This window comes from Plecotus auritus, assembly GCF_963455305.1.
Source record: "Plecotus auritus genome assembly, chromosome: 8".
In the NCBI taxonomy this organism is placed as follows: Eukaryota; Metazoa; Chordata; class Mammalia; order Chiroptera; family Vespertilionidae; genus Plecotus; species Plecotus auritus.
The window spans coordinates 43,376,346-43,499,821 of record NC_137782.1 but is presented as its reverse complement, the minus strand read 5'-3'; the positions used below and the strand labels follow the sequence as shown (position 1 = coordinate 43,499,821).

The window sequence follows — 123,476 nt, the reverse complement described above, 5'->3', positions numbered from 1 at the left end:
GGTAAAACTTGATGGACAGGGAAAGCCGCAGTCCTATTGGTTGAAATAGGATTCCAGGAACTCCTTTATAAGGGCTGGCTCAGATGATAAAAACAGAGCAGGTGGGCAGTTCAGTGCAGGCTTCTCCTTGAAGTGCAGTTTGCAGGAGAGGCCCCTGTGTAGAAATGGCTGCTGGCCCTTCTTGGTAGGTAGCTTCTTTCTCAGGGTCCACAAAATGAAACAACGACAAAGTAAAGTACTTAGTACATAGTAGGTGTTCAACGAACTGCATTAAAATCTTTCTGGAAATGAGGCAGAGTAGAACCAGTGAGATAACAAGAAAGAGAAATGAGATACTACTTCCCAAACTCCGGAAGCAAGGTGGCCCTGCCTCGAGGTTGTGCATACTTCTATCACAGCACTCGCCCTGTTCCACACCTACATTTCTGTGTCCCACCCGACTCACCTGTGCATTACCTGTTCTTTCAAGCACTGTGTCTGGTGCTGGGACACTCACTCACCATTTGGAGAATGCAGGAAACATGCTGGTGTTTTTTAAAGTGACTGTAGGACAAATCATATAAACGCTACAAATAAATGAACCCGTTTGGGCTCTCTAGTTGGGAACCAGACTATTATAGACGAGGATGACGTTTACTGACAGTACTATACTAAAGCAGCTCATTTTCTTGTTGTCATTACAACAGTGATATTAAACATGTTCTTTCACTTTACAAATATTTCATGTTGGTGCTTCTGTCTCTATCACTCAGATGAGCAATGTAAGGCAAAACTGATCTAAATTTGGATGATGTGAACATATACCTACCCCTTTCATCTCACTTATGCATGTTCACAGGCTATTCTCCCCCCCACCCTACTCCCCCCCCCCTCCCGCCCCCTGCATCTTTCGCTCCTAGCGGTGGGCAGGGTGAGGGTGGGGATTAGGGGTTTCACAGTGCCAATCACGGACTTCCTGAGGTTTATTAAAGGGCAGGGAGCGCTCTCACTGGGAGGAAGATGAAGGGTGCTGATGGGTGAGGAGGCTTGCTCACCCCTTGGCCTCCCGCCCGCGCTCTGAGCAGCTCAGTTGCCCTTGCCACTGGGCCTGTGCTGCAAGCGGAGCCACCCTTTTGCTGGACTAAGGCTGGTTCGCACCTTGCCGAGGGTATCTGATTCCAGCGAGGAGGTGGGCGGGGACCCATCCTTTAGGATTGGTCTCTCTGCGCGGTGACTTCCGGAGGCAGGGGAGGCTCCCAGGGGGCGCGGATTTCTCCTGGCAGTGTCCGCATTACCTCTCATTTGCAACAGAGCGGCCGGAGCACCCTACTGCCAACTGCCTGGAAAGTGCAGAAAGAGCGCTGGCTCTGTTGGCGACCTGGAACCCTGGCAACAGCTGGAAGTGGAATCGGTTGGGAATCCTGGGGAGCCCTCTCCAGGAACCGCGAGGAGTCCTGTGCGCACACAGCACAGCCCCTGGTGAGCTCGGGAAGAGAGCGGCTCAGAGCAACAGGTGTGGCGGGAAGCCACCCCCGGAGCGAGGGAATCCGTCGCAGGGGTCCGGAGCAGGTAAAGCGCAGAGAGGGCTCTCTCCACCTCCTGGGCTGTACCGCGGGTCCTCCCTCCCCTGCTCAGAGTCCGCGCAGCGGGCTGAGGCGGCCGGGGAGGGCCTCCCTGAGCACTCCGGACCGCCGCCTATGCCGGGGAAGGTCCAGCACTCAGACAGACCTTCCCAAAGACAGCGCTGCTAGGCACAGCCGCCCAGGCGCGTGGTCGCCAGGGTTGCTCAGGCTCGGAAACTGGAACTCTGAGCTCGGGGCTGGGTCCCAGGAGGGACTCCCCTTGGCACCTCTGTCTCAGGCAAGCAGCCCTCACCAGCGCGCCCGGGCGTCCCCGCAGGTGATGGAGTTGGTGGCCGGGAACCTCAGCGAGGGGAACACGAGCGGCCCCCAGCCCCTCGCTCCGGACCCGCCGCCGCTCTTCGGCGTTGGCGTGGAGAACTTCATCACGCTGGTGGTGTTCGGCCTGATCTTCACGCTGGGCGTGCTGGGCAACAGCCTGGTGATCACAGTGATGGCGCGCAGCAAGCCGGGCAAGCCGCGCAGCACCACCAACCTGTTCATTCTCAACCTGAGCATCGCCGACCTGGCCTACCTGCTCTTCTGCATCCCCTTCCAGGCCACGGTATACGTGCTGCCCACCTGGGTGCTGGGTGCCTTCATCTGCAAGTTCACCCACTACTTCTTCACTGTGTCCATGCTGGTCAGCATCTTCACTCTGGTCGCGATGTCGGTGGACCGGTATGTGGCCATTGTGCACTCGAGGCGCTCCTCCTCCCTGCGGGTGTCCCGCAACGCGCTGCTGGGCATGGGCTGCATCTGGGCGCTGTCCATTGCCATGGCCTCCCCGGTGGCCTACCACCAGCGCCTCTTCCACCGGGAGTCTGGCAACGGCAACCTGACCTTCTGCTGGGATCAATGGCCTGACCAGAGCCACAAGAAGGCCTACGTGGTGTGCACCTTCGTCTTTGGCTATCTGCTGCCCCTGCTGCTCATCTGCTTCTGCTATGCCAAGGTGGGTATGGGGGTGGGGGAAGATAGGGGGTGGCTGCAGGGCCTGGGGTGTGAGGGCCCTGGGGCTTCTCTGCGTGTCCCCATGCTCCTTTCCAAGCCCTACAGTGCCCCCCACCGTTTTGCCCTGGTCCCTGTCGCCACCACAGGTTTGCCAGTTTGATGTTGTGGAGAAAGTTACCTGGAGTTTGGGAGACCCTGGGAAAGTTTGCACTTCACTTCCCAGAGTCCCACATACCCTCAGGTGGCAGCCTCCTGCAACCCCAGATTGTCCTGGCAGCAGACAGGCAGGCTCAGCCTCAGCTTCTAGGTACAGGGAAACCTGCTCAGTTTTAGCTCCTCAAACCTGGACAGCCTGCCTGAGACTGCAGTCACCGGGAGCACTCGTCACTCTGAGGCTGTGGGCCTTTTGCCAGGGTGGCAGGGCCCCTTGTCCCCTGCCCAGCACTCAGTTGGGACATGAGGAGGTGACTCCCATGAGGGAGGCTGGGCGGGACCTGGCTCTGTAAAGCCATTGCCCTGGGGACAGAACTTCACATTTTATGTCACACAGAAGTTTAGCCTTATAAACCCAGTGGGAAAGCAGTATTTCTTCGCAGAGTCCTGACTGAGTCTCCAGAGAAGTTGGGATGGATGGGTCTTGGTCCTTTTAGGGAGGTTGTGTAAAGGAGGTAAGTGACTCAGGTGGCAGGTCCTACTGACTCCCTCCCTGGGGAGAGCACACCTGATCCAGCTCCCCAGACCTGCTCATGCGCACTGACATTGTTCTTACTCTTCCTTCAACTAGCCCCACAGCGCTCAGCAGACTCACCTTCTCTTGCATTAATAACATGTGGGTTTTGAAGATTTCATACAGATCAAAAGTCTTAAACATTTCACACAACTTGTTTATGTCTGAGTAAAAAAGAGCATATGCCTAATACCATGTGATTTCTGTCTGAGAGGTAAAATCCAATGTCTCCAGCATGCAGTCTGGGAGTTACCATCACCATCAGAGAAACATCCTTGGACCCCAGTTCTGAAATTCCGCCATGTTATCTCCATCTCTGTGTGTCTTATTCTATTTCTGATATGGCTCTGACTGGAGGGCCATGAATAACCAGATGAGGTACAACAAGGCTATTATAGACAAGGATGACGTTTTATTCAGTTCAGAAAGTATTATTCCCAGCAATAATATTTAATATAAGCCACCTGGATTTTGTCTCCCCCCATACCATCCATGCAGAGTTATGTCTGTTCTGGATGGTGATAGTGTTGGGTATTATTTGAAAAAAATGGCCTGCATGAAAGGAATAGGGAATTTAGAAAAGAACTCTAGCTTAGCTCTTTGGTAAATGGCTGGCTTACTCACAGGCTTCTGCTAATAGAGAGCAGAAGTCCCTCTGCACAGCACAGCAGCCTGACATGTGCCCTGGATCATTTAACCCCCAGGCTGGAGCTCTGGTCCCTGTTTTATTGATAAGGGAAAAGATTTTAGAGGAATGAAGCAACTGGCTCAGATCAGGAAGCTGGCAAATGGTTCAGGAAGGATTTCAATGTAGGAATTCCCTGTCCTTTGGAGGGGACAGTTGGTGAGGACCTTGGAGACATGATGCTTGGGACAAGAGGGATTGTTCACATATGTACCTCTTAATTCATAATTACATAGATCAGAACTGAAGCATAATCTCTTCATTTCCCAGAAGTTTTTAGGTCTTCTTAATGGAAATGATCAAGGTAAACTTCTAGAAATAAATTAGGCTACATGTCTTTCATAGAGCAAAGTTTGAAAATTGTTTTTAAAAATTCAGTAAACAAATGATCATAGGGATTTTTTAGAATATGGAAATAGTTTGCATTTAAGCATAAGTCCAAATCATCTTTTAAATTCACCGTAATTAAGCAAATTCACTTCATGGCTTAAACAGATGGAGATAATATGTAATGTCAAGTTGCTTTTCTTTAGTTCAACCATCAGGTGTAAACTCTTCAGTTAAGGATTTTGCTACCTGAATGTTAAGTTCAGACATCCATTACTTGTGACATGCTCACCCCGCCAAGTGTCTCCACACCCCCAGATATATCTGATGCCCATGATGAGCTGGCTTGGATTTGAGTATATGCTTCCTACACATACTTCCTACACATACTTCTAAGTGCATAGAACAGTGCAGAGATGCCACCATGACATCATCATTACTCCTAAAGAAAGGTCTTAGCAACCCATCATGATACCTACATTCTTTCTCTTTTTATGACAAACCTTCACTGGAATGCATCAGAATGCATGAATATGTGCACATAACATAGACCACTAAAGCAAAGCAGAGCTGGAAACAGTACAGTTGGGTTTTTTGTCCATGAACTACTCAACAACACTCCTTAGGTGTTACTGAGATATCACCCCACAGTTTGTTGAATAGACCCCTGAACAGCATTAGGAAGCAGATAACATTTGACATTTCTGTTTTGACTTCCTCTCCAGGTGTCCCCCTCTGATTTTGCTGCCTTTTCTTTGTTCTCTCTTTTTATCCCTTGTCCTCAGTGACCAGTGTCCCCCTGTGGTCTCCTGCTGGGGCGGCTGCTACCAAGAAACCTCTCCAGGCCAGTTCTCTCCAAGCAGCATCCTGCTTCCGGCTCTTACCTCCCCCCTTGAAAGACTTTCTCATTTGCTTCTGCAAAAGCTCCTTCCATCCAATTTTTGGTACCACAATTTCCACTGGCAGAATAGTAACCTAACGCATTGCAACCTAGTGAGGGTGATCCCAGTGCTACTGTAGCAGGTGAAAGTCTTGTCTTATAGATGATGCTAAACCACTGTAGGAAATGAGAAGTGTTTTAGCAGAGCTGGGGATTTGGTGCCAGAAATTCACACCCCAGTGACAACTTAACCAGTGCAGGGCCCCAAGTTTGGTTGATAAATCCTGCGGTTTTTTTTTATTAGGTATGACTGATCACCTAGAAGTCTGCATCCAATGCATGGGGTGGGCTTTGGCAAGAAGTCCAATTTGATTAAATTATTTCCATGCTGTGGTGCCAGAGGGAAATGGGGATGCGGCTGGAATGTGTTCGAGTTCTTACAGAGACTCACTCAGCAACTGATGGACAGTCTAAAGCCCTTAGTCAACCAGAGGCCAGTTTTCCTTAGATTTCCACTCAGATGGGATATGAAAGTAGTTCCCACACCTGTCTGGTATGGGCCTGCTGGAAACTCCTGTACTATGTAAGGCAAATGCTCCACATTGCTTCTCCTGTCTGTCACACTGGCAAGAGAAGACAAAGATAGTTTCTCTGATGAAGGAAACCCATGTCTCCCAAGGAGTTTGCCCACGGCTGCTCTAGAGCGACTTGCACAGGAATGCTCTGTATCAGGTGTTCTGACCACGGTCTGCATCTGGATATGGGTTCAGTAGGCAATTCACAATCATCATTATGTTATCACCTTATGTGCATTTCAATTTGAATGATTTTGTAAATAGTGGTGTTACTCTTTCAGAATTCCAAGAATTGCCAATGCAAAGAGACAGTGAATTATGGGACATGAGGCAAACCTATTTCATTAGTGTGTGTTTTTCAGGTCCTTAATCATTTGCATAAAAACTTGAAGAACATGTCGAAGAAGTCAGAGGCATCGAAGAAAAAGGTAATATTCGCAAATCTATTTTATTTATGTTGCTGTTTACAGCTTAGTTTTTATTCCTTTTTAAAAATATTATTTAAATATATTTTTATTGATTTTAGAAAGGAAGGGAGAGGGAGATAGAAACATCAATGATGAAAGATACTCAACTGCCTCCTGCCCCCCCCCCCCCCCCCCGGCCACTGGGGATCGAGCCCGCAACCCGGGCATGTGCCTTTGACCTGTATCAAACCCAGGACCCTTCGGTCCACAGGCTGGCGCTCTATCCACTGAGCTACACCAGCTAGGGCTATTTTTATCCTTCATTATCCTCATATCCATTCCATGCCTGTGAAACTTTGGTTCCTAAGGACCAAATTGTGGGTGAAAATTACATCCTCCTTCTGTATTAGAAGGGAAGCTCTTACTGTTAGGTGTAGAATGGAGACACAAGGTCAGCTCTGGTGGGCCATGCAGGTAACCATTTTGCTGCATTAAAATGTAGATGGAGGTTTGGGGTTCTGAGCCTCTGTAGGAGCTGTGTTCTAGCTTGATTGGGATTGAGTATAGTAGAATTACCACATCCAAAATTTGCATGATCTATAGTCATTTTATTGTGTATTTCCCATCTCTGGTGTGACCCCAGAAGGCCCTGGCTTGCCTGTCTTTGGAGGGAAGGAATCTGTTCTTAAGTCCATGAGCAGATGCACTGTTGTCCCTCCTAGACCTATGCTGATGTTGGCCCCGGGAGGAGACTTACAACTGGGAGGAGGCCCTGAGGGGGATTCTACCCATTTAAATTTTTTTTTTTTCTTAAATTGATTTCAGAGAGGAACGGAAGGGGAGAGAGAGATAGAAATATCAATGATGAGAGAGAAAAATCATTGATGGCTGCCTCCTGCACGCCCCCTACTGAGGATCAAGCCCGCAACCCGGGCATGTGCCCTTGACCAGGAATCGAACTGTGACCTCCTGGTTCATAGGTCAGAGCTCAACCACTGAGCCACCTCGGCCAAGGCCCCATTTTTAATTGACTTTTTTATCAGGTGAATCCTATCTAAACTGAGTAAGGTTAACCCGTCTAACATCCTGCTATTTTTGACATTTTACATTTTGAGGAAAAAGCTATTTTACAAATCAGGATTAACTTAACTCTTACTCAGTTAACATCTGTATAATGTCTAATTTTAGCAAATAGAATGAGATTATTAGACAGTATGATTAGGGAAGAGGAGATTATAAACAGACATTGCTACCCCTAAATATTAGACATAACATCTTAAAATATGTTGTTTTTCCTTCTAAATATTTATTGTGATGAATGACATGTAATTTGCAGAAATTATATTTTAATCATATTTATTTTTTAAAATCCAACCTAAGTAAAGCACAGCTCTTCTGGACTTTTCTTGTTGATAAGCGATGATGTAGGAAACATACATCTGTTCCCAAAGGTGATGGATAGAAATGCTAGACAATTGGTTAAAAAGCCACAATCCAGCTTGCATTTGAAATACAACCAGATAATTTTTAGGAGAAGCAACTGACAGTGAAAGGCACAGCGTGAACGGCAGGCCTGTCTTAGTGCCCCTTCCAGTGCCTGTCCTTGTGTCCGGCAGCCATCAGTCACACAGGCTTGTTCCAGCATGTGGACCCGTCTGCACAGCAGCTTAAAAGTGTGGGGTGGTATGGAGTGGGTGTTTCCTGCCTGTGTTCAGTGAGGCCTTGTTATGCTGGAGATATCCCAGTTTTTAATCTATCCCTTAGTTTCCCCTCAGAGCCACACTCCTCATCTACAAGAAAAGGATGCATTAAAAACAATTAAGGATCGTAATACTTGCCCTTGGATGGTTATTTGCAGAGCTCCTGCCCTGCACAGGACCAAGTGGCCACGGGCTCCGACCCCGCAGAGGGACAGGAATGAGCCTTGTCCACCTGACGGCCCTGGGAGGGGGGATGCTGGCTGAACTTCCAGGAGGTGATGCTGCTTATCCATGATACAGATTGTCATTGATGCGCGAGATTTTGTGCTCAGCAACAGGAATGAAATCAAGCATTTCTTTAAGGTTAGCTGGATCTCATCAGCATGCAATGGTGATTTTAGTTCCTGTATTTGAAAAGTGTTGGAGAAAACCTGTGAAAGTCCCAGAGAAGAACACAGTGGTTAAAAGAATGAGAACAGGTTTAAAAGAATGAGAACAGGTCTTATAAGAAATTATAAGAAAAACTTCTGTTTTATTTTACATAAAAAGGTCTAAAGATTAGTAACTAGTTTAATAGTTACTTAATTCCATTTTTGTGTGTGTAAAATGTGCACATGTATATATGTGTATGTGTGTGTATTATATATGTGTGTATATGTAATTCTTATCCTAGGAGAGGGTTTCAGTATTTGGAGGAGGGAGGCAGAGTCTCTCTTCCATTCTCACAGCCTCTGACCCTTAATAGCCTCTGAACAGATGTCAGAAGATCTCTTTTGATATATTTAATTGCCTCCTTGTTTGCATAGAACAAATAAAGCATGGTACATGCGTATGTGTGTACGTGTCTAAGAAAGAGAGAGCAGAGAGGTGCAGGGGAGGGTAAGAAGAGGGTGGAGAGAGGAGAGAGAAGAGGGAGGTCTGGGGTAGACAGCCAGGCTCGATGGGAAGTCTCCGAAGGCAGGGAACAGAAGGGCTCCCTGCCCCCCGTCTCCACACAGTGCCTGCTGGATGATGGCTCCATGGAGCTCGGATGGTCACAGCTCACTCACTTCAGCTTCACCTGTTCCCCGTTCCTGCTCTCTGTGGCTAAGTCCAGCTCCCTATCTCTCAGCTGTATCCATCCACACAGGGAACCCCCAAGCAGCTGTCCTCCATGTTTTGGAGGAAATACAGGGGAGGATGTAATTTTCACTGCAGGAATAATAGCAATGACAGCATAGAGCCCTGCGATGGAGCCAGCGCTGTGCTCAAGCACAGCTAGACATAGGGGAATGCTTTCTGCCACAGGCCGGTCAGATACTACGATGAGCTCTGGAATGGCCTTTGCGAGCCATCAGAATGGGACAGACGTCATATGGGTTGGTCACCGCCAGGAGGAACCTGGAACAGGGGTCCTCTCGACACCATGTCAGCCACTGGGTTCTTTCACTGACACTTCCCGCTCTGGCTGCAAGTATTCAGCGAGCTCTTCGACCGTCATTTATACAATCACAGCATGTTTTTCATCATTCTCATCTTTTAGCTACTTTTTTTCTGCCCAGCCTAGTTCCATTAGACATATTTTGAGCAAAATTCTTTGAAGAAAAAAAACAGATGTCTACGATGACTTGAAAAAGAGCATGTCCCAGGAAGATGAGTGATGAATGTTTTTCAGATACTTTCAGCCTAAGGAGCAACAAGAAACAAGGCTAACAAGGACCCACGCCCAGGTGGAAAAATCAGTGTGGGCTCAGGATACACCTGCAGATGGTGGCCCTGGGCTGGGATTCCACACTCCGCGTGGATTGCTGAGCACAGTGGTACATACCCCAGGCTCGACTCCGTCTCTCATTCAGACCGAAGCTGTAGGAAATGAAGAAAAGCCCTGTAAGAAATTTTAAGAAATCATCCTCATTATCCATAGAAGGGCATTCTTTCCCAACAGCCTGACATTTCAAAGGGAAAGAGAAGAAGCAGCTTTTCCAAGTCTTTCTGAGGAGAATACGATGTGTGTGTGTGTGTGTGTGTGTGTGTGTGTGTGTAGAATCAGGGGTGGTGAACATTGAGGAAACAACTTCACCTTTAACTGGAAGTGGGCAAGATGATTTGCTTTTGTTGTGGTCTTTATCAGTGGTTCTTCAAACACCTGAGATGTTTGGAAACTTCCTGAGCCATGGGGCTGAGGCCCAGGTGTCTGACGTCTGTAGGAGCCAAGCCCTGGCAGGGATGAGCATGTCCATCTTTCTCAGCCCCAGCTTGGCGGTTGGTACAGCATTGTTCTGACCAGATTGTTAACATCCAGCCAGCATGGGAAGCAGTAGTGAGTGAAGGATGGTGTTCTGCCAACATGTGGGGGCTTTTTCCCTATACTCATATCTCCCCTATTCCCTCCATCCCTCCCAGCTTCTCAGCCCCTTGGGTTTGAAGGGCTAGGACCCTTTGTGCAAGGGAGACAGGAGACAACCATGTGCTGTGTCCAACGGCCCACATGGATGAACAACGTGCTGTGTCCAAGGGTGCACATGGATGCATTTGCTGGAGTTAACATCGCGGGGCTGACCTGGAGTCGGGGAACATAGAGAAGCCCTGTGGATGCTGAGTGGGGAGCATTCTAGTTAACTCTTTTGGGAACAGCCTGAGATAAATGACACAGTCTATGAAAGTGCCCACTAAGTATTCTTTCCTGATATTATATTGCAAATTGTAACCCAGTCTCATTTGAAGCTACAGGTCGATCTCATGGTTCTGAACAGACCAGAGATTACGAATAGTAAAAAGGTAAATTTTGAATGACCCAAATACACAGTGAAAGGTACTGCATTTCCCTGTGGGTCCTCCAACACTAGTTGCTAATCCATGAGCTGCTGGCTCTCCTCCTGCCCTAAGCTTGGTACTTGGCAGGCACTCCCTAACAGAAGCCAGAGACAATATCCAGAGTGCATCTGTGTTGTGAAGTAGAGATGCTCTTGTTGTTTTAGGAAGAAGGTGATGTTTTCCATTTGCAGGTGGAAGGATCTCTAGGTGGTTTTGGCTCAGTGATCTGGGAACCAGTGTCTTCTGCACTGAGGGAGAAAAGGATGGAGAGCAGATGGTTCCCTAATGCACCTGAGCCGATCACTTGTTTGCTTTGTGCCTCCTGCAGTAACATCTAATCCTGCCACCTGTGAAAACCTGTGGTCAGGTGATTCTGAGGCACAGATGAGGAAGTCCAGGCCCAGGGGGTTTATGGCGTGTTTCAGGTCCCAGAGCCAGGGTATGCCTGATCAGTCATGGCTTCTGCACAATCCATGGTCCTTTGATAGTGAGCTTAACTCTTGTCTCCTGCCCTCTGACCCCTGCATTTGTCCTGCCTTTGACCTGAACTCTGATGGTCGCCTCTAACCACCTCTGCCCCAGTCTGCTTACAAAGTCAGTGTCTTCCTCACGGCATTCTGGGTGTTGTTTCCTAGAATAGTGAGATTCTAACTCATGACAAGTAATAGAAAAGTCATTTTGTCATGTGGGAATGTCCCCACAGTGCAGAGATGTGAGGTCCCCCTTTCCTACACGGAGGAATTTGTGGTGTAACTGTGATTTCTTGGTCATGAAATCACTTACTTGGGTCTCATTCTTCCTCCCGTGTAGGGCTATTAGACAAATAAAGCTCCATGTGTTGTTCTCACCTTCTTCCTTCTCTCTGTCTGGTTTCCTCTCCACTTTCTTTCTCACATTCATCAGTTTTTGCCAGGATTATTCCTGTATAGGAGGGGAGGTGGACTGGTGGCCGGCAGGTAAACCTCCCACCCGCTCTCGTGTCCTCACTGGGAGATGGAAAGGTGTCCCCTACGCCTTCCTGGTCTGAGATGTGTGGGGAGGCCAGTGGTCCAATGTTCCTGTCCCCCCCCACAAACTGAAGCATGCTCTTAAACTATTTCAACCTGGACTAAACCTGAGAAAAAAGAGAGGCCACTTTCAGGCAAGGGGCTGAAAGTATGCACCTCTCATGTCCTTAGTCTTTCTCCCCACAAGGAGGAGACGCCCTGGTGATGAGAATGGGGGATGTCCTGGGATGGTCAGTGAGGGGACTGATGGCTGCTGTCTCCTGCGAATGTTTTTATTGCCCACATCACCACCAACAGGCAGGCGGGTGGGAGGCAGTTGATGGTGACTAGGAGTTCTGAGCAGTTCCTGCCTGTGTCCCAGTCAGGGATGGCTTTGGGGTCACTGGGACCTGGCTTCTAGCTCTCACTTTGTGTGTAGCTGTAGGACACCAGGCACTTGTCTTCACCATTCTGAGTCTCAGTTCTTTCACTGACAGCTGGTGATCACTGTGGGGTCTGCTCCCTGGGGGAGCAGGGGGCAGATGGGGAGTAACCTCAGCAGGTCACACAGTCCTCAGTGCCATCCTTGCGGCCCTGTTTCTGCTGTCACCGTTAGACAGCTAGGCCCCGCTGCTTCCTCAGCTTCACTCGGTGGAGGAGGCCACCCTTGAAGGAAAGAACCAGCTGATTGCTTTGCATTTTATAGTTTAAAAAATATCAGTGGATCACCATGTCTGACTGAATCCTAAAGATGGAGTGTCAGCTTATCACAGCAGCTCCATAGTTGTTGCCTTTCAACATGTACTTGACCCCAGCCTGTAGGTTTGCAGCCCTGGAGGAGGTGACGTGAGTGTCTCCAATGCAGTGTGCAGAGAGAGGGAGGCAGGAGGGGACAGAGGGCAGGCAGGGAGGCTCGGCCCTGCTGAGGTCCTTATGGGGAGGACCACCCATTCCTGCTCCATAGACACCCCTCACTCACACACAGGGACCCTGCCTCTGGGTGTTGCTGGGTTAGGAGCACAGGAAGGGTTACAGTGCCAGCAAGTGGGCTCATTGGTCTGCAGACTGAAACCCACACGGTCTCTGGGATGTACTCGTACCCTTAACTTGCCAAAGTTTGAGGAGGAGAACTAAACATCTGCATCTCTGTGGAGGCCACTGCTCAGGGCAGGCTCCATGTGCTTCTGAAGGTTTTGAAGGGACCGTGTTGAATCTCTAGACCTATCTATTCCTATGACCTAAGCACCAGTCCCATCCTTCACACACACTTCACACACACGGCTAAGTTATTTCTGGCCAGGTCATGCCAGGTCCTGGAGAAGTTTGAACAAAACCAGTCTGTGACCTGAAGGTCAATACTGAGCACAGATTTAGTATCTATTGGATCCCATGGGAAGAGTCATGAAATTATCTTAGGACGTGTTTGCAATGCTGAGTTCTTTCCTGTCGGGACTGATGTGCCTTCCTCCCCTCCTTCCCGCCCCCCCCCCCCCCCCAGACGGCACAGACGGTCCTGGTTGTGGTCGTGGTCTTCGGGATCTCCTGGCTGCCGCATCATGTCATCCACCTGTGGGTCGAGTTTGGGGTCTTCCCGCTGACGCCCGCCTCCTTCCTCTTCCGCATCGCAGCGCACTGCCTGGCCTATAGCAACTCTTCCGTGAACCCCATCATCTACGCCTTCCTCTCTGAGAACTTCAGGAAGGCCTACAAGCAGGTGTTCAAGTGCCATGTGTGTGGCAAGTCCTCCCTCAGCGACACCAAAGAAAACAGAAGTCGATTGGACACCCCACCATCCACCAACTGCACGCACGTGTGAAGAAAGGTGCGTGTGGGCCTCGCATGGTGTTTTCCCCATGTGGACCAGGCACGTAAAAACACAAGGGGATGTTGGGGCGGGGGGGGCGGAGGTTTAGGAAGGCTGTATTTGTTAGCTTAACAACAATTCATATTGTTTTGGTTAAATTCTACTTGTGCTTAAAAAGTACTTTGATTCATTTAGGAAATCCCTAGGTCTAGAGGAAATTACTTCCAAATTTTATTTTATTTTAAAATCCTATTTCTAAAAAGGAAAAGAAAATGCTGCCTTGTTTTATACCTCTTAAGAAATGAAAGTTTAATAGAATTCCATAGATATGTTCAATTCTTTATAGAATAAGGAATAAACCTTTACATATGGTCAGGAATATTTATGATCTACATTTTGAAGCAGAATTATTTAGAAAAAAAATTTATGCTTTAGTTCTTCAGTTTTAAGAAAAGGGGTAACATTATAAGTTATGATCATGGACAGTGAAAATGTTCACTGACTTTATTTTTGTGGCCATTTGCATAGAGGGGTTCAGACTTTGTCTGGTGCGTTTGCACAGGTCACCTTTGCTGCGGGCTGTGAGTGGCGCACAGAATTCAGACAGTGTGCTGCCTCCAGCTGTGACCACGAGGTCCTTTGAGTTGGTTTCAGGAGCTCAAAGGGGTGTTTCAGCAGCGACTCTTGGGTGTGAGCTATTGGCCCCGTCACATGAAACCTACCCTGTGAACCTGGGCTTTGTAGAGATGGCTGAAAAAGTAAAATTGAGGGAAAAGTGCCAAGTACAACTATGCGAACAGTGGAGGCCGTGAATGAGTTTTTGACAATGAAACTGGGCATTAAAATTATACATATACTTGGCCGAGGACTTAGCTATGCCTTAAATGGAACCAATTCAAAAGAGAGAATTAAAGAAATGTCAGTGAGCATGATGTGCAGGCAATAATTTCTAGGGGCCGAAGAGCAGTCAGAATTCAGTGAGTCACAGGAGGGGCGGGCAGGCTGCTCCTGCGGGGACAGTGTGCCGAGTGCTCGGCTTCGGTAACGTTGGAAGAAAACACTAGGGATATCTACCTAGGGATGTCCTTTCTAGTACAAACAAGTGCTTTTTTATTGAATTGTAATGATGTTATTGCTCATTTACCCCACACATTACTCCCTCTGGAAATGTTAATTTGGGGTTGAAATCATCACCACTCGAGTTTCAAATGTAGTTTTCATGACAATGTCATATCTATTCATGTTTACAATGAGGCAATGGTATAAAAAGATCACGTTATCCTATATTAGAAGATACTTTTCTGAATGCAAGACTTTGATATATTTTAGGAGGAGACAAAAGGATGAAGATTAAAAAAAAAGGTTTTGTGTAAGGTACACCTGTGTCAAATCAGGACTCCATATAAAATATCACATTTTAGGGCAAAAAAACAGACTCAATGTAAGTCTTTGCGTGCTGACTTCTCTAGCTCACAATTGATGTTCACGAGTTACATTCCTCCAGCTCAAGGGGTTACATTTGTGATGTCTTTGGACAGATGAGGAGGAAGTCCTTGGAGAGGATGGGATGCTGAGCCTCATGCTTGCTGGCCGGAGAGAAAAGTGATGTGTATGTGGACGTGAGTATTTTAAAGAACAACATAAGTCCTGTGCGTGGAAATCTTTTTGCATTTTATTCAAATATAGCGGCAGAAACGTTGTATCCCGACGATAATACCTCATGTGCTTGTGGAGCTTGAAGTTGCAAATACCAGATCAGCTTCTGTGCACACTGCGCTGCTGGAGGCCTCGGGACCTGCGTGGATGGCAGCAGCTTCCTGTGCCATGGCTGTCTGTCCCCTTGTTTCCTCTTCCGATTCCCACGCACATATGGAAGTATTTTAAAAATGCTTCTGTTTCTAAGACACAGGGAAAATGCTTCAGCACAATGCATTGACCCACGCCATGCCTTCTTCAGTCCCTCCCAGATGCCGTTGGTGTGACGGAAGCCAAAGGCTCAGCGCCGGAGTAATAACTGACCTGTGAACCCCCAATTTGCTGAGTGATAATGCAAGTCACTTCATTTTATAGCTAGGATATCTTTCCCGCCCGCCGCCGTTTTAGTCCATGCATCTCATTCAGAGTTTAGGTTGTTTACTTTATAGCAAATTTTGATCCTGATGAAAACTTACATCCTGCAAAGATCTAAACCTAAGAACTTGTCACAGACTCCTATTCCCAAGGAGCATCTGAGGCGTGCGTGCCTTTCCTGGGTGGCTGCCTTCCTAATGCCCAATGCAGTGACCGTGATCCGTTCAGAAGCAGCCTGTTTTCCTCAGAAAGGACAGACGGCACCCAACACGCTTTTTCTTCCAGCCACCAGGCTCAGGGAGAAGCCTGCGTGTGCCTCTGACGTCAGCTACTCGAAAACCTGATTTTTCAGTGAACTTCAAATAAATAGGATGGTTCCTCCTTAGCTTTGGCTGCCTTGGTGCCAAGGCAGCGGTTACTTTTCAGGGCATTTTGCTTCCACGCAGGGAGACAGGCTCTGAAATATTCAAGCGCTTGCTGTTTCATGAATAAGCCCCAGTTTCAGTTTCCTATGGATGAATACAGGGACAAGGCCGGAAAGGCTCTCTGGTCCTGTGCTCCCAGGAGGCACCTTAAAGAGATTCTCTCTCTCCTATTCTGACCTTGCATGTGCTCAGAAATGTGGGTGGAGGCCATTTCCTGCACATTTTAGGTAAATATGTTTGCTGTTAACAAAATTGTACTGCACATGTTAGGAGTAAAGCACCATTTTCCTTGTCTACTTCCACTGCCCCCCAACTTATTGTGCTTCGGTGGTGATTTGCTTCTACCTGGACCTCCTCACTCTGATACTCAACACAGGAAAATTCCTGTTCGGCCTCAGCTGGGATGAGTTAGAGCCGAGAGGAGGGCTGACAGCTGAACTGCGTGAGTCACGCAGGCAAAGGCTTCGTGTGACTCAGTTTTACACTGTGATCTCACAGATGATTGCATTTGCCTGGCATCTCAGATGCTTTGAGACAAGGCAGTAATAATTCTGATGGGTTAATTGAACCCCCAAGGCCAGGCTTCTTCTGACCAGGACAGGACAATTTATCTAAGCATCCGTTTCCTTCCCTCAAGTTCTGAAATGCTGGCGTTGAGGCAGCTTACACCCAGAAAGTAACGTATTGTTAGCTTCATCACGCTCTTGCTTGAAGGGGTTTATTAAATGCACATACATAAACCACAGTCGTGTAAATTGGGTAAATATATCAATGTCTGCTTCCTCTGGAAACATCTAAATTTTGTAAATTTTGCTCTATGCTGGTTGAGAATATCCCCCAGGCTTTAAATTTGTGAGTAGCTTATATTTCTCTTGGCATTAAAAAAGTGTTGGATGTTAGGCTATTCGTCAAGTAGATGTTAGTGACTTTGTTTAATGACTTGTTTGTTTTAACAACAAGTGATTTCTGGGGTGTGAGGTGTGGGTGGAAGTGGAGGAGGGCATAGAGGGAACAAATGGTGATAGAAAAAATAAAAAAGTACGTAGAGTAAGAGTGGGTGGCCTAGCATGCTGATGGTTACTTGCTGCCTTGGAAAGAAAAAAATTCATAGAATGGTGATTTTATCTGATTCTAATTGGTACTGTACTTTGATAGTTTCTCCTTTAGAAGTGGAAAAATCGAGCCCGAGGAACAATTTGAGATGCTTGAGGTCTCCTTGGTGTGAGCTGTGTCTGCACACAGCCAGCTTGTGTAAGGAGAGCAGGTCATGTGTCCTTAGGCGTCCGGGTGTTGTTTATGGTGATGGTGCCACAGACCCCAGATGCTGGGTTCCTCCCTGGCAGGTTCCCCCACACTCACTGTGCAGCCTTGGGCAAACTATGGCCCGTGGGCCGGATCCGGCTGTTCTATCCGTTTCTCTTCCTCTCCCCTCCGCTCCTTTACTTTGAATTTATATTAGTTCACACAAACACTCCATCCATGCTTTTGTCCCGCCCCTCCGGTCCAGTTTAAGAACCCATTGTGGCCCTCGAGTCAAAAAGTTTGCCCACCCATGGAACGGCAGCTGCCACCCTGGGCCCCTGGGCGCACCTCCTTGATGGCAGGAGACCTTTGGAGATACAGCAGGCCCTGGGCGCCTGCTCCTCTGCTGTGCTGATGCCTCTCACTGCTGGGTCCTGAACGCACACTCCCCATCGCTTAGCAGCGTTGGTCCTGAGCGTCTGAGGACTCGGGTTCTGTCCTGAGTGCGGCCCTGGTGACTGGGTCATTGTGGAAGGAGGGTGCTGAGTAAGCTTCTTGCTTCAGTAGACTTTGTGGAAATAACTTCAGCGGGCCGTTCTGCATCTGTTTGAAGGCTGGCTTAGTTTGCCATAGTCAGACAATTGTGTGAAGCGCCGACCCTATAAGCTAAAGGTTTTGGTGTCCCTTTAGGTTAAGCCACATCATCCTGCTTGCCAGGGAACAGATTTCTGGGCATGCCAAGTGATACTGGGTCACTCTCCAATTTCAGCAGGGGAGGGGGCTGTCTGTCATGCCTGGGCCAGAGCTTCCGGGTCTGTGATGAGAGAAGGGGAATCTAGGTGGGGCTCTGGGGCACGGAACAACCCTAAGTCAGAGAACCAGGATCAGAATTATAAACAAGTGTCCTGTTGTGGTTTGCTATCATAGGTACTAATAGTTAGATGGTGTCTCCATTTGGAGCAGTGGTTCTCAACCTTTCTAATACCGCGACCCTTTAATATAGTTCCTCATGTTGTGGTGACCCCCCAACCATAAAATTATTTTTGTTGCTACTTCATAACTGTAATTTTGCTACTGTTATGAATCGTAATGTAAATATCTGTGTTTTCTGATGGTCTTAGGCTCTACAGCAGCAGTTCTCAACCTTCTCAACCTGTGGGTCACGACCCACAGGTTTAGAACCGCTAGCAGGGTTGCATTAGAAAGGTTGAGAATCACTGATTTAGAGACAGCAAAGATCCAGGCAAGCAGAGGTGTGTGGGGGCTACGTCGATTAGAAGTCTTCCCATCTTGTTAGAAGAAAAAATATCACTGCAAAGCTGTTGTTTGGCACAATTTGTCAGGGCCGCCCCGCCTTGACTATGAAAAAAAAATACTGTTTGAAACGGAAACTGTGGTACTTTCCTTCTAAAGGGAATGTAGCTGGCACGCAGATGTAGCTGAAGAAGTAAATTTCAATGACACAGCTCATTGGGGTCAGGGACAAATCTTTGACTTTCTCAAGTGACATCTGCCTAGGTGAGGAGGACACTGTGCGTGTTGTAAAAAGGGGATGGACATCAGGACATTTCCCAATTCTGTTGGGAAGTTGCTTATGGAAACACTGCCTTGAGTATTCTTACATGTAAAGGAGGAATTCAGAGAGGGTGAATGAGCCTCAAAACCGACAGCACTTGTGAATGAACTGGGGTGTGAGAGGAGGCACAGGTGCTCTGCCCTCACCCGAGAGCATGGTTCTCACACTTGCTAAACAGGGCATCACCTGAGGAGCCAGTTACAGCACAGATTGCCGGGGCCTCACTTTCACAGGTTCTGATTCAGGAAGTTTGATGTGCCCCCTACCCATCTGCATTTCTAATAAGCTCTTTGCTGATGTAGATGCTGCTGGTCCAGGGACCACAGGTTGAGAATTGCTACCTGATTTAATTGGTTTGGAGTTGGAGCTCAGGCATGTTTTTAAAAGATCTCCAGGTGCACGACCTGAGTTCACAACCACTCATGTAGAGATGGCCCTTTACAATTCCAAACTGCTATGATTTGGTGAAAAAAATTGGCTGATGGGGAGCCCAAATCATTCAAATTTTTATGGTTTACATTGACCAGATTTATAAAATATGTGTTCAACTCTTATAATACCCAGCTACATAGATTTAAGAGTTTTCAAGAGTGTGAAGGAGTTTGATAATTTACGTTTAAGGATTTCAGAGATAATCATAATTTTTCCTTAAAAATATAGCTTGGTGGACAAGAGCACCTATACATTCACTTCATTCCTACCAAAATGTAGAAGGGTAAAGAGAGTATTCAAAAATGTTACATGTCAATTTTTGAACTCAATGTTTAAATAAATGTGTGCATGTCTTTCTGTGTGGCTGCTAATTTTTACCTACATTATTATCTCTAAGAGATAAATGTAGCTTACTTTGTGTTTATAGGTTTTCAATTAAAGATCTTCTGATAATGTAGTAGTAGTATAGATAAGGAAGAAAATCTATGTATTTTGTGTTTTCATTTTATTCATGTGATTGCTTAAATACTGCTGTATAAATAACACTGAGCATGAATCTTTTCACTCTAAATGCTGTTCCAAGCATTTTCTCATATTTGTCTCTCTAAAATTTGTCTCATTATCTATAAACTTGGCATGGATGTCATGTATAAACTTAGTGTTAATACAAATAAACTTGCAAAGCCAAAAGCCAAAAGTTAAGAAGTTATATAAATCCATGTAGTAACAATTACAGTCCTTCTAAATCGCCCTACCTCTGAGTGCTGCATGAAATCTAGCTGGAATTTGTGATTTGGACCAATTTTCTTGAATTGACAATAAAATTTGTTGCTCAAAGTGTTCTTATTTATGAGTATGCTATTTTCAAACAAGGCATAATTGCACCATTTTATAAAGCACTTCCCAAATTATAGGAACATAATACAAGGTTGTTGAGTTAAATTAGTTTGACTCTTCTTGGGAGCCATTATAGAAAATATGGGTGAATCATGGTAGTGGCACCTATACTTGAAAAATGTTATTCTCTTCCCCTCCTCCTCTTCTTCCCCTTCTTTTCCACTTTCTCTCTCTTTCTCTCTCTTTTTTAATACATGCCCATTTTTTTTGTAAAAATGACAAAATTACTATAAGAAATTATGAAAACAGAAAGTAAACATTAACCCAAAATTTTATTATCAAGAAATAGCCATTAGCAACATCTTCTGAATATCATTCAGGGTATCTCCCCAATGGACATAAATAGTCACAAAGAGTAAGAAGAAGGGATGGAGGGAGGAAGAAGACATTTTAGAAATACTGGATCATAATGTGCCAATTATCTATACTAATAAAAGGGTAATATGCTAACTAGAGTGGACATCTTCCAGACAAAGCCGCAGCGGCTGCCTGAGCCGCAGTAGCTGCTGCGAGGGCCGGGCCGAGGCTCAGGCAGCCATAGCGGCCAGCAGTGGCAGCAGCAGCAGGGTGATGGGGGTGGCACCTTCCCCTGATCTGTCCAGTCGCCTCCCGCAGAGGACATCCCCTGAGGGCTCTGGGACTGTGAGAGGGCGTAGGCTGGGCTGAGGGACCCCCCCCTTCAGTGCACGAATTTTTATGCACCAGGCTTCTAGTTTATAAATAAAATTATTAAATTTAATCTCACTTGAATTTGATTGGCAAAAAATAAAATGGAATGAAATAGAAAGAATTACTAAATTTTAAAGAGTTGATCATCATAAGTTAAAAACAAAAATTATGAAAGTTTGGAGGGAATTAGAGTCATTATGATTAAAACTATAAAAACATTTCAGCTTTAGACTGTGTTCTCATGGAAAACTCTTTCAGAAATCTTAATTCTATATTTAAATTTAACATTGCTTACCAATAGATTGTTTTTAAATTCTTTTTATGAGCTCTTTATTTGGATTCATCTGACCAAATAATATTTTATTCCCTCAAAGGTCTCAAAGGCACAATATTCCTGAGTTATTTATTGCATGTTTGAGAAGATTCATTTGGTGCCTTGATTCCTGAAAAACAATGTCAAATATGAAATCATTTTATTGCACTTTGTTTTTATTATAAGTTTTTAGACCCTGCTCAGAATTTTAAATGTTACTGGGAAGATGTCTGAAGGTAAATTGATTGTCCCCATTTTAGATAACTAGTATTTTTTCTTCCCCAAATGCCCACTTGCTTTTTAAAGACATTGATGTCTGGCTTTTTCATCAGGATGTGTCTTTCCATCACCCTCTAATGCCTGAGCATTGTTCACGAATTGAACTATGATTTCACAAAAGTAAAAGAGATATTCATGATTACCTAGCCCAGCAATGTCCAACCTTTTGTAGTTTAAGGATTATTTTTGAAAACACAAATAATTACCAGCATTTCATATAAGAGTAATTATAATTTTAGTATATATTAATATAGAACATGTAATATGAAAAAAAGAGAAAACTACCAACCAATATCTCTTATGAACATAGACACAAAAAACCTCAATAAAATATTGCTGATTAACATCCAGTAATGCTTAAAAAGAAATATACACCATGACCAGTAAGGTTTATTCCAGAAATTTAATTTTTCAGCATGGAAAAATTAACCAATGTAATCCACCATAATAACTGGCTAGTAAGAAAAAATCATAGGATTATAATTGACATAGAAGAAGCATTTGGCAAAATCTAACACCTATTTATGATTAAAAACTCTCAGAAAATTAGAAATAGGGGGGAACTTTCTCATTTTGATAAGTAGCATCTACAAGAAGCCCTACAGTTGATGTCACACTTAATAGTGAAAGACTGAATGCCTCCTCCTTAGATTAGAAGAAGACAAGGATATTTGCTCTTATTCAATATAGGTATGTAATACTGCAATAAAGCAAGAAAAAGAAATAAAAGGCATAAGATCAGAAAGGAAAAATTGTTTTTGTAAGTGATATGATTGTCTACATAGAAAATCCTAAAGAATCTACAAAAAACCTCTTTGAACTAAGTGATTTCAGTAAGGTTACAGGATACAAGATCAACACACAAAATACAAAATGAAAAATGGCAACAGAAAATCAGTGATACATTAAAGTGGTTTAAGTTTTATTAACCACAGCACAGTCTACATGCTTTAAGGCTAGAAATACACAGAGATATATAATTTATTCAAACTACAAAAAATGCTATTTAAAACGTAACTTGATTATTGAAGAAACTTCAGCACTCGCTACATCAAATTATAGGACTTGTTTGTACCCCTAAAATGAGGATCTTGGCCATGGGAAAGGGCTTTGGATTGTCAGAGCTTGTCCCTAGATTTCCCCCCTTTTTTCCATGTTTCCTGAAGTTTCTTATCATCATCATAACTTTAAAGAACACAGATGAAATCTATCTTGAGTTCAATAATGCTTTTTAATATTGCCTGATCTATAGTGAATCCTTGTGCCCAAATCTGTGATGCCACAGAGGATTGAATAGTATCTTAATTTTCCTTTCCACTTCCTGTCATGTTTATTTATTTAGTAAGAGGAAGCTCCATATTGTACTTTGGCACACCTATAGAAATTGGTATGATTTCCCCCTGTGTATATAAGAGGAAAGTTCTTGATCCATAGGAGTTGTCATCCATTGTCAAGGTAATTTAAAAATACCACAAAAATTACCAAAATTATGATGTATACATGAATTAGTCATTTATGCTTCCTTTAAGTGAAAAGTATTTAAAAATTTAATAGACTTGATAGTTAAGAAAAAATTGTCTTCAATAAAGCCATTTTTAAATGCATATTCTAATATTTTCTAGGTATAAGTACTATTCAATGACATAGTAAAATACTACTTAAAAATGGGAAAAAATCCAGTGCTAATGATATTCTGTAAATACTGAATGTGGGGCTATCAGGAGTTAAATACTGAATGTGGGGCTATCAGGTATGTTTAGGAGCACCACTGATAAGACTGCATAGCAGCACGGTGTGTCTTCTCTGTTCCATCTTTCTGGCATCACCCTCTTTAACCCCATCAGTGTTTCTCAGGACTTCATTGGTTTCTTTTGGGAAGTTGTCCTGCCTCAGTCTGTTGTAACTTCCATAAGAGAATACCATAGACCCGGGGGGGCTTAGAAACAACATAAGTTCGTTTCTCACAGTTCTGGAAGAGGGAAGACCAAGATCAAGTTGCTGGGAGATTTGGTGTTTGGTGAGAGCCCACTTCCTGCGTCCTTACATGGCAGAGGAGTAAGGGAGCTCTCTGGAGCCTCTTTTATAAAGATGCTAATCCCACTCATAGGGGCTCCATGCTCGTGACCTAATAACCTCCAACAGCCCCATCTTCTAATACCAGCACAGTGGGATTAGGTTTCAACAAATTAATTTGGGGACACAAACCTCAAGTCTGTAGCACCCTCCTTGATGACCAGAGCCTGTCCTATAGTGGTTTTACACTCACCCCCGTGCAATGGTCCAGGATGCAATTTGCCTGCTCACCTATCCTGCATCTCCAGGCTTGAGGACCAGCACAGCATCTGAATGGAACAGAGTCATCTCTATGTTCACCCAAGATGCTCATTGATGTGTTGATGGGATGAGTGAGAAGGGACTCTCCACCTGTCCTTCCCAACCCAGGGAAAGTTATGACTGCTGTAATAAAATTGGTGGATTTTGGGTGGAGGTAGGGAGATAACACTCATTTCTTTGTTCCTAACAGGTTAGTAACTATGACACCAGGGTTTCCAGGGGACAGTGAATGTGAGATGGGCTGTTTCTGAAGGTGGTAACTCCTGTGATCTGTGAGCCCTTTAGTCCAGGCACATTCTTCCCAGCAGAGATGTTGTACCTCATGCAGCTAAATTAACTTCCAGTTCTATAGTTCTACCTTTTTGAAGGCCAGGCCAGAATGTGTGTGCATATGATTTATCTTTCTCTATGCATAAAGCTCTCATGAGGAGTACATTATTAAGCACTAAAGTTTTCATCAAACTCTAATTGGTACATTCAAGTGTCTCTCATGCTGTTATGTAAATTGCAATTGTCTGACTTTATAGGGCTAACTGTGGAAGGAGAAAGTGCTTGTAGCCACTTGAAATAAAGATATTAATACATATAAATGCCACTCTGCTCTCTGAAGTCCAACTTAATTACAGGATGTGTATTATAGTCTCTTTTCTAGACATAATTTCTGACGAGTGGCTCTTAAGAAATTATATCATTCAGAGAAGGCGGGAGAGAATGAATAAAATTCCAGGAATTTGTTTCTAGAGAGGGAGATTATTATACTCTAGGCACAGAATAGTGGAAGATTAAATATTCATAGTCTTAAGATACATTATCTAAATTATTGCTAAACTGAAGAATGTGTTGAGATGGTTCATGCAGAATGTATAAGGTACCATAATTTGTCTCTTTTACTAGAATTCATAAATATGAGTTTAGGAAGATGAACATGTTTATTATAGTCACATTTAGAGGCTATAAATATATATGCATATAGATGTGTATTGCAGACACTCATTCATTCACCAGGGAACTTGAATTGTAAACAATAAGTAGTCTCCTATGACTGCTTCTAAAAGAAGTTATTGATTTTAAACTTTAAAAAGTGAGGGCATTAGAGGAATACCTATACAGGAAGAAGTCATAACTTATTTCAGTGAATGGTACCACAATCAAAGCCCTAGAGTTGGGAATTAGTAACTGTTTCCCAAATTATATTGAATCAGACTTTAGTTCTAAACCTCCCTTTAACGAACTGGGTGTCATGAGATACCTGTTCAGGGGTATAGGTTACTCCAGGTACAGGCAGCCCATTACAACCAGAGAGAGTGGAAGGAGCCAGTGGAAAATTGGGCACTATTATAAGAGGAGAATTAGGAAGATTCTGATTTAAGGCATTTTTGCTATAATGATTTTCCGCTCTTACTGAATAAATGGCCTTAAAAACATCAGTAGCACCATTTTTTTTAAATACCCCACTAACATATGTTCTTAAAACCAATGAAGTAGATTTGGAACCCATAAAGATCCCAGTCTAATACCTCATTAGCAGTCATAGGCTGCCTTGTTAAACTAAAGTAGCTGAAAAAAAATCCTTAGAGCTATTTTATTCTAGTGCCCACTTTCATGCATGGATTGCTAATGGCAGATCAAATTTTATCTCAGTATCAACTCGCACTGGAGAAACTAAATAACCAACTGTCTAGTATTGGGATTGGACATTAGGATTATCGGTCAAGTTTCTTGTGTCTTAGAATTAGGATAGTGAAATGCTGATATACCAACTAGTTTGAGTAAAGACACTCAGCTAATTTGGGGTGTTTATGAAGTATCAGGCAAAATGCTGGTTGCTATGGTTATAGTGATACTTGAACCCAGTGATTTCTGCCCTATGGAGCTTACAACCTTCCAGGAACACCACACATTGACCAGGAAGTCCCAGTGCAGTGAGCCTGAGGGTGTGTGTGGGGAAGGGGGAGGGCGCCAGGAGACATGCAAGGCCCAAGGACAGGTGATGTGTGTCTGGGAGACAAGAAGCTTTTCCGAAGCTGAGTGAGCAGGTGAACTGGATGCAGATGGGGAAAGCCTTCACAGGCGCAGAGGAGAGCGGTGCTAAGAGTAGCAGCAGGCTGTAGATGGAAAACAATCCTGTTGGTCAGGATGCTGTGGCTAGAACATTGCAAATGGGGCAGCTCTCATCAATTGAAACCAGCAGGAGGTTGGGTCCTGTAGGATTCATGGGCCAGAATGAGCACTTCGAACTTAAGAAGATAACTAAGTTTTGCCACACACAATCAGACCATACTGCTTGGAGAAGAAAGGTTTGAATGAGAGCTTTAAATGAAGAGAAAAAGGATATATAGCTTCAGTTAGTCAAGGAATGTGACTAATGCAGAGTCTACACATGTACAAATGTAGTTTCTTTCTTCTGAGTTCAATTCTGCCTGCGATTCCAGCCCTCGCATCTTGCTGGTGGAACTCTACCCATTGTCTGGATCCGTAAGTGTTTGGCATTTACTAATATAAGTCATTCTGAATTTTCCAGTTACCTTTCCATATGTATTTGTTCCTCTTCACCAACTCTCCAAATACTTAATCATTTCCTCTGTGTGCCTCCCTGTAGTTAGAGAGTTTTACAGGAGGAATTATCAACAACAAACAGAAATGAGCAGGAACAAGGCTAAATCTCTTGAACTTTGTCAATTTGCTGTAACTTTGACATAATTGGAATATTGTAGTCTAATATGCACCTCTTAAATTGGCTAATATCTTTGTCCCTGTCATATCCATAGGACTCCTGGGTACAACTGTGTTCTCAGGAAAACATTGCAGCTGAGCATGAAAAATAGACCATAGCAACTATTTGCACAAAATAGAACATTGAAAGCAGTACATCTCTTTTCTGTGTGTACGTGCATATGCACACACACTATTGTGAACACGCTTATTATATACACACCATATAGACATATTTAAAACACGAGTTGGCAAGGACTTATGAATCATTTTTATGTTCCTCTTTGCATTTAATGCATTTTCCAAATTCAGTTAATAAAAAATAATTTTCTAATTAGAAGAGCACCATGTCTGTTCCTTTTTAAAAACAGAAAGCTAATTTGGAAGCAGGATTTCATGTTGTTGTACGGTGTTGGATTACATTTCTATTTATATATCTGCAAATACTTTGCCTATATCTGAAATAAAAATAATGGAAAATGAATATACAAGGATGCTCCAAGCTACTTCAGCATAAATATATAATTCAACCCTTTAATATGCAAATAAGAATAGATGGAGGCCCTTCCTGCTGTACCACACATAACAGGCCTCTTCCTCCTTTCCTCCCTTCCTCCCTTCCTCCTTTTCTCTCTCCCTCCACCCCTCCCTCCACTTCTTTCTAACCACATTTCCTTCACCAATCAGTTCTCCAAATTTTCTCAAGATCGTATTCAATATTCCACAGATCTGCTCTTGTTCCAGCGTGTCTTCACAAGCAGGCAGTTGATGAATGTGGCTGTGCAGTGGAGAAATGTGAAGAACATAAGCTGGAGCAGGTGCTGAAGGTTGTATAAACTAGGCAACCCTTGGTCCTTCTCCTCCACCTCTGGCTCCAGTCTTGCTGAGAATTGGCTAATGGCCTCCAGTATTTGGAGCTGAGACCCCCTTAGAGGAGTCATATTTTCTACAGATAAACCTAATATTCAGTGGTGTAACTTCCCCCACAATGAAGATGATCATCTACCTAATTATCTATACAGTTTAGCAGCTCATGGTTTTTAAAAATAGACTATTTTAAATTTAATTTTATAGTTCCTTTTAAACTTGTCAATTACAGTTGACATTCACTATTATTTTATATTAGTTTCAGGTATACACCATAGAGGTTAGATATTTATATAATTTATGAAGTGATCCCCCTAATAAGCCTAGTACCCAGTTGGCACCATACACAGTTACTTATTTTTAGAGCAGTTTTAGGTTCATAGCAACATTGAGGGGAAGGTACAGAGATTTCCCACATATCCTCCTGCCCCACTTATGCAGCTCCCCCATTATCCACACGCCCCACCTGATGGAGCATTTGTTATACTGGAGGGTCATTCATTGACATGTCATCGTCTCCCAGAGTCCATGGTTGACAAAAGGCTCACTCTTGCTCTTGGACAAAGCAGCTTCCACTGCAGGCTCATTTCTAAGTTAAATTCAATAGGATTCTTTTCCTTTAGTGATGTTGCCCTGCTATGTCATGGACAGAAAGATGGTTGGTTTCATAGCAACTCCCTTAGCCTGAAGCCTTATGGGAAGTACAGAGATTCTGCTCTGGCCAGAGAGGAACTAGGCAACCCTTCCCACGCCCCAACACTCACTGGCTCATCCTTGGGGACCTGATTGGAAAGACAAGTGTATGAGGAAGGAGAGTCCTCTGTCTGTGCTGCCAACTCCCCTTTGGGCTCCAATTTACTTTAAAAATTAGGTCGCTATTCCCCAAATTATCTCCAGCTTGAACATTGGAGGACTTTACGGTTTATTTATTGGAATAAAAATAAAATTCTGAGAAGAGGGCTGTCTTAAATGTTTGTTCATTATGTGGTTCATTCTTTGACAAATGCACTTTAACATTTAATTTGGCTCTAATAACATGTAATCATTCTTTGATGGGCCAAAACACAAAGAAAGACCTGGTTTCCACCCAGGCAATGAGCCATAACTGGGCTTCTGAATTGCCTCCCCATAGCACTCAGCATTATTAGATTTCTTTTTTTTTAAATTTGGTTGCAGCCTCTGTTGAGTATCTGTATTTCTTATTCTACCCATATCCACTTAAGAACTTCTTCTTTGTACCCATAAGACATATACCTACCTGATTACTGTATGAAAACAAGCTAAGTTAAAATGCAAATAAACTGTGGCCAGACCCCATGGGATATGTTAGTTTGCATAACCTGGAAATTCTAATGTATTTTACCAATTGTTTTTTACATTTAAAATTTTCACAGTTACATTGGGTAAATATTACTTTTCTGTGTCTCCAATATTCCTCTGGAATTTGCATACTGCACCATATTAGCTGTATTTTATGAACAATAATGCAATAACCCAGGTGAAAATTAGTAAAGTATTTGTGAGTCAAGTATTAATTTGTCCCCAGTGGGCTTTTGGAGGATTTTCATTTTCCGTGGCTTTTTTTTCCACGTGATTTTACCATGTGCATCATTATGGAAGTCCGTTTTCCTCCAGGCAATATTGTCGGAACAGACTCGGAGTCTCCTGGTCTGGGGGGCTGAAGCATCGCTCTGGGGGGTGGACTGAAGCCTCCCCTGGTAAAGAGAAGTAAAACAAAGAAGCACGATTAATGTTTATTCATCTCTCTTCTTTTGCCTTCTCCCCTGCCTTTTGTATAGTGAAATTTAGTCAAAAATGGGTTTCTTTAAATCTATGTCTCTCTCTTAATTGTCTAAGCCTGTGGTCGGCAAACTGCGGCTCGCGACCACATGCGGCTCTTTGGCCCCTTGAGTGTGGCTCTTCCACAAAATACCACGGCCTGGGCGAGTCTATTTTAAAGAAGTGGCATTAGAAGAAGTTTAAGTTTAAAATATTTGGCTCTCAAAAGAAATTTCAATCGTTGTACTGTTGATATTTGGCTCTGTTGACTAATGAGTTTGCCGACAACTGGCTAAGCCATTCCATCTCTCAGAGTGAGGTAGAGAAGAGTGTGGGTATGCTGCTTCTGCAGAGAGCATTTAATTAAAAAGCCAATTCGAACTTTCCCCAAGATACTAGGGAAGACGGCTCTGTGGGATTTCTGTTGAAGATACTCCTTCCTGGCTGGTTCCCCACAACGAGATTCCATACAACAGAGATTCCATTCACTATCAGAGCATATGCACCCGCCCAAAGATGGAACTCAGCCATCAGCAGGAAGAGGAGTGTTGGTGCTGCTGCAGCTTGGAGCACGATGCAGGTGCACGAACCTGCCACAGGACTCCCACCTTTGCCTGCCCAGGCCCCTGCTGTTTGTGATGCCAGGATCCAGAATTGGAGTCCTGATCCCTGGCTGTCTGCTGTCTAAGACTCCCCAACACACACTTTGTTTCCACTCTCAGTAACTCAGCTCTGGGAAGCCCTTGAAAGACCTGTTACCTGCACACAAGCTGGTGCTGCAGGAAACATAAAAGACAGGGGCAGTCCTGGCCAGTTTTGTTCAATGGTTAGAGCATCAGTCTGTGGACCGAAGGGTCGTGGGTTTGATTCCCAGTCAAGGGCAAGTACCCTGGTTGCAGGCTAAATCTCTGGCCCTGGTCGGTGTGTGTGTGGGAGGAACCCATCGATGTGTCTCTCTTACATAGATGTTTCTCTTTATTTCCCCGTCCCTACCCTCCACTATCTCTAAAATTCAATGGAAAAAATATCCTCAGGTGGGAATTAAAAAAAAAAAAAAGACAGGTGCAGCACGACCTGGTCCCAATTTTTAAATATTTAAAATAATCTGTTTTGCTCTATATAGTGGTTATAGAATGTAAACAAATGTAAGAGCATTGAGCTATACACCTGTCTTTGAAAATTCCAGGTCAGGCTACCATGAGTTGGCAAAAGAGAGGTAGTATAAGAATAGTGGCAACTCATAGCTAATCAGGTTTTAATTACTCATATCCAAGTGAAGTCTTATTTCATAAAATGTTCTAGTTTATTAGATTTAGCTCTTCACTGAAAAAAAAAACACACACAATTAAGCTGAGTAACAGTTGCCTTTACAGACCAATTGACTTATGACCAATGTCTCCGACTACTAGTAAAATGAATCAACATGAACTGTGAGCTGCAATCGTGGCAGAAAGATGGGTTGGTGATTTAGGGAGCATTGAGTCTCTATGGACTTATTAAAACCAGAGATAGTATAAATCACCTAAACAATATGTGTGGCCAGAAAAGTCATCAAGTCTTTTAATGCTTCCCTGGACTAACTAGATGGTGCTTTTGTGAGTTTGTGTTCAGCGGGGACAGTGACACAGTGCCAGGGTCCTTTGTGCATCTGTACAGAACAGCATCTCTCTCTCTCTTAAAAAAGAGCCACTTTCCCCCTTTAACAGACATTCTACATTTTAAAATTTCCTTAAATATGCTGATTTAATTTTGGTAGTGGCTTAGCTTTATCCAATTATTCAGTGAAAATTCCAAAATCTGCAAGGATTAATCCATAAATCTGGCTAACCCCTTTGCCAAGGCAAAGATGATGTTTGCATAATAATTCAGTGACTCTAGGACAATTTTAAATGCCAGTCCAGTAGATCTTATTTCTAAAATATCCAGGGACTTTTTTGAGTTATCCAGCTCAGTTATGAAGGATGCCATAAAATCTGGTTCATATATAATTGATAATTCAGTGATAGATTGATTAACTTTGCTCAGCATTTATTCTCTCCTTCCCTATAATGCAATCCTTTGGTTCTGCTACCATATATCATTTTGTTGAGTCATCTTGGTGCTTTGATCAGAGAAAATTGCTGGAAGGGTGAAAGGCAAATGGTAATTAAACCATTATTGTAGCTGGCTTTTGCATGGTCTGATAGAAACTCAACTTAATGTGCCCCAAACAAAATTTGTTTTCTCTCATTCTCACATCCCAACCTGTCTCCCCACTGTGTCCTAATGTAGCTGAGAGGCATCAAAATGCAAGTCAATATTCCCATGCAGGAACCTGAAATGCACTCTCCCCAATTTTATCTTTTTCTCTTATCATTAACTCTACATTATAAAAAATGTTAAAAATTTCACAGACTTCTTTTTTTAGGGAAGTTTTATGTTTACAGAAAAATTGTGCAGAAAATACACAGTTTCATGTTATTATTAACCTCCTACATCAGTGTGGTACATTTGTTACAATTGACAACCAATGTTGATAGATTATCATTGACTAAAGTCCATAGTGCGCATTAGGGTTCACTTAGTGTTGCACAGTTCTATGGGTTTTGGCAAATGTATAAAGACGTGTCTACCATCACAGTGTCATACAGAATATGTTCTCTGTACTAAAAATGCCCCGAGCTTTATCTATTCATCCCTCTCTCACACAACCCTTGGCAACCACTGATCTCTTTACTATCCCCATACATCTGCCTTTTTTAGGGTGTCCTATAGTTGGGAAGCATTCAGGATGCAGCCTTTCAGATTGACTTCTTTTCCTTAGTGACATGCATTTAAGTTTGCTCCATGTCCTCTTGTGGCTTGATAGCTCACTTTTTATTGCTGCACTACATTGCATCATCTGGATTTACCAGTTTGTTTATCCATTCACCTACTGAGGGTCATCTTGATTGCTTCCAAAATTTAGCAGTTATGAATAAAGCTTCAAGCAGGTTTTTGTGTGGACATAAGTTTTCAACTCATATGCATAGATACCAAGGAACTGGATCATATAGTAGGAGTATAATTAATCTTGTAAGAAACTGCAAGCTGTCTTCCACAATGGCTGCAGCATTTTGCATCCCCACCAACAATGAATGTGCATTCCTGTTGTTCCACATCCTCGTCAGCACTTAGTATTCTCAGAGTTCTGGAATTTAGCCATTTGTAGTAGTACCTCATTGTTGTTTAATTTGAATTTTATTGACATATGACTTGGAGCATCTTTTCATATCCTTGTTTGCCATTTGTATATCTTTTTAGGTAAAGTGCCTGTTAAGATCTTTGGCTCAGTTCTTAATGGGGCTGTTTGTTTTTTTGTTATTGGGTTCTAAGATTGCTTAATATATTTTGATACCATTCCTTTATAATCTGTGTATTTTACAAATATCTTAGTTATGTCAGCAGTGTGATTGCCATGAGTTCAGTAACTAATTCAAGATAAAGATGGCTAAAGCAGAGTTCATATCATTCTTGCTTTCCTATGTGGTGCCTTTTATTTCTTTTTCTTGTCTAACTGCTCTGACTCCTGCTTCCATGCAATGTTGAATAGACGTGTTGAGAGTGGGAATCCTTGCCTTATTCCTGATCTTAGATGAAGAGCTTTCCTTCAGTCTTTCATCTTTGAGTATGATGTCAGCCGTAGGTTTGACACATATGGCTTTTATTATGTTGAGCTAATTTCCTTCTAGTCTTAGTGTGTTGAGTGTTTTTTATCATGAAAGGGTGTTGAATTTTGTCAAATTTTTGTGAGATACAAGTGACCCTTTCCCCACAAAGCACTCCCCAGGGTGGTGCTGATGTGTGTGTTTTCATGTCAGTACATGAGTGTTTCAGATTCACTGTAGCCTGGGGTCCTCTATGCTCAGGGAAGGGGCATAGAGCAGTTCATTTCCCAAGACACTGCCCCGGGAGGTACTGTGAGTGTTCACTACAACAAAGCAAACATAAAGACAAGTAGTAAAGATCAAGTTGGGAGATGGGATGCGTGGAAGAAAAATACAAATATGGGTTAATGCCGTGACAAAGTAATTAAGAAAAAGTAATTCCTTTCTTCTGGAGTGATTGCCTACTATTTGAAGAAGTATCTTTTCTTTTCCCTGGGCCTCTACCAGGCCTGCAGCATTTCCGTCCGCCTGCCTGCCTGTCCTATCTCTCCTATGCTACTAAGTAAGGTTGGACATATGTATCCAGTTTGTAAGTCTTATGAGGATCCTGTTTCTTTGGGTGGGGTGGAGGGGTGTTATTTGATCCTATGGAATCCATGCTCTCAGATGAGTTCCAATGGAAAATGATTCAGAAATTTTTATGTATTTGTATCACAGAAGACCAAGTTTTATTTATTCACATCAAGCTTATGGCTTCAGATTGAATAAAGTCATTTTTGCCTTATTTCATTTCCAAAGGATGAGTTACCAACAGTTCCCTAAAACCCACAGAGCTTCTTATGGGTGGTTCTATGGGTGGTTCAGTGCAGGTGGAGGGCAGAAGGCATGAGGGGCGCCGTGGGAGAGGACCTAGTCAAACATGCTGAGGAGCTCAGCCTTTAGAATTTGGCCAATGGAATGTCATGAAAGGTTTTGATCAGATCTAAGAGATTTCAGGAGAATCCTTTAGCGAGCACATGGCCAAATTGCTTCATGAAAATGCTCAGCTAAAACAAAGTGTAATAAAACAAAATGTAATAAAACTTATTGGTTTGAAACCTCAAAACAATAGTTTTAAATATATTTTATTGATTTTTTTACAGAGAGGAAGGGAGAGGGATAGTTAGAAATATTGATGAGAGAGAAATGTCGATCAGCTGCCTCCTGCACACTTTCTACTGGGGATGTGCCCACAACCAAGGTACATGCCCTTGACTGGAATCGAACCTGGGACCCTTCAGTCTGCAGGCCAACGTTGTATCCACTGACCCAAATCAGTTAGGGCTAAACAATAAATATTTAAGCAAACAAAATAATGTTGAAATGCCAAATTGTGCTGAAAGTAATCAGCATATAACCCCAACTATAGGTCACTATCTACCACATCTGGCCATAAGTCAACAACTTGGGAGCAAAAATCTTTCTCTTCATTTTCTATCATCTGAAAGTGAAAGTTTTTGCCTAATGGATTTATCCCTATTCGATGTGGAAAGCTCACACCTATTGATTTGCACACCGGGCTTTCCATTAGAACGTGAGACCAGCATGGATTTCTTGTTACTCTTTGTTGGTGCCCTCATGGGGGGCTGAGTCAGCGCTGGACTTGCCACTTAGTCCCAGGGTGCTGTGAAGCAGTAATTAGAGGGACACAGGAGCACTCACATTTTGGCAATAACCCCCACTGTTTTAGAAGAACTGGTGCAGCAGCAATAATCTCCTTGTGGAAAAAATAATTCAGAACCATCAAGATTAAAGGCAGAGCACAGAGTCGTGGTTTTAACTGCAAAGAGCGTGGCCTCCCCAGCCAGAGGGAGCTGGATCTGTGTGTTTATGTCACCACTCAGCTTGAGATACTGTTCAACTCTTCTCTTCAACGCACCATCTGTAACTTTTCTAGAAAAGGTACCTAGCAGATACTGTCCTTAGGCTGTTTTGAGGACCATTAATAATGTAAATAGGCATCTGGTACATGAAGAGCACTGTACATGTTTCTGTAAAAATATACGATGTGCGGAATATGCTCAACATAGGTGTGGCTCTCCCTCTATCCACAGAGGGCAGTGAGGTTTCCTGAGGACGTGGGAAGAAGCACTTTGCTCTGGCTTGGGAGATAGTAGATTTGTCAGATTTATATGTAAAAACACATGATGTCTATTCAATTAGATTTCAGAAAACGAGTAATTTTCTTGGTATACATGTATCTCATGATATATTTGGGATATACTTATACTAAAAAGTACTCTTTGCTTTTCTGAAAATCAAATTTAACTGGGTGTTCTGTGTCTGGAAACCCTAGTGGGAGGTTGTACTGAAAGACTTTTTTTTATATTTTTTTTGACCATTTGGAAGACTTATTCTTTTCTCAATGGCATCATGCTGTGTTTGGCTGCAAAAAAAAATGAGCTGGACTGATGGTCTGGGCATAAAATACCTCTGATTGACTTGAATATTACTTGTTCCCTATTTGTAAAATAGGGATAATGATACTACCTACTATACAGGTTTGCATTTTATTATGATTAAATGAGTTAATAAATATAATGGGCTTGGAAAAGTGCCCAGCATGTAACAAGTGCTCACAATTTAATTACTACCAGATGTCATCAAGTTTAGTATGCTCACTTTTTTTCATATTTTAAGATTCTTAAAATTTGGAAGTGTCTTTATAAGTTAAAATTGCCTTTGGCCTGGTGGTGGTAGGCTCAGCATAAATTTGATTAGAACTGTTCACATTACCTTGGCTTCAATTGTGTTATGTGCATTGTTTGGTGAGGGGGGGAAAGCTTCACTCCTTAGGAGAGAATTGACAGGCAGAGCAGGGAATCTCAAAAACCAAAACCAAAACCAACCAACCAAACAAAAAACAAACATGAAAAAGAAGCCTTTCTCTTAGGAAGAAATCTTTCCAGGCTCAGAGAAAGTGGGGGAAGGCGAGGTTGTCGTGGATAAAAGTCACCTGAATGTGCATGGTCCTTCTTGGTGCATTTTCCTAATTGTGAACCTAAAGAATGAAGAATAAGGTTGTTTAAAAGCACAGTCCTGGTGCCAGGAATGGACGCAGCAATGGTCAATATTGTCCCCCACTGGGAAGATTAAGAAGGTGCGCATCTCAGAACTGAGACCGGGTGTCAGCAGTGACGTGAACTTAAATGCTTTGTGTTGGGGTCAGTTCTTGGCTGCTCTTTAGACAGGCTGCATCCCCAACTGTCTAGGTGAGAGAGCACAAATTGGGTAGACAAAAACCTGGAGACTGATGACTTGGAATCAAAAAGGACTCAGAATAGTCAGCCTGCCCACGTGAAGAAGGTAAAGGAATATCTTCCATAATAATAGAGGAACATGTAAATTGACCATACCTCCTCTCCACCCACAGCCAATCAGAGTGAGTATGCAAATTAACCCAACAAAGATGGAGGTTAATTTGCATACATACCTGGGTCCTGGAACCTCCTCTGCACCCAGGTCACCCCCAGCAGGCCATGGGAGGGGCTGAGCCTGCGATGGGGGGCGGGGGAGGGAGCGGGGGATGTGCTTCCCAAGCCTAAAGCCTGGGACTTGGAAAGGGGCTGAGCCTGCGACCAAACGCAGACCAACCAGAAGTCAGCGCTGGGTTGCCCAGCTGCAGCCTGGCAACCCAACACTGACTGCTCAGGTGGCTGAGACCCAGAAAGTGAGTCAGGGTCTGATCTGCAGCCTCAGTGGAAGCTGTTGATCAGTGTACTTAACTCTCTCTTTCTCTCCCTCTTTCTTTCTGATCTTCGCCAGCAGCCAGGCTTTTCTTTCTCTCCCAGCCTCCAAGGGGGCTGCTGTTAAGCCCCACCTCTTTGATCAGGCCCAGAGATAGGCCTGGAGATGCTGACTGGCATAGGAACCAACCAATCAAAACCAAAGGTGGGTGCTGTGGGGAACCAATGGCTGCCTAGGAGGTGGAGCTTTTGATGCTGACTGAAATAGGAACCGACCAATCAGAACCAAAGGTGGGTGCTGTGGGGAGCCAATGGCTGCCTAGGAGGTGAAGCTTTTGATGCTGGCATAGGAACTGACCAATCAGAACCAAATTGGCCAGCAGAGGAGGGCAGTTGGGGGTGACACCAGGCCTGTAGGAGAGGGCAGTTAGGGGTGATCAGGCTGGCAGGTGAGCAGTTAGGAGCCAGTGGTCCCAGATTGTGAGAGGGATGTCTGACTGCCGGTTTAGGCCCAATCCCTGGGATCAGGCCTAAAATGGCAGTCGGACATCCCGCAAGGGGTCCCAATTGGAGAGGGTGCAGACTGAGTTGAGGGAATTCCCCCTCCGTGCATGAATTTCATGCACCAGGCCTCTAGTCTATGTAATAAAAGGCTAAGTGTCCCTCTGACCACCCGACTGGTAGCTATGATGTGCACTGACTACCAGGGGGCAGACGCTCAACGCAGGAGCTGCCATGACACACACTGGCCAACACCACAGACTTGGCACTGGCAAATCAATACTTGGCTTCCATGAAGTGGGACACAGGCCCTGCCACCACCCTGGAGCGACACCCCACCAAATCACAGCCAATGTTGCTAAGACCCCATGGCACAAAATGCAGCCCACAGCCCAGTCCTCAAACTATGGCTGTGGGTGCTGGGTAATGACATCACATAGCAATGTCTGGCTTCCTCTCCCTAGTGACTAACCTCCTTGGAGTTTCTTCATCCCAGGAACATGACTTGCTTTATAGCCAGGTGCAAACATTTTACACTTTAACTAAATGTCTGTGAAGCGTTTTCCCGTGCCTCTTCTCATCTGATCCTCACAGAAGTCCTGGAGTAGGTAGATAGGAGACTCAGTGCAATCCTATTTTCTTTTCATTAGCCAGAAAATGAAGATTTAGAAAGTTTAGAAACTTTACCCAACTGAAAAGTAGTAAGAAATGGTGGACCTTGAAAAGGACTTCAGGTTTTAACACTGCTACAGTTAAGTATTTCACCCTTTGTTCTCCCTGCATGATATACATTAATAATCTGGTTCATGTTGATATTTACTGCTGTGTTGCTGACAATTACTTGAAAGAGAAGTTGGGGTGCTTTACTGGGCTGGAAAAAGTTTAGCTAAATCAGAAAGCAAGTCTAATTAAGCAAGTTTTCTATATATATAAAGCTCTCTCTGGTGCCAATCACACGCATGTATTTCTATCTGTCATTGTCCATCGTGAATTTGGTTAACACTTCTATTATAGAGAAAGGGAAAATAGTGGTATTAAAATATTTCTTCTAATTGATTTTCTTTCAATGTGCACGAATCCATGCACTGGGCCTCTAGTATTATATAAACATAAAAAATATATATCCTTACCCAAGGATATTTTTTCCATTGCTTTTTAGAGAGAGAATGGAAAGGAGGGAGGAGAGAGGGAGATGGATAGATAGATAGATAGATAGATAGATAGAAAGTGAAACATGCATGTGAGAAAGACACATCGATTGGTTGCCTCCTGCACATGCTTGGACCAGAGGAGTGAACCCGAAACCCAGGTATGTGACCTTGATTGGACTTGAACCCAAGACCCTCAGTGCACAGACCGACACTCTAACTACTGAGCGACACTGGCCAGGGCCAAGAGATATTTTTGATGGAATACATAAATAAACAAATCTAAGAGATTTCTCTAAATAAGAATAAAATGACAAATTAAAGTGACCTTGTGTTGCTTGGCTGCTGGTGGTTTGGTCGCACAGGAAGTATTGGTGTGACCTGGAATTAATGGCATTTTAGAATCTATAAAGCAGGCATTATTTCTATTTCTTCTCTTGTGTTGCTCCCATGCAGTGAAGAACAACATTGGCCTCTCCTATGCTCAGGAGACACAGCCTCATTCAGCCCACATTTACTGAGCACTTGGAGGGTGCTGGCTCCGGGCTGAGAGGCGACCCAGTTAAAGAAGACAGATATGAGCCTGCCCTGTCACAGAGCAGAGGTCACAGACTCTTTCTGTAAAGGGGCAGATGCTAGTATTTTAGGCTTTGTGGTCCATATAGTCTCTGTAGCCACGATTCAACTTTCTGTCTGTAACATGAAGGCGACAGACAGTACATGGATGGGTGACATTACATTGGCAAAGCTTTATTTATAGACACTGGGATTGGGACTTCTTAGATTTTGACATGTCATAAAATATTAGCCTTATCTTGATATTTTTTATCCATTTAAAAGTGTAAAATCCATTCTTAGCTCTTCAGACATACAAGCGTTGGGCTGGATTTTGCCATGGTTTTCCAGCCTGTGTGCTGGCAGGTGAGTGAGGCAGAGACCAAGCCAATGGGCAAATGGCGAAAGTGCATGTTGAGAGAGTCCGGCATGCAGGGGCCGGGCAGGATGCTTCTCTGAAAGAGGCAGAGACTAAGAGGTAGGAAGAGCAGGTGTGCATGGAGCTGAGGAAGAACTCCCCATAGAGCAACAGCTCAAACATAGGACTTAGAGAGGAAAAGCACTTGGGCACTGGAGCAGCTTAGGAAGGCCAGTGTCCCTGGAAAAGACTGTGAGGGGTAAGGGGCAAAGAGTGAGCGGCAAGGGGCTGGGAGAAGAGCAGCAGCCAGAGTCACCATGTGGGCATCAGCCGTGAGCTCTGATAAATGCATGTTTGTAAACAGACACTTCCCTAGAGCTACCAATAGACCAACATGTTGAGTGTGTGTGTGTGTGTGTGTGTGTGTGTGTGTGTGTGTGTGTGTTAAGAGAGGAAATTATTGAGCATCTGTAATGGACCAGGTAGGCTTGTCAAGTCATTACATGCGAGGACTTAGAGACAGGCAATTAGACTTGGAACTCAATGACTTGCTGTAGTTTATTCAGTTCCAAAAGCAAGTTCATTGAATTCTGAAAGCCTATGCTATTTCTTCAGTTGTCAAAAGAAGTAAAAAAAGAAATAATTGCATATAATGGTGGTAACATCTTCTATTGTTTATAAGGGGAATAAAAGCACAGGATAATAGATTCAGTGTGGAAAGGGACTGAGGATTATTTATAGGCTAGACTTACATCTTTATTTTTTAATTAATTACTTTATTTGTAATTTATATTTAAATTACAAATTCTCATGTAAGAGAATTAGCTCATTAGGACGTTTTTGAAATCCATAATTATTTACTCCTTATTCTTCTAGAAAACAATGGTGTTGTCTTGCTAATTCTTCGTGGACAAGTCTCTGTGAGTCCAAACACTTCAGTACAAAACAACACCTGTTTTCATCCTGTTCTCATTCAGTCTGCCCTTATCTAACAGCTTCCCGACATTGTTCTCCACTCTCAGTTCAGCAAACTGATGCTTTTAATGAGAATCTGAAGTTTTCTTTTCTAAAATCTGGTTAGAGACATAGTCTGCAATTTCGTGTCACTTCTAGAAATGCGAGGCCCTTTCTTGCAGCCAGAAATTTCAGAAGGGCTTCATGTCCTGAGCATTGGAAATGTGCATGCTGATTAATTCCCACAAGGTTCACTGAGGCTGTAGCAGCCGGAAGTGGGCGTTGGACTAAAGAGACACGCAGACACCGCTCGCCATTGAGCTGAGCCTGTTGTCAAAATTAATACTCACCAGGGTTTGAAGGAAATTGTATTGGTATCTTGTTTGTGTAAATACCTTTTCATAACACCTATACTGATGAAGATAATTTCTTTAAAGAAATAAGCCATGGAGATGCACTGTATAGTGCAAGGGAAATCCTCAGCATTACCCTAATGTCTGTGGTGCTGGTGAATCTGACAGCTAACTAAGATTCAGGGTCCCTCCTGCACCCAGTACAGCATGCTGGTTCTTCTGTAGGACACTTGTGAGCCTCTCACTGCACTTATGTGGTAGGCTAGAACCAGCAGCATGCAGTCGGCTGTCAGGGACACCAGCACCATAGACGTGTGAAAGGGGGCGAGACACCCCTGGTATGTGAAGAGCTCAGTGCGAGTAGAACCTCACGTGCAAGTGGGAAGCCCAGAGCATGGCCTTCTTCAGAAGACTGACCTGGCATTTGAATTTCATTCTACCAGTAATTGGGGTCATTGAAAGGTTTAAGCAAGCAAGTGATGTGATAACATATGCATTTTGGTGAACCAGTTCTGGCAGCAACATGGGAAAGAGATTGGAGAAGGTGTGATTGGAATCTGGGGGCCTTTTATCTGATACATTGTACTAAGTGCAGGAGGCACAGCGGGGAGCACAATGTAAATCATGGCCCAAAAAGAGATGCGGGCCTGAGGGAAGGTGGTAGCAGTGAGTTTTCCACTACAACACTGATGCGCAGCTTGACTCTCCAGTTGCCTCTGCAGATTCAGAAACTGCACCTAGCGATGTCAGCTTTATGTAGACTTACATACTAATGAGATCATGCCCCCTCCTTACATAAAATTCTCTTCTTAATGACATATGTGCCTTTGAAACTGAGGCGAGCCTTTGACAGCGCTGTGCCTACTGCCTCCTAAATCTGACTGGAGTCTTCATTGTCTTTGAAAATGCTCGACCTTTGATTCTGAAAACCCAGGTTTCCTGCTGTTTGACCACCATCCACGTTTGCACAACAATCTAGCATTTGTACGTCTGTTTTCTACCTCATTGGGCCTAAAGTTCATTGATTTTCCGATGTTTATTTTTCTCTGGAAATGCCTGCCTTGATGAGTTCTTTCCATCCAGCCTCAATTCAGCCGTTTATTGGACAGTGTCTAAATCTCTCATACCATGTTTTCATGGCCTTTTGGCACAGCCTTAACTTTGGAGAAATCCCATCACTTGTCTGTGCCTGAGGCAACTGGCACTTACAACTCAGGTTCATGGAGGAAGGAAGGTGCCAGGGACCTCTCTGAGGTTCTTTTATAAGGACACTAATCCCTTTGACGAGGGCTTCACCCTCTTGACCCTATGCCATTACCTTTGGGCTTAGGTTTCCTCCATATGAATTTCGGAGGAACACAAACCTTCAGACTATGGTGATGTTCTGAGAAAACGGAATCTTATTGCACAATTGACTTGTTCAAACTCCTTAGGTTTATATAATAGGCATATATCCCTGGACTTGTAATTTTCCCTAGGTTGACATGCTTTCTCTCAGATTTATATTACATATGTGTGTATATGTGTGAGTATCTGTGTGGGTATGATAGAGATACATGTACATATATACAGATACATATATGCGCATGTAACATATAGTGCATAACTCGGCAATAACAAATGTCTAAACAAGACGTTCCATGATTTAAGTCACAGAACAGTCATTCATAAACACATGAATGAAACATTTGTAAAGGCATAAATATGGAAATAGCAGTTTGAAAATGTATAGATCCTTAAAAATACAAGAATACTGGAGGCTCACTTCAGAGTACTGACTTCAGAGAATCTATTAAGAAGCGCTCGTCTTTAAATTCAAAGTCCAGGTGTACTCCTTTCCATGTGAATGTCACTATTCACTCATTTGTCATTCCTATGACCAAATGGCTCCTGATTCCCCTCAGAACAAGGAAGTTCTGCATTGCCACTGTGAAAGCAGGTTTTAACCCAGGCCTGCAGAGGGAGAGCAAAATGACTTGCCAACAATGGAGTTTGACTATAATAACTTCTTTCATTTTGGGGTAATTAAGCTTTTTAAGTAATCCTTCTGAAAGTGTAAAAATTTAAAAGATGCTTTTATTATGCTAATTCCCTAAGAACAACAGAAGTACAAGGCACACGCTTAATGCTTCTTGTCAAAGCCTCCCGGAATCTGACAGAAGATGAATGCACTGTGATACACTTTCTCTTTATCTCTGCCAAAGGGCAGGCATTTCATAAATATTTGTTCAATGGATTAATGAGCAAACACATAAAATAAGGATCAAATTTCTATTTCACTAAGATATAGAACTTTTAAAAAATATTTGAGCATAAATTGAGTCTTACTTTGAATTTTAATTTTTTCAAATTTGTTGATATTATCCTATCTAATAAAGAGGGAATATGCTAATTGACCATCACTCCGTCACAAAGATGGCTGCACCCACAGCTGAAGCCAAGTTCCCATAAGGAACCTTAACGCGCAATCAGCAGGGACCTGAGGCTACACCCTCCCCCGCCCCATAGGGCTTGACAGGGGACCTCAGGCCACACCTCCTGCCCTGGTGTCAGGCTGGGGGACCTCAGGCCACACCCCCCACCCCGGCACCAGGCCAGGGGACCTGAGGCCATGCCCCCCGCCCAGCAGGGCTTGATGGGGGACCTCAAGGTGCGCTTCCCGTCCTGGTGCTGGGCTAGGGGACCTCAGGCTGCTCCCTCAGCCCCAGCGCTAGGCTGGGGAACCTTAGGCCACGCCCCCCCCACCAAGGGGGGCTTGACAGGGGACTTCAGGCCACGGCCCCCACCCTAGCACCAGGCCAGGGGACTTCAGACCGCACCCCTTGCCCAGTGGGTCTTGACAGGGGACCTCAGGCCGCGCCCCCCACCCCAGCATCAGGCCAGGGAACCTGAGGCTGAGCCCCCCTGCCTGGCTGAGCTTGACAGGGGACCTCAGGCCATGACCCCCACCCAGTGGGGCTTGACAGAGGAACTCAAGGTGCACCCCCAGTGCTGGGTCGGGGGAACTCAGGCCGCGCCCCCCATCACAGCACCAGGCTGGGGAACCTCAGACCGAACCCCCCGCCTGGCGGGGCTTGACGGGGAACCTCAGGCCGTGCTCCCCGCCCCAGCACTGGGCCAGGGGACCTGAGGCTGCGGCCCCCTGCCTGGTTGGGCTTGACAGGGGACCTCAGGCCACGCCTCCCACCCAGTGGGGCTTGATGGGGGACCTCAAGGTGCACTTCCCATCCTGGTACTGGGCTAGGGGACCTCAGGCTGCTCCCCCCGCCCCAGCACCAGGCTGGTGGACCTCAGGCCACGCCCCCCACCAGGTGGGGCTTGACAGGGGACTTCAGGCTGTGTCCCCCACCCCAGCAGCAGGCCGGGGGACCTCAGGCCGCACCCCCTGTCCCAGCACCGGGCCAGGGGGACCTGAGGCTGCGCCCCCTTGCCTGGCAGGGCTTGACAGGGGACCTCAGGCCATGGTCCCACCCAGCAGGGCTTGACGGGGGACCTCAAGGTGCACCCCCAGGGCTGGGTCAGGGGAACTCAGGCTGTACCCCCCGCCCAGCGGGGCTTGACGGGGGACCTGAGGCTGCGCCCCCCGCTGCCTGGTGGGGCTTGACAGGGATCTCAGGCCATGTCTCCCACCTGGCAGGGCTTGATGGGGGACCTCAAGGCACGCCCACCCGCCTTGGTCTGGGCTGGGGGACCTCAGGCCATGCCCCACCCCCGTCCTGGCGCTGGGCCAGGGGACCTGAGGCTACGTCCCCTGCCCAGCAGGGCTTGACAAGGGTGGGACTAGCCAGGTCTGGATCTAGCCCAATGAGCGTAGGGGGCCGGCCGGGTCTGGGTCTCCTGCGATTTTGAGGCGCATGTGGGTGGGCGGGGATTTGACTCTGGGTCCCATGGTGTGCCCAGACTCCAACAGGAGGAAGGTTTTCATATACATTTTACTAATTTTCTTTCACCTCTGACACTTCTATTATAGAGGAAGGGCAAATAGCAATATTAAATTTTTCCTCTAATTAATCCCCTTTTAATGTGCATGAATTTCGTGCACCGGGCCACTAGTCTATAATAATAAAAGCATAATATGCTAATTAGACCAGAGATCCTTCTGGATGTCCTGGATATCCTTCCCAATGACCTTCCAGATGAAGCCCAGGCTGTGAGGGAAGCCCGGGTCCTGGATGCCAGAGGACAGCCGGGAAATTTTGTGCATCGGGCCTCTAGTAGATAATAATAGATAAATATTTTGGGGATAAAATATCACAAAACCAAAGACTTTTTTTGTACACAATCATTTTTTTCTTATATGCTGCTCTCAGGGCTAAATGGTACATTATTGTTTCCATAGAAACAATGATTTTTTGAAATCAGAAAAAATGCTAAGAGAGAAAAGCACATAAGGAGAAAATAGTCATTTGAGACATTCATTTGCTCTTCCTATCATACTATGTGGAATATTCATTGCATCATTCTTGCATTATTCATCTATGTAAGAAATAATCACTAAACTGAGAACATTCAGGAGAAAATTGCTCAAGGGTTTTTCAGTTAAATGGATTTTATAGTTATGCAGCTTCTATCTGTTCCCAAAGTTCCTGGTATGGGGAGGGTTGATTAGGGAGTGGGGATGGGGCTTAAATTAAAACAGTCCATGGTCACAATGGTGAAGTCAGTGACTTTAGTGCTAAGTGTCCCCCGTCTTTAATTTTCATGTACCTCCTTCCAGGTGGCCTTGGAAAATGCCCACTCTTTTCTTGCACTAAGTCACACTTGCTCCCTGGGAAGGAATTTTTGGCTATTTGTATGGCAGTCTAAATTTTATTAATGTATTATCTCTTAAAGGGCTGTGTATGTCACGTATTCACCAATTATAGAATGGGTGGCGTTAGTCCTGTTTATATTTACACACATTTCAGCCTCAAGCAACACACCAGAGGACAGAGGTTGGCACTGAAATCTCTAGATTCCTCAACAAAAATGGCGAACATTCTGATAATTACAAAGTTTGTTCAGTCCACTTACTGCTTTCCCAATGGTTAAAATATAGCAGACAGACGGGCATCTTCTCATAGAACTTCTAAGAAAGAGATAATGCTCTTTAGAGAAGCTTTAGCTACTATGCTTGGGAGAAACAGGAACATCAGTGGTGTTTTAAGTTCCTGAAGCTGCTGTAACAACTAAAATGTATTCTCTCTCAATTCTGGAGGCCCAGGATCCCGGTCAAGGTGTGGGCAGAAACCTAAGGGAGAAATCTTCCTGCCTTTCCCAGTGTCTGGTGGCTCCTGGGAATCCCAGGCTTGGGTATGAGTCACTGCAAATTCTGCCTCCTCCTTCTGTGACATCTTCCCATCTGTTCTCTGGGTGTCCCCAATCTCCCTTTCCTTATAAGGACACTAGCCACTGGGTTTAGGGCCCAATCATACCCTGTAGGACCTCATCTTAACTTGCTTACAACAACAAAGACCCTCATTCACAGGTACCAGTGGATAGACTTGAACATATCTTGTTGGGGACACAATTTGAGACACTGGGTGGGATGCTGGTGGATCTTGGCTAGAGATTCTGACTCTAGAAAGGTCTACCGGAGGAAGATGTGATGATGAAAGGACCTGAATAACCCTTGTGTGGGAGGGTGATGAACAGGGTGAGAGTGAGCACGGAGCTATCTCAGTGTGAGTACCTGACCTGAAGGGTGACAGTGAGCACTGGGTAATACCTGCCACAGCCTCTCCCCAGAGTTCTGACAGTCCCTCATTCCCAAAGTGCCATGGTGGAAGAGAAACATTTGGTCCTTATGAGTGGTGCAGTGATCAGGAGAAGAAATGTTGGCATTGCTGTTGCTCCATAAACTCTTATGATAACTATTAATCAAAGAGGAATGCAGGCAAGGCCGTGCCCACAAGATGTTCTTGTTTTTAGTCTACCTTTAATATATCGGAACCAAAATAGTTGAAGTGAGTCTTGCAGAGTTGACTCTTATGTAAATCTTTGCAGTGATATCTCATAAGTGAGACTGGTCTGTATTTTTCTCTTCAATACAACTGTCCTGCAAAATATCTTTCTGACATGCTTTTATTGGCTGTAAAGATAGTATTTTGTTCTTAATTATTTTTATAATAATTCTATATTAATCTCATAAAATTGTATGAGTTTATTTTCTTTTGATTATTCTAAAGTAAAATGAGTTTTTCCTTTTTTTGGAGGGAGAATTGAACTGGATGTACGGCATACTAGTATATATATTTTTTTTTCCTTCACAGCTTTGGAGAGCCTTTTTATTTATGTTTTTGTCTTTTTTATGTGTGCTTCAAGCTGTGATAGAAGATATGGACTCATAATTTCTGAGAGCCTTTCCCTTTGCTCTTCTCCTTCCTTTCATCCTCCCTCCTTGTCTCTGATCTGCTCACCTGGGATTTTGCTGTAAGTGCAGAGTTTTCTTCTGGAAAGTGTCTTTGGTTGCTCGGATCCTGAGACATGTACAGTGTTTCCATTGATGTGGTCCTACTGTTCATTTAGAGCTTGACATCAGTGTCTCCCTCTCCAATTAGACTGCCTAGTGAGTCTAGAGGCTTTACCATTAAGTAATCAGTTAAGTTTTTTGTTTGTTTGTTTTGAATTGTAAAGTGACAACAAATGAACTCAAATTTGATTGAAACAAACAAACAAAAATAAATGTACTTGATCATGTGACTCAAAACTCTAGTAGTTTCGAGCCCAGTTTAACCAGAGGTAAATGATGCCTTCCTGGCTGGGTTTTCCTGTCTGAACCTCTGCAGATAGACAAGGGGACTGGGATGTGCAGTGCAAACAGCCAAAACATCACCATCACCATTCTACAGTCCTTCAAGTTCAAGTGCAGTGCAGCCGAGAGTGTCCATGGGCAGGAGAGCCCAAGCAGAAATGCTGAGTTTGGTGGTGCTTTAGTTGGCCTGACTTGGTCACATAACAGTCTAGGTCTACAGAGCTTAGGGCGAGTCAGCCCCAACCAAACGACTAGAAAAGGAGGGGTTATGATCTCCACAGGGAAATACAGAGATGTGGATGGAAGTTAAAGCTGGGAAACCCAACACCGTTACACGTTCTCTGTACTCAGGGATGTCTGGGTATGGAACTTGACCCTCTGAAGGGCCAGACAGTGAGAATATGTCCTACCATATGATAAGCTAACTCTCAATGCCTCTCAGGTACTCATCAAACAGCCCAGTAAACCCCCACTTTACAGATGAGGAAACTGAAGTACAGAATCACTTACAAGGTCACACAAGAGGGAAGTAGAGAGGAGTGGGTCCTGCCCAGAGCCTTCGCGTGCAGGGTGGGCAGGGGAGACAGATAATATGCGAGGAGAGAGTAGAGATGGAACCTACTTTCATAAAAACCTTAGATGTTTACATTTTGAAATAAAAATTTAAAAATATTATATTAGGTCTCAGCAGAGGAAGCATATATGAAAATATACCTGAATATGGAAAGTCTGTTTTCCTCTTCTACTGATGTGTGAACAATGGACCTTTCTCCAGGTGATGGCTATGGGTTCATCCCGGTCCTCCTACACTGCCCATTGTCCCTGGTTTTCTCTGTGGCCTCTGACATGTGGCCTTGGAATTCTCTTTCCTTAGTGACTGTCCTGCACACACTTCCAATTCTCTCATTTTCTGGCCTTTTCTTGCTCTCTGTTCTATATTGGTTTCTATTTCTCTTCCACACTCTCAGTTTGTGGAGCTTCTCTGCAATTCTCCTGTTCTCAGTGGCGACATCAGCTCTAACAGTTCAGAAATCTATAGGTGGACCCTGGACCCATAGTTGCCTAGACACCACTTCCTATTTCCTTACTGTCTCGTAATCTGTAGCTGGACCCTGGACCCACAACCACCAGACTTCATTTCCTGTTTCCTCACTGTCTCTTAATCTGTAGCTGGACCTTGGTCTCCCAACCATCAGACTCCACTTCCTGTTTCCTCACTATCTGTTAATCTTTAGCTGAACCCTGGCCCCACAACCATCATCCTTTTGTTCTCTAGTCATTATTTTACTGTGGTAGCCCCCCACACAGATCACCCTGAGCTGCTTGCTCTCTCTTAGTCCTCTCTTCACATCTCTTAATGCTCATTTTTCTGTAGTCTTGTGATACTGTCTTGTTCTCATCAAGCACCCAAATAATATGTCCTGATTATATAATTTGAGCTCATGGTCAGGGTCATCTTCATTAATTTTGCATCTTGGAACTTTTGGCTTATAACTCTCTATCAGCTTAATATACACAGGGGTCCTGTTCTCTGTTTGTTTGTTTTTTCCATTTGTAAATGTTTACACTCAACCCTGATATTTTGTTGGGTTGTACCACCTACTATTACACTCTATTATTTTGTTTATCTGGAATGGACATTTTTCTTTTCCTTTCTGGAAGGGAAAATGGTCATTATGGAATAAAATTACTTGTGACACAAAAGGCAGAGTGGGGAGATTTGTGAATTGCAAAGGGCATGGATTCCTTGCTCTTCATTGCAAATTGCAGAGTTCCTGCTGCTCTGTGTTCTCTGCCAAACTGATGCAAAGACTTTCATCAAAATGGAAATAGAGCCCTCATCATGCTTTCTATCAAATGTTCTTTCAAAAATTGCTCTAGCATTTCATCACTGTAGGCATTGCTACATGACTACATGTATTCTGATATTTCAAAAGGGAAAATGCCTTTGGTCAACACATCTTATTTTTTCCTTTGCCACAGTACACACTCAACTGAAAAGGGAAATGAAAGTTGGGTTAAAGGAAGGTGGACTGTGTGAGTTTCACTTTGATTCTGCCTTAGAAACTGTGTGCATATTTATTCTTTTGGCTACACACAGGTCCATAATTCCTTATCTGCAATGACAAAATCCACAAAGCCCTGGGAAATGAAGTTATAAATCTCTTCCAGTCAAATCTGTCCTGAACACATGAATGTAGGGGTAGTTATAACCTGTGCCCCGCATGTGGAGTGTTTGGTTCCCAGGCAGCCTCACACATCCCACTGGGATTGTATATGGCAGTGGTCAGCAAACTGCAGCTCACGAGCCACATGTGGCTCTTTGGCCTTTTGAGTGTGGCTCTTCCACAAAATACCACGTGCAGGCCCACACGTACAGTGAGATTGAAACTTCGTGGCCCAGACGTTGGTTTTCGGCTCTCAAAAGAAATTTCAATCGTTGTAATGTTGATATTTGGCTCTGTTGACTAATGAGTTTGCTGACCACTGATATATGGAATGAAATTCTTAAACAGATCTCTCCACAAGAGACTTAGTGAAGGGACTGTAGACCTGTAATACATGAATATGGCTTGAATAACAAAAATTATAGAATGATACAAAGTAGAAAATAAAATATTCTGGTCTTCAATCCCATCTACTTCTCAGATGGCACTGTCTTTAATAATTCTCTTTAGGTCTTCTGCAATTGAAACTGCATGTTTATACACTTTATTTCTTGCTACCAGGTCTTATGCAATGACTTCCTACTATAAGGGATGAGGGATGTACTGTATCTGTGTCAGTATTCACTGATGATTTTAAATATTTATATGTATTTCTGATCTATCAAACATATCTAGTAACTCTCAACATCTACCAAATAAAATGAAGTTACTGTCCCTTAGACTGTATTCCTCATCTGTTCTCTCTCACCTACCCCTATACAACTTCTATCATTCCTGTCTTTTTTCAAAACCATCAGTATCTTAACATTTTACTTTTTAGTAATTTTGTGCTTGCTTATAAATTACTTCAGAAAGTCCATAATGGCATAAACACTGTTACAAATATGTGAAAATGTTGTACTGTGGAACTATGTAATGGAATGAGAGTCCTGGAGAAAACCACAGAATTACACTTCAGCAGATGGGGGTCATTCAAGGATGTTTCAAGTATGAAGGCCAAATGCAGTCTGTATTTCTCCCTCTTTATCTGTGCAACTTTCCCTGAGGGGCCCCAAATGATAGCATTTCATATTATTTTATTTATCTTAGGGACCATCATTTTCTTATCAAAATTGTTGGTCATTTTCTCATAATTTGTTCCTTTTCTTGCAAGAAAGCAGGATGAAGAGAATGAAAAAGGAGCAGTTGTGTGTTTTCCCTCAACTACTTAAAAGCTGATTATCTCATTCCAATCTGAAAGCTATGAATAGAAATCCTTAGATCAACCCTGTGAGGCAGGTTCTGGGATTATCTGAGATTCCGTGGAGAGTACGCGGCCTTCTCCTGCCACAAGGACGGTGCTTAGTAACTGTCAGCATTTAGTGCTGTAATTCGTGCACTGGTGGGGGGCGGCCTGTGGGGATCAGCCTGCTGTGGGAGTGCTGCTTATCCCAGTCAGCCCAGTGTCTGTGGACCCACCCTCTAAGCGGCTGCTACCACTGTGGGAGGGCCAGGCACTGACCACCCGGGGGCAGCTCCTGCGTTGAACTTCTGGTCGAACGGTCGTTCTGGTCATTCCACCCTTTGGTCACTTGGCTATCCTATATAATAAAGAGGTAATATTCAAATTGACCCTCACACCCTCATGTCACAAGATGGCCACCCCCATGTCATCACAAGATGGCCGCCCCCACATTGTCCCTCAGCCTGGCCTGCGGGATGGGGCTGAATCCATGAACCAGGCCTCTGACATCCTCCAAGGGGTCCCAAATTGCAAGAGGACACAGGCCAGGCCAAGGGACCCCACTGGTGCATAAATCCATGCACCAGGCCTCTAGTTTAATATATTGTCCTATGTTAAAACCTCAAGGTCATCACATACACTGTGGATCTATTTACCTCAGGAGGGAGGATATGTGTTAAAACAGAAATCATCTGTCTCCACTGTGATTATGATGCTGAGATTGCTAGGTAATGATGCAGTGGTCTTCCTAGTGATGAGGAAATTCACACTATGTTGCTTATTTCTCAACAAAGACATTCCCTGTTCCATATTTGTCATGTTTGTATTTCTAAAGAAACACTCCATGAAACCAGCAATCATCTAGTGAGTGACAGCAGAGAGCATTACATTTCACCTGTAAGTGTTGTTTACTGTTTTATCACCTCCTCCGACTAGTCACATTGAACCTGTTCTTCAGGCCGAGCGGAAATTCTGTCCCTCGGAATTTCTCCACAAATGGGATCAGGGATTGGTCTGTGCATTTCTCTCTGATGATTCACATGGAAACCAAAGATCCAGAAATCAGAGTTCCTGCTTGTATTGTTCAAGCTTCTCTGTTCTCAGCCATCATGAGACACACCCTAATACCAACAACTATTCCTAGGATCTGCTTAGTTTTTGCTCAGAAAGCTCTGAAATGGATTAAAGTTGTATTTTAACAAGGCACGAAAGGCATGAAAAAAATTGTTTTGTATTCTGTTTTCTATTTCAAATTATGTTCAGCAATATAGTACAGCAAAATGCATCAGAGACTCTAGAATCAGCATAAATGATGATTTACAGAAATGATGTCATGTTCTTCTTGGATCCCACCAGGAGACACATGCTTTTGCTTTTGCCCATCACTGAGAATGTTCACTTGGATCAAGGTGGTGTCTTCCAGTTTTCATGCTAAAATTTCTTTCATTACTTTTGTAATTAATAAATGTTTGGTGGGGAATACATGTCTGAATATAAATCTATATATACATACCTATAAGTATGGCTATCTATCTATCTATCTATCTATCTATCTATCTATCTATCTATCTTCTACCTGTCATTTATCTATCAGTCTACCTCCTATCATTATCATCTATTTATATTGATGATATAATTCATCTATGAATCAGACCAATGACACCAATTTCAATTCAATACCACAATGCTTGTTCTCATCCTTTCTTTCCATATGGTAACTCTCTTTTCCTACACTGGGAAGCCTGGTTCTCTTTACTGCAACACATTCATTAATATACTAGAGGCCCAGTGCACGAAATTCGTGCATGGGGGAGGGGGGTTGTCCCTCAGCCCAGCCTGCACCCTCTCCAATCTGGAACCTTTTGAGGGATGTCCAACTGTCCCACTGGGATCGGGCCTAAATGGGCAGTCAGATATCCCTCTCACAATCCAGGACTGCTGGCTCCCAACTGCTCGCCTGCCTGCCTTCCTGATTGCCCCTAACTGCTTCTGCCTGTCAGCCTGATCACCCCCTAAACACTCCCCTGCCAGCCTGATCGATGCCTAACTGCTCCCCTACTGGCCTGATTGCCCCTACCTGTCCTGCCCTGCCACCTGGTCACCCCTAACTGCCCTCCCCTGCTGACCTGGTCACCCCTAACTGCCCTCCCTTGCCAGCCTGGTCCCCTCAACTGCCCTCTGCTGCAGGGCTGGTCATGCCCAACTGCCCTCCTCTGCAGGCCTGGTCCCCCGCAACTGTCCTTCCCTGCAGGCCTGTGTTCCCCCACAACTGTCCTTCCCTGCAGGCCTGGTCCCCCCCAACTGTCCTCCCCTGCAGGCCTGGTCCCTCCCAACTGCCCTCCCCTGCTGGCCATCTTGTGGTGGCCATCTTGGGTCCACATGGGGGATGCCATCTTTGACCACATGGGAGTGGCCATCTTGCGTGTTGGAGTAATGGTCAATTTGCATATTATTCTTTTATTAGATAGGATTATTAATGTGATATTTACTAATATTTTCATCCTCTTGTATGCAATCCATCTCTCATTGCTGGTGAAGTTCCTTGGAGCCCCACTTGGACACCTCACTCAACTCATTGCTTTGGTTCCAACTCACTGCTTCCAGATGTCCACCCTTGGGGTCACCCTGCTTTCTGTTCTCGGCTCTAATATCCCTCTCAGGCCACTCTTCCATGGGGATACTTCATTTCTCTGTGATTGCTGAGTATTTTGAGCCTGTGATGAGAAGCAAGGACACTGCCTGTCCTTAAGGAAAGGGAGCTCAGTCTTCTGGGTTATACCATACAGCCTGATCCCAATTCTATAGAGCAAGAAGGAGAGGTTACTGGTATGTCCACAATAGCCAGAAAGGGTACCAAATTCTTCTTGAGCCCCTGGTTTGCTCCTTATGACAATATTTTTATGTAAAAGAGGAATAAGTCACGTCAGAAGTACTATGATTCCTTGGTTTTCTCTATCATAACAAATAGAGACTCATTAACAATGAGCACAAACAGCATGGGAGGTTGACCCTAACTCTGAAACTGTCATGTGCAAGAATAAAATACTAGGGCCACAGGTCACTAAAGTCTGTTAGAAAGAATTTAGGTGAATCATCAGATAGACTGTAAGCACCTTAAATAATTCACTCTGAACAGTTCTGCCTTTTATCACCTATGCTCTGCTTATGAAGCAAATTTGCTAAGAGTATTGGTAATTGCCTTAATTGGATGTCACTCAGTAGTCATTGAAGCCTCTGTTAGAAATGTATTCTAATAAACCCTTCTGAAATGAGATATAAACAAAACACTTAGTAAAATTATATGAACCTCAAAGTTTAGATACTTTGGAAAGTCATTTAGAATGTAATCATTTGAGTGCTTGTAGAAAACTTAAAATTACTGTTGATTTAACTTTTTTCATTTCATGGCTGATGAAAGCTGCTATAAAAAACATTTTTGTTTGATTTTTAGGTTAAGGGAGAAGATGATCTTTATCTCTGATTTTATTCAAACTTGAATTGAAACCAAAACAGGAAAGAATAGAATTTCAGAGATTCATCTTCTCAACTGGACCTACTGGATCTAAAGACTATATTTGGCTGCTTCATGATTATTTAGTTACTAGAGGCCCAGTGCACAAAATTCGTGCACTTGGGGAGGGGGTCCCTCAGCCTGGTGCACAATCAGGGCCAGGGAGCAACACTGGAGATTGGCCAGCTGGGGAGAGATGGCGGGAGGGCAAGTCCCAATCAGCTGGACCCCAGCAGCAAGCTAACCTACCAGTCAGAGCGTCTGCTCCCTGGTGATCAGTGCACATCATAGCGACTGGTCAACCAGTCAACTGTATGACCCCTGGTGATCAGTGCACGTCATAGCAAGTGGTTGAGCAGCCTTAGCATATTACACTTTAATTGGCTGAACGACCAACCGGCCAACCTGACACTTAACATATTAGGCTTTTATTATATAGGATTATTCTACAGAGAAAATTTTATCTTCACTCTCATTAAAGGTTATTTTTCTCATGAAATAAAGGTCTATGTTGTTTACATTCTCCTTTGAGTTCATAAAAAAGACATTTGAGTGAAAGTTACTCACTCAACTTATTTAACACATATATACAGCAGACAGATACACAGAGACACACCTTGAGTGTGTTTTATCTCCTGTCTATTATGCCAACTCTTAGAATGTTTAATATATTGTAAAGGTACAACATATATTTACAGATTATAGCTACTCATATAGTTATAATATTCTCTTTTTTATTTCCTGGCCCTATTTGTTGTATTTTTAAACATCTCTCTATAAAATACAACAAAAATCCAAACAAGAAGCCACATTAGCTTTAGCTTTCACAAGTTATAATACTATTTCCTTCTAGAAAAGATGATAAGTTTCTAGGATTTGAGATCACAATGATTGGAATTTTCTGTGAAATACCAGATCAGTGCTAGAGTGGAGAGTGTTAAATAAGTGGTTTTGATGGCACCGGAGAAGTGAAAGAGGTAAAGTTAGACAATTGAAATCAGAAGATCAATAAATGAGTCAGTTCATTTGTGTCTCTTCTTTTCTCTGAAGATATAATAAGTTGGATTCAGTCAATCCCCGCCTTCTGTGCTCATCCCCAAATTTTGATAATAAAATTATGATTATATTCACAACATCGAGGAATGCCAAGATTTAAGTTTTATGTGAGTAGAGATTTTATATGCTATTATATTTTAGCATTTTGGCATACACCTTTTGCTGAATAAATGAATGACTGCATGGCTATTAGAGATTAGAATCTGAGAGATCACCAAATACAGAAAGCAGTGCCCATCTATCTCAGAATCCATGATCCTTTGTGTTCTCCCCCCACCCCCCGCCTCCCTTTTTTTATGTACTCAGCCTGGCTAGAGTCATATTGATCTTTTTAAAAACTAGCTTTTGGTTTCATTGATTTTCTCTATTGATTTTCTGTTTTCAATTTCACTGATTTCTGCTCAGCTCTTATTATTCATCTTTTGCTTACTTTAGACTTAATTTGCTCTTCTTTTTCTGGTTTCCTAAGGGGGGAACTTAGATTATTGATTTTAATTCTTTCTTTTTTTTCCAATTCATGCATTCAATGCTATAAATGTTCCCCTAAATACTTCTTTCAATGCATCCCCGCAATTTTGATAAATTATTTTTCGTTTCTATTTAGTTCAAAATATTTTTTAATTCCTTTTGAGGTTTATCTTCTTTGACTCATGTTATTTACTAGTAGAGTATGTTATTTAATCTCCATGTGTTTTGGAATTTTTTCAGTTATATTTCTCTTACTGATTTTTAGTTTAATTTCATTGTGGTCTGAAAATAAACATTGTATGATTTCTATTTTTTTAAACTTTATTGAGGTGTGTTTTATGGCCCAGAATGTGGGTGGTCTTTCTTGGTGAATTTTCCATGTTAGCTTGAGAAGACTGTGTATTTGGCTGTTGTTGGAGTAGTCTGTAGATGTCCACTATATTCAGTTGGTTGATGGTGTTGTTGAGTTCCACTATATCCTTAGTAATTGTCTGCCCTCTGGATCTGAACATTTATGATATTTGGTTGTAGAAATCTCCAGCTACGATAGTATATTCATCTACTCCTCTGTGAAAATTTATTATTATTTTTTTGCCTCATATAACTTTATGCTTTGTTGTCAGGTGTATATGCATTAAGGGTTGTTATGTGTTCTTGGAGAACTGACCTTATTACACTAGGGGCCCAGTGTACGAATTCGTGCACCTTGAAAGGAACTGTGGGTTACGAGGCTGTGGGGGGCACAGGGGCGGGTCTCAGATCCATCCTCCGCAACCCCGCCTGGCCCCTCCCACTGTGGCCCTGGATCCCCTGTCTTTCAGCAGCCCTGCTCCTGCCACTTCCACTCCCACATGCTGACAGTGCAGAGTGATTGGGGCCAGCGCCAGCAGCAGGTGCAAGCAGGGCCGTTGCTGGCACTGAGTGCGAGAGTTGGCTTCCAGCCCCAAACCCCCCTCAGGAGCAGGGGGAAGTGGAGAAGCCCACAGGGGCGATCGAGGCTGGCAGCTGCTGCTCGCACCCGCTGACGGCACTGAGTGATCGGGGCTGGTGCTAGACACTGGCAACGGGGGCAAGCAGTGGCTCCGGCACCAGCAGTGGGTGTGAGCAGGGCTGGCACTGGCAGCAGGTGTGAGCACCCAGTGGGACTGCTGCACGTGGGAGCAAAGAATTTTCAGCAACCACCAGAGGCTCGCCCTGATGACAGCGACCTGCACTGCTTTCAATGCATCCCCTTGTGGTTTGGAACCCCCACTCACCTGCTCCACCATCTTGCCATGGCCGATGCCTGCCATGTTCCACATGTACCCCCTGGTGGTCAACACATGTGGCCAGTTGTTTGTTTGTTCTGCTGTTCAGTCTATTTGCATATTAGGGTTTTATATATACACTAGAGGCCCGGTTCACAAAATTCGTGCACGGGGGTCTCTCAGTCCAACCTGCACCCTCTGCAATCCAGGAGCTCTCAGGGGATGTCCTACTGATGGCTTAGGCCCACTCCCATGGTTCTCTGCTCTCTGCAGGGCCTGGGGGTTTCGCTGCAGCCATGGAGATGAAGCCCCCATGCCCTGCTGTCCACTCTCTGCCTGCCGCCACCATGTGCCATGTGAAGGAAGCCCCAATGCCCTGCACTGTGCTCTGTCTGCCAGGCCTGGGGGCTTTGCTGACACCGACACACTAAGGAAGCCCCCAAGCCCTGCTGTCTGGGCTCTGTCTGCTGGTCCTGGGGCTTCCCCACTGCTGCCGCGCTAAGGAAGCCCCCTAGCCCTGCTGTCCGGGTTCTGTCTGCCGTGTCTGGGGGTGGATCCAGCCTCACTGCTTGGTCCCCGTGAACCCCGGCGGGGCTGACAGGCCCAGACTCAGCAGCAGCGGTGGAGTGGGGAGGCTGGATCTGCCCCCTCTAGCAGCCGATCCAGCCTCGCAGCTTGGTCCCCACAAACCCCAGTGGGGCTGACAGGCCCAGACGCTGCAGCACTGGTGAAGCGGGGAGGCTGGATCCGCCCCCTCCGGAGGCGGATCCAGCCTTGCTGCTCCGGCGGACAGGCCCGGACACTCCAGCAGCGGGGCTGAAGGGACTGGGCACTGCCATCTTGTGGCTATGGGGGCCGCCATTTTTGTCACGGAGTGACGGTTAATTTGCATATTACTCTTATTAGATAGGGTATAGATAATTCCCTTTCATATTCCTGATCATTTTCATTGCCTTGAAGTTGGCTCAGTCTGAAATTAATATAGGTACTCCTGCTTTCTTTTGATTTGTGTTAGTATGATGTGTTTTCTCCATCCATTTATTTTGAATCTATGTGTGTCTATATATATATATATGCATATGTATAATTAGGTCTTGTTTCTTGATCCACTCTGACAATCTCTGTCTTTTAACTGGAGCACTTAGACCACTAATTTTCAATGTAATTAATAATATAACTAGAGGCCTGGTGCACGAAATTTGTGCATGGAGGTTCCCTCAGCCTAGCCTGCACCCTCTCCAATCTGGGACCCTTCAGGGGATGTCCAACTGCCAGTTTAGACCTGATCCTGGGAATCGGGCCTGGCAGTCGGACATCCTTCTCACAATCCTGGACCGCTGGCTCCTAATCGCTTACCTGCCTGCCTGCATGATTGCCCCTAACTGTCCCCCCCTGCTGGCCTGGTCACCCCTTACTGCCCCCCTGCTGGCCTGGTTGCCCCCAACTGCTCCCCTCTGCCAGTTTGGTTGCCCCCAACTGCCCCCCTTGCTAGCCTGGTTGCCCCCACTGCCCCTCCCTGCCAGCCTGGTCACCCCACACAGCCTGCTGTTCAGTCGTTTGGTTGTCCCTCACTAACCCCCCTGCCAGCCTGGTCGTAGGCAGCCATCTTGTGAGGGTGTGAGGGTCAATTTGCATATTATATAGGATACCAAGGTGTCTAGTTATAAATATTTTGTATTGTTTCCTTTATTCTGTCAGAATGAGTAATTGATCCAATACTTAGGTTAATTCAACCTTTTGCAGCCTTTTAAGGAAGTGGAGGCGGCAGAGAGTGTGGAGTCGGGAAGACTGGAGTGCGGAGACTGCTTCTGCATTTTCAGGCCATGTGAGTTGCCTGGCATCTAAACCTTTAGGTATGATTTTTTTCTACTTTAAAAAATATTAGTAATAATATCTTCATGCCAGGTTGTTGTGAAGATTAAATTAGAAAAATAATGAAATATATATATATATATATATATATATATATATATATATATATAATTTTAAGGTCATTAATTTTTTTCCCTTCTTTTACCCCTGCCTTTCCTCAAAGCACTGTGATTCTGAAAATAATAATAAATATTAAATAATAATAATCATCATCAGTCATCATCATCATCAAAGGTATATGAGGTCAAAGAGAACATCTCTCTGTAAGCACCTTTATTTCTATAGATGACGTGATCTGAGCCCTTAGCCCGCTCATTGAAGATACAGCTGAATCGAGCTAATTATAGTTCACTGATAAGTACTTCACTTTATTTGAATTAAAAGATTATGAGGGGTCAAAGAGAGTTCTTCACAGACCTTTGAAAGAATGTTCACTAGGTCTCAGAAGAGAGGTTGCTTAATCTAGTTGTGGGGTTGGAAGATGAAGAAGCACATTCTGTTAGTGACAGAGACTAGCTCATTTTATGTGTAATTTATTAGAGATGTAATGATGAAGGGTGACTTCATCATTTAGGGAATGAGGTTATGTGGAGGCAGACAGGGCATCCATAGGAGTTGCTAAGGGTGAGTTTCCATAGCCATTGCAAAATACCGTATTTTTCCATGTATAAGATGCTATTTTTTTCTAAAATCGTTAGACTGAAAATCGAGGGGCATCTTATACATGGAAGTCAGCCGAGGAAGGAGCCACATGGGTGTGTAGCTGCCCATACCTTGTCAAACAGGCTTCCTCCAATCACGAGCATTATTGTACTGATGTCAGCTGATGCCTTAGTAATTGGAGGTGGAGGTGGAGAATGCACAGATGCAAAAGGGACCAGAGAGTTCTGAGCCCAAAAAGATGTAAAAAAAATATAAAGATAAGTACTGGTAAGCAATTATCTTACTCTGCAAAATTCAAACTGAATGTAATCATCTATGCAAAAGAGCATGGAAATAGAGCTGCAGAGAGATCATTTGGACCTCCTCCCACTGAGTGTATGATCAAACAGTGGAGAAAACAGGAAGAACAACTCCTTAAGATGCAAAAATAAACAAACAAACAAACAAACAAATAAATAAAATAAAGAAGGCCTTAAAAGGAAAACCAGCAAAATGTTTAAAATATTGATTTGTTAATTTTGGGTTGGAAAAGTGGGGGGCGTCTTATACATGGGTGTGTCTTATTCACAAAAAAATACGACATATGTTGTCTTTTATTATGTTGTACCAACCTGTAATTGTTATGAATGTACAGCTAAAATTAAGTAAGACATCTTCCTGTGGTGCATAAATTCCATGTACATTGCTGGAGGCAACCTCTGTGTAGTTTTCCTCAAACCTCAAAAGCTGCCCTGCTCATTCAGATTCCTGGTGGGGTGTTCTCAAGCTCTGGACATTTTCATGCACATGGAAGTCTGATGAATCTGTCTCTGTTAGCTCTTCACAAGTGATCAGCAGTAGAATGAAGGTGTATCCCCCCAGGGGCACCAAAATTCATTATATTTGAGAAAGGAGTTCATTTCTTGAGAAAGGAGCCCCGGGAAGCGGTTGTCATTCCCCTGCTTGAAAGTCAGGTTTTCTGATGGATGTCCCAAGTGGTCCCTGCTCTCGTGTTTGAAGTTGTGTTTCAGAGCCCAGACCCGGCTGTAATAGTCGTACTGTCCTTTGGCCGAGGCTGAGAACCAGAGCTCCCTGTAAGTGAATTTAGAAGACTTCCTGTTTCTGTTTAGCAAATCACTGTGGTTAAATGGGGATTAAATCCGTGTGCTCAGCATCCTGGAACATTTACCAATAACCTGATGGTGAACCTAGGGGGCGCTGGCACTGGCCCCCTGACCTCAGAAACAAGAAAGATTCCGTGAGCAATGTATTTCACAATTCAGTCAGGAGGGCAACTGAAAAGTGCTGGCTTGGGAATTTGTCTAGATCTCTGACTCTAAACTGAGTAAAGAACAAAGCAGCTTTGTATCTTCAGGGATTGTCAGTTAAGGGAGGTGGGGACTTGGTCTCCAGGGTTCTTCTCAGGAGTCTATCCACTGCCCACCCAGACCCACACTGCCCCTTCCCACAGTCCAGGGTCCTTGCCTCTCAGCTCTCCACCCTCCCCCACTTTCTCTGGCTCTATTTCAATAGTTTAACGAAGCGATTGTTTTGATATGGGTTGGGATAGAACACCAAACTCTTGTTCAATGAATGCTCAAGGCTTTCCTCTAGGGAGAATATATCAGTAAGAAACTAGTGTAAAATTAACCCGGGAGAGAAATCATAGTATCATTCTTCAATTATGCTTCACCATCATTCTTCAATTTAAAAAGACAATTTAATTTTCATGAAGAGTTTAGCATTTTGATAAAGAACACTAAAGATAGCACTTGTTATCTGCAAAGTATGGGGCTATACAGGGGGCAGCACCGGTCACTTTTGTCTGCTCTCCTAACTTACTTGCATTTGTATTCTTTCAATTTTCTTCTCAGCCACTTGCAAAGAATTAATTCAGACACTGGATATCAGCCCCTGCTATTTGGAAAACCTCCATAAAAACGAATTTCACTGAGATCTGAGTGATGCTGGTTCAACACGAAACAGAGAAATGCATGGTCTGTGTATATGCAGCTCCCTCCTGGCTCTTCCTAGTAACAGGCACCTTCATAATTCTCTCTGAAAGTACCTCCTCAAGTGGCTGCGGATGTGTGCACTCATTACTGCCACCAGAAGTTCAGTTTTAACCCCAAATACTCCAAATTAGGCTTTTTATCAGTAAGAAAACTTCTTTGCCATCTGATTATATCATGTAAATATTTTCAAGTGCATTGTGCTATCCTATATAATAAAAAGCTAATATGCAAATAGACCGAACAGTGGAACAACCAAACATGCGCTGACCACCAGGGGTCATGTGTGAAACATGGCAGGCATTGTCTGTGGCAAGATGGTGGAGCAGGTGAGTGGGGGAGCCAGACCCAGGTGGGGCACCAGTCACTGTCATCGGGGCAAGCCTCTGGTGGTTACTAAAAATTCTTTGTTCCTGTGCGCCATGGTCCCACCTGGCACTAGCACTCACTGTCAGTGCCTGGCGCCAGTCCCAATCACTCAGCACCACCAGCGGGTGTGAGTGGCAGCTGCCAACCCCAATCACCCCTGAGGGCTTCTTCAGGCCCCCCTACTCCTGAGGGGTGATTGGGGCAGCAGCCACCACTCCCTCTCCTTGGCTGCGTCAGCCCCAATCAGTCCGTGCTGTCAGTGGGTACGAGTGGGGCCGGTGCTGTCAGTTTGTGGGAGTAGTGGCAGTGGGAGCAGGGCTGACGGCAGACAAGGGACCGGGGCTGCAGTGGGAGGGGCCAGGTAGGGGAATGGAAAATGAGCTGAAACCCGCCCCTGTGCCCACTACAGCTTCATGGCCCACAGCTCCTTTCAAGGTGCACGAATTCATGCACTGGGCCCCTAGTTTTAACAATAAAAAAAGAGTGTCTTCCAGCCTATTTTTTGAGAAAACAAATTACAGGCATAATATGTAGATACTAGAGCAGGGGTGGGCAAACTTTTTGACTCGAGGGCCACAATGGGTTCTTAAAGTGGACTGGAGGGCCGGAACAAAAGCATGGATGGAGTGTTTGTGTGAACTAATATAAATTCAAAGTAAAGGAGCGAAGGGGAGAGCAAGAGAACCCTCTGCTCTTTCGGCTCAGTGGGCCGGATAGAACAGCCGAACGGGCCGGATCCGGCCCATGGGCCGTAGTTTGCCCACGGCTGTACTAGAGGGAGGCCTGGTCCATGAAATTCATGCACGGGGGTGGGGGTGTCCCTCAGCCCAGTACCTCTCCAATCTGGGACCCCTTGAGGGATGTCCGACTGCCCGTTTAGGCCCGTTCCTGGTGGGATTGGGTCTAAACAGCCAGTCAGACATCCCTCTCACAATCCAGGACTGCTGGCTCCCAACTGCTCACCTGCCTGCCTTCCTGAACCGCTTCTGCCTGCCGGCCTGATCACCCCCTAACCACTCCCCTGCCAGCCTGATTGATGCCTAACTGCTCCCCTGCCAGCCTGTTTGCCCCTAACTGCCCTCCCCTGCAGGCCTGATTGCCCACCACTGCCCTCCCTTGCAGACCTGGTCCCTCCCAACTGCCCTCCCCTGCTGGCCATCTTGTGGTGGCCATCTTGTGTCCACATGGGGGCAGCCATCTTTGACCACATGGGGGCAGCAAGCTAGTGTGTTGGAGTGATGGTCAATCTGCATATTACTCTTTTATTAGATAGGATAGAGGCCTGGTGCATGGGTCGGGGCTAGCTGGTTTGCCCTGAAGGGTATCCCGGATCAGAGTGGGGGTTCCCTTGGGGAGTGGGGTGGCCTGGGCGAGGGGCCTGTGGTGGTTTGCAGGCCGGCCACGCCCCCTGGTGACCCAAGCAGAGGCCCTGGTATATGGGATTTATTTATCTTCTACAATTGAAACTTTGTAGCCTTGAGCAGAGCCAAACCTTCTGCTCACTCCATGGTGGCAGCCATTTCTGTTGGGATTTATTTATCTTCTATAATTGAAACTTTGTAACCTTAAGCGGAGGCCAAGGCAGGCTAGGGCTTCAGAAGCTTGGCTTCCTCCATCGCCAGGGGCAACCCTAGCCTCCTGCTCTCTCCAGCTGCATGGCTGGCACCATTTTTGTCTGGATTTATTTATCTTGTATAATTGAAACTTTGTAGCCTGGAGTGCAGGCCTGGGCCGGGCAGGGTGTGCGGAAAGCTTGGCTTCCTCCATCGCCGGGGAAACCCAAGCCTCCCTCCTTCTCTCTCTGTGACCGCAGCCATCTTGGTTGGGTTAATTTGCATACTCGCTCCTGATTGGATGGTGGGCGTGGCTTGTGGGTGCAGCAGAGTGGTGGTTAATTTGCATATTACTCTTTTATTAGATAGGATGACATGATTGTAGGCAAAGAGATGATGAACCAGTCAGTATCAAGCTGTTTCCATGACAAACCACTTGAGGATGCCCTCACCCCTCCTGAATCACTGCCTTTCACAAACAAAGCATTTTATAAGTCACTGTGATGCAGCACTTAATGTAATGCTCTCAGACAAATCGTGCCTGCCATGAGGACATATCTGACAGCTTGAAATATTAATCCAAAGTGCTCAGTCATGGTGAGTGATTAGAAAAGATGGATGTGAGGTTATTGAACATTTTTTTGTGAAACACATGATGAATAGAGAAATATCTTAATTTCTTATCACTAAAAACCAATTTATAATGACACATATTGGTTATTTCCTGCAGAAATTTCTACCTGACTGACTGTTGCAATCTGCAATACACTGACATTCGCCAGTTGATGAGTTTAATCTTAAGGAACAGCACACTCAGAGTCTCTGTGATTTGTGGGAATTGTTTTAGAAACAAAGTGGGGATGATTTTTAAAATTTGTCCTATACTCTCTGCTTATAAAGATTACTTGATTTTACGACTTTACATATAGGTGCCCATTTCAGTAAAGCTATGGTGAACAGATTATTTTCTAGAAGTGGAGATAATTTGTTAGAATAAAGTCCCCCTTGCCCAGGATTCCTGATAAGGGTCAGAGGTCTGCTAGGTGTAAGTGAGGATTGGTTGGTTAGCCAGGTTGAGATTTGTGAGAATAGCCGTATTGGGGTGTTCCAAGGCCAAACCTTCCAGTGCCAGAATGATGTGTGCTGATTTTACTTTGAGAAAGATCTTCAGTATAAGTACCATCTCTGCTGACTTTTCTGTCATCATGATATTAGCGCACAGAAGACCTGCTGGAACACACACATCTAGAGAAAGTTCTGTGACAGGAGGCCATGGCATGATGTGCAGAAACCTGGGGGAAGACGCCAGTTCAGCACAAGGAAGACAGGAGCCCAGCGGCCTCTCTCCCAGGTGGGTCCAGAGTCAGCATGAGGCCAAGCTGGGCACGGGGTCAGTGATCACATCCTGCCATTTCTCACTGGTGTGGAGACACTGAGGTTCACTCTGTGCAACTGATTTTCTCCTAGGAGGACCGTGGTTGATTCGCCAGTGTCTCCCATCTCGCCTTCACTCAACAGGCACTGGCAAATATTGTTGACTTGAATTCCACTGAAGGAAGCTCTCTGGGCTCCTGAGGAATTTGCCAGAAATGAGAGAGGAGACAAAAAAAGTGAGGGGGCGGGCCTCTGAGGTTGGGCTGTGGAGGGAAGGGTTTGGAAGGTAAACAGGACCTGAAGGAAGGCATATCACTCGCCCCATCCTGCGCCTGTCCTTCTCTCTGGGGCCTGGGAGGATCTCTGCAGCATTAGAGCAAAAAGCAGGCTCTGGTCTGAGCCTTTCAACAGGCTCTCAATTCTTCCTGATCAGCCATCGGAGTGCTTCTGTTTCTAAAGCACTTAAACATTCACCCATTTCTTGAGAATCAATTTATTTTTTTTCTATGGAAACAAGCATATTCTAACTATCCATACTGAAGTTGCTAGAACTTCATTTTAAGAACAGTTTATTTACCTAAATACATGGGGTGCGTAGCTATTCAGTTTCCTATGAAATATCTGAAATTTTACATGCATAGAAGTGAGGGAAACCTCTTGAGATAAACAATTGCTGTATGTCCCTGTCACATGTCACCGATGTGGAGCAGGAAGCAGACAGAAGAGTCAAGCAGAAATGGCTCAGAAATGACTCAGAGGCCTGTATCTCCAAGCAGCCACTTGCAGGAGCTGCCTTTGGTTAATGAGGGAGGTGCAGGCAATGGCTTCTTATATGACTTCTGCATTTATCTACACTCAGAAAGTGTGAATTTACACCCACAGCTCAGGTGTGCACAGAGTGTGGGAGATGAAAACCTACCCACTACGGCCATCAGCCTGTTTCCTGAGATGGTGGAACTTTTCTCTCTACTGAAACCAAGAAACTCAATTCTCAGCATGCAGAAGAGAATAAACACTGCCACAAAATAAAGCTTCCTAAGTTCTGGCTGAGATTTCGATTTTCATAGGCTTACACAATTAGTAACTGCTTCATTTTTGTTGTTGTTGACAATATTACAAATGCAGCTCATTTCCCCCCACTTTGTTCCCCTCCGCCCAGCCCCTGCCATACCCAAAGCCTTCATCCCACTGTTGTCTGTGTCTGAGGAAGGATCTCGTATCCTTTGTTTGGACAGCATGGATAGACTTTGAGATTATGCTGAGTGAAATAATAAGCCAGTCAGAGATGATCTCACTCTTAGGTGGACTCTAATGAACATAATAAACTGATGAGCAAAATAGGTCCAGAGGCATGAATACATTGAACAGACTGACAGATCTCAGAGGGAAGGGTAACTGCTTCATTTTTGGTGAAGGAGAGGTGACCAACACGGCACAAGCCATTCATGTTCAAGCCCCATTGGAAAGCCGTGACGTCAGGTGAGGACCGTCAGCCATGCTTGTGGGAACAATGACCTGGAAAGTTATTTCACCAAATAACGTCTGGCCTTGGTGCACACTGGTACCGTCCATTTTAGAGTGAATTTTAATGCAGGCCAAGGGTATTTCTAAATGTTATTTGAAAAATACATGAAAAAATTTGAGTAACATTGCCAGCATTTTGAACAAATTGGAAATTAAGTATTTGAGTTCTCCAATTTTCCATTGGTTGTCCATGTGACTTAATAGCAATAAGTAGTGCCTTAGCTATTGACAATATAATGAAATCTCATTGTTGCTATAGAAAAACACAGGTTAGATCTTTTTCATTGAGATCGCAAGTCACTGGAATTCTAGGCAGATCTAACTCTGTTTCTTATAATGCGTTTACCACCTGTGGGCTTAACCTGCAAATCTAATGCTAATGAAAGTTCTCAGCAAAGGACCAATAAAGTGTCAGAAAGCTAATGGTTCTGTGACATGGTTTTCAGTCCCTAATGTGCATTACTTTGGGAGAAGATGACAGAGTGAACAGAAATGCTGAAACATTCCTCTCCTCAATTGCTGATTAAAGTCCTTGGAAACCATCAAAAGAAAATAATACATTTCTTAACTATAGAAAAATGCAAGGAAATTAAAGTTCTTCAAATTCTCAGAAATTTCACACTCCAGTAGATTAAGAAGGAAGCCCTCCCCTAACAAAAAATGACCAGTTTTCTGAGTTCGTGGAGGAACTGAGGTGTCTCTTAGGTTTTGTTCACTCCTGGGCGCTTTCAATTTTAGATTCATCTGTGACAAATTCCTCTATTCTTTGTGAAGCACAGGTCTTCACCGAGTGGGGTTGTGTTGGGGCCAGATTATCCTCATGTCCCCACTCGTCCTTCCCACAGGGCTGGACAGGAGCCTGTTCTCATTTGCAGGGTTGGTGTGCAAGCCCTGGGGGTTCCCCATCCAGGTCACCTGCAGTGCATAAAGGGGAGAGCGGGGAGGACAGGGAGGGATGGTGAGAGAAAGAGAGCTAGTTCTGTGGAGTGTAAGGGAAAATCCCTCTGGAGTAGATTTCCTACAGGAAACATCATATGAGGTGGGGGTTAAGACGGAACATGAGGTCCCCTCATTTTGCTATATACATTATATCACTTAATCTTATCAATGAGCTTTGGAAATAAGAGCTTCAAAAATCTGACTTGTCTGGTATCATAATGGAGAGATACCATCCTAGATGGGAAGAGATCTTACTGAAATAGGAAACATGGTAACCAAATTTAGCGTGTCCATTTGGGATGCATTGTGTAGCAAATTTGAAAGGCGAGCATACTTTATTATTAGAAAATACAATAATGCTTATTGCATTTGCAAATTAAGGAAAATGATTATATGTATAGGTAGTGAAAAGCATAAAATGTAATTCAGCAACCATGTCTAATAAAAACTCTAAGTAAAATAGAAGTAGATGAAACTTGCCTAAGTGGGGTAAAACCTAGGAAAAAACACACACAAAAAACACAAACCTGCAGGTCTCAGCCTGGGCTGCTCCTTAGTCCAACAATATATTTAGGACTCCCGCAGGCCAAGTACATGAGAGTCTGTGGAGGTAGCATCTGGGCGTCAGTTCAGTGTTATTTCAAAGTTCCCCAGGGGATTGCATTTGAGAAGCACAAGGCCAACTGTGGAAATTCCAAGGTAAAACCAGGATCATTTCTATTGAGGTATACAGGCCAACCCCAGGTGTCCACGTTCTCCAAGGTGATTCTGTGTAGGACTAGCCTATGACACTTGTTAGGTACACAGCCCAGACTTTGCCCCAGGACAACCCTCTTCCTGGTCTTTTTGGGATGTGACCCAGTCTCTGGAGGTTTAGAGCCACTCACGTGGTTCTCCATCAAGGTTCTTTGGAGCATTGTTGAAGATACCCACCATGAGGGATCTGGCTCCAGGTGAAGGGCTGAACTTGGGTCTGGGCTCAGAATTTAGGAAGGCATTATGCAGGTGAGTGCAGCTCTTCCCTCCAGGAGTGGGGTGGCTGGGAAATGTAGGACATAACTGGTTTCAACACAATGGTAGAATAGAGGAACCGTCTCCAGGCTGAATGATGAAGTGGGGGAGTCTAGCAGCTGGGGGTCCTGCTGCCCCATCCTCCCACTTCGAGTTGACTGCCACTTCCATGCCAAACTCTAGGGGTTCCCTGCCCCCATCTCAAACTGAACTGGAACTAGACAGTCCTCTTCCTTCACTCAGAGCCCCAGCTGGTGATCTCACCCTAGACAGTCACAGCGCACTGTACTAGACACATGATAGTCTAAAGTGCATGATGCTTGGGACTCTAACAATAATAATGACATTAATAATATAAACAGTATGGAGTAATGGATTTCTATTTTAAGTGCACACTTTATATTGTGTTATATTATCTCCTGAGACGATTAGCTGCAGAGTGTGTTCAGAAATTCCATGGTGAGCCATTCTCTTCTCCCCTGGGTTTCTATGATGAAAAGTAATATGGATGGGCTATGTAAGTGAAGCTGGCATGTATGGCTTAGTTTCTCCTTCACCTATAAAACACACAAATTGTCTTTACCTGTGATAAGACAAGATTTTTTTCTTTTCTTTTTTAAATTTGAGAATGTTCAAGTCAGTTGTCAGAAGAAACCAGCCTGTCAGGATTTCTATTATTCTGCCCTTAGATCAAATTCTCTTCATATTAAAGTTGACACGTGTGAACAAGCCCTTTGTAACTGTATAAGAAACGCATGTAGATTTCAAATGTCCTTAGCACTTCTGAAGCTTTGGGAGACAGCCCTGAGATGTCTGCAGAGTGGGGGGACTCTAATCTACAAAGAATGCAAAGAGAGACTGCGGGAAACCTCCCCTTGGCTGACTTTCCCAGGGTGGGTTTGAGGTGCTCCTGAGAGTCACACACACATTATCACCCTCATTCACCCTTGAGGTGCCTACTAGATCCCAGAAAATGTTCATGAATATGATTATATTCAGGCCTCTGCTACTCCCCACATGGGGCCATTTTCCTTGGTAAATCCCTGGCCTCAGTCCAGCCACCATGATGCAGTTGCCCAGGTGAAGAGTGTAGAGACAGAACCTGAAGGTGCAGCTTGCCATCATCGCAAGAAGAAACCCATCGTCTGGATGGCACAGCAAGATGTGCATTTGTGAATAATTTTTTTGAGAGGCATAAAGCATTAATTATATCTAAGAAAGGAACTCCACAGGCAGGGTGGCTTCCAGGGTAGTCATCTTCTCCATGAAGAATCTCCCATGTTGGTGTGTAAAGAATGTCAGGGCGTTAGTGGAGCTGTCCACGAAGCACCAGTGCTGATCTGGTCACTGTTGGCATTTGGAACTTCTGCTGGCAGCAATGTCCCCGCCATAAGGTGATGTGGACAGAAACAGTGAATGACAGAAGCTAGAGCAGATTTCCTGTTCCTCAGGACTTTTTCTCTTTCTCTCACTGGCACGTGACTATAATATCTGTGTTGTTTCAAAACGCGTTTACTCATTCAGTTACTTATACTGAAAGGAATGGCGTGGGGCTTCCCTGAAGCTCACGGAGGATTCTGACCAGGGCGCTCACAGCACATCCATCTGCTCTCTGGCTAGGCTTCCTGAGTAGCCTTTATCTAGAATGAATATGACATTTTGCTCCCATGCATCTTCATTTTGTCTTATTGTTCGCTTCTCTGCGAACCATCTACTGGGAAATTGCAATATACAGTAACCATGTGTAAGATTATTATCCATCAGCCCATTTCTCATGGTGGCATTTTGAGTATAAAGGTTAACTTACATCCACATTTTAAATTATTATACTTTTGAAAGGAAATAATATTTTTTCTCTTCTAGATCATTGCATGGAGTTGTCATATAGCCTCAAAAAGTTTTAGAAGAGATATTTGTAAAATCAAAGCATGGTAGCATTTTATTAGAAATTTATACTTCCACTGAGAAGATCTCATTTCCATGTCAAATAAAATCAACAAAGATTTATTGACACCTTCTCCATGCCTTTATTATATATAATATATTATGGTTATTATGAGAATTTAAGAAAAGCCCTGCTGAGAAAAAGCTTAGGATTAATTCTAAGAAACGGATACAAATACATTAGTAAAATAACAAAGTCCCTCAACACGCAGTTTGGACTCACTGTTGGACTCATTACTTTGACATTGCTGCTGCTGCTGCAGTTTGAATAGAGTGGTTCTGGGAGACTGTAGGAAGGAAGGAAGGAAGGTTTGACCTAGACTTTGAGAGACAGAGAGTTTAAGGAAACAGAAAGGAGGCAGAATAGCACCCAAGGCAGGTGATGTGGCAGGTATACATGAGTGCAGAAGAGAATGATCATGGTGCATTTATGGGATTAAACCACTTTGGGATCAGGCCAGATACCTGTCAAGTAAGGGACAGAAGATGGTCTCATTTGCTTGCTTGTCTAAAGAACTGAAAAAAAGTGTGAAAATTTGGACAGACCATGCCCCAAACTCAATAACATGACTTTCTGGGCTAGTTCTGACATTGATGAGTCATGTAGCTAACCAGTGGCTAAGACAAAACTTTAGTCTCCACGCCAATTAATTATTGTCAGACCCAATGAGACAACCAAAGTCAAGATGATGCCCTGGGCAGACATGTGATAGTTTTCATATAATACCTATCTACCTTTCTCCACCCTCTGCTCTGCCACACACACAGTGTTTGTGACAGTGAAATGAGACAATGCCCATGGAAGATGCTTCAAACATGAAAAAGAATTAGCAAATGTGAAATATTGATCATACAGAAGCTGAGATGTCAATAATATTTAATTAAGAGGATTTCATGTTCAAATCAGTGCTGGGTGAATATGAGTAGCTTTCTTTGGAAAGACAGAAAGGAGTCAGCAAGCTATTACAATCTTTAGTTATGCATAATGGAACAGGAATATCTTTTTCAGTCTGACAATGTATGCTCACAAGTGCAAAATGTGTAATTGCAAGATTCAAAGGTGTGGAAATGAAGTTGATGGTGAGATATGAGCATCTGGAAGACTTTTTATGACATGTTTACACATTTTGGCGTGCATGCAAAATGAAAAGTAACATTAACAGGAGCTGGCAGATCTGCTGTGACTCCATCAATAGCACAGTTCTTGTGGGGAGAATCTGAAAAAAATTTCTCCAACATGGAGATTTATAAAACACTTTTGTAGAAATTTATTTTTGTGGAATTCAAAGGTGGGCGGGCTTCTGCATTAATTTCTTCCTTTGCACTTTAGTAGCATGAAATTGAACTTGCCAGACTCCTCAGGTCATGATTCTATTATTTTCGCTCAAAAACCCTCACCTCCTTTCTCATCTCATCCACAGTTGGAGACATCATCATTCAGCTTCTCCACTGGACCAGCTTCTCCACTGTGACTGCAGGGACATACTTCACTGTGTTCCAGTTTCCTTGGAAAATGTTTCAGTGTATCATTTTTTAAATAGGCAGCTAAAGGGGGTGGGGGTAAGATGAAGAGGGTAAAAGGGGTTAAATACATAGTAATGGAGACTAGTCTTCAGGGGGTAAGCATGCAGTGGAGTATGCAGGTGTTGTATTATAAAGTTGTGCACCTGAAATTTATGTTACTAACCAATACACTAAAAACTTGAATAAATGAATTTTGTTTCTCATAGAATCTCTTTCAAATGTCCTCTGTCCTAGCTGGCATGGCTCAGTGGCTGAGCATCGATTTATGAACCAGGAGGTTACGGTTTTATTCCAGGTCAGGGCACAAGCTCGGGTTGCAGGCTGCATCTCCAATGTGGGATGTGTAGGAGGCAGCTGATCATTGACTCTCTTTCATCATTGATGTTTCTATCTCTCTCCCTCCCTCTCCCTTCTTCTCTGAAATTAATAAAACATATTTAAAAAATACTTTAAAAAGAAACAAATGTCTTCTGTTCATCTCTTACTCTGATTGCTTTTGTTATTTTTGCTACAGCTCTCCTTATGAGTTGTTGCTGTTGTTTTTTTTTTTTCTACTAATGAACTTTTGAGTGAGGAGTTGCACACTGTTGTCCACAAACCAGGTGAGAAAGTTCAAGTCCCAACGGCTAGTTATCCAGTGGTTGTTGGATCCTCACGTTTAGGTTTAAAGGCAGAGATCTGTGGACCACAGCCCAGAGCCACCCTGAAATGCAAGCACGCCTCTTCATTTTCTCTGCTGTTAGCCGGCATGCACAGCTCCAAGCTTGTAGGGGAACCACAGGCCAAGAGTGAGGAGCATCTCATCTGGGAAAGGGCAGGTCTGGGAGGCTGGTCCAGTGCTTCTCCCAGCGATGCTCTGCTCAGGGCATCATCTTGGCTTTGATTATTGGGATTTTCTCATTGGCCAATCCCATCAGTTGATACTGCTCATTCCCAGTAGTAATATCGCTTCACATTCCTTTATGCATTTTCATGCATATTTCACTGGTAAGGTAGGAAAAGATGAATCACTAAAAATTAATTCTGACACAACTCAAAAGTTTTATATTGATTTAAAATGTTGATTTAAATTATATTATCTAAAACAAGTCTTCAAATAGTCTCCTAATTTAATGACAGTTCCACCTGTTGCTTTCTATTTATCTATTTAGATATGTGTACATATCAATATCTCTTTATTTATATGAAGAGAGACCTTTTCTTTGGCGTACTAATTAGTAAGCTGTATTTTCCAGTCACTTACGCTGTGCTCACACCCTCAATGTATCAGACGTGTGGGAAGGCTCGGTGAAGCCATGTGGGAAGAAGCTTGTGCAGGCCCCTTATCCCAGGTCTGCCCTGCCCCCTGCTGCTCCCTCCTGGAATATTTCCCTCTGTCCTGGGGCTGCAGGGAGAAGACACCCAAGAAGAGGCCTTCTTGAACCTGAAATTTTCCTTTGTGATTTATTGTGACTAATTTTACTGAGAATTGTAGACTGAATGGGGATTTGAGGCTTAAAAAAAAACTTTTTATAAAGCAATATTGAAAATGACTTTGCTTTCTTTTGATTATTTTCCTTTTTAGTTTAAAAAGTTGTATAGGCATTGGCTGCAGGAAGTGGTATGAAGGCATCACTGAGAACACAGAGTTTGGAAACAGACCCACCTGCCATCAATGAAATTTAAAGAAGATGCACCATGCTCCAAGCTTGTGTCCCTTCTGTAAGATAGAGACGACCACAAAAACAGGGTTTGAGGCTTCCATGAGGCAGGCATGTCAAGAGCCTGGACATAATCCATAGTCAATAAATGTTAGCAACTCTTGGTTACCAGAGTGACCAAAACAAAACATCCATACATTAATGCAGGTGTCAGGTTCTGAAACTGTCTGGCTCCGGGCTCAAGTTTCTGATGGTGCCACCTGAAGCATATCATGCAAGAAAGACATAAGGTATACAAACAGGTGGCATGCTATTGGCGTATAACAGCAATTTAAAAAAACAACAACACACACAAAAAACACCCAGTGTATTTTTATTATTTAAAACAAAAATGAGTAAATCTACTTGATCAGCCTCTTCCTGCCTAAGTGTGATCTCTGCACACTTAGGATGGATATTAGAATAAGTTTTCTAGGCATAGCTCATGATGTTTTTCCTCTGAAAAGATAATAACAGGAATGGACATGGAGGAGGCCAAGTCCAAATTTTTTTACCCTAAAATACCGCAGCACCAGGACATTATAAAGAGAAGCCTCAGGTAATGAGTGGCTTTGAGTAATCGCCGTGCTCCATGGAAGGTTGCCACAGCATCGGGCAGGGTAAAGAGCAACTGAGCTAGAGAGTGTCCATGTCTGCAGAAGACAGATCCTGACTGTCATGGTCTGGCTAGGTGACCTCTGACCAGCTAAGTGGCCTCTCTGAGATTCTTCATCAGTAAATTGGAAGTAATAGTGTTTACATCCATTCAACAGAGCATCAGGAGAACATTATCAGCCATTAAACTGATGTTTGTAAGAATGATTTTATCGCATTCAAAATGCCATTGGTATATTTTAAGTGAAACAAAAGTACAGAAATATATATATTTAGATAATGTAATCCTCTATAATAATAAAAGCATAATATGCTAATTAGACCAGACAGCCGAACAACCTTCTGGATGTCATTCCGGATGAAGCCACAGCAGCAGGGACTGAGGCAGAAGCAGTTAGGGGCAATCAGGCAGGCAGGCGAGCAGTTAGGGATAATCAGGCAGGCAGGCAGAATGGTTAGGGGTGATCAGTCAGGCAGGCAGGTGAGTGGTTAGGAGCCAGAGGTCCCAGATTGCAAGAGGGATGTCTGGCAGCTGGACATCTCCCTAGGGGTCCCAGATTGTGAGAGGGTGCAGGCTGGGCTGAGGGACCCTCCCACCCCTGTGCACCAATTTCATGCACTGGACCTCTAGTATATAATAAAAGGCTAATATGCAAATTGACCTAATGGTGGAGCAACTGGTCGCTATGATGTGCACTGACCACCAGGGGGCAGATGCTCAATGCAGGAGCTGCCTCCTGGTGATCAGTGCTCTCCCATAGGGGGAGTGCCGCTCAGCCAGAAGCCAGGCTCATGGCTGGTGAGCACAGCAGCGGTGGCAGCAGTGCTAAAGACCCCTTGGGGGATGTCCGACTGCCAGGCAGACATCCCCCAAGGGGTCCCGGGCTGAGGGATCCCCCCAGTGCACAAATGTCATGCACCGGGATATAATAATAAGATTCCAACATGGAAAATAAAGCAGAAATGAACTGTCATGGTATTATTAATAATAATTTCTGATATTTTTATAAAGTATATTTTCAAAGTTTTCCAATGCAAAATGAATATTCTTAGGACCATTCAAGGATGGATGACTTTGGAACCAGAAATTCTATTTGAGGAACAATCTATACATCCTCAGTGTCAGACAGCTTCCTTCTGGCAAAGCCAATGCTTCCTCTCGGTTATGGCCCAGATATTATACCATCCCTCATTCATACATATCATCCTTCATCCATACATGACCAAACTTGAATGAGTGTGTAAAACGTAATTCTGAGACCAACCAGAAGAGGATGCTGGGACAGGAACCTTCCCTGATCCATCCCGGTGCAGTGAGCACAGGTTACCTTCCATTGACCTTCTAAAGAGTTAAGGGTCCCGGGTGGGTTCCCATTGCTTGAGACCTACTCTGCTTGGGGATGCCCCAGTTTTGTAACTTTGGGGTCTATTCTCATTTATTTTGACACTACATAATTCACTTTTTTGCAGAGTATCAGAGCAAATGGTATTTTTCAAGGCTCAAATTCAATACTGTCTGTTTAAACATTTTTCATGCCCACCAGAGTTTACGAACACCAAATGTATCATCTAAGTAGATGCATGCTTCGGGACAGTTTATATCTCCATTACCTTCCACCATCCTCAGAGATGGCAGGGCCTGCTGAGATCATTTGGGACAATTTTCAAATGTACAAATCCTACAGAACATGGATGGGTGGCAATGTTTCCTTCATCCCATTAGCTTTTCATCATGAAGAAAGCACTCACTCCTCAAATACAGCACCAGAGACCACTGAACTCCTAAAACGGAGCTAGGAATCCTGAATTCGGGGTGGGGGGGGCCTAGTCCATGTGTGTGTACAGGCTCCAGGTGTGTCATTGATGTGGACCCATATTACCTATTTTCTCACAGAACTGAGAACCGACTTCATTTCTGAACAAGGTCTGTGTGACTCAGGTTATTGTCTTAATCACAGGCTCTTCAGCATGTTCCCGCAAATCTCTCCTTTCAGAAAATGTGCTTTCTAGATCTTTTCAAAAGAGTCAGTGCTTTGGAGCTCTATTTTACACGGAGTGTGCCGAGCAAACCCATTTGTGCAGAGAAAAAATAATTTTCTTGGTGGGGAGTTTCCTTTTATTTTCTCTTTCCACTCTTTCATATTGAGGATTACCTGAAATAGAAATTTTTCATATTTAATTTGGGGATTGAGAAGGGGGTGGGAGGTGGTGTAATGCATTTTATTTTCTTGTCTCCTGCACACTGAATGTGGATTGGATGCGTATCTTAATTTTGAAAGAACTATACATTTTTGCTTCTTTATCTGTAAGTTATTTCTTTCCCTTTTAAAAAGCATTAATGCTAAGCCAGGAAACTGCTTTCTATGGGAAAATATATATACTATTGTATAAGGAGGATCCAATGTTACAGGAGGAAAGTGCATCCGGGTGGAAAGAAGAACACAGTTGGCCCTGAGAAGGTAGCACAACGATGCAGTGGAGGCAAGGCAGGCAGACACCTTACCTCTGGTACACTTCCGGAGGGAGGCCGTGGTCTTATCTGCAGCCTCCCCTCCCCTATTTTATCACTTCTGATCCCTGGACATGGCGGTATGACTGCATACTCTCATGCTGCCCCTCCCACATCTGTGCTCCTGACCCTCTGGTCTTCCTCTGTGAACACGCTTCTCTGTAACTCAGCCCTCAGAGTTCTCTACTCATCTTTCCAAGTCCAGCTCCTATCCGAACCACTTCCCCGTGCTAATGGGGAACGGAATTAATGTTTCCCGCACCGACTACTACCGGGACTGTAGGGTAACGCTTCTGGGGCAGGCAGATGAGGCTTATCGGCATGTCAGTCTCTGCACTCAGCTGCAAGGCATTGCACAGCAGGAAACAACTGGACAAATGATCCTTCGCTGCCCGAGCCTCAGCACGTGGTGCGGGCAGGATCAGCTGTCACTGTCACATTTACGTCTTAGCGAGTCACGTCCCAGGTGCCTAGCGATTGCTCCAGCGTTGGCTTCTGGAAATGAGCAAGAACACCCAAATGAGGACACTTGCAGAGGCCTTGAATCAGAGCTGGCTTGCTATCCTGGTTATGAAGGTAAGGAAATCAGGACCCTGTGATGTCAGATACCTCACTTAAGGCCACAATAGCTGCCAGTAACAAAGCTGAAACTGGTTCAGAAGTCCATCTGCCCCCAACATATGACCTTCACCTTCATTACATGTTCCAACTGGCTGTATTATTGAGACTGGTATGTGTAACGGCTTAATTCATTTCCCTAAAGTGTGGACACCCAGTCTTATAGGTGATAATGAAATTCATATATAAGACTGGGTGTCCACACTTTAGGGAAATGCATTAAGCTGTTACACATACCAGTCTCAATAATACAGCCAGTTGGAACATGTAATGAAGGTGAAATTCATTATCACAACATGAAGCGATCAAGCAAAAATATTCTGTTGTGGGTAACTTCACACCTACTGACCCAGATAGACTATTGACCCAGGGTCAATTTCAAGACTTGTTTGGAAAATGAAAGATTTAGAGCAGTGGTTCTCAACCTTTCTAATGCCGTGACCCTTTAATACAGTTCCTCATGTTGTGGTGACCCCCAACCATAAAATTATTTTCGTTGCTACTTCATAACTGTAATTTTGCTACTGTTATGAATCGTAATGTAAATACCTGTGTTTTCCGATGGTCTTAGGCGACCCTGCTAGTGGTCTTAGGCGACCCCTTCGTGACCCACAGGTTGAGAACTGCTGCTGTAGAGCCTAAGACCATCAGAAAACACAGATATTTACATTACGATTCATAACAGTAGCAAAATTACAGTTATGAAGTAGCAATGAATATAATTTTATGGTTGGGGGTCACCACAACATGAGGAACTGTATTAAAGGGTCGCGGCATTAGAAAGGTTGAGAACCACTGATTTAGAGGGAAGCACACAGGATCAGGGCAGATAAGACTGTTGCTTGACAGAAAGTTTCCCGTGAACAACTTTAAAGTGGGGACCTGTTAGGAATAGAAGAGGGAGGCAGTGCACATTGATCAGGGAGTTTGATTTTTTAAGTTTTATTGTGCAGTGTTTGAATAACAGGGTAGAAAGAAGAGGATGACACAACCTGTATGCCTGCCACTCATCTTTAATGTCAATATATTGTCATTATTATTTCATTTACAAACTCTTTGAAACAAGATAGATGTTTACTTATTTGTGAAACAAATTTTGTCAAATGGCTTCCAGGACTAGTATCAGCTTTATTGATGTCTCCGTGTGTTGCAGAAACTAATACACTTTAATTATTTATGAAAAAGACATTCACCCCAGAGATAGGCATCTCTTCATCCCAGGATTACTTTTCCCAGCATTCTTGCTGCCTAGAGTGGCCATGTGACTGAACTTCTGTCACTGGGTATGATTAAAGTGATGTGTGCTGTGTTTGTCTTGCCCCTAAAAGAAGTGGGCATGCATTCCCTTCATCCCTTTTTTCTACTTGTGCTGGCAAAATGTGATCCCTGCAAAGTTTATTGGCTGTATGACACAGATCCTATTGGTGCCCCTGGGTGGGCGGCCATTAATGCCGGGGTTCTTGTCCCAGCATTACAAAGGGCTGCAGCAATCTGGAGAAAGGAGCTGTGTGTAGATTCAATAAGGAGTCCAAAGATGAAAGATAGTTTTGAAAGGCATTGGGGGTCAGAGGAGCTTCAGCTAAAGGAGCTAAAGACTTCCCCTTGACTCAGGACCCTGTGCTATTTATTAACACAGTTTGTCCTAAGGCAAGGTGGAGATAATACACTTCAAAGGGTAGAGCTTCAAAGGATAGGGTTTACAGAAGCATTGTCAGTTTGGGGAATAGCCTACAGCTGTTCAGGTGTTTGGCCAACAGGAGGCAATAACATGCAGATTAAGATGCTGCAGCTGTGCATCGCTGCAGGTTGCCTAGGACCAAACCAGAGAGGGTCGGACCTGCATTACCACCATTTGTCCACCATCCAGAACTGAAATATCATTGCTGACATGTACACATAAGGAACTGTTTGACATTGAAATTGGGACTCAAAAGAACAGTTGGCCCAGAAAGAAACTCACTACAGACTGATTCATTTGTCTTTCAGCATAACCATTATTGCTTGTCTCATTTTCGGTTCTTATAAGTGTATTTCTAGTATCACACGATCTCACTCATCTAGGGGAAATAATGAACAACATAAACTGATGAACAAAAACAGACCCGGAGACAGGGAAGCATCAATCAGACTGTCAAACCTCAGAGGGAAGGTAGGGGAGGGTGGGGGTAAGGAGGAGAGATCAACCAAAGGACTTGTATGCATGCATATAAGCCTAACCAGTGGTCACGGACAACAGGGGGGTGGGGGCATGCGTGGGGAGGGGTTTGGGATGGGAATGGGGGGATGAGGACAAATATGTGATACCTTAATCAATAAAGAAATTAAAAAAATAATTAAATAAAAAAGATGCTCTGAGCTGTCTGGCAGTAAACAATCCTATTCAGGTTTGGGGAATGCCCTTCAGCCATCTCAGATGATTCAGCCCTGCTGACATGCTGGAATTGGCTTCCGGCAAGATCCAATTCCTTGGTCTTTCTAATGAGTTTTCTTCTCTTGTAAAATGGTGATAGTAATAACCAAGTGATTGACAACTTTTAAAACTCAAATTAGGTAGCATGGAAAAATGCCTGGAAATAGTTGGTTCATATTAGGCAGTGGGTACTTTCGTTTTCCCCAAATTACTAGCAAATACAAGATAATAGACAAAAGCTACTTAAAATGTGGCATAAACATTGGAACAGTTCAAGTCAAACACCATGAAAAAAATGCACATGCACTGAAAGAATGGAATTCCAAGTTGCAGCCATTCTTGAGGACTAAATACAGTGTTCAGTGCTCTTTCTAATCACAAAGAGTGTAACATGTGCAATGAATAAATATTGAAGGGACATCACTCCTTCTGAGAGTAAACAAAAAGTCATTTCAATTCATGCTTTTTTGGGGGCGTTTTCATGACAAATGAATATGACTATACAGTATCGTGTTCTAAAGAGAACTGTAATGACCTCTTATTTAAGTAAGGATAATGTGCCATGTGATTATCAATCTATTTGATCAGACACATTCTTTAAACTTATCTCCTTGCCTGTAGTGCTTAGCCACACAAAGTTTCTGAAGAAATACTTCAATAGATAGCCAAGATCCCATTAATACTCAAAGGAAAAGAGAAAGAGTAGTCCCATCTCAGCACTCCCTAAGCTCTAAGACAATGCTATTACCTGGAGGACAAAGTGATAAATTCAATCAACTTTTCAATTACCACCCTTAAATAGCTACATCATAAATAATCTCTAATCAGGGGCACTGGAAGTAACTTAAATGATATTTACAACCACAGAGATTAGTTCATCTTTCAGAGAAGAGAAATGGGACATGAATATACCATAATACTCTCTTATAAATATTTTTAATTTTTTGGTTATTTATTGGATGTTAATTTAGGAGTTTCATTTCCTAAGATTATTTTTATGACAATTTAGTAGCAGGTGCATATATCAGCTTACAAAATCCCTCCACTCTTAATGACTGTACTCTATATAATATTTGAGCAACATTTGTTGTATCAACTATCATAAATTTAATCTTAAATATCATGATATTTTCTCAATAAATTATTAATGAAAGGGTTATTGACTTTTGCCCTATAATTTTAATGACACTGAATAAAAAGAGAACTGAAATTGCTCAACTGAATGATTGTTTAGAGTGAGATCCTCTTTTATTGACTAAACAAAATAAACACAAAGGCAAGAACTTGTATATATCAAGAAAACTTATTGGATAAGATGTGTAACTTGGAGGAATCATGTACTATGGGTAGTGCACCTTACAGAATGCCATGAGTCCCACTGTTAAGGACATAGTAATGAAGGACAAGAAACACACTATAGAGCTTACACTTTAAGGTACTTAAATGATCCAATAAACGATTCAGGTAGTGAGAAATGGGATAATACAGTTGTAAGGGAAGAGGGTAAATTCAGACTGAGTGATTATGGAGCAGATATCTGAGCTGAGTCTTGAATGACAGGAAATAAGGAGCTTAGAGAAGATTGAGAGAGAGTGCTCCCAGGAAGTTCCTGAAATTGGACCAAACATGGATTGTTCACTGAGTAAAAAGAATGTCAGGGTGGCTGGAGAGCAGTGATTGAGAGAAAGGGTGACTCAAGGTGGCGGTGGAGGATTAATCAGGGCTGCAGAAAGGATGGTGATGAAGATGATGGCGGCTCTATATCCATGAACTTTGAGAAAGGCACCATGCTGGGTGTCTTGCATATGTCAAATTGGTTTGTCTTCTTCTTCTTCTTCTTTTTTTTTTTTTAATATATTTTATTGATTTTTTACAGAGAGGAAGGAAGAGGGATAGAGAGTTAGAAACATCGATGGGAGAGAAACATCGATCAGCTGCCCCCTGCACACCTCCTACAGGGGACGTGCCCGCTACCAAGGTACATGCCCTTGACCGGAATCGAACCTGGGACCCTTCAGTCCGCAGGCGGACGCTCTATCTACTGAGCCAAACCGGTTAGGGCTGGTTTGTCTTCTTAACAGTCCTAGGGACAGATATGTTGAATCTTAGAATACAGAAGCAAAAGAGTAAGTTAGTAAAGGTTACATATATATTTTACATTTTTTAATACTCACCCAAGGATATTTTTTTTCATTGATTTTTAGAGTGGAAGAGAGAAAGACAGAAACATCGATGTGAGAGAAACACATTGATTAGTTGCCTCCTGCATGTGCCCCGCCCAGGGCCCCGGCCAGGGTGAAGTCTGCAACCGAGGTACATGCCCTGACAGGAATCTAACCTGGGACCCTTCAGTCCACAGGCCGATGCTCTATCTACTGAGCCAAACCGGCTAGGGCAAGAAAATGTATATCTTACGTAAAGGTCCATACACACTAAATATTTTTATTTCAGGTGGTTTTAAGTGAGTCACAAAAGTTTTCTTGAAGATGCAAGTTTTCCGGACATGAAATCCTAGGGCTGGTTACTGGCCCAGGAAAAGTGTTGCACCCCCATGTGTACCTTCTCACTTCACCCTTCCCTTCCTGTTCATGGGGCCCAGGCCATCTTACCACTGATGCTACAACTGTTCTTAAGTTCTTTCAGAGACTAATCCAACTTTATTTTTTTAAAAAAATATATTTTATTGATTTTTTACAGAGAGGAAGGAAGAGGGATAGAGTTAGAAACATCGATGAGAGAGAAACATCAATCAGCTGCCTCCTGCACACCTCCCACTGGGGATGTGCCCGCAACCAAGTTACGTGCCCTTGACCGGAATCGAACCTGGGACCCTTCAGTCCGCAGGCTGACGCTCTATCCACTGAGCCAAACCGGTTTTGGCTAATCCAACTTTATTAAGAGAAAATCTGCAAGTGAACACTATGCTGTATAACATGCAGAAAACAACCTGGATGGGGGAAAATTGAAATTAAAATTTATTACAAAAATCCAGTTTTATATAATGCAAATAATGAGCATGCAGCACCCTACTCTGTGTAATTGAACATGTTTTTTTTTTTTATTAAGGTATTATATGTGTACATATCTTACCATTGCCCCCCCCCCACCCCACTCCCATACATGCCCTCACCCCCCAATGTTTTGCATCCGTTGGTTACTCTTATATACATGCATATAAGTACTTCAGTTGATCTCTTATTTCCCCCACCTCTCCCTAACCTTACCGCTGGAATTTGACAGTCTGTTTGATGCTTTACTGCCTCTGTATCTATCTTTTTGTTCATCAGTTTATAATGTTTTTCATTATCCCCAAATAAGTGAGATCATGTGGTATTTTTCTTTCATTGACAGGCTTATTTCACTTAGCATAATGTTCTCTAATTCCATCCAGGTGCCTACAAATGGTAGTAATTCCTTCTTTTTTATGGCAGCATAGTATTCCATTGTGTAGATGTACCATAGTTTTCTGATCCAGTCATCTGCTGACGGGCACTTAGGCTGTTTCCAAATCTTAGCTATTGTAAATTGTGCTGCTATGAACATAGGGGTGCATATATCCTTTCTGATTAGTGTTTCTAGTTTCTCAGGATATATTCCTAGGAGTGGGATTACTGGGTCAAATGGGAGTTCCATTTTCAGTTTTTTGAGGAAACTCCATACTGTTCTCCACAGTGGCTGCACCAGTCTGCATTCCCACCAGCAGTGCACGAGGGTTCCTTTTTCTCTGCATCCTCGCCAACACTTGTTGTTTGTTGATTTGTTGATGATAGCCATTCTGACAGGTGTGAGATGGTATCGCATTGTCATTTTGATTTGCATCTCTCGGATAATTAGTGACTTTGAGCATGTTTTCATGTGTCTCTTGGCCTTCCTTCTGTCTTCTTTTGAAAAGATTCTATTTAGGTCTGTTGCCCATTTTTTAATTGGATCATTTATCTTCCTTTTATTAAGTTGTATAAGCTGCCTGTAGATGTTGGAGATTAAACCTTTATCAGTGATAACATTTGCAAATATGTTCTCCCATACAGTGGGGTTTCTTGTTGTTTTGTTGATGGTTCCTTTTGCTGTGCAAAAGCTTTTTATTTTGATGTAGTCCCATTTGTTTATTTTCTCTTTGGCTTCCATTGCCCTAGGGGCAGTATCAGTGAAAAGGTTCTTTTGGCATATGTCTGAGATTTTGCTGCTTGTGGATTCCTCTAGTATTTTTATGGTTTCCCGTCTTATATTTAAGTCCTGTAACCATTTTGAGTTTATTTTTGTGTATGGTGTAAGTTGGTGATCTAGTTTCATTTTTTTGCATGTATCTGTCCAATTTTCCCAACACCATTTATTGAAGAGACTGTCTTGACTCCATTGTATGCTCATGCCTCCTTTGTCAAATATTAATTGCGCATATTGGTTTGGGTCGATATCTGGGTTCTCTATTCTATTCCTTTGATCTATATGTCTGTTCTTGTGCCAGTACCAGGCTGTTTTGAGGACAGTGGCTTTGTAATACAGCTTGAAATCTGGTATTGAGATCCCTCCTACTTTATTCTTCTTTCTCAGGATTGCTGTGGCTGTTCGGGGTCTTTTTTTATTCCAGATGAATTTTTGGAGAGTTCTTTCTAGGTCTGTGAAATATGCCATTGGTATTTTAATGGGGAGTGCATTGAATCTATAGATAGCTTTGGGTAGTATGGACATTTTAATGATGTTGATTCTACCAATCCATGAACATGGTATGTTCTTCCATCTGTTTACATCTTCCTCTATCTCTTTTTTCAGTGTCCTGTAGTTTTCCACATATAGGTCTTTTACCTCCTTGGTTAGGTTTATTCCTAAGTATCTTAATTGTTTTGGTGCGATGGAAAATGGGATTGCTTTTTTAGTCTCTCTTTCTGTAAGTTCACTGTTGGTGTATAGAAATGCCATAGATTTCTTGGCATTAATTTTGTATCCTGCTACATTGCCGAATTCATTTATTAAGTCTGTTAGTTTTTTGATGGAGTCTTTCGGGTTTTTTATGTACAATATCATGTCATCTGCAAATAAGGACAGCTTTACTTCTTCTTTTCCAATTTGGATGCCTTTTATTTCTTCTTGTCTAATTGCAGTGGCTAATACTTCCAGTACTATGTCAAACAGGAGTGGTGAGAGTGGGCATCCCTGTCTTGTTCCTGTTCTTAGGGGAAATGGTTTTAGTTTTTGCCCATTGAGTATGATGTTAGCTGTGGGTTTATCATATATAGCTTTTATTATGTTGAGGTATGATCCTTCTATTCCCACCTTGTTGAGAGTTTTTATCAAGAAAGGGTGTTGGATTTTGTCAAATGATTTTTCTGCATCAATTGATATGACTATGTGATTTTTATCTCTCAATTTGTTTATGTAATGTATCACATTTATTGATTTGCAGATATTGTACCATCCTTGCATTCCTGGGATAAACCCTACTTGGTCATGGTGTATGATCTTTCTGATGTACTGCTGGATCCGATTTGCTAGAATTTTGTTGAGGAATTTGGCATCTACATTCATGAGGGATATTGGCCTGTAATTCTCCTTCATTGTGTTGTCTTTATCTGGTTTTGGTATTAGGGTGATGCTGGCTTCATAGAAGGAGCTTGGAAGTGTTCCTTCCTCTTGAATTTTTTGGAATAGTCTGAGGAGGATAGGTTTTAGTTCTTCCTTGAATGTTTGGTAAAACTCTCCTGTGAAGCCGTCTGGCCCCGGTCTTTTGTTTGCCGGAAGCTCTTTGATGACTGCTTCAATTTCTTTCATAGTTACTGGCATGTTGAGCTGTTTAGATTCTTCCTGATTGAGTTTTGGAAGGTTATATTTTTCTAGGAATATGTCCATTTCCTCCAGGTTGTCCAGTTTGTTGGAATAGAGTTGTTCATAGTATTTTTTAACAATCCTTTGTATTTCGGCAGGATCTGTTGTTATTTCACCTATTTCATTTCTGATTTTGTTTATTTGGGTCCTCTCTCTTTGCTTCTTGGTGAGCCTGGCTAGAGGTTCATCAATCTTGTTTATCCTTTCAAAGAACCAGCTCTTGGTTTTGTTGATCTTTTGTAGTTTCTTTGGTCTCTATGTCGTTCATCTCTGCTCTGATCTTTATTATTTCCTTCCTTCTGCTTACACTGGGCTTTTCTTGTTGCTCTTTTTCTAACTCTTTGAGTTGTTGGGTTAGGTAATTTATTACCATTGTTTCTTGTTTTTTGCAGTAGGCTTGTAGAGCTATGAACTTCCCTCTCAAGACTGATTTCGCTGTGTCCCATAGATTTTGGATTGTAGTGTTTTCATTGTCATTTGTTGCCATGATGTTTTTTATTTCTTCTTTGATCTCTCTGGTAACCCAGTCATGGTTTAATAGCATCCTGTTTAGTCTCCATGTGTTTGATTTCTTTGGGTTGTTTTTATTGTAGTTGATTTCCAGTTTTATGCCACTGTGGTCTGAGAAGATGCTTGATATGATTTCTATCTTCTTGAATTTGAAGAGACTTTGCCTATGTCCCAACATATGGTCTATCTTTGAAAATGACCCATGTGCACTTGAGAAGAATGTATATTCTGTGGCTTTGGGGTGAAATGTTCTGAAGATGTCAATTAATTCCATCTGGTCTAGTGAGTCATTTAGGATTGATGTTTCTTTGCTGATTTTTTGTTTAGAGGATTTGTCCAATGGTGATAGTGGGGTATTAAAGTCTCCTACTATGATTGTATTGCTGTCAATCTCTCCCTTGATATCCTCCAGGAGTTTTTTTTATGTATTTGGGTGCTCCTGTATTGGGTGCATATATGTTTACCAGAGTTATTTCTTCTTGTTGGATTGCTCCCTTTAGTATTATGAAGTGGCCTTCCTTATCTTTGGTTATGTCCTTCACTTTGAGATCTAATTTGTCAAATATAAGTATTGCTACCCCAGCTTTTTTTTTCAGTTCCATTTGCCTGGAAAACCTTTTTCCATTCCTTCACCCTCAGTCTGTGTGCATCTTTTTTTCTGAGGTGGGTTTCTTGTAGACAGCAGATATATGGGTCGTGTTTTCTTATCCAATCCGTTACCCTATGTCTTTTGATTGGGGCATTTAATCCATTTACATTTAAAGTTATTATTGATAGGTACTTATTTGTCGCCATTCCTATTCTTTACCCCTATGTTCCTTCTTCGCTTCCTATTTATTTTCTTTTTTTTTTTTTTTTACATCAGACCCTTTAGCATTTCTTGCATTGCTGGTTTGGTGGTAATAAATTCCCTTAGTCCTTTTTTGTCTGTGAAGCTCCTGATTTCACCTTCAATTTTGATTGACAGCCTTGCTGGGTACAGTATTCTTGGATTCAGACCCTTCCTTTGCATGACTTTGTATATTTCATTCCATTCCCTTCTGGCCTGATGAGTTTCTGTTGAGAAATCAGTTTCTAGTCTGATGGGGGTTCCTTTGTATGTAACTTTCTGTCTCTCTCTTGCCGCTTTTAAGATTCTTACTTTGTTGTTGGTGTTTGCCAATTTAATTATAATGTGCCTTGGCGTAGGTCTTTTGGGGTTCATTTTGCTTGGGACTCTGTGAGCTTCTTGGATTTTGTGGGTTTTTTCTTCCCTATATCAGGGAAATTTTCTGTCATTATTTATTCAAATTGGTTTTCTATTCCTTGCTCATCTTCCTTTCCTTCTGGAACCCCTATTATGCGGATGTTGTTTTGTTTCGTGTTGTCCCAAAGTTCCCTTAGGCTCTCCTCCTGCCTTTTAATTTTTTTTTTCTAGAAGTTGCTCTACTTGGGTATTTTTTCCCATTTTGTCTTCTAGCTCACTGATGCGGTCCTCTGCTTCTTCTAGTCTACTCTTGATGCTTTCTATTGAGTTCTTTACAGCAGCGATGTCATTTTTCATTTCTTCTTGGTTCTTCTTCATTTCTTCTTGGTTCTTGCTCATATTGTCGAATTTGTCTTCCATTCTTTTCAGCCACCTTATGACCATTTCTCTCAATTCTTTCTCTGGAAGGTTGAAATCTGGATGCCTTGAACAGACTGTCAAGCCATCGAAATGGCCATTTCGTTTACTTCCTTTTCTGGTGATGCCTGCTTTTCTTTCATATGCGGGCTGTTTCTTTGTCTCCCCATGGTCTTTCTTCTCTGGGTGTCTGGTTATGTAGTTCTCTCTCTCCTGCGTTGATTTAAAGGCACAAAATACAGCACTACCTGGTACAACTCACAAGGCACTGAACAGAAATGTATTCACGATATTAATAACCTCCAATAAAGGTGACCACCAGAGAAAGGCAAATTAGGTGACAGGAGAGAAAGAAGAAGAGGAAAAATAAAGAAGAAAAAAAAAAGGAGTGTCAAAATGAAATTGGGAAAAGGGGAAAAAAAAAAGAAAAAAAAAGTAAGAGAGACAAGAAAGAGACTAAGAGAGAAAGGGGAACAGACTATATATACTGGGGATAAAACTCCAATAGAACAATCACTAATTCCAGCAAATGCCAGCAACAAGTGCCTGGGGATTAATACAAACTACAACACCAACTAATATTGAGTGAGGCAAGGGAAAGCTGAAGCACAAAACAAACAAAAAAATAAACAAAAGAAGAATAAGCAAAACAATCTCACAAAAAAGCATAAAAATTCAATATAATCTACATTCAAGCGAACAACAACAAAAGGACAGAGAGAAAAACAATTTTTTGGATAGTTAAGACAGCGAAGAGAGTGGCGTGTATGGACTTGGAGCAGGGGATTGGAGATTAGATATGTAAGTAGGGTGAAATTTTAACAAGGGGTAAACAGAAAGAATAGGGAAAATCTAAAGCAGGAAAGGGGTAAGATAAACAGGACACTGAAAAGGGGAAGGTTAGGAAGAGAGTGATGGCATAAAGGTAGAGTTGAGATAGAGTAAAACGATGCTAAAGGAAAGATAAAAATAGAATGTAGAACACTAATCCCAAAATAAAATGAAGAGAAAATAAAATGACACTTTAAAAAAAAAAAAGATAAAATAGCAGTAGTAATAATACGGATTGAAAATAAAAATGTAATAATTAAAAAGGTAAAATCAAGTGATGAAAAAAGAAAAAAAGTTAGTTTCTTGAGTAAAAGATGCAAAAAATGAAAATAAAAAAATAAAAAATAAAAATAAAATGTGGAGTAGTGAAGGTCATTCACTTCCTCTGTTGTTCTGTTTGGCACGCCTGTTTCTCAGTCCGGACAGTATTGCAGTTCCCTGCGTTCCACTGCTCTTCAGTGTTGTAAGCCAGTCCTGATTTTAAGCAGGCGGTGTGTCTTAATTTCTCGTATTCCTTTATTTTTGATTACACAAGAGTAAATTTGTGATTCAGCCCCTGGATGGCAGTGTTTCTGGATTGACTTCCGGGTCTATCTATGGCCTCTCTAGGCAGTGTTAGAGCCTTCTTTCCCTGTGGCACTCACTACCGGTTTGTGGGAGTGGGCTGCCTCAGAGCTGGCTCTCCGATGGTCACTCCCTGCTCCAATCCCCAGGTTCCAGAAAAACAACTTTCCCCTGCAGTCTCCCAGGGTGTCCCCAACTGGGTGATCCTATGTATTGGGCTTAGTAATCAGAAGCAAGAATTTCAAGAGGAAAAAGCCCAAGTGTGCGAACTCCGGGGCTGCGCGTAAGTCTAGGCAGCCTGAAATTCTTAGGGTGTCCCTGCACTTCAGATCAAAATGGGTTGCTTTTTAGAAAGCCCTTCTGTTAGCAGCTCTGAGGACCCCTTTCCACATTCACAGATCACGCTAGCCCCAACAGCCATGGATTTTTCTAGGCACAGACTTCCCTGGTCCTCCAGCTCCCGCAAAACGTGCGTTCCTCTCTCCTGCTGGGACCAGAGACCTCACCTTATCCCAGGCGAAATCTGACCTTTCCGTGGTGGAGTGTAGAGCTCCTCTGAACCCGTGTGTTTGCGCCAATTGGGGAGCGTTGTTCTGGGGCTCGCAGCTGTTCCGTGGGTGCCGCAGTTGTGGATTCTTAGGCTTCTGATAAGCTCCACTTTCTGGTTCAAGATGGCGCAGACTCCGCGTCCAAGCCCGCAGCTCCAGGAGGGGACCCAGCCGCAGTTGGTGCTGCCCGGTCAGGGGAACCCGTCTAGCAGTCCCCCACCTTCTTCTGGAGTTCAGCTGTCCCCCAACTTGCCAACAAACACTCCTCGTGCGACCCTCAGCTGTTCTTTCTTTCTGCTCCAGGACAAGGCTCGGAACACGTCTGTCTATTCCGCCGCCATTATTCCTTAATTGAACATGTTTTAAACATTTTTCTTATATTTTTGGCCTTAGTTATTTTGACTGAGATGCCCTGACATTGACCCTTCACCCTCCTGTCTGTGGCGCTGGGTGAGTAGAATGTTCTGAAGTTTAGATTGCTGCCTGTTATAGGGAGTGAGTTGGTGTCATTGGCTCAAAAGGGTGCTCTGAGACTTGTGTGAAACATTATAGGGTTCACCTTGGCCCAAGGTGACCTACTCGGGTCTTGGTTGAAAGCACTTCTTTCATGATTTGCAACAAAAAAAACCCTTTATGCTTCCCTGAAAGGAGCTATTTCCAGTATGGGATCGTATATGTGATTTTTCTCTTAATGCTTTTCCATAACCAGCAATTAAGTTGTTAATTTACTAAACACCTTTCTTTTTTTTTTTTAAATATATTTTATTGATATTTCACAGAGAGGAAGGGAGAGGGATAGAAAGCTAGAAACATCGATGAGAGAGAAACATCGATCAGTTGCCTCCTGCACACCTCCCACTGGGGATGTGCCTGCAACCAAGGTACATGCCCTTGACCGGAATCGAACCCGAGACCTTTCAGTCCACAGGCCAACGCTCTATCCACTGAGCCAAACCGGTTTCAGCAACACCTTTCGATGGATGTCCTCTGTGTGAGCTGACATGATTGGTGCTGAGAGGTCTATAAAGATTTGGAAACAGCCTAAGTGCCCATCAACAGATGAGTGGATTAAAAAACTGTGGTACATCTACACAATGGAATACTACGCTGCGGTAAAAAAGAAGGAATTCTTACCATTTGCTGCAGCATGGATGGAACTGGAGAGCATTATGCTAAGTGAAATAAACCAGGCAATGAAAGAAAAATACCACATGATCTCACTCATTTATACAAAATAAGGAACATTATAACCTGATGAACAAAAAGATAGATACAGAAGCAGTAAATCATCGAACAGACTGTCAAGTTACAGCGGGAAGGCTGGGGAGTATTGGGGGGAGGGGGAAAGAGATCAACCAAAGGACTTGTATGCATGCATATAAGCACACCAATGGACATAAGACACTGGGGGTGGGGTAAGGGCATGCGACAAGGGGTAGGGGAGGCTGGGGGAAGGTCAATGGGGAAAAAAAAGGAGATATATGTACTACTATGTGTAATACTTTAAACAATAAAATTTTTAAAAAAAGGGAGATGAGAAATAGATGTTGGCCTCGAGAACATAGCGCTTCTCCAGCATATGGGATTGGGCTTGGCCCCCCACAAGGGCCAGAAACTATTCCTAGACTCATTGTGAAATATATTTTAACTTCTGAAAATTGCTGATATTCAGTTCTCTTAAATCCTGACATATCTCCTCAAAGGATATGAATAGATGAAAGCAGGGAGATTGCCCCAATTATTACTAGGTTCTACTTCTGTCACTGGAGAAATGACTGTGGTTCACATTTCCAAGTGGCCAGCAAGTGTTCCTGGAACCTCACACATATAAAACAGTGGTTCCATTAACTTTCTCTCCAAAAACATTTAGTGTCAGTTCTTACGGGGCATGTTCTTCTTCATAAGAAGTACCCGTTTTCAATTACTTTCTCTAACAACTTGGGTGCCTTGTACTGTGGCTTACTGTGTGTGTTTATCTTATGCTACTCAGGTGTGTTTAATCTCCAAGCACAGGAGCAGAGGAGCATCTTTCTGCTCTGACAAACACCATCTTACACAGAAGGATCAGATTGGTGCCCACGTATGTGCCAGAAACACAGGGGCTAGTTTTGAAGAAGAATCGATCACTGGAGCATCTGTTGTCTGTGACATATTCCCCTCTCAGGTGCAGAGCAAGGTCTGAGGCATGCCGGTGGGATAGCTACCCATCCTTCAGGGGAAGTTACGGAGATCTCAGCAGAAGTTAGCGCCATGTCCTCATGGGGACACCAGGAGTCATCTCGTTCCTCTCCTTTCCATAACCAGCAATTAAGTTGTAGTGATTGATTAATCCACTAAACACTTTTCAATGGATGTCATCCCCATCCTATGTCATCCATCACAATTTCTATCAACCTCTGCCCCCAAACATACTAACGCCATTGACATGACTCCGTCTCCTCTTTCTCCCACCCCAGTTCATGGACCCCTTTCTATAGGTACAAACTTTCCTGGCTGCTGCCTCTGTCATGCCCTGTGCAATCCGGTCTCCACTCAGCAACCAGACACCTTTTACAGCAAAACCCTGTCCTTTGTCCACTGAGAAATTCCCAGAGACTCAAGCACATTTCACCACTCTTCAAATAAAATCCAAGTGATGTAAAAGCTTTAGTCCCCCCTTTCTGACTTCTGCATGGACCACCCTCTCGCTTCCTCCCAGGCACAGCCACCCTGACTTTCCCTAAACACACCCAGTTCATGCTATGAGCAGTGATGCTCATGTCCCTGCCCTAAGGATTTTCCTGGGATCTTCACCTCCTTCTGGCTTTGACATTATGTTTTTGCTCCATCCTTTCTCCTGAGAGGGGAAGGCATTGACCCCACAATAACATAACATAACATGACATAACCATCACTGTGCCATTGCCCTATTTTAAATTTATCATAGTGTCTAACAATATCTGAATTTATGGTTATCTATTAACTTGTTTATTGTGTACTGTTTATTTAATTGCCACCCCCACTCCTCCAATTCATTCCCAAGGTCTCCACAAAGGATTGTTGTATAGTTTAAAGCTTTTTTCTCAGTGACTTGTGCAGTATTAAACACATAGCACAATAAATATGGGATAAGTAAGTAAAATAATCACTCAACCTACTTAGCCAGGGGTTCTGCTTTCTTTGGGAAAGTTTCAAGAATATAAGACAATTGAGCAGAGAAATATCATATCAATGAAATAAAAGAAGCAAGTATGTGATGCGCATGTTTGTTTTGGATTTATTTTGTATGGACTATCATTGTGATCATTGAAAGGAGAATAGTAGCTGGTAGCCAGTGATGAAAGGAGACACCTTCTGTCACTGGCTGGTCCTTGAGAAGAAAGTCGATCCTAAGGAATCTGTTTTAATTGTATTGGTGTCAGGATTTTCTCCACCCTGGACACATCTCTTAAGTACTCATTAGTCCCATGTAGGAAGAGATCTAATCATCAACAGAATATTACTTAGATAAGGATAAAGTAATAGTTACATTTACTGAACTTTACCGGCAAAGGTTGGTTATATATTTTAAAAGGCACAGGTCCCACTGTAATGAAAACAATGAAGCTTATGACAATTTTCCCTGGACTGCAAGATGGGAAAGGAATGGACGGTAGGACAGTCTGATAAAAAAACAAACAAACAAACAAACAAACACATGGCAGTTTCCATAGGAACCAACAGAGGTACATCTTTGAATTCTTCTGAAGAATGGCAATTGTAAGTCGTCAACTGTCAATCTCCAAAGTTTATTTGAAAGTTATTTCTTCAAATGAGTGGCTCATAGCAGAGTCCTGCTCTTCAGCACTAGCCATGTCAGTGCCACTGGGGCGTGGCCTGACATGACAGGACTCAGGAACCAGCACTGGAGATGCTTTCAGGGTGAGACACCATCCAAATCAGAGGTCAGAATTTTATGGCTGAAAGCCCACACTTTAAAATGATCAGTAATTAATATTTATTGAAGTTGGTGTGCGAAGAGTCAATAAAATATATGAAAGATAAGTATATGATACCAGTGCTGTCTTTGGGGACCTGATCTGTCACAACTAGTTCTTAGCTCCGAAGTGACAACGAGCCAGAGAAGGGGGATCAGAGGCTATGTCTTCTAGGCCCAGAAAAGTTGCCCTAAAGACACCCAGGTTTATTGGGGAGCATCTCAAGTCAACAGGCTGCGAGGACAGGCAGGGAGAGAGGCCACTCAGTGCCCTGGCATTTGAAGGTGACACAAAGCCCACACCACTGATTTTGTCAGCAGGACCTGAGGACCAGGAGAGCGCTCCTTGTTTAATTACAAGAAAACGGAAAACAAGTGCTATTCGACCGACCTGCCCACAGGAAAGGCTGCAGTATCCTGGAGGCTCAGGGGAACTAGTGATGGAAGACAACTTACTGTGCTCCCCAGAAGAAGGTCACAATGATGCCGCCAGTCACACTAAACACTCCCACACCTGGCCTGTGGAAACAAGAGGCCGAGAGGGAAACCGAGACCAAGACCTTAAGGTACTTCATGGAGACTAAATCAGAGAACACGTGGCAGTTGATGACGTGGGACTTATTTTCATCAGATTAACCTTAATTAAAATCTGTAATCATTCAAAGAGTGCAGCATCGACACAAACATAACAGTTCAATGGAACCAATTAGAGAATCAGAAATTAACCTCAGAATAGATAAGGGTTGAGTGGATTTTAAGACCTAAGTCATGAAATAATGAAATATTACTTTAAAAAGCCCAAATATAATTGAATATGTTTATGAGTGAGATTGAAGTCTCACTTAACATAAATACTCTAAAATAATCTGCAAAGGGCTGTGGATTAATCTAGCTTCAGCAGTCATAAACATTCAGGCAAATGTATTCAGTTAATTTCCCACTTCTTCATTGTATTTGTTTTAGCAAATCTATCATCTCATTTCACCCCTAAATATTTCTTCAATGTGCATCTCCAGCTGATAAAAACTTTAAAAGTTGAATTATCACATTATTACAACTAATAAAAAATAAGCAAATCTCTTATTTTATACTGAGCTATTAAAGTCATTAAAATGCTTTTAAGTAACAATACAAAATATCCATGACAGCATACACTTCATGCTTGTATCTCAGAATCACTATATCATTACAATATGTACATAATTGCACAGAAAAAGGAGATTGGAAGAAAACAAATATGTTAATTAATTTGTAGTGGAATATTTGGCTTTGAATTTTTCTACTTTTTTTAAAAAATATATTTTTATTGATTTTTTACAGAGAGGAAGGGAGAGGGAGAGAGAGTTAGAAACATCAGTGAGAGAGAAACATCGATCAGGTGCCTCCTGCACATCCCCTACTGGGGATGTGCCCTCAACCAAGACACATGCCCTTGACCAGAATCGAACCTGGGACCTTTCAGTCTGCAGGCCGAAGCTCTATCCACTGAGCCAAACCGGTTAGAGCATGAATTTTTCTTCTTTATGCTTTTCCGATTTTTCTAAATTTTCTGGGATAAGTGCATACTTAATTATCAGAAAATATCAATAAAAGGGATTTTTATATAGCTTCACAATGCTATCAGCAACACAACCTTGTCTTTGGCACAGACACAGCATTTAAAAATATTTAGTGAAATAGTGACATAAATATCTCAATGACACACTGAATTTGTATCAGATCCTTCAGACAAGTTTTCTGGGTTAAAAGTTTTTAAAAAAATTGGGCGGGGGGGGGGATGTTTTCCAGCCAGTTTGTATACATGACATCAATGTGTAGCAGCTGTAAGAGTTTTACCTGCATCCAACTACATTAATTTAGTCTTTGGTCTTAGTGAAAGGTCTTCAAAAGCATCAGGTGGAGTGTCACTAAAAAGGTAAATGAAGAGAAAATAGGAAGCGTTCACATCTGCTCTAGGACTGCTTCAGAGAGAAGATGATTAATCCCAGCGTCCACACAGCAGGTTCACTGGCAGGAATGATGATAATGAGCCAGGCAGGGAGGGCGTCTCTCTGAACCAATTTAACCCCGACTCACAAACTTGGCTTCCTGGGAGGAAATTGAACCATGTCCCAGGCACGCATGCTTCCAGAGCGCCCTGTGAATCTCTCCACCTGATGCCGCCCTTGGGTGCTGCCTGCCCCCAGACCAGCTCCGGGTTCGGGCAGCTCTCCATAGATTAGAATCAGCTGATTTCATTTCTCCTGGGGACATCTACACCTGACTTTGCCTCCAGCTAAGTCATTTTCCATCTCCACTGAAAATTTGTGTTTAATTCTGAAAAAGCATCCCTCCTGTTCTCCTGGTCACATGTATTCCTGTTCAGTTATGGTTGATGGAAGATATTGGCCCAGTCATGTACGCAAACAGTTCGGAGGAGTTGAGCAAGCAGTATGCGAGCTTTGAGTGTTGCAGCATAGGCAGGAAGGTGTGTTCTATTTGAGAAATGGCAAAGTGGGCACGTTGCCTGGAGATGACAGGATGACAGGGACAGGAGAGCAGGCTGAGAGGTCAGGAGCCAGGTCCCAGTGGAACGGGTTGAACACAAGGATTTGTTCTCCCCCCTCCCCCGCACCCCCCCCTCCCACCCCGAGATGGAGCTGAGGAGAACGAGGTTTGGCTTAGATGTCACAGTCCCTCCAGCTGCCCCTTGGAGCAGAGATGGTGGATAGTGACGTGAGGACATTCCTGTGGCCCAGCAGAGGCCACCATGGCCACTGCAGCCATGGACACGGCCTCCTGGACTGTCTGTGAAGGCCAAGCAGCACGGGTGCCTGATGGACTGGGTAGAAGATGGGAAGCAAAGGTTCTAAAGCCATGTGGACATTCGACTTCAGCACAGATAAGTGAACAGGGTATGTTGGTTTGCACATTTCCTAATGAATCCCAGTGTTTTTCTGCAGATTTTGAGTTTAAGGAGAATGACTCCCTGGGTCATTCCCGGGCTTGAGAGTGAGGACACAGAGTCCTAGCGCTGTCGACCTCTGAGACCACAGCAAACAGGAGAGAGTGCTTCCATCTGTTTATATTCTGTTTTTCTGTAACAAACACATCCCCAGGCCTTTGCAATCTTGGAGACACACTTGATTTAATGCTCTTAAACCCCAGGCTTTTTAGGTTCATTTAATCGGTTTTAGGTCATACTGAAAAATATAAGGATGTGGTACACATATTTTTGTTTTACTAACTTGTTTAGACATGATGTTAAGCTTATCCTATATAATAAAAGGCTAGTAAGTAAATTGACCGAATGGTGAAATGACCAGTCACTATGAGGCGCACTGACCTCCAGGGGGCAGACGCTCGACACGGGAGCTGCCCCATGGTGGTCAGTGTGCTCCCACAGGGGGAGTGCCACTCAGCCAGAAGCCAAGCTCACGGCTGGAGAGCACAGCAGCAATGGTGGGAGCCTCTCCTGCCTCCGCAGCATTCGGATATCCCCCAAGCACTTCTGGACTGCAAGAGGGTGCAGTCCAGGCTGAGGGGACCCCCACCCACCAAATGCACGAATTTCATGCACTGGGCCTCTAGTTAATTATGAAACTTACTAGAGGCCCAGTGCACAAAATTCGTGCATGGGGGTTGTGTCCCTCAGCCCAGCCTGCACCCTCTCCAATCTGGGACCCCTCGAGGGATGTTCGACTGCTGGGGCAGTCAGACATCCCTCTCACAATCCAGGACTGCTGGCTCCCAACTGTTCGCTTGGTTGCCTTCCTGATTGCCCCTAACCACTTCTGCCTGCCAGCCTGATCACCCCCTAACCACTCCCCTGACAGCCTGATTGACGCCTAACTGCTCCCCTGCCAGCCAGATTGCCCCTAACTGCCCTCCCCTGCAGGCCTGGTCACCCCTAACTGTCCTCCCCTGCAGGCCTGGTCCCCCACAACTGCTCTCCCCTGCAGGCCTGGTTCCCCCCAACTGCCCTTCCCTGCAGGCCTGGTTGCCCCCAACTTCCCTCCTCTGCCAGCCTGGTCACCCCTAACTGCCCTCCCCTGCAGGCTTGATCGCCCCCAACTGTCCTCCCTTGCAGGCCTGGTCCCTCCCAACTGCCCTCCCCTGCTGGCCATCTTGTGGGGGCCATCTTGTGTTCACATGGGGGCAGGATCTTTGACCACATAGGGGCAGCCATCTTGTGTGTTGGAGTGATGGTCAATTTGCATATTATTCTTTTATTAGATAGGAGGATAGAGTCCTGGTGCACAGGTGGGGGCCAGCTGGTTTGCCCTGAATGGTGTCTCAGATCAGGGTGGGGTTCCCTTGGGGCATGGGATGGCCTGGGCGAGGGGCCTGTGGTGGTTTGCAGGCTGGCCACGCCCCCCCAGTGACCCAAGTGGAGGCCCTGGTATCTGGGATTCATTTATCTTCTATAATTGAAACTTTGTAGCCTTGAGCGGAGCCAAGCCTCCTGCTTGCTCTGTGGCTGCAGCCATTTCTGTTGGGATTTATTTATCTTCTATAATTGAAACTTTGTAGTCTTGAGCAGGGGCCTGGGCTGGCCAGGGTGTGCGGAAAACTTGGCTTCCTCCATTGCCAGGGAAACCCACGCTTCCTGCTTGCTCCATGGCAGCAGCCATCTTGGTTGGGTTAATTTTCATACTCGCTCCTGATTGGCTGTTGGGCATGGCTTGTGGGTGTAGTGGACACACGGTCAATTTGCATATTACTCTTTTATTAGATAGGATAGGGTGACAGAAACTTTATTGTTCTTGGCCAAATATAAGTGGATTCTTGTGCTTGAAGCATCCCAAATACACATACTCAATTTTCTGTGTGTAGGTTATTTATGCCTTTTGCCTGTACCTGTGTCCTTATTGGTGAATCAGCCACACTTTGCTACATTCTCTGCTGGAGTCAATGTATGGGGCAGAATAGTATTGGAGATCCACTTTGGGTGTGTTAAACTGACACTACGTAGCAATACTACTGATGTGGGTGGAGGTGTCAGTAGGATGAACTTGGGGTGCTTCAGGATGGAACACTTAGGTCTCAGATATATCATAATTTTAATCTCCTCCTCATTTAACTCTGATCACCAAAAAATGATCAATATGAACACAGAGTTTCAACCCATCCCCTATTTCCAAATTATCAACACTGCAGAGTTTTGCTACATTTTGAAGAGAAACCCTGAACATTTCTAAAGCATTAGACATTGTGATTTTTTTTTCTCATCAAAACTTTAAATTATTTCCTAAATGAAGAACATTTTGGTGATGATTAGACTAAAGCACAAAAATGTGGAACCAAGTTGACATGGGGAAGAATAATACCATGAGGAAAATGAGATTCAAGCTCATTACTGTCATAACACAGAATCCTGCAAATCACCCTTCGTCTCCCCGAGCTACAGATTTGACTCAGCAGAAGAATTTGAATACATTCCTGAATCAATTCAAGGAATGCTAATGCATGTTCTTCAGTTTTCCATCACACAGTCGTCACTTCTCCACAAGCGTGCCTGTCTCCCTCAGGATCTAGCTCGGGTTCAGTCGTGACCTTAGGCAGTTCTGTGGGTTTTTTTTCTATCATGGATGCTCATCTGTAGGATGATAATGCTATGTTCTCTCACATTTAAACACAAATGACTGTCTTAATGGCCCCAAGGCACCATTACACTAAACAGCATAAAATACCAGAAAGAAACAGACAAGCATTCAAAACAAAAATAAAACAAAAACTTGGTTTCATCTGTGCTTATGTGTTGGTGGAATTGTTAACTTCTGCCACTTCCTTCCTCGCATTATCAAGCTGACAAAGGTTGTGGAAACATAGACTTACTGAATGTCACATTTTGTTTCTCTTCTGCTTTTCAGTTGTGGACAGATGCCTCCATAGGGCACACCCAACCACAGAGACCATGCTCAGCGCTGTTCCCAGAACTGCTCTGGACCTACGGGCCCAGAACCCATCTCCATTCACTTGTGTCAACTAGTTAAGCTGTGAAAATAGCTGGGTATTTGTAGAACGTGGTTCTTTATAAAGGCAGCTGATAACCGCACCTCCAAAGCCTTTATGTAACTACAGAGCCATGGAGAAGATACCACTGGTGATGCTCATCTAAGCCTGTGGGCCACTGGTTCTTCTGTCCATGTGGCCTTGGAGAGACAGAGTAAGTCATAAACACAGACAGAGAAAGAGGGCTAATGCAAAGGTAGCTGAGGGAAGGCTTCCCCTGTGTGCCCAGCCCTATCTCGGCCTCCACTCCTATCCCTGACATATATTTCTGGGACCTAGATGCTTTCACAGTTCCTGACTCATCAGAACACCATAGCTTGATTCTATCTGACTGTCTTATAGAAGCATCGGCCCTGACACCCACAGAAGTCATGCAAGTTGAGTTCTGAACCCCCCTTTATCTATTCTGTACTTCAACTTTGCCTTCTTTAACTATTCTATGGCAACAGTTTAAATATAGGAGCACTATATTGCCCATTTCTTTTTTTTTCTAATAGTTTCTAATATAATATAGTTTATCTCAGATGTTAACCACCAATTTATTTATTTCTGGCATCTGTTCTCAACTTGGCTTCCACGTAAGAAACATTTGGGGAATGTCTGAACAAGGCCGCCTGCCTCCCAGACCAGGAGTCAGGCTGTGGGTGGAGCACAGAGATGAAAATCTCTTGGGTGATGCTGACATCCCTGAGGCTAATGGCCACACCTTCAAGAACTGTTCCATAGTGTGCAGCTTTGCGAATTATGTGTCTCAAATTCCCCTGGAGAGTTTGAGAATGCCAACCTCAAGGTTGAATTCATGATCATTCACATGATGATATCCCCTAAATCTAGATGGCAGACCCTACGTCAGGGTGTGGATACAATCCTTATCCAGGCAGCACTGTTTCTCCTTCAGGTTCAAGTCTTCCATTATGATTCTGGCTCTGTTTAATCCCATGAAAACCTCTGTCTTGGCAGGGCCAGGGACATCATGCCATTGTGGACACTCTCCAGCTCCGAGCAAAGGCAAAGCTCGCCAGCAGCTGCAGGAAGCAGGGACTCAACTGGAAGTCAGGTGTTCCAGATTTAACTAGTTCCCTTCCCAGCCACTCAGGAGAGGGTGCTCAGGGCTCAGTGCCCCGGGGCAGTGGCAGTCATTCCATGCCCATTAAGTGCATCGGTGAAGCTTTCAGTTGAAGACACCTTCTTTAGTGAGCATATCTAAATTCCCGATCCACAGAGCATGTTCCAGAATGGGTTTTTAAAAAACTTTTTATTGTTCACACTATTACAGATTTCCCCACTCCCTTTGCCTACCTTCACCCAGCCCCTGCCTCCCCACTCCCTTGGCTACTATCAATAAATCAACTGAATGGACTTTTAAAAATATATTTTTATTGATTTCAGAGAGGAAGGGAAAGGGAGCGAGAAATAGAAACATAAATGATGAGAGATAATCATTGATCGGCTGCCTCCTGCATGCCCCACACTGGGGATGGAGCCCTCAACCTAGGCATGTGCCCTGACTGGGAATCAAACCCATGACCTCTTGGTTCATAGGTTGAAGCTCAACCACTGAAGCATACTGACTGGGCTAAATTCTTTATTCTTCAAGGTCCTCTGCCTGTAATATAGGGATATAGTGGTAACTACTTCAAAAGAGTGTTGATAACATTAGAGGGACACAAATACAGCACTTAGAACAAAGCTGACATAATAAGCACTTAATTATCCTATATAATAATCCCATATAATAAAAGGGTCATATGCAAATTGACCCTAATGACGGAACGATTGGTCGCTATGATGCCACTGACCACCAGGGGGCAGACGCTCAATGCAGGCGCTGCCCCCTGGTGGTCAGTGCGCTCCCACAGAGGGAGCTCTGCTTGGCCACAAGCCAGAATGACAGCTGTGATTGCAGTGGTGGTGGCAGCGCTGAGCTTGTCGGATGATCATTTTCTGTACATGCCGTAGGATCACAAGGCCGTGTGGCACAGCTGGGCCAGTGTGCACCATCTGCTAAGAGAGGACCAAAAACTCTGAGTCTATCAAAGTTCTATCGATTCTAAAGTCAACTGCTCTTGTTAACCAATGGCATATCAACCATTTGGGCAGAACTAGTCAGAATTCTACCTTTCTTCTGCATTTTATTATTTAAACCTGAGTAAAGATTAAAGTTTGATCATCAGAGACACAGACTGCAGGCCTCAGAATCCCTAAGCCCTGAGACATGCGGGGCAGAGACCTGAGAATTCAACCTGTTTTGCTTCCTGTCCTGGTCAACCTCACCTAGACCCGCCAAGCAAGGTTTCCCATATGTGCTCCTGAACATCTATTCCTAAGGATGAATGCTGTCTTCCTGCCATTTCCCATGGTGCCTTGTCGAACTCCATGCTATGGTAAACAAAGTCTCCAATTACCAAGAAAAATGCCAGAAAACAGAAAAGGAGAAAAATGAGTCTTTTAAAAAGGAATTCCAGTGGGACTCCAGTTGTTCTGGGGTTGGCACTGCCTCGTTGTCCAGAGGAAGCAGGAGTAAATCTACTCCAGAGGAAGATCTCACCAGGTAGAGTCTCCAGGCGCACAGAACAAGTTCAAGGTCATTCAACTTGCTTGGAATAGAGCTGTGGAGATTAAAGAAGACATAGCAAATGTCAAATTTATCCTCAAAATCTTCATATAGGTACTCAGATAGAGAATATCAAGTAATTATGTAAAAAATAGACTTTCAAGGTAGAATCTGCAAAATGAGCGGTAGATAAAAATGTAAGAACTTAGCAGCAAGATCAGAAAAAAATGAAATAAAACTTTTTAAATGGTAGAATACATTTACACGATACACACTACTCAATATACACTTATTGAAATTTAAAACACAATGAAAACACATTAGATAAAGTAGAAAACAGAGAATTGGGGGAAAGTGAAATACAAACAACCTACCCAAAGTTAAAGTGTAGCACAATATATAACACGGAGGAAAAGATATGAGGTAAAGTGACATCAAGAAATGAATGAGACCTAGCAAACTGCTATTAATGTTATAGAAGAAAAGAGAGAATGAAGGCAGGTATATTTAAAGAGATTATGGTTAAAAAATTTGTCAGAGCCGTGAAGATAGCACAGTTTATGTCAAATTAGATTTAAAAAATCCAAATTTATCACATTTTAGGGAAATTCACAGTACCAATGACAAAAGCATAACTTCCCAATAGCCCGAGATGAAAGAGGGAACACTCACAGAAGATGGATGAGTCACTGCTGGCAGACAGCAATAGAAATGAGTGGAAACCGAATCCCAGTGAGTTAATAAAAAATATTTTGAGTTCAACAAAAACTAAGTCTATAAAAATATATAATTAAACAAGTAATTTCCAAAGAAAATACAAGTGAAAAAGCTGGCGGTATTAAAAGATCTGACAAGCAGGAAGGCATGATTAGAAAGGAAACTGGTAAACAGATAAGTAAATCTACACACACATTTTCTGTATTAAATAATCATGCTGTCTAATGTGGGAACAACGATATGTGAGTCAGAGGAAGTGATTAGATTATTTCATTGTCAGGGGAAGAATGATGATAATTATAGAATATCTCATATATGGTGACCTTATTGTGTATCTTTCAAATAAAGCAAATACAGTGTGTAACTTTCAAACCTGAAGGGTAAAAGAAGGAATAAGATAACTGATCAGTTCAAAAAGGCAAATGATGAGACAAAAAGGAGGCATAAAGTGGGGGAAATATAGAGCACAGCATATGGGTGTAGAAATATTTTATGTATATACATAATTTTCCCAAAGTTTGCCTAACATACAGCTGAGTCACTTACTCCCTGAGCAGCAAAAGAGAATTTGGAAACAACGCTCGTCTGCCCCGCTGTGTACAAGTCCAATTGCTTATTTTGATAGATAGTAAAATTTCATGCAGAACTAATGGTAAATAGTGCAAAGTTAGGAGGCAAGTGGGTTTTAATCATTTAATTTTGTTTCTGGATAATGGAACTTGGACAAATAACAACCAACCACGTAGAGGGACTGGTGTTTGTAATTTATGTTACAGTGACAGCAGGAAAATTCACTGCTGTGTGACATCACGCTCTCTGGGAAAAGGCAGCTTCTTAGTCTGCATCTGATCAGAAATGGTGGCCTTCACTCCAAAAGCGTGTGAAATGACTGCCATCTGCTGGTGCAGATACTTAACAACCTGCATGGCCAGGTTACATTTAACTACTTCCAGAAAAATCTAGCCCCAAACACCTTTATTAAACTTTTCCAAGTGGCCTTCATTAACTTTTCTAAGAATGCAAATGTGTAATGTATCAGAAGATATGCTAAACACCACACTTGTTTTGACTATTCATATCTTCAATTTATTGATGGTTGTGAAGCTTCTTTGGTGTCCAGGAGACTCAAGATCATCATTATGAAACCCTATTATCATAAAACAGGACAAAATGTTGTAAGTGACATTTCACATGATGCATTGCAATGTCTTTAATGTAAAGTACTGTGCTTGCTGAGTTACTTAATATGATTTAATATCTTGGTTAAATATTGTAAAACATAAAAGGACTCATCAGACACAGTCCATTTCCTCATTGTTTAGAAAAGAGGAGGTGGAGGAATCAGGGGAAGTTAAGGCACATCCCTTTCTGACTAATATTGCTATAATTCTTCACCATTTAACCCCACTCTGTTGTATGGAGATCAATCATAGACCTTTCCCAGCCGATGACAGTGTCTGATCAGCACAAATCCGTCTTCTTTGAACGCTACTCCAAATCACCCAACACAGGCCCAACTCCTGTAGGAAGCCCTTTGCACCCACTCACTGCAACGTCTCAGGTCCTCTGGGCTGAGTCTGTGTTTGTGGCAGTAAACTGATGTGCTCAGCCTTGATTAAGGACAAATGTGCTGGTGGTGGTTGGGAAGCCATTTCAGGTGTGAACACAGGTCCAGGCCAGGCTTGCAACCCGGTGAAGTTACCAATGTTTCAGTGGTGAGCTGAGCAAGTAAAATCTCTGAATTAAATGTGGCAAACACGAGTGCTTGAGGGACAGGAGGAAGACAAGGAGTTTCAGAAAGTATAGTGGCCAGCAGTAGGGATTGCTGATTTCAGAGATAAAGGAGATGAAGAGATAACAATAGGCATGGATGGATTACTCAGAAGCCCACCAGCCACCATTTCTTGGGGTTTACGCTTCTCCCTTACACCAGCCTTTAACTGCTGAAAATTCTCAGATTTTTATCATGTATTGACCTCTTCTCTGAGCTACAGAAATGGGCATATTGTACTATCTATATGACATTTCCCCTTTCAAGTCTTAACAAAACCCTTAACTCATACCTTATCTCAGTGACAAACACATCACCTGTCCAGGCACTTAATCTAGATAGTTAGAAAGCATCCTGAGTCCTGCCTCTTCCTTACTCTCACACCCAGTCAGTCGGTTCTATGCTCATTTTGTCTGAAACACCTCAAGAATTCTTGATCCCCTCTGCTCCACAGCCCCATCCCCACACCTGCCAGCTCTGCTCACTTCTTAGCAGGACTCCAGGGAAGAACCCCCTGATTGGTCTGTCTGCCTTCCTTTCAGTCCACCTCCAGTCTGTTTTGATTTTGTTGCCATAGTGACCTTTCTAAAATGAAATCTTATCAGCTATGTATTAGCCATAATTCATTGCAGGGAACATAAACAACTCAAGCTTAAAAAGACTTAATATAGGGATTAAGGCCTCAAGGTTTTTGGAAGACCTGGCTGGATAGCAGAAGTTAGGGTCGTTCTGTAGAGCTGCTGACCTATAGACCAAAATCAAGTTACTTTTTCTGCAGATTCAGTTTTGATGTCATTCCACTAGAGGGCTCTGTGGATAAGAGAAAATTCTTATAGTCATGGCTTTTGAAGGTATTTTAAGTATATGCCATTTTACCAATTATAAATTCTTGGTAATTTTTAATTGATATTCAGAAATAAGTTGCTTTTATGAAACTACAAAATAGAAGATTTTAAATATTTTTAGATATTCTTTTTTTCTTAAATTGCCTCATTCTCATTAGTTGCTCTGGGAAATGTTTACTAGTATACTATAACATGTCCTTTCTTTCTTTATTAGAAGTTATAATCAGCACTAAATATTTCTGGATATGAAATTAGCTAATGAAGTAATGGTCTAGTTAATAATTTAGAAGTCAGCCTCCTCATAATTTAATATTATTCTAAAATTACTTTAAAAATATCAGTGACTTATTATAACACAAAAGGGTATGAGTTTCTAGATAGGATCTCTATTCACTCAGATTCTAATATTTGTGAGAATATTCACTTCTCATCTAATTTTAAGTGGTAGAAGTAAAATGTGATTTGAGCTTTACAGATATTAATCTTTTACATAAATATCAGCATATCCTTGCATGCATTCATGCATTTTAAATAATTGATACTTTTATGTTTTAGCTGTGATGGCACAAACTCTGTAGAGGGGAGAGGAAAAATCAGTATCCAGTGTTATATTGATATATGTATTAAATAAAACTTCAAGTTTTCAATAAAAAATTATGAGATATGCAAAGAAACAGGCATGTATAATCTAAACACAGGGGTCGGGGGAAGCAGGTTAGAGGAACCTGATCCCAGAGTTGACACATGGACTTCAGAGCAGGACTTATAAATATACTAGAGGCCCGGTGCATGAAATTCATGCATGGGGGGAGGAGGGTCCCCTCAGCCCAGCCTGCACCCTCTCCAATTCGGACATCCCTCTCACAATCCGGGACTGCTGGCTCCTAACTGCTCACCTGCTTGCCTGCCTGATCACCCCTAACAGCCCCTCTGCTGTCCTGGTCACCCCCAACTGCCCCCCTGATGGCCTGGTTGCCCCTCACTGCCCCCTCTGCTGGCCTGGTTGCCCCTCACTGCCCCCCTGCCGGCCTGTTCAGTCGTTTGTTTGTCCCTTGCTAACGCCCCTGCCAGCCTGGTCGCCCCATGCAGCCTGCTGGTTAGTCATTTGGTCATCCCTTGCTAACCCCCCTGCCGGCCTGGTCGCCCCACACAGCCTGCTGGTCAGTCATTTGGTTGTCCCTTGCTAACGCCCCTGCTGGCCTGGGTGCCCCACACAGCCTGCTGTTTGGTTGTTATTGTGAGGACGTCATGACCAATTTGCATATTACCCTTTTATTAGTATAGATGTTCAGAGTATTTAAGGAAACAGTGCTTGAAGAAGTAAGAAAGGTAAAATGGCAATAATGACAACCAGATAGACAATATCAACATAGATGGAAATTATATAAAAATAAAACAAATAGAAACACTGGATTTCAAAAACAATAACTGAATATGAAAATGTACCAAATGTACCAATGGGCTTAATGGTAGATTTGAGCTAGAAAAAGAATCAGCAAACTTGAAGATAGATCAGTACATATTATATAATACAAAGAAAAGAGAAAAAAATGAGCAGAACCTCAGAGACCCATGAGACACCACTTAGTACACCACTGTAAGTATGAAGGGACTACCAGAAGGAGAGGGGAGGAAGAAGATAGCAGAAAAAATAGTAAAGAATATAATGGCTGAAAACTTTTCAAATTTGATGACACATTACAGGTAAAATGCTGACAGCCAAACACAATGAAGAAATCTTGAAAGAAGCAAAAGAAAAATGACTCATCATATACAGGGGAACCCCAATATGATTAAGAGTTGACTTACCAAAAACATTGAAAGTAAGAAAGGGAGAGGTTAGCAAGATGATAAAACATGTGGTCCCTGACTTTGGTTCCCCTCACAGAATAAACAATTATCAACTATTCACAGACAAGAAGACTTCGTGAAAGTCCCTGTACCCAGGGTAAGATCTGGTTCCTGGAATTTCTGCTAAGTAAAGTATAAAGTAAATAATATAAAGTATAAAAAAGCATAAAGTATAAACTCCTTCTATGGCCAGATTGACTTTTTTTTGCACATTCCTCCCTCACTTTTTTAAAAAAATAAATCTTTATTGTTCAGATTATTACAGTTGTTCCTTTTTTTCCCCCCATAGCTCCCCTCCACACGGTTCCCACCCCACCCCATGCCCTTACCCCCACCCCACTGTCCTCATCCATAGGTGTATGATTTTTGTCCAGTCTTTTCCCGCACCCCCCACATCCCTTACCCCCTGAGGATTGTCAGTCCATTCTTTTTCTATGCCCCTGATTCTATTATATTCACCAGTTTATTCTGTTCATCAGATTTTTTATTCACTTGATTTTTAGATTCACTTGTTGATAGATATGTATTTTTTGTTCATAATTTTTATCTTTACCTTTTTCTTTGTCTTCCTCTTCTTAAAGAATACCTTTCAGCATTTCATACAATATTGGTTTGGCAGTGATGAATTCCTTTAGCTTTTTCTTATCTGTGAAGCTCTTTATCTGACCTTCAATTCTGAATGATAGCTTTGCTGGATAGAGTAATCTTGGTTGTAGGTTCTTGCTATTCATCACTTTGAATATTTCTTGTACTCCCATCTGGCCTGCATAGTTTCTGTTGAGAAATCAGCTGACAATCATATGGGTACTCCCTTGTAGGTAACTAACTGTTTTTCTCTTGCTGCTTTTAATATTCTCTCTTTGTCTTTTGCTCTTGGAATTTTAATTATGATGTGTCTTGGTGTGGTCCTCTTTGGATTCCTTTTGTTTGGGGTTCTCTGCACTTCCTGGACTTGTAAGTCTATTTTTTTCACCAGGTGGGGGAAGTTTTCGGTCATTATTTCTTCAAATAGGTTTTCAATATCTTGCTCTCTCCCTTCTTCTGGCACCCCCATAATTCAGATGTTGGTATGCTTGAAGTTGTCCCAGAGGCTCCTTACACTATCTTCATACTTTTGGATTCTTTTTGCTTTTTGCTTTTCTGGTTGGGTGTTTTTTGCTTCTTTGTATTTCAAATCTTTGGCTTGATTCTTGCGATCCTCTAGTCTGCTGTTGAGTCTCTGTATATTATTCTTTATTTCAGTCAGTGTATGCTTAATTTCTAGTTGGTCCTTTTTCATATCTTCGAGGGTCTCACTAAATTTATCGGCGGTTTCTAGAAAATTCTTGAAAAACCTTATAACCGTGATTTTGAACTCTATATCCTCCATTTCTTTCATTTGTGACCTGTTTCTTTGTCTTCGCATTTTGGTTGCTTCCCTGTGTTGATAGAGTGGCTTTGTGTGTTAGGTGTCCTATAAGGCCCAGTGGCTCAGCTTCCCCAGTTACCTGAGGTGGACACCCTTGGTGCACCCCTTTGTGGGCTGTGTGCACAGTCTTGTTGTAGTTAAGCCTTGATTGTTGTTGGTATCACTGGGAGGAATTGACCTCCAGGCCAGTTGGCTATGAGGATCAGCTGTGTCTATGATGGGAGAACTTTTGTGCTGGAGACACCCTTATGAGGCAAGACTTGCTTCAGTGGGGCTTTGGTACTCACTGAGTCTGCCCCCTGAGTGTGTCCCTTATGGAACTGAGGAGTTGTAATCTGGATGGTCCCACTCTGACCACTGGGTACACTGGCTCTTGTATCTCCAAGGAGGTGCTAATTTAGCCTCTGCCTGAGGCCACCCAGCAGGAGCTACAGAGAGATCTGCAGATTCCTCTTCTTTATCTGGGGTTTGGAGGTGCCCAGATGAGGCCCAGCTGTGAAGCAATGCAAGCTGCTGTGGGGCCTTGGGCCTTCTTTTGGATGTTCTGGGTCTCTCTGACTCAGCTGCAGTTTGTTAGGTAATTTTAGATTTCAAAGGACCAGGACATTCATATGCAAAAACCTCTGTGCACAGCTTGGGTGGGGCGGGGTCTCAGGGAATTAACAGGGCGAAGCAAACAGCAATGGCTTCCCATCAGCTCTGCCTTAAGAAGCCCCCGGGTCTCAGTGTCCCTCGGTAATCACTGCAAGCACCTCTAAGAGAAAGCCGCCCTCGAGTTCCACCTGATGCCAGACAGTCCAGTTTCTCCCCATATGAGTCTGGGTCCCCAGAGCCTCGCTCAGAACTGGAGTTCAGAGCAGTCGGGAGATTGTGTCTCCCTTCCACTTGAAAAAGACAGACGCGTACTCAGTTGCCAGCCCTCTCCGCGTGCATGCGCCTCCGTACCTCTGCACTTTACTTCCGCAGCTCCTCTGAGTCTCAGTGTGAAGTTTGACAATTTCTCTTTCCTTCTAGTTGTAGAATTTCCACTCAGCCAGCCTTCCTATGGTTCTGGATGATGTCCGTTTTGTCTTTTAGTTGTAGTTTTGAAGTGGTTGTGCGAGGCAGCAATTTCAGGTGTTTACCTATGCCACCATCTTGGTTTCTCCCCCTCCCTCACTTTTCATTCATTACTTTAATTGTAAATGAATTATTTCAAATGTAAATGGATTAAATTCTCCAACCAAAAGAGAGTGATTGAATGAATACAGCACAAGGCCCAACTATATGCTCTGTATAGTAGATGCATTTCAGTTTAAGGGCACACATAGACTCAAAGTGGAGGGCATACAAAAATATTCCATGCAAGTGGAAACCAGAAGGAATCAGGAATAGCTATATTGGTATCAGAGAAAATAGACTTTAACTTAAAAAACTATAACAAGAATCAGAGTGGTCATAATACCAGTATAATAATGAGAGGGCAATTTAATAAAGAGGACATAATATTTGTTAATATATATGCACCCAACATCAAAGCCCCTGAATGTATTAAGCAGATAGTAAGAGATATAAATGGAGAAGTAGACAATACAATAATAGCATGCAATATCCCGACAGAAAATGAATAATGGAAGTTTGGGCATGACCTACCCTTTAGATTAAATGTAACTAAGAGACAGAACACTTTATCTAACAGCAGCAGAATACATAGTTTTCTCATGTGCACATGAAGCATCCTCCAGGATAGATCATGTGCTAGATCACAAAGAGGAGACATCTGACACCATAGAAATACAAAGGGTCATAAGAGACTGCTATGAATAACTACAGTCCAACAAATTGGAGAATCTAGAAGAAATGGATAAATTCCTAGAAACATACAACCTTCTAAGACTGAATCATGAAGAAACAGAAAATTTGAATAGATGTTATAACAAGTATCAGTAAAGAGATAGAATCAATATTCAAAAGGTAAAGTCCAAGACCAGATGGCTTCATAAGTAAGTTCTAAAAACACTTAACAAAGCATTAATAACTATTTTATTTTTCAAACCCTGCAAAAAAATTGAAAAGGTAACACTTCCAAACTCATTTTATGAAGCCAGTCACCAAAGATGAGCAGAGAAGGACACTGGGGCTTTAAAAATGGATGACTAGAATAGTTATGGTAGCAAGCTGGGGATGAAAATTAGGGAGAGTGGGTGGTGTGTCTCATGTTCTTGTGCCCAAGGTGGTGATTGAAGGAGAATGTTCCAGTGTCCAGTAGAAGAGAGATAATAAAATAAAATAAATAATTTTTATTTAAAAAAACACTATTCTGTGTCTATCATAGGGAATGAAAAACTGTATTTTACCACCAGATTCCAATTATAGATCTGGTTCCTGGAATTTTTGCTAAATAAAGTATAAAGTAAATAATATAAAGTATAATAAAGCATAAAATATAAACTCCTCTGGCCATATTGACTTTTTTGCACATTCTTCCCTCATTTTTCATTTATTTGCACTTGTGTGCTAACATTTCTATTTTTATAATCTCTCTTCTCACTCTCTCCTCTCTAGGTCTCTTTTTCTCTGTCTCTGATAAGTTGCTTTTTTCCCACAGAGCCTTTGGAGATGGAGTCAACTTGATCTTTTCTTTAGGTTTTGTACCATCTGCCTTTAGGAGTGTGTAATGTTCACATACTCATGTTACACACTACACCCCTGTATAACTAATGTTTGAGAGATGTAGTCAATTTCTTCCATGCTTCTTGTGACTATCATATAACAAAACATAGCTTAGTTATTATGTGTTCAAGAGTAACAATAGTATTTTGTGTTATTGTTTTCTGAGAATTGCTAGTTACTCTAACTGCATTAAATCTGCTTTTCAGTACCATTTGGGTATTACTGTTCCATCCCTTCTTTTTTCAATTCAAAAATGTACATACCCAACACACATTTGAATGTTTCTTGTGTGCCAAGAACTTTGTGGAGAACTCCCACTATTTATTCATTTTCCACTCAAGAAAGAAAAAGGTACTGTAATTTTCATATATTTCAGAGGAATTAGCTGGGACTGTGAGAATCTTGGCCAACATGCCTGTGGTGGTCACATAGACAGACCAAAGGCAGGAATTGGATCATCCAGTTCCAGTACCACTGTTTCCCTTTTATGAGATGATCACATAGGAGTTCGAAAGTTAACAGGAAAAGGTAATATTTCTTAGAGTATGAAGTGATTAAAGTAAATAAGAAGGCTTATTTTCAGTAAGGTCACATACAATTCCCCAGTGCACGTGGAACACAAGGATGACACAAATATTTTAGCTCATTGGATGCTATTGACCTTTAAGTAAAATGGCGTATATCATCTGGTGACCAGGTACTTAACATTGTCATTTCTTTCTTCCTCACGGTCTTACAGATCATTGGATCTTATGTAATTACCCATGAAATTGCTGGTGTTGTTTCCTGACAGGCACTCAATAAAATCTCTTTGTTGCCTAGAAAATGATTAACCTCTTCGTGGAACCACTGGGGTGTGATATTTAATACATGTGACATAATAGAAAGGTATAGAACTTTAGTATCTGACATTTAAAAATATTCTATTTATAGGTCAAAGTTTGTTCAGTTGACCTCATGGATTAGCTGCAGTAGTTTTAAAATTTCAGGCAAAACTAAAAAAAGTTATCTAAAATCATAGTTTTTATTCACTGCACAACATGGATATTCATACCACCCCTCTATAAATGTTTGGTACAGATCTTTCTTACTTTAATAAAGTTTGACAATTTGTGACAGGATAGAAAGGAAATTCATTATATTTAGTAATAGAAAACCTATTTCTCATTTTTCATGAACCAAGCAGCTACAATGAAATTGCCTAACCCACTATATCACAATTCTACACCTTTGTGGTTCTTAAGGTCACCCTCAAAGGTCTTCAATTTCCTTATGTTCACAGCTTGGCATCTGGTAATTTTCAGTATCAGAAAATATAAGGAGGCTATATATTTTTTTCCTCAGAAGAAATATTTTTGATTTGAAAAGAAATAAATCTGTCAAGAGGAAAATATTAAAAATAAAAAGCATGACTGTAATAATCACATTGGTGTCACAGCCAATTTTGCTTATCCAACTTGCTGAAGGAAACTTCCCTGCCCCCCCAAAGGAACTGTCAATGTAAAAGAAATGGAATTTTTATTTCAATAACCACTGTGGTTTAAAGGTAATTTATGTATAAGGAAGCACTGCAGCCTCAAGAATCAAATTTCCTTAAAATATTATTTTGTATTTTCTCTGCTACAAAGCTTAGTATAATTGATAGATCAAAGTGAAGAATGACAAATTTGCTTCTCCGAGTTATAATTTAACACCACACTGTACACTTCTCAGATCACTAGCAAAAAAGTAGGGTTTTGCATTTTGTATAGAAATTACATTTATAACGTAATGTAACCTCAAGTTAAAATTCCTTATGATGTTATATTACAAAGAGAAGAAAAGCTCGTTTTGTTTGACCTCACCTATCTGGGGTGGCAAGTCTTCCACAGTCTAGATCCCACCTCCTATCAAACCTCAACTTTTTGGCTTAATCACTATTATTTTTATAAATAATAAATTACAACACTACATGTCATTTTAGTTGTTTTATAAGTGAAGGTTTCCTCAGAGAAGGTAGAATGTTCAAACATTTAAATAAGCAATTTAAATTCTTATTTCTTTTTAGAATGATCAGTGGCTATAGCTACTACCATTGGTATTTAGGATTTAAAAAATGAAGAAATAAGAATATATAAAACAACTACGTGAAAGGCTCCATATTTATTAGTTGTATACAGGAAATACTTATCGCTTTCCCCAATAGCAATTCTTTTCCCATCACATCCACTAACTCAAGCCTCATTTGCTGCAGTATGGTTGTGAGTGTGTCATCAGTCGGTAAGTGTATCTAACACTCATCTGCCTCCCAGTCCAGCCTCGGCTGATTAGCGGGTTGTTGCTGCAATGCTCAGCTTGGCCTTATAGCTACAGGATCAGAGGGTCCTCTCTTTGCACATGTAATACTTTCCCATGACAAATACCATTATTCCAAAGTTATTGAAGACTGGCAACTACTTAAACATAATAGATTCCCCAGAAAGTACTCAGCATTTTTTCATTTAAAAAAAAAAGTCAAATAATGGAAAGGAAAGAAAAAAACAAAACAGACATTTGCCATTTTTCCAGATGTCAGCTCTCAGAAGGTACATAATTTTAATTCTAAAACAGACAAAAAATTAACAGTTTTCATAATCGTGGCAAAGAGGGATGAAAATAAAGAAAACCTTTTCAAATTTTATTTATGACTACTTCAATTACGGCATTTTGTGATTAAAAATTTGATTATAGTTTGGGTTTGGGCAAAAAATGCATGATATAATAATATATATAAAATACCCATTTGTTTGCCTAAATGTCTATTTAATGATCACAAGCCTAATGGCCATGGTGTTTGGATGTTGGTTAGACATCTAATCTCCTTTGTCAACACCTACTTCTATTAAAATATAGACTATGGGAATAGTTTCTGCATTTTAGTTTTTATAATGTTTTATTTTTGCACCATTTAAAAGACTGAACCATTTTACATTACCTTTTAAATTTTATTTTTATCTTATTCTACTTATTTTATTCATTTTCTTTTAAAAAATCAATTTATTGGGGTGATATTAGTTCAGAAAACCATACAGGTTTCAAGTGTACAACTCAACAAAATGTCATTTCATTGCATCATGTCACCCAAAACAAAGTCTCTTTCTGTACTCTCTTATCCCCCCTTGCCACCTCCACATTATCATTTTTAAATAACAGTTTCTTATTGTTTTTTCTTTAACATCAAAAGCATGTGATAGGCAAATTTTGCTTAAAATAATTGGTTATTATTTTATCCTCCCCTCCAACAACACTTTATATTAACTACTCTAACTTAACAGAGAGAATAAATCATACTTCCTAGTGAAATTGGAAGATTATCAACACACTAAAGCAGAATCTATAAGATATATTTGCTCAGAAGAGTAAAAAATGAACCAAAGTAAGTGAAAAGCAGAAAAGGACAAATCTGTCTCTGCAAATGTTGGATGTTGACGTGGTCTTTCAAAGTGATGGCACACCATAGAGTGGTAGGTCACTTGTCTGGTGCCTGGAAAGGGCAGTTTGGTGGCAACTGCAGGCTGCAGGTGCACCTGAGAGGCCAATGTGAAGTAGAAACATGACTGGCAGCTGTGAGTTCACACCTAGGGAAGAAGTATCTAGACTGAGAAAGGGAAGTAGTGCATACACTGAAGATTAAAGAAACATACACATCCAGAGACAGGTGGTCACCGACCACTCTGCTAGGAGCTAAGGATACAATGAGTAAGAAACAATGGTCTCTGTCCTAAAGGCAGCTGCTATTCTCAAAACTAAACTACCATTTCTAATAAATAAAGAAACAGAGCTGTTGATATACAATGAAAGCATCAGTTCTTTTGTGAGGAGCCTATTATACATACATTGTATAGTTTTTGAAAAATTTTATTCAGATACTCTTAAGCCATGCAGAGAAAGTGGCGTACCACAGTAAGTAAATAAATAAATAATTGATCAGAAAGGATATATGTGCTCCTATGTTCATAGCAACACAATTTACAATAGCTAAGATTTGGAAACAGCCTAAGTGCCCATCAGCAGATGAGTGGATTAAAAAACTGTGGTACATCTACACAATGGAATACTATGCCATTATAAAAAAGAAGGAACTTTTACCATTTGCAACAGCATGGATGGAACTGGAGAGCATTATGCTAATCGAAATAAGCCAGTTGGAGAAAGATAAATATCACATGATCTTACTCATATGTGGGTATAATGATCAACATAATTTGATGAACAAGAATAGATCCAGAGACAAATGGTAGGGGGGGGGCGGAATTAGAGAGCAACCAAAAGACTTGTATGCATGCATATTAGCACAACCAATGGACACAGACACTGGGGCAGTGGGGGCTTGCCCAGGATGGGAATGGCTGGGTGGGGGAGTCAATTGAGGGGAAAGGAGACATATATAAAACTTTAGACAATAAAATAAATAAATAAATAAATAAACAAATAAATAAATAGTCTTACAAAGAAATTTGAAAGCAATGATAAGAAATGATCAGAATGGGACAATCTTCTCAGCCTGGAAAAATAGACATTCAGTAACATGTCATAAACCCAGTAGTCAGAAAACCAATGATCATTGAATCAGAAAGTGAGTTTGCTTACAGGATAAACCATTACTGCACATTAATAAATCCAAAATGTCCCCTACATTCCAGTACTTTATCTTTCCTCTGTCAAATGAAATGGCTCAAGGATAAATAGTAGGAAAAAGAAAGAGCAGAAATAATTGCATAAGGCAGATAACTTACTTTTGGATCCTATGATTTTTATTTATAGAATTAACCTGAGACTATCTAAATCTCAAATTGTTTTAAAAATCTATATCATTTTCTCAGCTTTAGCAAATAAAATAATTCCAAAGGCATACTAGTGAAAATTAAAAGCATTATCCTGTACAAATTTAAGTTATTAATAAAAAGTGCTGATATTACTAATAATGATATTTTATCAATTAAAAATTATATTGAAGAACACAGACTCTGAAGTCCAAAAATACAAGTGTGTGTCCCAGTGTCCATTTACTAGCTGTAGGTGATGCTACAGTAAAATTTGGATAATAATGGTCCTCACTTCACTGGGTTGTGCATGCATGTACATACACACATATTACATGTATTTCATTTATATTCCTTACACAAGTCCAGTTGTACCATGGCTGCTTGTTTGATCTAAAGAAACACATGTTCAAGTTTTTCTCAACACTTAATTTTAACAAAAAGTAACAGACATTGCGCATTTACCACATGTCTGGCACTATTCCAAGGGCTTTCCATGTGTTATCTAATTTATTTCTCCCCAAACTATGTGAAATAGCTACTGTTGTCAGGCCCAATTTAGAGATGAGAACTTAGAGTCACTTGCTAAGTGTGGAGAGCGGCTACAGCATTTGAACAGGTTCAAGCCTCAGACTGATCAGAAGGCACAGTCCTCTTGTGGCAAAGCCACATACAAGTCTCAACTTGGAGGACAAAGCCCTCCCAGCACAATTATAGCCAAAGGTCATGGTTATAAGCTTGACCTTATAGTCTGACTTTATAGTCCTAGGTGGCTGAGGGATGTGAGCTGCGGGAGGTGCAGCAAATGCTGACAAAACAAAGTTTGATAGAGTTCTCAGGTGCATGTAATTAAGTAGATTTGAAACTTGCAAGAACGTTGTAAACATCCTTACCACTCCCTTGTTTTGCTTTGTGTAATCTGACTATAAAATAAAGACTCAGCTTACAGGCTGTGTCACTGTTTCCTCATCCAGGCACAGTGATCCACCTGGCCCCAACTATATTCTCTTGTCTGTTTTCTTTAATCCTTCACTGCCACTCCTCAGGTTCACCACTGGCTGTGCTGGACACGGTTCAGCTAAGATCACAAAACTGTGAAGTTTCTTTATCAGGTTAGTTGTCCTTTTCTCATTGAACACCCTCCCCACCTCCACCCCCTACACACACACAATTCTCCCATTTTCAAAGGGTCCAAAGTCATATGCAAAATGCTTTTGTTTCCTTTGTTATTTTTGCATTTTGGGGAGCATGAAGGGCCTCCTTTCTTTTGTTCTTCTGTTCTATGACAAAACCATCAGAAATAAGAGGCTGTGATTCCCCCAGATGCTAGGAAGACCTCCTGGGATCATTCCCATAACAACCACATATTCTCATCACAGCAACCCCACACTTTCCCAGCAAGAATACAAAGTCCAAGACATTGTTAACATGGTGCCCCTGCCATCCACAAAGCACTGGGCACACAGGAGGGCAACCTTGTGCATTTGATAACTTGGACATAAATTAATAAAGGGTACTCCATCCAGGGTTGATGTAAGGGTGGAGCTGGTGAGGAGGGTTTGAAGATAAATACGCTTATGTCACTTTACTGCCTATTTTCCATGGGGTTTTGTGGGTAAGAGAAAAAATGCACAGCAGAAACCTGATTCATTTGGATTGGCATATACTTTAGAATGTACTAAATTTGTTTTTTTGTGTGGTTTACATGTTATTTACTCTTATTCATCTCCAATATTTTTGCCCCTTGCCCTGGGGCAAAAATCCTTGTTGATTACATGTTTTCTGTCATTTTTATCCTGAAAATATCCAATAGAATCAATGCATGGTGTTCTAAAGCAGCACATCAATTTTAACAGAACACAACATGTTCATTAAGTCTCTTTATAGGATTTCAATCTTCAATAAAATAAAGTAGGATGGGGATTTTGAGACCAGATCATTTCAAATGACAGTACTTGGATGGCTGCCTACTTCCCCCACTGTGAAGTTCAGCTTTTTAGTGCAAGCTTCAAGACACATCTAATGAAATGTTTGATTGCATAGCAAAGATTTACAAACGCACAAACTGTGTTTCAGTTAACCAATCTGTACTTGAAAGATCTTTCCATTGGTCTGAGAATTTAGTGCATCACTGAGTCTCCAAAATTAGGACGTTAAACTGTGAGAAAGGTTGGGAGGGTGAGACCAGGTGAGATTTGCCACCAGCCGGTCTCCTTAGGATACCCCTCCCCTGTCCATGGTTGTAACAGATACACATGAAAGACAAACACCAAAGATACAAGTTTGGAATCTTCCCGAGGCAAGGCCAGGAGCAGGAATCCAAAGGCACTGGCAAACAAGGCCTGTTCAACTAGTCCCCAGATGCCCAGGATAAGTGGAATATTCCTCATCAATAGAGTGTCACTTGCACGGATCTTCTCATCCCAGAAGGGCCATCGGTATTGAGAGTAAAACAATATGAGAATAAAGAGAGGACTCAACGGTCTGACATTTATTATTTCAGTTTGTCAAGGATCTCATTAATGAGTGTGGTAAAAGTAATCTTAACTTGTGAGTGTTAAATGTAGTTATCATCAAGCTGGAATTATATTCCTGATTGTGAACAAGCTGTATTAAGTGATTCGGGACACTAAGATTTCAGGGAGCAGTTTATGCCACTGGCCCTTAGTATAGGGAAAGCCAAATGCTATTCTGGGTGGATTGACTTTCTTATACAACCACTTTCTCTGTCTGACACCTATGTGACTCGGACCTGTTTATTGCACTAGGTTCATACTTGAGGAAATAATTTGTACATATGAAAGCTCATGCTTCAAATCAGTTTAAGAAAAATCATCAAAATATAAAACTCCAGGATTATCACAATCCCCCTAACATTTTCATGATTGTTATCGATGGTCAGTTAGTTTGTGGCCTAGTATGGTGCTCGGTGCATAGGAGGGACTCCATTAAGAATACATCAGAGTTGATGACAGAGATCTGTAAGTGCCTGAATGTGGCTTGTTTTATGACTGAAAATCTTGACAGTAATGTGTGTACAATATGGTACCCTAATTACTTGTCTATTGAGTACATGGACAAATGACAGATTTTTCAGTACCCCCTTTTTAAAACAAATGAAACTCGCGAGAAACATGATAAGAAGTACAACCTCAATTCCAGGTGCAGAAATCAATAAAGATATGCTTTGTCTGTGGAGAATTTAAAAACTAATGAAACTGTCTACAGGTTGGCCCATTTTGACTGTCAGGCCCAGCAGTTCTGAGCACAATCTGTGATACAATCCTTCCTCAGGGAGAATGCAGCCCCTGACCACCTTGGTACCCGGCCACTCACACAGTTGTAGGAAAAGGTAGGAAAAAATACCAGTGGAAGCGTGTTATGTCTTTCCGTAATCCAGCCTTCTCTCCCTGTGGGAGTAACATTGGTGAAACCATTTATTTAACTAAATTGCCAGTCGCATCTACTTGTTCAACACAAATTATTATTCGTTCTGGGATGATAGATAAGTAGCCTTGTCCAAAGTTGATTGTGTGCAATAAATGCCACATTAATATTCATAACTTTATAATAGTGCAGTATTCATAGAATGTGTGTGCAGCTGGGAAATACTCATTTTTAAATGATCTTTGACATGGATGAGAAATTCTTTGGGAGCATGACTGGTTCCCGTTGGGAATGGTATTGAGACAGAACAAGAAAGGAAATGGTGTCCAAGATGCTAACTGTCCTTATCAACCATAAAGAGCAACGTCATCAGATCATTTGTCAAACTAGAATTTTCTCTGTGGGGTAAGAATTGGCTGCTATTAGTCATCATGTTCCTTATAGTTACCTTTCTAGCTCTTTACATCCATGATGTAGAAAATTACAAACTTAATGCATTTCCTGGAATTTAATTTTAGTGTAACACTTTCAAGGAGGAAATGCAAACTCAAGTCTATGTTACGATTTGATATCCAAGGGCACTCCTTTGTTTAAAGGAGACATAAGAGTCACTTCTTTCCCAGCAATTTATAAGAGAAAATATCAAATAGCCTCAATATGCAGCTTAGGAGAAGTCTGTTGGCTGGTAGATTGGTGAGCTTGAGAATAGGTACTTTAAGATCCAAATTCAAGTGTCCACAGAAGACTGGGAAATAATACAATACAAAAAGGAGGCTGATTGTGAACCCTCTAGGGGAAACATACTCAACTTCAGCCATTTGTCACATGCAGCAATGAGAGTCGGATGTTGCTGTACTTCCTGATTTTTTTTTTTTCAAGGAATACAGAAATCCTAATTTCCTACATAACGTATTCTCTCTCTCTTTTTTCAAATTTTTTTTTCTGGCTTTATTGAGTCACAAGTGGCATAATGCTGTATGAATTTAAGGTATACATATAGTTATTTTACATATGTATACATTGCAAAATTATTTTTACAATAGGTTATCAACCATTTCATGTACTTTAGAAACTTTCAAATATACAACACAGCATTGTTAACTGTAGTCACCATGCTGTACTTTACATCCCCAGAGCTTGCTCATCTTACACGTAGAGGTTTGTACCTTTTGACCACTTTCTCCCATTTCCCTAGCCCCCAGCCTCTGGCAACCACTGATCTGTTCTCTGTTTCCATGAGTACACTTTCCTAGATTCCACGTATAGGTATGACCACACAGCATGTGTCTTTCTCTGTCTGACTTACTTCACTTGGCATAATGCTCTCAAGGTCTGTCCACGTTGTCACAAATCGCAGGATTTCCTTCTTGTTTGTGACTGAATGACAATCCATTGTGTGTGTGTGTGTGTGTGTGTGTGTGTGTGACATTTTCTTTATCCATTCATCATTGATAGACACACCTTGTTTCCCTCTCTTAGATACTGTGAAAAATAATGCAAGGAACATGGGGTGCAGCTATCTTCTCAGTACAGTGACTTCATTTCCTTTGACCATATATCCAGAAGTGGAATTGCTGGATCAAAGCGCATCCTTCAAACAGAAATAAAAGGATAATAATTACCATCACAAAAACCTGGGAATGTGTGAAACTCACTGGTAATGGCAAATATACAAAGTCAGATTTTCTAATATTAAACAGTGCTGTGTAATTCACCTGCAGCTGTAGATTAAATGTTAAAAAATGTATTAAAAATAACCCTAACTGTGCAATCTCTTGATACATAAGCATTGGCAATTAATTTTTTAAAAATATGAGAAACTGTGCAGGCTAAATGAACACATTTGTAAACTGGTAATTCTTAAACTCCTTTAGCTCTTTTACTAGTATACCCTAAGTCTGAGCTTGTTACCATGACATGGTCCATTTTACTTTTCTTTTACTAAGGAATATTTCATTTATAATGGAGTCTGCCTGCTGAGCAAAGATTTGTAGAGAATGAATAATTTTGTGGGTAATAGATGAAGAGAAGGAGCAGGAGAATGTCCTGAGCAGTCCTGGGGAAGAGACCATGGAGGTTCCTGGTGGGATGGGTGCAGATGCTCCTGACTCCACCAGGAGCAATCAGAAGGAACATTCCAGAAACTGCCTGTGCCCTCTCAGAGCTCCTTCCTCCACTCCTTTGCTTGTCTTTGTCGATGTGCACTGCTTTGGAGCAATTACACTTTCTGTTTGTGTTATTGATAAAGATGGCATATTTTCCTCACTTAAAAAATGTCCTTTATCTTGCCTCCAGTTCTGACTGTCAGCCATGTGCCTGCAGGTGGGGACCTGTGTGTGCACACCACAGAAAAATGCTGGAGAGGAGGAAGCTAAGGATCTGACAATGTTGCAAAATGCTCCTCAAAGTGGGACCAAGAAATTCAAGGCCCCTGTGTCCTTTTGTCTCTCATGACCCACCCCCGGTGTCCTTACAGATGGAGGTCCCAGTGCTGCCTCCAAAACGCCCTCAGGGCTGACTTCAGATGGCACCCCATTCTGCAGGGTCTGCCGCAGGAATTTGTGTATGAAATCAAAGCCCTGTCTATACGAAGGACCCAGTCAATCACCGCACTTCAATTACTGATTAAAGGGGGAAAACGCAGTCCAATTGATTGATTAGGTTCTGTGGGCCTGCGTCTGCATCGACTAAAGGCACTGAACATGTCGCACCTGGAGCTCTGCCCAGACACTGCCTCCTTGAGGTTTAATCCTTTGGCAAGGTTTAGCTTCCCAGACTGTTCTAGAAGAGTGAGGCCTGAACATGCACTGACTATGCTCCTACAATCTGAACGGTTGTTAGCTTGTTAGTAAACATAGGGTCCCGTGGAGAAAGCATGTCTTCCTTCCATGTCTCTGTTTCAGCAAGAATGAGAAAGAGCAGGATGACTAGGAAAATGGTTTTTAACCTTTATTCTTAGCATAAATCAAGAGGCTCATTTTTCAGACTATTTCCATAGAATTCAATTAAAGGTCAGGTTTGTAATGGAGATCCTAATTATTAATGTGTTGCTATTTTAATTATTAATAAGTTGAAATATTTGCATAATGATAAAGAAATAGCCCAAGAACAACTTTGATAGCATCTGAAGAGTCTTCAAAATATTTTATCATTAGAGCTGTTATGGGCATATATAACTCATTTCAAAATAAGTGTAACATTTTACCATTATATTATTATATTATATTATATTATATTATATTATATTATATTATATTATTATATTGGTAAGACTAGTGTTACTACCAGACAATATTAACCAAAATATACTGATTATGGGTCTGAAATACTTAAGAAGTAATTTATATAGAAACCACCCAAGAAAAAATATTAAAAGTAAATATTGTTTTGTACAATCCTTACTTACTAATTTCTAAAGAATAATTTAGTTCAAGATCTATTTTAACCACACCCAATGTTACTCTACTTTACCTGCAGGGGTATTGAATCTAAATCTCTTAGTGAAGATTTTGAACAATAATAACCTGTCACATGTAAATTCTTAACTGTATTGGAATTAGCTTTTCGAAATGCAATTTATCAGAGCCTAGAAATACCTGTTTCTGACACAAATAATAAATCTGACAAAATTAGATAGCAAATAAATGATTGATATTATAATGTTTAAACTTCAGCTCAAAAGAAAGGTATTTTTTTTTTGTTTGGCTTTGTTTTTTTAAGATGGCATTTAAAGATACATTAAAAATTCTCTTTATATTTGAAGTGCCATTTAAAATTTTTATTACCAGCATTATTTGATTGATATAAATATAAAACTATGTGACCTCAAATATTGAGAATAATTGAGTATTATTTATATAAACATATAAACATGTAAAAATCATTGGCCCTAATAGTTAATCAAACCCCCTCTTTTCAGAGGAGAAAAGAGCAAGAAGCATTCAGCCTGAGAGAAATAATTTATTCAGGGATGTTTGAGGGCAGGATTAGTGATACTGACTAAAATGAACTTTTCAATAGCTTATGTGATATTTATTAGGGTGCAGTTTAACCAATGTTAGTAATTATAAGAGACACAAAATTCACTATTAATTAGTTCATCATCAATTATTCAGAGCTAGGCCTTTAAAGGATGGCCAAGCTCAAGCCTGTTTTCTATGTTTGTTGTGCATTTCATGCCTATGTTTCTTCGATTCCTTTTCACCTGTTAAAATCTTACTTTCCGTGTGTATTATACCTATCGGGGTAAAGGGGCTTTGTTCTCCTGAGGATCGATATCAAACCATGAGTTCTTTATTTTGGGGGATATGATTCAAAGTGTACCTAGAAGAGACTGTGTTTTGAAAGAGAAAGAATTTTCTTTTTAAAATTCTAAATGCTCCTAGTTTAAAATATCTTTCTCCTGATGAACGCAGAGTACGTGATTTCAGGAGAAAG

At 42.5% G+C, this 123,476-nt stretch overlaps 1 protein-coding gene across 2 annotated transcripts; it reads left to right on the top strand.

Annotated features, from left to right (window-relative positions):
- Nucleotides 1–1,790: 1,790 nt before the first annotated feature.
- GALR1 (galanin receptor 1) lies at nt 1,791–58,493 on the top strand. 2 transcript variants are annotated; one of them, XR_013961466.1, is made up of 5 exons: nt 1,791–2,553; nt 6,109–6,174; nt 13,131–13,454; nt 14,975–15,055; nt 58,400–58,493. XR_013961466.1 is itself a non-coding variant. In XM_080684818.1 (4 exons), exons 1-3 carry the CDS (start codon nt 1,882–1,884, stop codon nt 13,446–13,448), a joined length of 1,056 nt encoding a protein of 351 aa, XP_080540944.1. In that variant the 5' UTR covers nt 1,791–1,881; the 3' UTR covers nt 13,449–13,454; nt 14,975–19,958. The 2 variants fall into 2 exon arrangements, 1 of the variants encoding a protein (XP_080540944.1); XM_080684818.1 differs by lacking the exon at nt 58,400–58,493 and having other exon boundaries at nt 14,975–19,958.
- The last annotated feature ends 64,983 nt before the right edge of the window (nt 58,494–123,476 follow it).

Bases quoted from the DNA above. Each gene is read 5' to 3' on its own strand.
- GALR1 (XM_080684818.1), top strand. From the start codon at position 1,882: ATGGAGTTGGTGGCCGGGAACCTCAGCGAGGGGAACACGAGCGGCCCC. The intron at 2,554-6,108 runs GTGGGTATGGGG...TGTGTTTTTCAG, and splicing joins TCTGCTTCTGCTATGCCAAG to GTCCTTAATCATTTGCATAA. The intron at 6,175-13,130 runs GTAATATTCGCA...CCCCCCCCCCAG, and splicing joins CAGAGGCATCGAAGAAAAAG to ACGGCACAGACGGTCCTGGT.